Here is a 144,179-nt window from a genome sequence, read left to right as displayed (position 1 = left end):
GGATTTACTATGTACATCATTATTTCTTTCGACATTCTAACACACACCAGAGAGGTAAGGGCATATGTGGCCATCTTCTTGGCATTTTCTTGAAATCTCACCAGTTCCTCACAAACCTTGCTGTAGAAGAAAGAGGTGATGTTTTCTGGAGGTAGAGTACCAGGTTATGTTCTGAGAGCTGAGTTCTGTTGCTAATGAAGCCAACAAATATTCTGAGCAGCTTTTTGACAATTGTTTCAATGTCTCTTGTCTTAGTTTCTGCTGGAACCATAAGCAGTTAATGGTTTCTCTGTAAAGATCTAGAGCTTTTGGATGAAATGTTCTGTTTGAAAGTGAGACAAGGCACAAACATTTTACAAATGTATTGTTAAGAACCCAGTTATAGGGCAGTGAGTGCAGTTGTGCTCTGCCTAAGCTGGTACTTGAATTGTTGAATTTGCCATGCAGCAACAAAGTTCATCAGTGAACAGCAGAATATTTTCCCAGGAAAAAAAAAAAATCGTGACAAACTAAGCAAAGCTGCAGACTGAAAAGCTAAAATCTTAATCTGTAGCTGGTAAGACTTCACTGACAATGTGACTTGTTTGCATTCTCCCTTTTGCCAGTTTAGCTATTCACTCTATAGAGTAGAATTAAACGGTGTTTCTGATATCATTATGCTGTCTTTCAGAAAGCAGCTAACTTTGTGTAACCAGGATGTCCCTCAAACAAATAATTGCCTCCTGAATGGAAATTAGAAACTCTTTGCTTACTGTAAACCATAGTGTACAAACTGCAGCTTATGAACCTGCTGGAGTTTTGTTTTGTTTTTTTTTTTGAGAAGCAGATAAACTGTCTTTATCCCAGACCCTACTCCTGAAGATTATCACCTGTAATCCTTCCTTATATTTAGAGGAGAATGAAGTGGTGGCAGTGGGGCAAATGCCACACCATGTCCTCAAGGCATTCTAGTCATTACAACATTAGATCAGGATGTATGGGAGCTCAGTTCAGTTCTTTTCTCTGCTGTGGGCAAATCTGCATCAATCAATGGTTCTATAATGGGGCTCTTACAATCCCCTTGTTGAAACAGTGTCACTGTACATATAATAAATCAAGACTTGCAGGGCAGAAGGAGAAAGTATAAAAGTGAAACTGATTCTGCAGGTAACTATTTATGTGGGTACTCACCTTGAGAGGAGACCAATCTTTTCTTGCCTGATCCCAGGATGGTTTCTGTAATTTAGACAGGGACTGTATAATGTGCTTAATTATGAAAAAGACAGGCCATTGAAGAAGACTGATGTCAGAAAACTTTGATTTACTTAGCCTTAACTTCCATTCTTTGTGGATTGGATAATACCTGGTGTAAGTACGTCATTTTCATGGCAAATTTGGTATCACATTGCATATAATGAGATAACCCACGGCATTAACTTTCTGACATTGAATCAGTTTTCAACCAACATGTAGCTTTTTTTTTTTTTTTTTTCTGAATAGTTACATCTACGGTAGTTTTCATTGTTATTACGTTAGTATTCACAACAAAGTTTTCTGACAAGATCAAAGAAATGTTACAATTAATACACTGCCATTCACTCCTCTCAGCTCTTTCTTTAGACTCACATTCTTTTTCATCCTACCCAGTCCAAATTTGTTTACTAACACAGACAATTAGGAAAGCGACATTACTGGAAATAATTTTCTTACAAAAATAATTTTCAGCTGTCCAAAACTTGTTTGCCTTCTCCCCTACACCTTCATTTTTTATCCTTCCAAATCTGCAGGTTTCAGAATGAGAAGTCAGATACTTCTTTACCGCATTGGGGATTATTACAGTACAAATTAAACAGTATTGTGCAATATTTATGCGTAGCACTTCTGCATATAAACTGTACTGGCATATAAACTACATTTGCTCTTTACACAGCACCCATAGCTAGTGCTGGAGCCTCTGTGGGGAGAGGAGACATGGACATGCTGTGCTCTGCCACACATCTGTGGCCGTGCACTACTGGTGGCAGCCCTAATGGGAACACCCCACCTCTGCCTCACCTTGGGGAGGTCCTGGGTTTTCAGAGCAGGACTTGCTGAGGATGGGGGAATGGAGGCTTGGCATGGCAGCAGAAAGGGTGACAGAGTCAGCTGCCTGTAGATCCTGTGGATGCTGCGGTGGCAGCTGGATGGATGGATGGATGGATGGATGGATGGATGGATGGATGGAGGAAGCTGCAGAAGACTTTTTTGCAGATCTTGCCCAGAGGGATTGTGGAGTTCTCCATCTGTAGAGATACTTGAAACTCAATTGGACATGGTCCTGGGCAACCTGCTGTAGCTCACCCTGCTTGAGCAGAGGGCTTGGACAATATACTCTTGAGAGATCCCTTGCAGCCTAAACCTGTGATTCTGTGAATAAACAGCATTACCTCTTTTTGTTACAGAAATGTATGTTGTAACATATTGAAACCTGTTGAATATACAACAGTAAAAGTAGGAAGACAGAATGACTCAACTGTGCATGTTATCATAGACACATTTGGTTCACAAGGCTTTAATATATGATAATCCCCCAAGTGTCCAGCTCATTATAACTGGTTCATCAGTACCCTAGAAAGGCTTCTATGTCTGGGGCAGCGTGATTCTGTCTCTTGTTGGGCACACTAACAAAAGGCTGGGAATACTGATTTTGTGGGTCTCTGAGAAATTGTTTTGTTGCTCCCCTAAGGAGCTTCATTGCCTCCATCATGCCAATATCCTTCAATGTGGTCTCAGTTGAAAAGGGGTGCTTTGTGTTTGGAACAGAGTGAGACACACAGCCTGTTAAACCAATTTTAGGTACCGGACTGAAAAAATGGAATGCAGAATTTTAAAAATAATTGCACCGATCTTGTCCTAAAATATGGAAACAATATATACTTGTTTACAAGAACACTAATGAATATTTTAATTCCTTTTATTCTTGTACTGAGGTTATCATGACAATAAAATGGAACCTAAACACATTTCTGTGTCATCATGAATTAAGGCAATCAGTAGAATTCCTTGACAAGTTGCCAGCCCTCATCATTAGGGGTTTCTCTGATGTTTATTCCACAATGGATTTTTAAATCTCATCAACTGTGTAAGCCATCTTTGGCAGGCAGGAAGGACCTTAATAGTGTCTTAATTTATTATCTGGATATCACATGAAACTAATGTGATGCTTCAAGTCTGTTGTGAATATCTGTATGTCCATAGACTCTCTTTCAAATGTGCTTAGTGTTGGTATCTGGTATGACACAAATTTTCATTTATCTGTGTTATGTAAAACTGTACAGAATAGTTCCCCTGTGCTCCCCACCAAACAAACCTGCTGTAACCAGAATACCTTCTCACACACCAAAATCTTTGTGCTTTATACCAGATCTACACAACATTTTAAGCAAGTCATAAGAAAGATTTGCCCTGACAACAAATTGAGTAAAATCTTACATATTTTAAAATTCTGTTCTGGGAGGTTTTGAAGTATGAGAACTGTAAAGGTTTTGACTGATCTGGATGTTCTTCAAACTTCAGAAGTAATAAAAACTGGAGATAATGGATTTTTTTTTTTTTTTTTTTTTGACAGGACATTTCAATGATGTCTTCATAGGTGATTTCTCCTCCCTTATGATTAACTGTGGTGCTGGATGAGGCTTTTCTACATAGTACTCTTTCCTTTCTGTCTTGTCAGTTTGAGTTCCAATGTAATTTTAAGAGATAGCATTTGAATCATTAGACTTTCCACCTAATTGCAAAGCCATTACTGGCTTAATATGGCAAGAGCTGAGCCTGTCAGTGCATACATTTCTTCTAGTTTAATTGCAATCCATCCACCTTAGCTTCTTTCCAAGCTACTTTTAAACTTAGATAACATTATTTATGAGATTTCCCATAAACTAAAATGTCATTCTCGGAAACTATGATACTTTCCCAATGTTGCAGAATCATGCACATTTTTCTAAGATGTTTCTGATGCCAAATGGGAAGCAAAAGAGTAGGTATCTTTTAAATACTGTCATAATGAGTTGTCATCTTGTCTCTTTCAGGAAGACCTGGTGAGAATAATTTTGACAAAACATTTTTCATCAGAAAATGTCGACTCGGTGAAACCAAAATTTTTCACAGAAATGTATATCTTTTCAATAAAACTTTCATAGTGAAGAGTTTTTTTTCCCAGGTTCAGGATAGAATTTCTAAACAAATCCTGACAAATCAAGATACACCTGTGTTCAGGGCAAGTTAGGAGACCTAGGTTTAACTCTCTTACTTTGAGCTGCAGCAGGTAGCTGAGTCTGGACCTAGTCACTTTTAAAGTGCCTGTCCTCAGTGCTTGAATGCTGATTTGAGGTGTAAGTCTCTCTTATTCTCCCTTAATTTCTCTTGAGAACTTTCTAAATATCTTAGTTTTTCCCCTACATGGAGGTAAACCAAATATAAAAAAACCACAATTACTATTTTTTTTTTCCCAGATCAACCTACTTGTCAGAGTGCAGAAGAATGTCCTGTTTAGATGTATTTTGGTAGAAAGCCAACAAATTTTCTGAGCAGCTTTTTGACAATTGTAGGTAGGAAGACTCATATCATATCTCAGAAGTTCTATTTATTGCTTCAGGTCACAGCTCTGTGTTGATTTGTAACACATAATTCTCCCTGATTTACGTGAAATTATCTCTACAGGTACAGGTAGAAAGCTTGAATACTTCTGTTCAAAAGCCTTCACAAGGAAAAAAGCCTTTAGTCTTAATACTAAAAAAAACAATTTACACATGTTATTTAAGTATTTTTTATGCACATTTTACATAGCAATACAAAGTCTCTGCTTACAGTACTATGCTATTTCCTTCTTGTGTAGATTTTTATTTCTAACATTCCATATCACAATAATATAAAATAATTTAGATCAGTCAAGGAGTTAACCACATAGTTGAAGAATTAAAGTCATTAAGTAAGTTCTAAATAATGAAGAGTGTTAACATTGCTCATAGGTTCTGTTACAGCAGCGGACTAAAAACACAAGCTACACAATATCATTTCTTCTAAGTTAATCTGAGGCATTCAAAATTGAGTGAGATGACTAGAGCTGTCAAGTAGGTAATTGTACGTATAAAAATATCGCAAGATACATGACTTGAACATAACACTTGTGAAATACCATGGCTTTTGGGAATGATTTACTGAAAATTGTCTGTTTAGAATGAAATTAACTTTAAGAACATACTGTATGAAAGCCCAATTATTTGTACTTTTTACAATTAAAATCAGCTATGATATGATAATAATAGATAGTGCTACTGAACATACTTCCTTTGGTATATTTAAATAAATGGAGCATTTATTTAGGAAAAAAAAAAAAAAAAGCATGAGTGAGTTACCTTTAAACTGGACTAGGCATTATGTAGACTATGAGCCCAATGCTGTTTACTTTTTCATTTACCAAAACAAGTGGAGCTTCTTGACATGTAACTTTTATGGACAATGGGTCAATGGGAATTGACTAGCAGTAACTGATATCTGTACATTCTGTAGCCTGGGTTACTGAAATAAGGAATAGGGTGATTAAGTGCAAAAGACTGACCTTATTAATTATTTCTTAGCAGCCATCCATCCCAGGATCACTGAAATGCAGTAGGCAAATCCTTGTTTATTCTGCTCCCAGATTTCACCAAGACTTTAGAGTTCTGCATCTGCACATGATCAGAATTGCCTTACTTGGGACAAGCACTTATCTTCTGCCCGTGCCCTGCTGGAACCCACAATCTGACACAGTCACGTCAGGGTTCAGATCTCTAAGTATTCTTGCAATGCATCAAATACACATTATCAAAAGAGGTATTACAAAGTGCAATCATGTCCACGTTATTCCTAAAACCTGTTATCATGATGTGGAAGCATAAGTTGCTAGTTCTCAGCTTTGATAATAAACAAAGGATTATGGCCATTCATTCATGAAGCCTGAGGTAACATATTCTAAACCTCTCTCCAGAAGAGTATCTTCAAATTCACCTTTCTTACTTCATTAGAAAGTGAGTTTTTCTGCACAGAAAACGTCTTAAACTGAACAGTAACTGTGACTAAACAAAGAGTAGGTTTAGGTCACTTCCCTTCACTCTTAGGGATTTTTGGTTGGTTGATTGTGGGGTTGTTTTGGTTGTTTTTTTGTTTTGTGTTTTTTTCCTTTTCTTTTTCATTAATTATTGTTTAGGGAATTTTTATATGCAGCCCAATATGCAAGTACTGTGAAACTGTAATTCCTTTAGTGACTCCGTCTCTTAATTTCTCAATTATCAAATGGCTAAAATAATTACACTCCTACCCAAACACTTGAAAAATTGCTGATGAAAGACACAGTTTAAAATGCATACATCAAAAGTGCAAGCACCACAGTACTTGATGGCATTTCATTCCAGAATTAATTGATTATGAACATTTTTGTAGCAGTGTTTAGCATATTGCCACACAGGCACTTAATTTTCTCACTTTTCTCCAACAGGCAGGCAAAAGGTGACACACTGATTGCTTGATTCTTGCTGGACATAATGTTTTTGCTGGGATAGAGTCAGTTTCTTCATAGTAGCTTGTATGTGGCTACGTTTTGGGTTTGTGCTGAAGATAGTGTTGATAACACACGTTTTAGTTTTTGCTGAGCAGTGCTTACACGGTGACAAGAACCTTTCTGCTCCTCAGGCTGCCTTGCCAGCAAGTGGGCTGTGGGTGCACAAAGAAGCTGGGAGGGGATGCAGCCGAGACCACTGACCCCAACTGACCAAAGGGATATTCCACACAACATGAGGTCATGCTCAGCAATAAAACTGGTGGGGTGGAGGTGGGCAGGGGCTACTGTTTTTCTAGAACTGACTGAGCCTTGGTCATTGAGTGGTGGATAATTTTTTTGTTGTTGTTGTTTTGTTTCTGTTTCGTGGTTTTGTTGTTGGTTGGTTGGTTTGTTTGTTTTGTTTTTGTTTTCATAAAATGATTATCAACTGTCTTTATCGCAAGCCATGAATGTTCTCACTTTTATCCTTCCAGTTCTCCCCCATCCCTCTACGGAGGAGTGAACTAGTGGCTGTGTGGCTCTTAGTTGCCAGCCAGGGTTAAATGATGACACTGGGCTAGATGCTGCCCGTCAGTCTACTCACTTCATTCATGACTGCATGAGAAGCAGAGAGGCAAGAAGAAAGGAGAAAAAGAGGAAAGAAGAATGAACCAAGTGAAAAACATTTTCTTCTAAGACTCTGGCAGCAGTGCATTAGATTCTGGCGAGACTTTAAGGTGAAATCATATGAAGTTGTGAATTCAACTTTATTTTTTTGAACACATAGTAATATTACAACTCTCACTATGGATTGCAGCATCTATTTGAATGTAAGAGTTAAATGGCCCTTGACCATGTTGGTTGTGCCTGTGCTTCTGTCAAAGAACAGAATGCCATGGTGACCATATTGAATTTCTTTCTTGCCTCCCACCTGTTTAAATGGCAGCAGGTAAGTTTGCTCATAAAATCGACTAGTTGGTGACTGAAAAATTAGCTTATTTCAGCTTGGTGTTAACTAGGTTTGTGCACAGTTGGGCACAGGAAAATCTGCATGTTTTAGAGATGCACTTATGATTTTGCTTTTGTGTTCACAGTTCACATTTTAGGTAGGCCAGGTCTTAAAGATGGACTTTGGATACCCATGCCTACTCTGCCTGAGAAACTACAACAGTTGTCAGTACTGAACAAATATTCAATGTATTTTCTAGTCAGCCATTTATTGACTTTGAATGTTTCCCTGTAGAAACTGTTGAATCCTCTCCATTTCTTGTATCATGTGATGAAAAAAAAAGTCTAGAAGGGATGTTTCCCTAAGGAAAGTAGAACATTCTTCTAGAAACAGGTTAGTCAGACCAAATTCAGAGGCATTGCCTGGCCTAAAGACCAAGACTCACATGCTGAGAGTAGACTAGGATTTTTTCATTTAGGATTCCTTTAGTTTATTTTCTAAGTTGCTTGTAATGCATAAATGTGAAGAGGTCATTGATAAGAAAAATTATTGGTAAACTTGTAACTGAGGAGCTAGAGCTTCCTGTAGCCCAATGTTGTACGGTGGACAGAAACTAAGGACATATCTAAGGAACTGGGAAATACTTGTATGAGTGGGCAGCATCTGGGTGTTATTAGGCCAGAAACAAAGTCCACAAACCTGTGACCATTTAATAGGCTCAGAATTTAGAATGTTGGGAAGTTATTATTCAGATCAAGAGGGCATAAAAACAAGAGGAAATACATGGCTGGCTTAAGTCAAAGTAGGTGTTTATTCAGTAAGTGGAACACCTTCTGAAATAAAGTGAGGTTTGCTTCCAAAAAGTTTGCTTTGATTTTATGTGGAGTCACATAAATCCATCTCTGCAGGGATTTCACTTTTCAGTAGATTTTGCTGTTCCAATATGATGCTCACTTCACACTTCCGACTCAAATGTTAGAAAGTGAGTGTTTGACTTTGACTTTTTCTATGATACCAAGGGTGGTAGAAAATGGCCCACTGCTATTATACAATCAATTGAATGGGTAGCTGCAGGGTGTTGGCATACCACAGCTTGTGGTAGTGCCGACAAAGAAACAACACACACATTGGCTGTCTTGAAAAATGAGAAAGAAAGAAATGACCCAGAAGGCCATTTAACATTTAATTTGTAAATAGGATCTCACAGTACAGGCTGTTTTGTAAGACACTTGTTTTCTTGTACAACATAGTCTGAAGCACCATGAAAACCCGCCCTAGTATTCTTTCTCTCAACTGTTCCATTGTATAAGGCAATTCTTTTTAGGCCAAAAGTCCAAAAGGTATGTTCTGCATGTTATTCACATGTATCTGCACTTGCTAATGAACATGCAGGCATAACAACTAGTTGGCTTTCTGCCAAAGCCCAGGCAAAGAATATCTAATGCACTAGCTATCAAACAGCACAACATGGGGGACATGCAAAGTGATGATCTGTCACTGGCTACTGGCTCCTCCCTTGTTATGCGAAACACCTTTTACAGGGGTCCAGACTCTTCCTTGCACAATGCAAGCCTGGATGACCATAAGTGCTGGCACATAAAAGAGACATGAAACAGCAACCACCTATGGCACAGTTTCACATATAACTTCTTTGATTACATTTTGTTTGCTGAAAGACAGTACTGTAGTTGCTATGAAATGCTCAAGAAACTTCATCTTCTGGGTAACAGTCATATTACAAGGTAATAGTCAAGAAAGAAGGAAAATGAAAAGAAAAATATCACATAATTGAATTGACTGGGTTAACATGGGAAGGTTGAAAGATATGATAAAGGAAGAAATGGAATGCAAGAATATAGCTCTTAGGATAATGAATATAATTTGTTTAAGCTCCATTATGTTTTGTTTCCTTGAAAGGGGAACCCTGTGTGAAATGTCGCTTCCATCAAGAGCAAGAACTCTTTGAGAAAAAAGATCAGATTACAGTTTAAATCCTATTAACAAAACATATCTATATTGTCACTTACACTAGTTGAGTAGTTGTAGCTCAAGAGCAAAGAAAATCATGAACATGTAGACTGAGCAGTTCAGTGGAAGGCAGTATGATTTATTTGTTTTTATTTACTGAATATTGGTTTATATTCTCAGACCTAAGTATAAGTAACTTATTGAGAATGAAACTAACCAATCAAGAGAGGTAAATGAGAACACGTTTGTTTGCCACCTTCTCCAAAATGGTCTCCTGAAGAACATAATGCACTCTATGGATTCTGAAGCAAAGGTAAAGTTAGTCTTGTAAGAACCTCTCTAACAGAAGGCAATTTCCTTTCTTGACAATCTGAAGTCTGCTATTCCATTGAGAATGTTGTGAAAGAAACTATCATATTGTTACTATTTTTTTTTTTTCTGGTCACTGGGTGCCTACTTCAGCTATTTTGACACAAATCAGAGTAGTTACATTAGGAGAAGAAGTTCATTACACAGTCAACAGAGAGCACTAGACACTGGTCAGGGCCAGTTCAGAATGCTTAAAATTAATTGAATTGGTATTCAACTAGTCACTGTGATCAATGGAGACCAGTGCACAGGTTTTATCATGCCTTCCTTAACACTGGTGGGTTGAACTGGGAGCTAAATATTCTTTCTATTGATTACAAAGGTAGCCCACCTGTGACAAGATCAGACACTACAGACATTTAAAGTTAGATGAGATGGACTTCTAAACATGTTTCCTCAGCTCAGACAGCCATAGTCAATAGATTAGCTCCTGAATTTTCGGTCAGGGGAGCCCACATTAGTATACCCAAGGCTGACTACATGGATCAGTGTAGGTGACAGCTTTGATCTGGCTGCAGCTGTTCACCTGTTAAAGAGTTTTAGTTTGTCCTTTAGCAAAGGCTTTGATTACTGTTAGGTCCCTCAACACATATCACTTTTAGTAGTAATTTAGTATAGAACCACAGTGAGAGTTAGAAAAAACATGTCCAGGAAGAGCAGAAATAATAATTGTATTGAGGAATTGGTCTTTGTGGGGACACAATAACCCCGTTCTGCAGATTTGTTTGAGAATTTCAGTCTGTCTCATCTCTAAATTCTCAGAGACTTGTTTTTTCCCTGGTGCCGTTTGTAGAATTCATGTTTGGTCCATACCAACAGCTGAACAACCACTTGGACTTTGGACTTAATTCAAACATTTAATGAATTTAAATGCTTTCTTGGGAGAGAATATTGGAGATAATATTCATGGATCAGTAGAATTTCTAAGAAATTATTGCCTTTGAAACCTTAGTTTATCTGTTGTCTCTTCTGGGGGCGTCATATAAACTCCAAAACCCACATGTAGCTCCTACTGAAGTACCAGCATTAGCTGCTGGTCCTACTTGGAACTACGAGCCATGGAAAGAAAATTAAAAAGCTTCTATTGCATTCTGTTTTCCTGAGGTGATTTAAAAAATAGTTCCATGAACACTTTGACCACATTGTTCCCATTGGAAAATTGTTCCAGAATCCAATCTGAACTGAATTTGTAATCTCAATATATTACTGACAAGTCTATATTTAACTGCTTATAATTAAGCAGTTTAAAAGAGGTTGTCCACCTCGACGTTATATTTACAGAGGGTAAGACTATCTCATCTCAGCCTTAAATAAGACCTGTTTATGCATAATGCCATTTTAACTGTCTCTCCAATTAGGAGGATTTGCCAATTGGTGTGAAATATTGTAAATGTGCTACTTTTGTTAACGGTAATCCTATTTATGGGCTTGTGGTATGTTCAGAGCATGATGATAGGGCACATGAATAATTTACCAATGAAAAGCCACTGTTGACTGTACTGTACTTTAAATCCTGAACTTCATTATTAGCGGGAGGTAAAAATGTTGGAAATGAAGCTCAGAACTGAGGTACATCCGTTTAAAATGATATAAAAGAAATTATCTAATTGAGAAAGGCACATATGAACTAGAATAAATTTTAAAAAATAATAACTCTGACTTGCTAGAAGTCAAGTCATTACCTGCATCTTCCTGTTCTAGTGTGAGTTTCAAAAGGCTATTAGCCCGTTTCTCTACAAAGTAAGTCAATGTTGATTTAAGTACCATATAAGAAGGTTTACCTTTTTACACACACACTTATCATGTTTCTGCCTACTCTGCTGATACACACAAGAGTCTGACAGGATGTGTCATGGCGGAGTAATTTAGGGTTCTGGAGGGGGCAGCGAATGCATCTGCCACACGTTGTAACATACAGGCCAACAAGACATGAGATTTAAGTACAGTGGAGCCTAGAGAGCACAACCACACTTCAGTTTGTGAAAAATGGGATGTTGGATCTGACCTGCCTTGTAAAGCACCTTGGAGTTATTTCTTGTGTGCTGCTCAGATTTCTGGAAGTTCAGACAAAAACATAGTTTTATTGGGGTCTGTTGTGAGGTGGCAAATCAATATACACAGCTCCTCCTCCTTCACTGATTTTGTTCTGTTATTGCATGAAATGAGAATAGTTTGGGTTGAGAACACTGTTATAGGTGAGTTGTTTGAAATCTTTGCTTTGAGAACCTTGCCTCTGTACAGAAAGGAGGGACACAAACCCTTATGAGATTGATGACTGCACATGTGCGTTATGTCAGGGTGCCATGAGGACTGGCAGATGCCTGGAGCCGAGTGCCAGGAAGCACAGGACATCCCCATGGGCCTCACCAGCCCAGGTCCATTCCATAGACCCCCACCAGGGAGCAGGAAAGGCCAGCAGGGCAGCTGAGGGCAACCTCAGACACCATCAGGCACCTCTGTGGGGATAGGGAAGTCAGCCTTCGGGCTCGGCCCGGATCAGCAGGGCCAGGACGTGGCTGTGGTGGAACTGGACAGTGATATTCCGACAGCATCACTGGGACAGGGACTGGCAGCTCTGGGCTGAGCTGAAATAGGGTTCTGGGCCATGGAGCAGGGTCAGAGGGAAGCCCCAGGGGAGGTTGGATAGTGCCATTGAGGGCCATTATTGCCCTCAGTGCCCTGACATTTAATGACCTGTATGTAAAGCATAAAAGGTCAGTTTGAATTTTCAGAAAGAATGGTTACATGCTTCTTGATCTCCTAGGCTGATGACCTTTATTTTCACATTGTTTCCACAAAGATAAAAGAAACTGGAGAGGAAAAATAAAGAAACATTAATCTGAGGAGCCATTTTTTGATGTTTCCTACCTACACTAGGGGAAAAAAAAATAAAAAGGCAACACAGTCTGTGATCAGTTTTTAAAAATAAACAGGTTAATTTCAAAATAAAGCACTATAGATTCTGGTAACTTCCAAAGTCAGAATATTGCACTTCTTACCTCTCGGTGTTCAGGAATCAAATAAACCTCCTGTTTTATTTACCATGGCGATCTGTTGCTCATGGATTGTACTGCAGATGGCTTAAAACGATTACGTATGTTGTTACTTTTCTTTCAGAAGTTCACTGCTATACAAAACCACTTTTTTCTCATCAGTAATACTCTATCAAAGTGTCAAGGGTGATCTATGTATACTTGGCATGACCATTACTAAAGCATGTCTTTAAAATCTCAGTAATAAAACCATCTCTTATTAATGGCATTAGATGTTCACAAATATTATAAATCAGTATTTTTATTAACTTATCTACAAGGCTTTTTCATTTATGATTTAATTTCACAGCTACATAAACATAACATCAAAAATCAACACATTTAAAACATACAGGTAAAATAACGGACAACTTACTACCACAAAATAGCAAAGCATATGAGAACAGGTGAATTTGAATTGTGAACTGAGCAGTAAAAGGATCTCTCTTAATAAGGAATTGCATATCTTTGGAGTTTAATTACAATAGGGCCTGTCACTATAAGATTAATGATGAGCAGTTTTTCACTTCAAATGGCTGCAATTGAATTAAGATAGTATCATTATTCTTAGAGATATAAGGTCAAAAAAATGAGGGAAAAGTCAGGAAAAAATGGAAAACCAAACTATTGAAATGAGAGAACATTCGATAATAAGTCAGGACATTAAAATGCATTACAAGGCCTATATTTACAATTTTATAACATGCTATGTAAAATAGTGAAGATGATAAAATGCTAAGAATTTTTATATGCTTTTTTGTAAACCGTGCAACACTGTGGGATGTATTACCATTTTCAGAATTACGAATTAGAAATACTTTGTACATTTGCATCTCTCCCTCCTATCTAGAAATGGGAAAAACTTTTCTAGAACATGAATATTACATACGTATATTACATAGGTATCATATATCAGCACTCACTGTATGATAGGGATAAACTGAATTGTTGACTGTGTAGTTATTTTCTAATGCACAGGATAGCACGGCCTTGGGAGTCACTGTAGTTTGTTCTTACATCTTGCTATACAAAGGCAGTAACACTTTCCCTGAGGAGACATTTAAAGAAAGAAAATCTCAAAGGGTTGTTGTTAAGTCTCTTCTTATCTCAGAACCTGAGAAGAGGAAGTAGGACCTTCAGTCTTCATTTGCAACCTCTTTTCTGGAGTCTTGGCATTTCAGCAAGCAGATTCTCAAAACTTCTATAATCTTTATTTGAATCAGGAATTATAGTTTTCACATGCTGTACTATAAACTCTTGGCCATAAAAGTAAACCATCTGAGGACACGTATAGAGGAAGTACAAGTGAAATGCTCTGTACAGTACCCCCAGTAGTGGAAAACTTTCCATTAGCTGTAGACTGGTCTACTTTAGATTTGTTTCAAATTCTTTATTACGTGTTAAAATACAGTTTAACAAGGCCCTAATAAAAGGGCTTAAGGGGCCATGATTTATAATCACATTTCTTTTCAATATATTTCAGTTTTCTGTGTTTGATATCATCAGAGTTCATCCTCTTCTACTCTTCCTACTGATCCTGGTCTTTGCATTTTTTTCTTAGTATTAAAATATCTTTAAAAATCCCTATTTCTATTTGCTTTGTGTGAACTTTGTCAACTTTTGGTCATTATTCCCCTGACCTCTTCTGATAACCTTTGAAGGTCTCTGTTATCTTTATTACTGTAATATATATTCAAAACTTTGTAAAATATGTGGTGAAATATGCCACAATTCTTTTAGAAATCACATCAAAGGTCAGATATTTTGAGAGGGAATCAGGCTCTTCAGCTCATGAGGATAACTCAAAGAATTAATAAAGATTGTGATAAATATGTAGAAATATATTTTCTGTATTCGTATCTCTAAGATAAAATCTCTAGGGAGACAGAAGAATCTGTCTTAAACTTGGCTCTAGCTGTAATGAGAATCAAGCATAGCTAATGTATTAGCAATTTACCTTGTTACCTCTCTTAATTCAGCACATAATCTCACATTGCTTTCAGCCTATGAACTGAAGTAGCTACTCAATCTTCCTGATTGCTGACAGAATAAATTAATTAATAAACATGATTTTAGGTTTTAATTAAATTAATATAATTTGGTGTCATCTGCAAGAGAACAATAGGGCTAGTTTTTCAGCCTACTTTGTTAATAAATTAGTTTGTGTAAGAGCTGGTGCTCACTCAGCTCTTCTGAATGTGAATCACTTATACAGACATTTAAAACAGAATAATCTTTCAAATTCTCATTACTTGGGAATAGTTGCTTTACACTCTTGTTGAAAACAATGCATAACACCGTTTTACATACACACACAACTGCATATCAGGAAAACACAAACAAACCCTTCTTGCTTGTTAATGTAATCTCCAAGAATGAATTGTATTTCTCAATAAGCTTTATGTGAAATATGTTTTCTTTTACACAAGAAAAAGAAAGAACACCATAACCCTGAGTGATAATGAGCCAAACATTAAATCCCAGAGGATACCTAGATCTGAAGGCATTATGGACTCAATGAACAGTGACAGGAGAGCACAGAAAACATAGTTCAACGATCCATCTAGTAGACTAATAATTATATTAAAAATCAATGCTTATTTATATATCCGTAAGCATTTCCACCAGGATCCAGAATGTAAGAATGCAAATAGGAATTTTGTAATATAAATTGGTGCAGAGTTAAATTTGTGATTGTTGGTTTTCAAACCAGTCCATTATGTGGCAATGTAAATGGGATTTCTCTATAAATTGCTGTAGTTTGGGTTTCCTGAAAATATATGCAATTTATATACTCTCTTGTGATTGTGGTGGGGGTACAATAGGTTCTAAAAGGCAATTTAAACCCCCTTCTTATTAACAATTATAATAAGTATTAAACAATAGTTACTATTACTAACAAAAATATCAGTAATAGTAATCTGACAGTGTCAAATATAATGTCAAGTACATCAAAGCTTCTCTGGAAAACTGGTGAAGTGACAAGAACTGTAATGTTCTCATCATACACATGCAGTTACTATATTGTGTGCTATATGATGCAACATTGCAAATCCCTCTACAGTTTAAGAGTTTAAATTAAACTGAGAAAATGAACTTGGAAGAGATGTACAAGAAGATCTGTTAGACTTTGGTTAGCTCAGGATATCTTAAATAAGGAAAATACTTTCCACAGGACACTGTCCAAAGTGATGTGGTCCCCTTGTGGGGAGAGAGAGAGAGAACTTGGGTTGCTAGCTATAAAGCAGTTTTAAATGTAGACATAACAGAAGCTTAGGAAAGAGGTTCTTAATTAAAATCTTTCCAATCAAATACATTTATTCACAGAAAGAATGTGTACAGGACCTAAGGAACCCTGGGGTAAATAACAGAAAGGCACAGATGTGGCAGCAGTTTCTGTGTTTCTTGTTTATGAGGATGTGCACTTTGTTTGTTTTCTTTATTGATACCTTTTCTTATCAACCCTCCAGACATTTGTTCAGGTTTTTTTTCAATCAATTGGCCAACTTTTCCTCACCCCTCTGACTGTTTGCTTTAGACATTAATCTGTGATGTGGAACATTGTCAGGTGTTTCCAAAAATCTAATTTGTACCCTCTGCTCTTCTGAGGGCTGATCTTCTCCCTTACCATTTTTTTACCTGCATAGACATACTTTCAGTAATAGTGCAATGTCCTATCTTTTTATTCTTTTTATCTTTTTTTTTTTTTTTATTTATTTCCCCCCAAATACACATGAAAAATCTTTCATTAACATTTAGATATATTTATATTTAATTTATTTGGTGTCTGGATTAGATTTAGCTTTGGTCATGTGAAGTTTACATAAATTATTCTGTAGAATGCCTTGTATTTCTTACGTTTCTTTTATACGTGCTGGATCTCCACACATGCAGTTTTCAAACATTGCTAGAATTCTTATATAACATCAGTTCAAACATTTTTCCAGGGAATGGCTAAGATTTACATTGCTGATAGCTACAATTTTTTACTAGCAATGTCACAATATGGCATATTTATTTTCTGGGGTAAGATAGGCCATAATTTTTTTCTTAATAAACTATGTAAGAATATGTGTACATTTTAATTTTAATGATGCCACATCCTTTTGTTTCTGTAATATGCTGAACTGAATTGCTCACTCAGGCCTTCCTGCTGTGTTAGGTAGGGAATCTGCAGTGGCTGAAGACAGCAGTTATGTCATAATCAGATTCTCAGCTTTTTATTTGCTTTAGGGTTTTGTCAGCATTACATCACCCATAGCAAATAATTGAATTAGAGGATTGATAATTAAAACTAAGAGTGACTTTAGGATGGCCCTGTATGTTCTTGCAGATGATGAGGTGCACATGGATTGCTCCCATCATGCCTACAGAGCTGAAGAGACCAGCATCACCATGGGGCTGTGTACTGTCTACCACACTGGTACATGAAGGTCAGATAAACAGCATCAGTAGCAAAGAGGGTGGTGAAACCACCTACTTCCAGTGCATACGAGCAGATAAAGCAACTCAAAGAGCCAGAAGACACTCTTGATACAGAGCTAGCACAAATTAAATCCACTAAAGGAAAATGTGACCCAGTTACTCTGATTTTCTCTCCCAGACCATAGCTTCTAGTCAACTCTTGTAGTATATACCTAATTCAGTGCAAATGTATTATTTTAGTATTATATTTTCAAATATGCAGCCTTCTCTGCCTTTCGCATATTATATTGAAAATAAATCTTTTCTACTGTGAAATGAACAGTCAATAATAAAGTAGTTAAAGGTCATGTGAATAACTTATATCCTCATGGATACCACTTGAAACACATAAACCTCCAAATCCTGTGCAGGAACAGTGTCTGAGGAGAGAATTGGCCTGTAAGTAAATGGGCAAATTATAGTGTTCATAACTAAATAGACCACTGTCTATACATTTTCTTTAAAAATATATAATCGTATTTTGTGAGTAATATTCAATCTAAAATGTTATTTATCAGCAAATGACAAAATCTCTGGACATAGTACAGAATCAGTAAATTTGGATTCTCATCCCAATGTGTCAGCTTTGTACCCTGCAAGACAAATAGTTGTCAGTTCAAAAGCCTAGCAGAGATCCTTGGCACAAGACACCCTCCAACTCTTTTTGGCTAATGAAGCTCCATTATATGTTTATGTGGATGAAGACAAAGATAGGTTTTAGTAAAGGAGAATAATGGCTTCTGAGACAGCTAGCAAGGCCAAGTGTGTACATAACTATGCACAGTGTAGATGTAATTGGTGTGCATCAAAGAGCACTGAGGCCAACAGAGAGGAATCAGCTAGTCTGTGAACTTGATTTCAAAGTCTGGACAGCACCTAGACACTGCTACTGAGGACACCGCAGTTGTAACCTGCATGGCCACAGATCATGTGTGTAAAAACAGTGATATTCCTATGAGATCTGATACAGCTCTGTCTTCTTTGATGAGGCTGCAGTATGTTTATGTTTAAATAACATTCGGAACAGTTATTTTTTTTGTGTATATTCCTGCCTTTCTAGAAATGGCTTCACACTCTCATTTTACTTACGTCATCTTGAGGGTGAAAAAACCCTATGACAAAAACCCAATATCCCTATCCTTTACATACAATTAGCAATAACAACTGATACCAGTGCATGGTAGGTGACCAATATCTGTTATGAAGATAGTATTAATCACAGTGCCTTGAAAGAAAATTAGAAAAAAAGAAGTGCAACAGCATATTGTCTATAAATCAGAAAGCTTCGTTTACTAATTTATACTGAAATATTTTTACATACATTTCATTGCTTATGCACAGAAACCATATATTTTCTTTGCCTGGAGTGGTGTAAAGCTCTGATGACGATGAATCTGGATATATAGGTAGTACTATTCTCTGTAGCCCATAAATTTAGTAAACAGCAGAGTTTCCAAAAATATATATCGCAGATATAGAACTCCCTCTAGACAGAAAAGCAATATAGCAAAAATGAAGTTTTCCTTTTGCACAGTCCTTTTATGAGAAGGTATATAGCTCCTCTCATTCAATATATTCAAAACTGTGTCTTTCACTGTAAATCATCTGACATGGTATGACCAATATTAGTGATATTATTTTGAGATTATAGTAAATGAAATGCAAACCATAAGATAATCATTACTTTAATATCGCCTAGGTTTTGAGGGTCAAGTAAAAACAACTCAGAAATTGAATGCTTAGTTCAAGCATCTATATTGCACAAACTGTAATTTGTAAGTTTATAAAAAGTCAAGTAAAAATTACAGATTTAAACAAGGCTGCTTTAAAACACCCTGAAAGAAGAATATACCCCATATATAGAAAATTTGCAGTATTTCTTTACCTTCCATGGGATATAACTGATGGAAAATATCCTCTGAATTCAAGCTGCTCAAACACCATGGTTTTCCCTGTCTTGTCCCAAGTCAAAACCATTAAACAATCCAAAGACAAAATATGGAGAAGAATTTTGATGAATTCCATTTTTTGCTCTGTAAGTAAGATCTATAAGATCTATGTTAGACTGTACCTTCTTTTTTTTTTTTTTTTTTTTTTTTTTTTCTTCAATGAACTCCTCCTTTTTCCTTTTTCTTTTATGGAAATACACTGGGAAGTAGGCTAATAATATGCCAAACAGTCTTTCACAGTAGTGTACATACAGCTCATTACAATTCATTAAAACTCATCTTGGAGATCAGCATATGGTCTGGCTTTCACATCTGTCATGCTTCTGTGCCTGCAGGCAGTGGAACAGGTTGCCCAGAGAGACTGTGCAGTCTCTCTTCATGCTGGAGGTTTTCAAGACCTAACTGGGTAAAGCCATGAGCAACCTGACCCTACTTTGAGCAGGAGGTTGAACTACAAACCTCTGGAGGTCCCTTCTAGCCTGAATTATCCCATGTTACTATTATTGAGTGAAGTTTGGAAGTTCTCCTGGGTCAAATCCACATAAACATAGTGTACCATGCAGGAACACTAGAGAGGTATAGCTTCAGAGCACTGTATTGTGCCAAGTATGCACACCATAATGTGCCGCTTCTGAGAATATTTGAGCTGCTATTTTTTAAGCCAATAAGAAATGACTTCATAACTACTATGATTTTAGCTGCTTTCTCAGAGAGACTTGTGACTCTTGACACTTGACCTTGCTCATGAAAATTACTTTTATTTAATCTGTAACAGTAACCATTGCTATGGCTGAAGGAGCTGCTCTAGACTCCTGAGGTGAAGCCTGGGCGAGGGGGGTGAAATGAAATTTTATTTAAAGATTCCAGTGTTTCACTTTTTACTTACAGCTTTGGTTTAGATTACTTTAGTACTCTATTACTTGAGTTGCAATGTAAGTAATTTTGGATTTCATGGAAGTCTTCGTTAAATAAATAACAATTTACTTTTACTCCTACTTTGATGTCTGTGGATTACAAGCTACTATATCTGTTAATGGCATTTTCCCATTTCACCATTTTCCAGCTTCTCGTCCTTCTCCCTTCCATGTCCACTGAAGCAGTGCCTTTAACCACATTCCATCTTCACACTTCATGCATAACTAAAGAAGCTTTCTCATTACTGTTATGAATAATCTCTTCTGTTCCATTGTTTTAATTTAGCACCTGACTATATTATTAAAAAAATGCAATAAATTCCTTTGTTGTCTAATTAAAAAATATAATCTGCATTTATTTTAGTCTATAGATGCAATCCAACAGTACTGAAAAGGCCTTAAGTAACCTCCTTTTGTTGCTGTTACTGTTGTTGTCAAAATAATCTTCTGAACTACCAAACAGTATTCATGGAAGTTTTCGTTGACCAAAGCAAGGTGAAAAATCTGTTATCACTTGATATCTAAGGATGGACAAACATCTGTTTCAAGAGCCTTGCCTCTAAATGCTGACTGTTTTTTTACTGAAAGTTGTGCCAGTCTGGACTGCAGTAATAGCAATAAAATCTATATTTGCATACTGTTTAGAGTCTGCTCATGCTAAAAAGGAAAATGTATTTTTGCTAACTTCTTTTGTCTCATCTGGATATTTGTTCTTGCCAGAATTTGCAGGTGAATTGGGATTAAATACAGTAGTCTTTCCATGAAAACCTGGGGTGCTGTACTCTATGGCGCTGGTATTTCCAGGAATGCCACTTCTGCTTTCAACTCGTTACTGAAGCAGTGCAGCAATGTGGTAATAAACTACTTTTGGTAGTGGAGTGCTTTTCTTACAGAAAAGGGATAAAGCTAGGCTTCTGATTAGCCAAGAGCACTAAGAGATACTTTAAAAAATATAGCCTCCATGAACCAAATGTTTTATCTGAAAGGAAATTTTGTAAAGTTTAGTGTAAGCAATTGTACACAATACTAAAATTTATACTGACAACATTCATTTAAATATGTAAATTTAGAGTTGATATAGGCTATATTTCAGATGTACTATGGCAGAAAAGCATTAATTTCCATAGAAACCAGACTATGGATATAGAAAATCACCAAAGCCTTCAAGGAGCTGCCTGATTCTAGAGCAAGCTTCCCAAGCCAGCGGAAATAACTGCTACTGTGGAGCTCTTGTTGACTTTATTGCTTTTGTGTCCCAGTAAAGAGCTGATTGCTTTAATATAATTCAAATTAGCCAAAGGCAGTGTGTAATATATTAAAAAGACACCCTGTATTTAACCAACTGGCATTAGTCTAAATAAACACAAGCCTTATCTCTCATTACGTGATGCTATCCATTTTATTTCTAATCAAAAAGTATTGGCTTTCTTACTTTACTTTCCCCATAGCACTGTGATTTCTAAACAGAAACCAACTGTAGTACTTCAGGGTTTTTTTCCCCTCTCTCTTGTCTTTTAAATGCATGATATGAGCATAATTTCAGTTGAATATTTGACACTGCTTGCAAAATGAGCTTGCACATGATATTGTCAACCTAGATGTCCTGCCATCGCATTTGTAAATACACTTTTTCTGTGTTACAGGTTTAGCTAATCTTAATTACATTAACTCCAGATTTCAAAGAAGACACTCCCTGAAACCTGACACAAAGAAAAGGATGAGGAGCAGTTTTTATCTCGATCTCAGTGAGTAGGATCAATCTGTACTGACAATTCAACAACGATCCACTGTTGTCCTAGCAAGAATTGTCCAGTACTAATTTGTTACCATGAATTCTGCTGTGATCATGTGTAAACATCAGGCTTCAAGCTCACTCCAGACTCTTTGAAAAGCTTGATTGATTATCTTTCTTTTGGTTTTCTTTTTTTTTTTTTTTTTTAATTTCCTTTTAGTTTTTTATTATTTTATTATTTACTTTTTATCACTGAAAGCTTTGTGTCCTTGTTATGAGTTTCTTTGAAAACGGTTATTCTTATAAACTCTTTCCTGACAATTTCTGACTCATAATTCTATGGAAGCTTAGGAATAAGATCTCAAAGTCCCTAGAAGAACTAAATGGACAAGAAATATATTTTACCTACTTCAACAGAATTCAAAAACTGAAAGATGGATATCCAGGGATGGCACCTGGCCCTATGAGCACAGAATTCCTTCTCTTATTGGGTATTTAACTAAGACGTGCTAAAGCCACGGATGCTAAGGGAAATTTTGTGTGTTGTCAATTCCCTCTTTATAACCAGACATACCTTCTAAATTATAAACACACAGATCTTGAAGTATATTTCAACACTAATCCTTAAATCATCATGAGCTTAAACCCTTGAGGGAAGGGACAGGTAGACTGAAGACTAGATTAGGTAAAAAACCTCTCCTCATTCAATTTCCAAAACTGATTCTGGAAGAATAAACAAGAATAAAGTGATTAGGAAAAAGTTTTGTTTGGTTGTTGTTGGTTTTTTTGTTGTTGTTTGTTTGTTTTGTAATTACTGATGAAGAATATGGGTAATAGAATTGCCTGTATGTTGGTTTAAAAGTACTTAATATCCTGACAATATCACCTAATAGCAGAAGGACAATAAAGGAAGCAGGTCTCTGAAATAGCATGAAGCCCATTCTCACAGTATCTCAAGAGCTAGAGTCCACACTACAGCCATAGATGCTACATAAAGTCCTTGGGGACATCAATGGAGGACATTTTATCTTCTGGCTTCCAATCAGTCTTAAGTTCAAGCTACACTATGCTGTCAAGACGTTGACAGTTATATTTTTATTGATTTTTGAGTGACTGTTTTTTGGGTATTTTTTTACCAAGGTCTACCCCTCCCATCAATATAAATCCTTCATTTCTTCAGTCACAACCAGATATTCTGTAAGAATTGTCGCTCGGGTTTCCTGACTTCAGACAGTATGGCAATTAGCAAAATGGAGTAAAATTGCATATTACCAGCCAAACTGCAGCCAAGAGCTGTAATAACTGTCCAACTTCTGAAATCTGGATTTGACTAACTTCCTTCTTATATAATTACATTGTTACACATTGCTCAATTTCCTAATTGACTACATAATTTGTCTGACATACATATACACATTAATCAGTAGTCTTGCTATACTTTTTCATGGGCATATCTGCAATGTTTGGTGACATCCTGATTTGAAAGAATATTTTGAACTGCAGTTGTGTATATGCATTTATGTATGTATGTATATATGACTCTCATCAAGTACAGGTAATTCTTCTGAACTGCAGGCCTTTTGTTTTCACAAACCTGTTAGTGTCAGCATGACCCAACATTACTCAGGATGCCTCAACACAGAAAATTTCCCAGGAACTTTCCTGCTTGTTGCCATATATCACTTTTATGATCAGCTGGGCCCACCTCCACAACACAAGACATGACCCAGAAAAATAGGGAAGTAAATAGTAAAGTTCCTTTGCATTTGAGCTTTCTCCAGATGCAGACTTCAGCTTTCAAAATTTGAGTCAGTCACCAAAATGCCATCTAAAACCCACTTTTTGCATATACTTCCTTTAATATTGGCTCAAGTCCATAGTAAATTTGTCCTGAGATTTGGTCATCAAATTAGAATTTTAATAAACAGTCCTTAAAGAATTGTTGAGGGCAAGAATGGAAGCAGAGAAGGAAACGGCAGAAGACAGAAGATATGGTTAAACTGAGGAATTTTGGGAAGCTAAGATTACGTGACAAATAGTCCATAGGGAATGGGTGAGCATGGAGACAAAGAGTAAAGGGAGGCACAACCAGAAAGGAGACACAAAACAGAGGAGAAGAGCGGCAACAGGAGAGGTGAGACTGTGGCCTATACAGAGTCATGCTTCATTTATTCCAGAAGCAGAAATACATGAAGGCTGATGTTACATTTACAGGAGCTGAATGTTTGTTTGGAAACTAGATTCTGTCTATGCCTCTGTCACTGAGTTTCACTGTATTTGATAAATCAACTACACTTTCTAAAGGTCCATGTTCATAATAGTCTGAATATGTTGCACCTCAGTTACAGCAATATTGACTGTTCACAGATGTAATTAAGGTTGATTTGCTGTGCTATGAATATATGAAGATCCATTAATGCTAGTACTATGAAAAATGAGGTCATAGGTATTCCAACCAGAGATTTTTTAATCTCAGTTCCTTGGTGTCTCAGTTCTCTCTCTCTAAAATGACGACAGTACCTGTATGTGAAATTGAATTTATTAATGTTTATGAAGCAGTAACACACTCTAGTGATAGGTGTTGTAGAAATGCTTATGAGGAAATTAAGAATTCCTTCTCCAGACCAGAGTTTCAAGAGAAAGTAATGGAGAGGGCCAGGGGAGAATGCAACGTATTTAACAGATGTATGAAATACACAGTGATCTTGTGGAAACAGGGATCCTAAGGAGAATAGAGGAAATTAGATAATACATCACAAGGCATACCTACAATAGGACTGAATTAAAGTTACAGTGGCTACCTTGATTCTAGTAAAACATTTTTCAGTGCTTGATTTCTCAATTTAATAGAATAGAATAGAATAGAATAGAATAGAATAGAATAGAATAGAATAGAATAGAATAGAATAGAATAGAATAGAATAGAATAGAATAGAAATTTCAGTTGAAAAGGACCTACAATGGACATCTAGTCCAACTGCCTGACCAATTCAGGGCTGACCAAAAATGAAAGCATTGTCTAAATAGCTCCTAAACACTGACAGGCTTGAGGCATTGACCACCTCTCTAGGAAGCCTGTTCTGATATTTGATCACCCTCTCAGTAAAGAAATGCTTCCTAAATGTCCAGTCTAAACCTCCCATGGAGCAACTTGGAACCATTACCATGTATTCTATCACTGGATACTAGGGAGAGGAGCTCAGCACCTCCCTCCCCACTTTCCTTACTCAGGATGCTGTAGAGAGCAATGGGGTCACCCCTCGGCCTCCTCTTCTCCAAACTAGGCAAGTTTGAAGTCCTTTGCCACTCCTCATAGGACATTTCTTTCAGCCCTTTCACCAGATTTGTTGCTTTCCTCTGGATACCTTCAGGGACCTTCACATCCTCCTTAAATTGTGGGAGGGCAACACTGCACACAGTGTTCAAGGTGAGGCTGCACCAATGCCAAATGCAGTGGGAAGAACACCTCTTTTGAGCAGCTGGTTGTGTTGTGTTTGATGCACGTCAGGGTGCAGCTTGCCCTCTTGGCTGCCAGAGCACACACCGCTGACTCCTACTGAGCTGCGGCCAACCAGCAGTCCCAGATCCCTATGTGCAGGGCTGCTCTCCAGCCACTCCTCTCCCAAATTATACTTCTGTCCAATTTTGCTCCACCCCAGTTGCAGAATCTGGCATTTGTTCTTGTTAAATTTCGTGCGATTGACAATTGCTCAATGCTCTAATCTATCTAGATCTCTCTGCAAGGCCTCTTGTCCCTCAAAACAGTCAATGGCACCTCCCAGTTTCATATTACCAAACTTGCTAATGGTTCATTCAACTCCTGCATTCACACCCTTGATAAAAGTATTGAATAGAACTAGCCCTAGAATTGAGCCCTGAGGAACACTGACAAACATGGATCACCAGCCAGCTGTAGCCCCATTCACCATGACCCTTTGAGCCCTCCTGTTCAGCCAATTTTTCACCCAGCACTTTTTTTTTTTTTTTTTTTTTAATTTTTTTTTACCAGGCACTGGGATGAGACTGCGAGGCCTGTGACTACCAGGGTCTTCCTTCTCACCCTTCTTGAAAATTGAGACAACATTTGCCAACTTCCAGTCAACTAGAACTTCTCCGGACTCCCAAGACAGATGAAAATTAATGGAGAGAGGTCCCACGAAGAAATTGTCCAGTTTTTTCAGTACCCTGGGGTGAATGTCATAGGGCCTCATAAATTTATGTACATCCGGCTGGAGCAGCAAGTCTCAAACAAGTGCAGGGTCAGCTATGAGTTTATCTTCATGCAAGTCACAGTCTTCCAACACAGGGCTCAGAGGGACCAAGAGCTCATCATCAGTGTTGACTACAGAGGCAAAGAAAGCACTAAAGGTCTCCACTTTGTCCGTATTTGTGAGGTGACTGACCTTGTCAAGCAACGGACCAATGTTATCTCTTACTCTCCTTTTGTTGTTAACATATTTTAAAATGGCCTTTTTGTTGTCCTTCACAATGCTGGCCAGCTTGAGCTCTAATCAAGTTTTGACAGTAAAATTTTCTCCCTATGGTGGCAGACAGCATCTTCGTCATCCTCCCATGTTGCCTGTCCTTGCTTCCAATGTCTGTACACTTTCCTTTTCTGCCTAAATTCTAGAAGATCCCTGCTCAGCCAAGCTGGCCTTCTATCACTCTTGCTTGACTTCCAACACTTTGGAATTGCCTGCTTCTGTACTCTTAAGTCGTGGTCTTCCAAATCAGAGGACTGGACTGCTTAAGGTCTATAATTAATATTAAAGACTGAGACAAAAAAGTGCATTAAATGCCTACATCTTTTCTTCATCCTGATTTGTCAGGTGACCATCTTCATCAAGTATCAGTCCATTGTTTTCCTTAGACCTCCTCTTGCTATTAACATATCTTGGAAAACCTCTTGTGGACTGACATTATACTGACCAGTTTCAACTCTACTTGAGCTTTTTCAATGTTACTGATTTAGCAAAAATCTCAGTTGAAAAAAAATCATTTTTCTTCACCCTCCTATGTAGCCTATTTTCCAACATATGTGGGGAGTTGGGGACACATGGACTTTATATTTATTGATATAATTATATCTGAAACCAGTGATTAAGTTTATGAACTGATAAATTGTAACATAATAGATTTATATTCTGTTACGACTTCTGTTATCAGGTAACTGATGTTTAGCATATAACTACTGATCTTTTTATCTCAATTGTTCTGATAGCTAAAAATTTTGACTTTCGTTGTAAAATGCCATGAGAAAAAATATGCAATAGTAGACTGTTAACTAATATAATACTAAATGTATTTTGTTTCCTAAATTCCTACTGAAACTAAATGTTCAATCATTTATATTTTTATTTATTGTAACACTGGAAAGCATTAAGTGCCTCATCTTCTATTCTGAGCTTCCTTTGTTTTTGCCACAGGTTACACTCAGTCCTACTCAGTTCCTTTGGGGAGGTGAAGAGTGGCACAGAAAGTTTGAATCCATCTCTGTCTGCTCCTGGCTTCTTGTTTTCCACTGTTTCAGCACGCATTGCCCATGGCTGCAGACCCTCAGGCCTGTTGCTGCCCTGGAGTGGACGACCCACAACCACAGTCCCTCAGGGGTATATTCACCCCAGGGTTGGTAATCCATGAGTCATGGTCCCTTATGGTTTTCCGGTGGCATGAAGTGCCTCTTTCCATGAGTGTATCCCTATCTGTGTCCTCAGAGATGTCGCTGCCATGTCTCTTTGATGTCTCCTCTGTTTTGTTTATCATCACAGCAGCTTCCACACAAATATGTTTGAGCAGCAGTGCTAGGTTCCCTTCAGATTGGCAGCAGATTCAGAAGACTATGGGTTGTTCAGGTCCATTTCAGGAGCAGCTCCTGGATCCTTCCACATAGTTCGCTCTCAGGTACCCTGCCACCAAGACCCTGCCGGGTATGACCATAAGACAGAAACTCATATAAATGTGTTATTTTTGAACAATGCATCTACAGAACTTAAAGCTAAAGGGGATTATGAGAATAGTTCTCCTCACCTCTCTGGGCCATTTTGTGATGTCTTTTCTGAGGAACTGGATTATTTCCATTTGACCGCAGACTGACAGGTGGGACAGCTTGTCCACACTTTCATAAGGCATGGTTATTAAATGTCTGCATGAATTGCCTCCTTATGGCGGGTTTCATCTCACTTCTTGCTAACATTGCTGTGTTTTTCTCACTTATGGTTATAGGAAATGAAATTGAAAATACAAGGTTAAAAAGGTAAACAGTAAATTGCACATACAATAAAAATCAGGGAAGTGAACAGAGGCAATAAATTAAATACAAACAGATGATACAAGTGATTTGATCAATTAATATGTATAACTGTGCTTCTGTAAAGATGTCCAATATATTCCAGAATGGAAAATCAATAATCCACAAAAATAATACAGTATAAAATTTCCACAATTGTGGTGAAGGTACTAGACTTTTTTTTTTTTTTTTTTTTTAATTGATGCAAAATAAAAAAAGAAATATCCCTTTTACAAATCCCAGATGGGTATGTATTATTGGACCAGGAAATTGAAAACAAATTGTTAGGGAATAAGAAGGACCCACTGTATTCACAATCAAAAGCAATTCCTTGTCCCCACAAATTGAGCCACTTTGTTCATGGCTGCAAAATACTTGGTTAATTAATTTCACAAGACAAACCATGAAGCACTTCCCCAATGTGCCCCAAGAACTACCTTGTTAGGACTTTGTAGAAGTGTTTTGGTCTTCTATTACCAAATGTGTACTCCATAGAAATCTTTACCAAAGTTTCAGCCCACAGTGTACTGGAGTTTTCAGATGGTCTTGCAGTGTTCTGCTACATCCAGGACTCCAACCTGACTACTACTATCACAAAGACTGGTCTCTGTGCCTCACTTACATCAATATCGTCTGATTTAACCCCTATGACCAAACCACTCTCTGAAGATGCTATTCAAATGTTAAAGAAAAGCAATTGTAACTCTTATGTTGCAGCCCGAGGTAAGTACCTAAAATTTATAAAGAATTCATTCAGGCCTTTCCCTCCTTTGTAGTCATGTGAAGTCCTGCTAACCAGACTCTTTGAGGGTATATTGGCATAGCAGGCTGAAACCATTCTAACACAGTGTTTTTTCAGCTCTGAATAAATTCCAGAAAATTTCTTTTTATAGAAAAATCTTCTTACTTGTATTATTATTTTCTAGTTAGTAGAATTTCAAGCTGATATATACAAGCTATTGTCTTATGTATTCAGAAGTTAACAATTCCATATTAAAATCCATAATCTGTTGATTTCATCACACTAACAATTTTTTTAACAAAATGTCAGTGCTCCAAAAGACAATGTCAAACTAAAATGTATATGAGATCATTAGTGGAAGAATCAGTTTGAGTGGTGAATTATGGATTTGAATATGTAATTGAGAAACAAATTAAGTTCTTTAATATAATTTTTTTTTCTAAGGCTTCCATATTCAGAAGGAAAATATGTAATGTAAATTATCAGGTTTTTATGCCTTAAATATCCTTACACACACAGTTTGCCTATATATCAGCATTCTATATTTTCTGAAATATCTGGGTAACTTGGCTATTGTTCAGATAACTAAGAATTTTTACAAATCAAATAAAAAGCTACAAAAATATTTGTAAGAAGACATAAGTGATAAAAATATGATGTATTTTCTGTGCTATTGTGGTTTAAAATGGATAAAACTAGATACAGGTGCAAAAACATGATGAAGAAAATACATGTATTCAAATGTAAATTTAAAAAATCATATAGTAGTATAATTAATATTAATTGAGAGAAAATAGAAGATTGTTAGCCAGGTTCTTCTATTTGTCTTAGTCTGAGCGTTCAAACATTGTCACAGCAAATCTGTCTATTTTCAGTGTAAAAACATAATTTTTTCAGAAATTTTGTAACTGGTGATTAATCTTGATGTATTTAATAAATCTTAAATTATTCATAAATAATAAGTAAATTAGGTCAAGCTCTCCCTCATACAGTTCCTTAATTCCCTCATTTTACTGACATTGCGATCACGTAACAACCGAGTATCTTGAGGAATTTCTAACTATGATTGTCATTGTTTCTGCAAAGGCTAACTGTCTCACTCATGTCTGTGCTATATGCTGTGACATCTGAAGGTGCAAAATAGGATAAAGTTAACCATCTCAATTGTCTGTTTCAATGTTTTAAGTCATCAAACTCACCTGTGTGTTCAGCATGAGAAGAAAAAGTTTTTCTGCCAAGAGAGTTGAAATAACAGCTGTGTTCAGATAAACTGACACTACATGAAGAAAAGAGTAATAACAAGAAGAAACTAAAAGCACATGTCACAAAAGTACTTCAACATTATTGGATTTTTTTTTTTAAAGAACAGCAAGCACTGGGAGCAGACATCAGAGTCCATGTCTCTCCTTTCCACAGCAAGGGCTATAACTAGTGGGCTATAGAGTAAAACTCTTTTGTTCAAGTCCAATAAATCTTAAATTGTTTTCTACAAAGAAACTGCCTTCAGCGGACTAGCTTGATAATACCACAATAAGAGAGCAACTCAAGATAACATTTTTTAGAAGTTGGGAGATGTGAATGTTGATCCCTTAAAAGAAGAAAACGATACCTTGGAATTGGTAGGACTAGACTAGTATATTACCAGGGAATGATTCTGCTTCTCCAGTATGGTTTCTCCTTGTCTTTTAAATATTTATGCTGTTGTTACTGCTCCTAAAGGTCAAAATATCTCATTTATGGAAATGTCTGATTTCCTGGCAACTTGGTATTCTGTCTTATAGGTACAGTCATATCAGTTCATGGCTTCAGTTCATATTCTGTGGAGGCATATGATGCACTGGCTGAAGTGTATAATGTTATGGAATGCAAATATATAGAATCAACAGAACTGATAATTCCTTGTGTGGAGACATTTGGGTAAATGCATATAGAGGAAAAATTAATATGTCTTGCATAAAATATTTATAATTCCATACAGAATGAGGTTTTAAAAATATTACATGTGAATATTCTGCCCTTCAATATCGAACTCAAAGGTATCAGCTTAAACTGAGTATCTACATTTTTTTCCACTGCAATCACTAGAATGAAGATGTAAATGCATCTGAGTAAGAAATGTGAAAGTGGCAAGCAATTAAGAAATTGACAAATGAACAAATTACGAAACAAATCATGACAAATAAACCAATTGGTATGCTGGAAAACTGACAAATTGGCAAATAGCTTGGTAAGAAGGAAGACATGCTTTAAGTTTATTAGAAAGGGCAGCTTAGCTACTCTAGGTTGCAGAAATTGATTCAAGGTCCTTTCAAGCACTGGGTACTAGTCTTTCACTGAGATGTGAATGAGAAAAGGAGTAATATCTAAGACTAGGAATAGAGGCCTGGACATTCTATAATCAAGTCACGTGAGAAATATTAGCCACAAACTTGGTAGTCTTTGAGCAAAAAGCTACTACTTTATTTTTACTGCACCTAGTATTTAGATAAAGACAAATAACTCTCCCACACTTCAATATGTGATAGCTAGATGGTAGACTGGATATCATAAGTAGCTACTTCATGGAGTATGCAATGATGGTTAGTAAAAGACTGCTTTACAGAAAAAGCTTGCCCTCTGCCAGCAACCCTTGGGCATCATCCTGAGCCCACACAGTAGAATTTGGAGAGAATGTGATCAATATCACCTTTTATTCTGCATTGCAAGTTTTATCATAAATTGTTTGATTGTTTGCCCATGTGGTTGGTTGAACTTGGCTGACTCCCAGATACCACCAAGCTGCCGTCTCACTCCTCGTCTTCAGCAGGACAGGGAGAGAAGATAAGGTGGACAAGCTAATGGATTGACATAAGGACAGGGAGATCACTCATCAGTTACAGGCACTGGAGAAACAGACTCGACTTGGGGAAAATTAATTTAATTTGTTAAAAAAATAGAGTAAGATGGTGAGAAATAAAGGTAAAACTAAAAACATCTTGCCCCCACCCATCCTTTTGCCCAGGTTCAGCTTCATTCCTTAATTCCTGACTCCTCTACCCCTCCCCTCCCTGCCCCAAGTAATGCAGGGGGGATGGGGAATGAGGGCTGCAATCAAGCGACAGTAGTTCCTCTCTGATGCTCCTTCCTCCTTGTATATTTTCTCTGTTCCAGGATGGGTTCCTTCCCATGGGATACAGTCCTTCTGAAACTTCGCCAAAATGGACCCTTCTCATGGGTTGCTGTCCTTCAAGAACTGGTCCAGTGTGGGTCCTTTCCATATGGTACAGTCCTTCAGGAACACACCATTTCAGTGTGGGTCCCACACAGACCACAGCTCCTGCCAGGAATCTGCTCCTGTGCAGACACTTGATGGGCTGCAGCTTCCTTCAGGCCACGTCTATCTGCTGTGGCATGGTATCCTTCAAAAACTCCAGTGTGACTTAATCTGCTCCAGTGTAGTCCTCCATGAGCTGCAAGGGGCTCACCTGTGTCACCATGGTCTTCTCTAAAGGCTACGGGGGAATCTCTACTCTGGTGCATGAAGCATTTTCTTCCTCTCCTTCTTTGCTGACCTTGTTACCTGCAGGGTTGTTTCTCTTACATTCTTCTTGCTCCCTTCTCAACAGCTGCTGTGCATTGTTTTTGTCCGTTCTTAAACATGCTGTCACAGAGACACCACCAACAGCCCCCGGCCTCGTCAGACAGAAGCCACCCCCCCAGCTACCCCACTACCAAAACTTTCCCATGTAAACCAAATACAGCCTAAAGTCACTCAGCAATCCCACCATAGCTGGGAAAATACTGCATGACTCTCAAGGGAGATGTTTGCTCCAGGTACTATATCCCACCAAGGTGTCTGGGCTTTAACAGCATTTATTAGCCTGTCTCAATTCAAAAACTGCATATCACCATAAACAAATTGAAAGGTGTGTCTTGAAAAAGAAATACACCACCCAAGGGAGAGATACAATTTGCAGTGAACGCAGATGAGAGGGTTCAGTTTAGTAAGAGAGAGATACTGTTTAAATATTGGAATGGACATCATCTAAAAAAGACCAAAACTAAGTGCAGCCATCATATTTTTTTTTTTCCTTTTTCCTTTTAAAAATTTATTTCAATTATGCCTTGTCAGAAAAAAAAATCATCAGGTTTAAAAAGGAAGATGAAAGTGTAAAATGTGTAGAGAAAAAAATGGCACAAGAAGGTATATCATAAAAAAGAGGAATGACAGATATTCAGAGGATGAAAATACATCTAAAACTCATCTTTTCTCTGCTGCAACCTTCTTAGAAGAGTATACTAGAAAGAAAAAAAAAAACCAACACATCAGGAGGATATACCTCTTATTTCTCTGGAAAGAAAAATTTTAATTAGTTCATGAAATAAGTCAAGAGACTCTTGTTATCACCTCCCACTAGTGGCACAGTTGCACAAAAGCAAGCAAAAGTAAGAACTGTGTAATTCAATGTGTTAGATGACCTCCAGGGCAGTACTGGGAGATACAGCAGATCTGCTCTCACACTTAGTACTCTCTGATCTATGTTTGGGTGACTGCAGCAGTTTCTGAGAAGAACATAAATATTCAATAAAAAATATCATGTTGCAAAACCTGGATATTCTAAAGTAGTAAATGCACTCCAAGTAAAATTTGAAATGGATTTTAGAAAAACTAAAACTAGTCTGAAAACAGTACTCCATAAGGGTCTTTCCAGTTTCATGGCTTTTTCATGCCTTGGTGATAATTACCTCAACTAGACAGAAATGGATGGAGATACCTACAGTCAGGTGATGCAATGTATTACTACAGTATCTTACTTTTAAGGCCTAGTCTCCTGCTCTCTACCCCTCCCGTTGAAACCATTGGGAAAGTAAGAGAATTCCAAATGCAGAAACAAAAATGCTGAATGGGGAGCTGTTTTAGCTTGCCAGTAAGAAAAGCAGAACACAAAGAATAAACCCAGCAAGGCAAGCTCTGTGAATGCTCTTCCTTCATCTTCTCTGCAAAGCAACTTGTACCAAAGTCCTGAGGGCACTAATGGGCTTTAGTGGTCCTGAGAAGCCTCACCTTAGGACGCTCACATGCACATCCGTGGATCTGTGAGCCCCATTTCATCTCAGCCTAGGTCCATCGGTCTTGGAGACACGCTGTAGGTTTACCAGCCTTGAGCTCCAGCTGCGTTGCAGCCACACCTGGGTCTGGCTTGACCTTGGGCACTGCCAAATCTGACCCCATGAGCAGACATCTGAACCCGGCCATCCAGGGGCTATGTCTGACACTGGGTATCCTCACCAGGCCTGATCTGACTCCTACCCATGGGTTAATATCCCAGCTTGGCCCATGCTATGCCCTGATGGTATGACACCCTCAGTTTCTAAGTCCTCAAAAGCATACATATTTGAAATAGATTTAGGCTAGAGTAGAATACACTGAGTTCATGTCAAGCACTTTATCTCCAAATAAGAAAATAACCTAATCATGAAGTCTAAATGTTCAGCTACTAAAAAATGGGACAGTTGAGATGGAGGGAAACAATATGATTATTGTTTCATTAATGCACAATAGAGTGATGAAAGCTGGGATTTGGTCTCTGTATGGGTGCCTGACTGTAATACCTAAATATTTAAGAATCATACTGGTTGGCAACTTATCATCCTAAATAAAGGTCTGTCCCAGGAGTCAGAACCTTATTTCAAGGGGTCCAGCAGGTATTTGGATTAATTATATTAACTCAATGAAAGCATTTTAATTATTGCTTGTCTAATTGAAGTAACAATCTTCCCTTAGAAACAAGACATAAATATAAAGAAAATCTATTAAATCTATTACATAAACAAGACCAATTTCTTCAAGGGTTTCAGCCTACAGTTGCTCTTCTGTGATACTTTCTACTCTCATATGAGCCTCAAGAATAAAAAAAAACAACATTGTAATAATTCTAGAGAAAAAGCTTGTAGCTTATGTGAATAAATGTTTATCATATCATTGTCATAGTATTAACCACAGGTATGAACTCTTCTCAGTTTGAGGAGTAGAAAAAGCACAACCATACTGAAATATTAGTGACCAGCTTATACATGTCTCCAAATAGAGATATCCTCCTTTCCTTTCCCCCAAATTGTATCGCTCAGTGGGGAAAAAGCCATCAAATTCAGTGAGCTAACAAAAGTGCAAACAAGAGCGTGTTACCAGAATAGTAACCTTCATTTTGTCTTGGTACAGTTTTCATACTTGTTCTCTAAAAAAAATTTAATGCAAATTATATAAACTATTATAATAAAAATCCTGTAATCTAACATTTTCAGTTGCACAATAACCATTCTGAGTTTCAGCAACTCATTATCTTTGTTGAACTGTGACAGAGCAGCAACAAAACCACTCTTTCTGCGTATTTTGAGGTGAGTACCGTTCACCTCTCTGAAACAAGAGTTTCCTTGCATTTATACTGAAAAAAAAGTGTCAAAGGGACAGAGATGCATGACTCTACAGCCCTGTTGGATAATAAACAACCCTAAGAAAAGGATGGCACTTCAGAAACACTCTGACCATGTGTTCTACTGGTAAGTGGTTAAAAATACACTGGCATTAACTGCATTAATTGTTGATACTATGTGTTTCAGACCCCATTTCACATCATTTCTCAAGTGTAGCACAGGTGCCTAACACAGCACTCTGGATTCTTTTCCAGGGTCCTGTTGTCTGAAAGTTTCGGCATCTAACTTTTAAATGAACAAGTGCCTTCTGGGATCTGACTCTTTAAGACAGAAGAATCTGTATTTAAAACAAAAAGGCCTACCCTATTTTTCATACTTACTTCGATCTTCATCAACTTTATCAATATCTCTGCAACAACTGAAATCATTACAAGGTTTGCCTTCAGCTTCAGTGGGACAAGAAGGCTGGTTTTGTTTGCAGTGATATCCAGAATTAAGGAGACACTTTGCCTTTCAGTCAAATTGTTTTCTTTTTTTTTCTGGGAGATGTCCCAGTTAAGCAAATACTCTGATGAAGTGTGTCCCATTTAAATGGAGATGGCAGTATTTCAACCTTCATACCCGGTAAGAGTAACAAATGCAATACAGAAATAATGTCCAAGAAACTGTTTAGTCTTCTAGATGAACACAACAGTTTTATTCTCTTATTCAGCTATCTTTTATTAGGTTAACTGGTTCAGAACTGAATATACACTCCTGACAGAAGCTTGTATATTTTCCAATGTTTCCTTGACTGTAAGACCATGTTAGTTGCCCTCCCCGATAACTCTTTTGTGTTAACTGCCAAGCAGTTATTGATGACATTTTTGAAACTGCCATTGCAAGAACTGTAATGAATTGCTCTTTTGCAAGGTCGTAGATCAACTCAAAGATCTCCGTTTATAAAGACTGTTTAAATCTATCATTAACATACTAGGTTGCCTAAGAATCATGCCCTCTATGCATTCTTACCCTCTGTCCTTTAACTTATGAGCTTTCATTATTGTCAGAAAACATAGGAAAACGCATTTTGAAAAATCAGCCTTGATAACACCCGGTGATAAAAAAAGACAAACAGGTCACAGAAGAAATCTGTGTGCAAACCTCAATTTGCATTATCGACTGCCACTGTCTCAGAAGACCCACTTTAAAGTGACCGACATCTTTTTTCCTGGTAGCAGTATGTAAATGAGCAGAGTATTGGGGTTATGTACTAGTTTCACCTCACACAAAGTCAAATGTCATTGTACTGGATGTCAGGAGGAACAGATAGGTACAAGTTGTCCTTTTCACCTATATACAGTCCTCAAGGACTTATAATTGAAGTGACTTTAGAGCTTGTCAATGGCTGCAAGTGTATATACAAGATATTCCTTGTAACAGGCTTCAAAAAGAATGTGCTAGATTTGATGATTTCTTTCTTCTAGGGTTTCTCTGATTTATTAAATAAACAAAACCAAACAAAAAAGAGCTTCCAAAACTTTACCTATCAGAAAATGCAAATGAAAGCACTTTGAGGAATCCACGATATTCTTGCTTCAGCAGTGACTCAAGGAACAAACTGTATAATCATCATGGTAGTATAAAGCCTTTCTGTTTTTCCACATTACTGTTGACTACTCTAGAAGAAAAAAGGGATGTCAAGATGAAAGAGGCTGTGGTAGGGAAGCAAACAGAATAAGCAGAATCTTTTTAAGGATGAGGGGAAGGAAGACTGGACTGTTAGATTTCTCTTTTGAAAGAGCAGCAAACTGCCAGAACTTGGTTATTATAATGCTGAGCCCATCCCTGGTGGCCTATGTACAGTAGCTTCTCCTTTGTTACTAAAATATTTTGCTCTCCTTCTACCCTTTTAAGAGAACATGATTCACATGTCTATGAATGATGGATGAAAGAAGAGGTGAGAATGCTGGGAGTGTAACAGGAGAAATGGTGTTTCGAATTGCTGCAAATATCTTGGCTCTTGAGAATCACATAGAATCACACAGAATCACAGAATGTTTGGGTTTGGAAGGGACATCTGGAGATCATCTAGTCCAACCCACACTATAGGACCAGATGCTTTAACTGGACACACTGTCTAGCCACAGGCACACTATTACAAAATACCATTTCCATATATTAGGAGTCAAAATCATGCATGTTTCTGACCCTCATAATTCATCCTGTACATTCAGACCTGACCTCAATCCTGAGTTGACAGAACCTATTTTAGAAGCCAAACTCTTCATGCTAGCCCCATGTCCTCGAAGAACATTTGTCTTCAAAGACTTATCAACAGATTAAGAACATTCAGCCACTGGTTTACACTGTAACTGTACTACGTTAAGCTGAGTAGCTCTTATGGTTTACTTCCTCCCTACACTGGACTTCGGCTAACAAGTATATGCTCAGTTGATGCTCCAGGGCAGCAGGTGACTTTTCACTTCTGATCATAGTATACACACGTTTGTAGGCTAGCTTATAGAATCATAGAATAATTTGGGTTGGAAGTGACCTTCAAAGGTCATCTAGTCCAACGCCCCTGCATTGAGTAGGCACATCTTCAGCTAGATCAGGTAACTTAGAGCTCCGTCCAGCCTGGCCTTGTGCGCTAACTAGTTTGTGGGTTAACTTCTTTTATTCCTGTGCTCAAAGTGACTGCATTTGCAGAGGAGCAACTTTAGAAAGGCCATCATTCTTCGTCAACATAATCTCTCAGACTGGAGTGGAAAGATCTGCCCAGGAGAACAACAGAGTGATCCAATAGCATTCTACAATGGCTTGAAGGTCAGTTACATGGGTTGTTCACCCAAGCCCTTTTCAAAAGAAGCAGGCAATATACTAAGGACCCATGGCCAGAAGTTGCAGCTTCAACTCATTTTGATCACTCATTTTGGACACTGTGGAAAACTTTTTTCATTAGGAGGTAAGTGTAATGTAAAAACAGGTGTGCACAGAGGTTTCGTAATCTCTACTCTTGAAGAGTTTCAAGGACACTGCTAGACAAATGTGTGGATGACCTGACACAGTGTCTGTGGCAGTTCTGATTCTAGCAAGTGGCTGGACTAGATGTCTTCCAGAAGTCCTTTCCAATGAATACTTTTATGATTTTGCAAGTGTTGACGCATAGGTCAGAAAAAAACTCACATCAGGAAATATTCTTAATTGACAATTTACTCATAGCCACTCTACGTTTGGTGGCCTATTTTGTTTGTATTTTCTTGTCACTTATGAGTTGGGTTTTTTGAGACGAAGAGGTGATTCTGAGAGAGGTACAACAAATGCTGTTATAACAAACGTTTTTGTGAATATGCACCACATGGATCTGTGGTCCTCTGGAGATGTCCTAGAACCTTCAATGTACAGGCAAATGAGCATTCAAGCCAAAGGCAGCCTTCAGGTGCCCTACAATAAAGCATGTTTAGTGTAAATGATAAGATCAAGTTCTCTTCTAATGCAGTATCTTAACAGTGAATAAACAAAATATAATTCCATGTCCAATAAATGTCAAAAACAGATATGCATTTTAGATCTTTAAGTAGCTAAAATAAAATAACAAGGTTCTCCTTATGTAAATGATATTTCTTAATTGTGATTTATTCTACATACTTTTTATAAATGGAAAGTAAATAGTAAGTTAAAATGTAATTATAAATGTAGTCTCTTGAAATCTCATAAAGAGCTAAACAAGCATGGGCTAATTTTAATATGTATGTAGAAAACCTTCAGAAAATTTATAGGTGTCACTGGAAATCAAGTTGGCCCTTTAGTGTCATTTCTCTTCAGTTCAGTCTCTCCAGTGGGCTGGGTGGCACTAAGAAATATACTATTTTTTCTGATATAAAAAAATCTTGTTTAAACCCTTTCAAATTACTAAAACTGCCAAGAATTATTTCATAAAACTATTAACTTACACACATTGGCTAAAATCCAATATATGTGACTATAGCTTTCTTATATAAATTATTCCCATAATATCACTGGATAAGGTATACCTAATTACCTGCTCTAGAATTCCAGACAACGTTGACATGCCTTGTTTTAGAATTCTTATAAGAATATGTTGATTTTCTAAAGAAAGTAAGTAAACCATTCTGACAACAATTTTGTGAAAAACAATGGATTAGCTGACATGGAATTATTTTCATTGAGAACTAAGTAAATGTATTTTGTCAACAATGTTTTTTGAAAAAGTAGATTTTGTCTTATTAAGCTGAAGAGATCACAAAATTTGTTGAAGTATTATGATGGTCATAGCTAAACATTTGTCACTAGCTAACATACCCTCAGTGAAGATGAGTTCAGTAAAAACATTTAATACCTAAATTTTAGCATCAATTTCATTCACTTCTAACGGTTAATTTATAGTTGAAGATGTCCCTGCTCACTGCAGGAGGGTTGGATGAGATGATCTTTAAAGGTCCCTTCCAACCCAAACCATTCTATGATTCTGAGTAACCCATGAGGACCCTTATGAAGATCTAAAGGAACTGGATACCTTCAGACGAGATCCTCGGCATGCAGGGCAGAAGGCAAATATACATTTAGCAAATAGGAAGTAAGGAATATTGGGATATACATACGATATCTGACTCTGCTTGAAGCAGAATTATTTAACTCAGATTTTAAATTATAGATGTGTCTGTTCATGGAGGATCAACAACACATATTATTTCCTTATGGCTGGTCAGAGATAACTACACTGTCAAGTAGAAAGTTTCTTCTTTTCTTTTTTTTTTTTTTTCAGATTTGGATAATGGTAGTGATGGCACCCATATAACGAAAACAGGATTTTCTTCTGTTTCACAATTGCATGTTATAACCACTAAATATGGAACCAGAGTTACTACTCTTTGTTTTACTTGTGAACTTATGAACCTGAATACTTAATTAGCAACAAGGATTTGATTCACACATCCAGAGGTCTGACTTTGAGGTGTAAAGATGCTGAGCAACTATAACACTTTTTCAACAGTCCATGGAGAATTCAAACTTTAAAGATTATCAGCTTGTTTGAGTATAATACATATGTGGAACACAGTTTTTGGTAGCAGAGTGCTCTTCAAGGTACTAGACTAAAAGTTATCCAAAGTTTAGCATTAGGAAGTGTATTTAGATGAGTATTAAGATACTATCTTGAATAGTGACATTTAACTGGTAGAATAACATATGAAGAGTTGTCTCTCTTGATGGCAAATTTTAAATAAAAAATGGATGTTTCTCAGTCATGATAAAATTTCAATATATTTTATTCAAACAGGGAACAACTGATAAAACCTGTTATACATGGGAGAAGACTGGATATCTGTTAGGGTTACCTGAGGATTTATAGCCTGCAAAATCCTCAGAACACTTAATTAAGCACTATTAGGTTTTCCGTCTAGTGAGGGAAAAAAAGAGAGGCCATTTTATGTCACTTGGAGTTCTGAAACAGTGTAACACTGAAAGTAATTTGAAATTTTGTAATATAGCCAATTAAATGAACGATGGTACCTTTTCTATTATTAAAGAAGGACAAATAACTTTTGCCTGAAATTTGTCATACAGGATTTAAGATAAGGAAGGATAATAACAAAAACAAAGGCTGATTTCAAAAGTATTTGAGTAAGAAAAAAATAGTGATAATAAAAATGAATACTTTCCTATAGTAATTTAAAATTCAAAGAGAATTAATGATACAAATAAGAATACTAAGATCTCCATCACTACAGGACTTGCATTTTCTTGTTCCTTACTGTTCAGGAGATCTTGAATGCATTAGGTATCTCAAAGCTTATGTTTACAAAGTGACAGAGAATCACAGTCAGGGTTTCACCTATTCTGTCAGACTGTGGGATATGAACCATCTCCAGCTCTGAATCTTTATGGCTGTGTTAACATACCACTTATCGCACTTGATGGACAGGACAAGCTGTTGCTCTTAGTAAGTGCTGTAAGGTTACATTTACATTAAAAATAGTACAGAACTGTAAAATCATTTTTTCAGAGTAAAACAGTACTGTGGACCTGATGTCCATTCTATCTGCCTTTAGATGAGTTTTACTACAGCTCTAATCCTATCTTATGCATTTAGTGTCCATAGGAGTTGGAGTGCACTAATTGCTCTCCAGTAGGTCATCTTCTAAGGCTGTTTGTTTAGAAAGAAACCCTGCTTGTTTTTTTGTTTGTTTGTTTGCTTTGTTAGTTTGGTGGTTTTTTTTTGTTTAGTTTTGTTTTGTTTTTGTTTTGGTTTGGTTTTTTTTTTTGCAAACCAGCTAAATGAGGATGATTGAGAAGTTCACTTCAGAAATGCATCTAAAACACTAAATGCTAACAAATTAAACATTAATGAATGAAAACAGAGGTTATGGTTAGTATTCTAAGTTATACAGCTGTAAGACAAGTACTTGACAGACTAGAAAAGTGAACAGCTGAAGAACTGTCTGCATCTCATCATGTAGGTCTGCAGAGAGTAGGGGTAGGATTTATTCTGAGCCACCTATACTAAAAATACATTCTGTTTGGGCATTTGAATCCTGCTTGAACTACATTTCTCTCCTCCACTGCATAACATTTAGCAAGAGAACTGTATTTATGCTTAACAGTTGATACAGACAGATCCTCAATTGCAAAGTGATGTGACACAAATACTGCTTCCTGAGACACACAAATAGGTGCCTGATTGTAAACGTCTCATGTTAACCTGCAACAACACTTCATTTAAATTCATGTTGGTTTTTGTTTTTTTTTTTTTTTTTTTTCCTGAACAGATCCTGTGTCTTATTCTCCCCCAGGTAACCTGTGTTATCACACATAGCACCAGCTAAATTGACAGAAGTCTATTCCAGTACAGGGTTAACTTTTTATTACAAAATCCTACTTACTCTTACCTCAAGGAAAAATGAAGCCCTACAGTTCATCTTTACTTGTACAGTGACTTAACTAGCTTTGAGTGGAATTGCTCATTTCTGTCGCACTAAGTCTAGCTCCCCAATGGGCACTTGGTTTTCCAAGGGCAAATCCTCTCTTCCTCTTTGTTTAAGATAACCTCATAGCATCTCTTACTTACCTGCTTTTATTTTAAACCAAATTAATTCAGTTGAAATATAAAAGATAGGACATTTTTTTTCTCCCAGAAGGCTTCTTTGACACATGATCTAATTAAATATGTATTTAGCTTAGTACATTCTTCAAAGCCTAAATGGCCATATTTCCATTCACATTTTGAAGAGTGTCACAGCATTTTATAAATTGTTTATCACAGAGAAAGTATTTATTGTGCATACATCTGATAAAGCTAACAGCCTGTGGTGTGACATGATGTATTTGGCAGAAGGACAGTCTTTCTGACGACACCTTTCTTCACTACTGCCCTTATCAGTTCATTACTTTTTCTATCGTGTTTTCTTTAGAGTGAAATGAAAACAAAGCAAAACAAAACAACAAACCACGCAATCCGCCCCATATCAAACTATAAAAAAGTGATTTTTCTGCTCATCTAATTTTTCCATAGACTGCTATGTCTACCCCTTTTCTAAACAACATTTTTAAAAAGTTTTCATGCATTTTTCCTGTTCCTTCTCTGAATCAAGAGAGTTAGCAGCTCTCCTGTGATTTGTGCACTGTGATATAGCTCTGCAAAAAACCAAACTCTATAATAAAAGCAAATTTAAAAACATTATCAGTATGAAGTATATTGAGTAAAAATGGAATTTTTTAATTAATCAGTAAAAAAGAAGATAAATTATGTAGAAACTGAGTGTCAAAATAGAATGGTCAGGTCCCATGTATAGGGTCCATAAAGTCTCATTAATTTAAAAATAATATATAAGCGATAACTGGTGTATTCTATCACTGTGTTAAAATCTGGTGATGTACTTAAATGAAAACAGATTCTATAGTTATAAATATATGAATAACTATATAATTTTTTTCTCTTTCCAAAGCACTCCTACTTGTATTAAGCAGAGTAGAAAAAACTGCTGAATGCACTAGATGTAGCAAGTTCTCCAATTGTTAAACTTTTAATGAAACCAAACCATGATCATTCCTTAAGATTTCTTGTACTCACTTATCTTTTGTGTGAATAAAGTGCTATTAATTGCATTTATGTGCTTTAAATGAAGTACATCTGATGCTTTTTACTGATGGTTTGCCAGCCAATTTGCATTATAATGAATAAAATCCCAAGAATCTTACATATGGTGGAGACTTAATGTGGTCAAAATGCAAATATACATATGAAGTTCTTACATTTGAGATATTGCATAATTACACTTTAAAATGAAGAGAACTGTAAAGGTTAATTAAAATTAGCATTTTATTAACCTGCATTCTAGTAAATCCAATGTCAATCCATGTATTCTACACAACAGAAGATTTACTTTTATTTGGCATTATTCGACCATTGAAATTGGAGGTTCACCACATGACCAAGTTGCAAATCACTTTGAAAAGTAGGCACACATTTTCAGACAGCTGCATTTTCCCATAGCATAACTTGTTCTTTGTTATACAACTTTGTTTTGTAACTTGTAACACAGGGTTTTTTAAATAAATTTAACATCTAAGTCAACCGTTCAAATGCATATCTATAGTACCCAAAATGGTGCAGCATCAAGGCTGTTCTGTAAGTGTTGCTACAATTAAAATGGATGGTATTGTAAGCTCTTGCATGTCTTAGATAATATTTGCTATGTAAAGGAAAATACTGTTTAAACACCACTTTCTTGTGAAGAAAAGCAATGCTGTGTTGCAAAATGTCTGATTTCCATACTTGGTATGAACAGATGTTAACAGGAACAGTCATTATATTAAGCTGCTTTAATTAAATATTGACAGAACAACCTTAGTAGATGAATTTATTAAAACTGCATGGGGTCTGATTAGCAATTAGTAGATTGATATATTCATGATTATTTGTGTGTGACAGCAAACAATCAGACTGTAGAGAGAATATTTCTCACATTATAATTCATGTTATCCTTTACTACCATTTGAACCCAGGAAATTTCCCACTGGATTAGCAAACTGAGTTAATGACTCCATTAAATTGTTCAAAAATTTGTGTTAGTTCTTAGAACATTCTGTTACCACTGATTCTTTTAAGAACTTCCCTGGCAAACAAAAAATTTCCACTTGTGACAGAGTTAGACGTAACAGCCCCAGAACAATATGTTGGGAAGAACTGATAACAACATTTATGAGAGTACTTTTCCCTCAACAAAGCAGGTAGATAAGTTACTCAAAGCAAAAAGCAAAATAAGATTCCTTTATTACAGCAAGACATTGTTCTCTAAGTCTAAGAAAATTAGCACATCCATGCCATTCTCTTTAATAACTTTAACCTTTCACAAGGAGGTTGAGAGGTTTCTGAATGGTACTAGCTGTGCTTCTAATCAAAATAATTGCATGCTAGCTGTTTCATTGATTTAAAGAAGGTAGGTAGTATTGTTTCCTTGAAATAAACTTTTTATTTAATTTAGAATGTCTCTGGAAGGTGAATAATTACCTACTGTTAATTTAAACTTATTTACATGACTTCTAAATGTAATAGATTTAATTATTACAATTAGGTCATAGAAAAGTACAGTATAAGCCTGCGATTATATTGTTAAGCCAAACTTTTATAATATTTTCTTTATTGCTGTGTTCATGCATAAGCACAGTCATGCTCACATCTTTGTTATCTTCCACAAGTGCACAATGGAGGTAAAAGCAATCATTAATATGTGCCCAGATGTTTACTTCAGGCTGCTGCTTGGCACCTCCATCTAGTTGGCATCTACAATCTAAACAGCCTTTCAAGGACTGGAGAAGAATTCAAGATTTTCTAATAAAATAAAGAAAAAGAAGGCGGCTTTCTGCTTGTATAATAATGTTTTTGCATACACACATTCAGACAGAAGCTGTTTTATTTCAGACTCTTCTCTGCTGAAGTAAATGCACATCCACTTCTCAAACCACAGCAGTGCCTGCCTGCCTGGTCAGTGGTCTGCTCTCCACTTCTCTGTTCCATGCCCATGCCCAAACACATTCAAGACATAATGCTTGTGAAAGCAATCTCAAGGCTGAGCATGCCTCTGTCACCAGGAAGCCCACCTGCTTGCTTTGAGAAGACAGAGACCTGGCATCTGTGCTCCAGTGTCTTAACATGAATCAGTCATTGGGAGGGGACTTGATTACATCTAAATTGTACTGCAATCACAAATAGATACACTTTAGAACATCAACAGTACATTTTGCTTAGCTCTTTCAGCAGCAGAACTATACTGAGACTTGGCTAAAGCTGAACCTTAATATGCCATTTTCTTTTTCTGCAAGTCTTTGTGGTGGAGTTTTTAGTCTGTTGTCTCAGAGCTCAACATCTCATTTATATCTCTGTCTGAAATGATCTTCTGAAAGTTTTTACTTGATTTGTTAAATTATATTAGTACCTTTAGCTGATCACAAAAGATCTATAAAGGCCACAGACATATTAACAAGTCAGCAAAATTTCAGTGGGTGGAAGTCTTGGTCTTAATAATTAAAGGCTGCTGTGTCTTTATTCCTGTACAATTCTGAAGTTCATTAGACTAATATTAAATGAAAAAAATGGAATTTTGCTTTTAGTATGGTTTTGCTTTTCAATAATTGTGTGAAAGCTGAAATACTTCAAGTCGCTGTGTGATTGTCTGAAGCAGTGAGAGAAACTAAGTTTGGAACTCAGCACCAGTAAACGTAGATGTATAGTTGTAGTAGTTTTGAGTAATACTGCAAACAATTTACTCAGGATTAATCTTTGTACTCTAGAGGAAACATTCTCTTACAGGTGTATTCCAAGGAAACAGATAAGAAATGTCATGGTTTAATTTTAAATTATAATTTTTGAAAAGCATAAAATACATAGGCTTTGTGTTAGGAAAGAGTCTATAACCAGGGACTGGTGCAAGAAGTAAATAAATGCAATTAAGTGGTTCGCTGAATATTGCTGTAGTTCCCAGAAAATAATGTAAATTGATTAGGTAAGTTTTCAGTGATGACAGTTGTGTTTATTTAAAACAAAAACATGCGAACTTATGAATTTAAATGGAACATTAATATAGTTCTTCTCTTAGATACAAAAGAGAAAAGTATGTAGTTCCTAGCTATGCATATGATCCAATTGCCAGTGAAATTCAGCTTCACTTTGACTTTATTGTCTACTTTTCTGGATGTATGTTAACTGTGATCCTACTTATACTGTTTTTACTTAAGCAAATCTCTGACTCAATTAAGTAAGACTTTTGCTAAAGTAAAGAACTCAGGATTTTCCCTTAAATCTAGTAATTGATAGACAGATGTAAGCAAGAACTGCATTTTTTTTTTTGAGTGATATTATTTGCCTGTTTTTTTTTCGAGTGATTTTATTTGCCTGTTTTTTTTTCTTTTTGCAACTCAGTAGTATATTAATAGCATGTTTTTAAGTAATTTCTCCATCCAGAAAATCAGTGCATCAATTATACCAAGGTATTCATGTTCACAGAATCGGCTTGAACTGACACTACACACCACTCATCAGTGTCAAATTCTATATATGTAGAAATCATGCAATCATCTTTTGGAAATGACACAATCTATTTTTACTCACAGGTGTCATTAAAGGCAAAGTTCTGCAGAAATTATACTAAAAATCTGCCAAAGGTTAGAATCAAATTATTTTTTCCTGTTAAACTATCCCTCACAACTTAACTAAGGATTAGTGGGGAAAACAATGGAAGAAAATGACTATGAACTTCTATTGCATCCTGCAAATGATCTCTGTGAGGTAAAAATATCACCCATCCCATAAAGTCAGTTTTCAGAAGCACATACTATAACCCAACATGAAGAAGCATGAATAAGCATTGCTGAAGTTGTTTAATGTGCACTTACTTGTAACAGAATGAAGGCTCATTATGGCATTCCAAAACAGGAATGCAAACTATGAGAATGTAATAAGGTTTGGGTTTTTTAAAAAGTTTTTTTTTTACCATTTTAATAGAAAATGGCTACATACTAAATGCATTTTTTGAATGTTACTGGAGCAGTTATGGGTCTACAACTTACAGGAGCAGTTTAGACAAAGCATACCTAAGAAGAGAAAGAGCGTTCTAGCAAATCTGTTTGCTAAAGGTGAAAGTGCCAATATTACATGTTTTTGTAAGTTACTTAGAAAGACTGTACCAGATGCGGTCTGCTATATTGCATACTGAAGTTATTTGCTTTAACTGGCAAGCTACTTATAATTTTCACAGACAGATAAAGCCATATCTTAAGTATAGTTAGGGATTTTTTTTGTCTCTTAATACTCCATTTGGTGAACTATTCCAAAATTCATATTGTGTTAGAAATCTGTTTCTACTTCCTGTCCTAGCTTAATTAACAGACCATTTATATCCATTTTTTTCTAGTGATGATATGATTCTTTGGTGTGATCAGTTTTTCCTCTCTGTTTACCACCTGCTATATTTACAGGCTAAAATTAGGGGTGAAGATGAAAGCTGCCTCTGGCTTTAGTGAGCTAACCTGAGTAATTTGAGCTCTCAAATTTCTTCTTATATCATTGTTCATGGTTTCAGTCATTCTAGTAGTTTGACTCTGTTCCAGTTTGAATTCAGTTTCATTGAAGAACAGTGGCCAGAATTGTCCAGACGAGGTTCCAAGTGACTTGTACAATGCCACTAACACAGTTCCACTGGACTTGATGTGGCTTAAGCTGTTGTTTAAAAACAAACAAACAAACAAACAAACAAACAAAAAACAATAGAAAAATCAACATGACACACTTTAACCGGAATAATAAATGGCAAAATGACTGGAGTCTAAATACAACCCTTAAAGAAATCCTTGCCAGGCAAATATATTGTCAATATTGATCCCAAGAGGTCAATAACTAACTATATACTATTTACTATGCATGAATGACATGCACAATTTTTAGATAAGACAAAGTAGAAATAGCCATACTAATGAAAAGAGCAGGTAAAATATCCAAAATGATATGATTTATTTACTGATAAGAGTCCAAGAAAAACAAAATGTTTAAAAATGGTCAAGTAAAACTGGATATCCAGGACCAAACAGGAACCTGTTATGTATGCCATACATACAGAATGGCAATGTTAGTTTAGGAAAGAATGAATCTTGCATGTGCAATCAGTGTGCATTAGCTCAAATGACCATCCAGTGAGATGCAGAGGTTCAAAGGGTTGATATAATCTGCAAATGCAGATTTACTGAACTGCATACAAGCATAACAGTGTTTTTCATATAATCAAACACAGAGTTAACAAAACCCAAGACATGAAAGTTTGACAAACCCAGATTAGAAACAGTATTATTTTAACTATGAAGATAAGAACTTCTGGAATAATTTCTTGACAATCATGATTAATACAACATTAATGTCAAACAGACCTATTCAGAAAAAGATATTAAGTAATACTTTTCTATTGTCAGACATGCTTTCCTCCATTATACACATCCATTTTGGGTACAAAACAATGTAACTATGAACAGCCTGAGACAAACCTCTGCTGCAGGTGCATAAGCCATCTGTGATGCACTCCTCTCATTCAGGAATGATGGCTATTAACAAGTTTCACAGGCTATGAAATGTGTAATATTAAAGGGCCACTACTGCTGAGGTAGCTTCTAAGAATTTAGCAACTAATATATTAAATATTCTAGTGGAATTATTTAAAAGCACTTCAGTAAAACTGTAGAAAACAAAAAATCCAAGATTAAAAAAAGTAGAAAACTGATGTTGATATAGTAATATCTAGCTAGAAGTGATTTTCAGCAGGTAAAAATAGCTACTGGTGCTTACCAGGGATATCACTACACTTGCACAGCTGTGCATTGCAGTCTGGCATTATGTGAAAGAAGATGTCTATTGCTATAATAATTAATTGCAGTGATGTGGTAATTCTCACATTGCAAGTGTCTTCAACGTAATGAATTCACATATGAATTTTGTGTTTTTATTATTTCTACAATTAAAATACTGGCCACCCAAAATTAGAATACAAATTAGCAGTAGGGCATCTTGAACATAAGAAATGAACATCTGTTTTTGTAAATTAAATGTAGCAGAGTCCTAAACATGATAGGCACTGTGTCAAAATCTGCAAAATCTGATGTTGCACAATTGTTGTTTGTAATTATCTTAGTGCTCCACCTTTTCTTTAAACCATTGTTCCCAGTGCAGCAATCATGACTCAGCTAATGACTGATTTCAGGTGTACTGAAGTACAAACTAAAGGATTTAAGCAAAACATGTGGAGACTACTGAGTATATATATATAATTTTTTTTTAATATACAGATTTTTCACTTCATAAAGTGAAGATAAATGAGGTGTTTCAAACTCAGTGTCTCTTTTACTTACTAGTGAAACCTATACAGCATTATCTGAAGTTCTTTATAAGTTTGAAAATTCAGCATTGATTGTCCAGACATCAGCTATTTTAAAAGTCTTATAACTAAGTTATATAGATTTGTTGATTAAAATATATCCAGCTCCAATAATTGCTGTTCAATGTGTTCTTAATTACTGCCCTAATGCAAACAAATCCAGAGTCCTTGTAATATATATACACATAAATATATATGTAATATATGTCTTCCTCAGCTACAGAACAAAAATATTTATTGAATGTTAGTATTATAATTTGTCTTACTTCTAACTGGTAATTAGCCATTGTTAATGATGTATTAAAAATTGTAACTATTCTCTCTAGCTCTGCTGGCCATACATTTGTCTATGTTTTTCTTTATGAGCTTTCTGCAATTTCTAGCTTATAGTTTATGCTAAATATTATCAGTTTTTTCTTTATTGAATTTTTTACTGTTGCTTTCTCTTTGCCTTTTGGGCAAAGCTGTTTTTTAACAAAAATCAAGACTTTCAGGGAATCTAGTAAAATCTTTTTAAGCAGCTGCCAAGTATTGATTGTATTGTGGTGTTTATGTTCTGTCTCAGTGCAACTGACTTATAATTGTTTTCCACTTTGTGAAATTGGCACCTCTAGAGTATAAAACAGCCATCTCTTACCAGCTGTGATTTCAGTCTTTTTGCAAAAGTAGACAAGTTACAACCACTAAGAACTAATCAACAACTAACTTTCAGTTCTGTGATCTGTCCACCGCTATTTCTTGCAATGAAGTCTGAGGTAAAAATTCAAGTCACAGATTATGCAGATTCTCAATTCTCCTTAACACTACCAATTGCTTGATCCAAGTGCTTACAAATTCCAAAAAACAGTTTTATACCAGTAACCCCAGGCTTTTAGCACAAGCTGCAGTTCCTCTGTCTTTTTTTTTCTCAGTATGTTATTGAGAGTGCTTAATGAGCACATCTCTTTCCTAATGGGATGTTTTGGTCTTTAGCACACACCTTCTTTAGTACAGTTTGAATTTTATTCATTATGATACCAATCTGTAAGTATTCAAGAACATTTGGAACTGAGTTTTCAAAGAGCTGGAGGTAAGACCTTCCATTTCTTTTGTTTCTCATTTTGCCTACATAAGCTTTCCTAAGCAGGTTGTAATTTGTGATTTTGACATTCTAATAATGTTATTCTACCTCCTAGCTTTCAGTGATACCAACAAGATTGAATTTATGCTCATAAATGAGCAGTTTATGAATTCAAATTTTCCCTGTTTAAAAGCCAGTCTCTTGGCAGGCATATATAGGAAATTAAGTATGGTGTTCTTTTAATGAATAATAGCAATTTAGTGAATTTCCTTCTTGATATTTTGATTCAGTGCTACAGGAGTGATTATTTTTTCTTTCTCCTTTTGTTGCTAGTTCAATGCCACATTGACTCAATCAACCAGGTGGTCAGCTAGAGGATTTTTTCACCCTTTCACTGCAATAAAGCCTATTCAAAATTATGTCACTCTCTTAAAATAAAACATGGACCATTTACCAAAGCTATCTTATTCTATTCACTGATGGATGTTTGCTATGAAAATCTTCCCTTGCATGATTGAAGATTCCAGAAAAGTGTGTTTCCAAATGAAGAGAAAAGCTCATTCATTTCAAATAATTCCTGATTTCTTACATCTGTTGGATGGTATTAAGGTTCAAGGCAAGGCAGCAATAAACCGTGGCAGATGCTCCCTGTTACCCTCTTACCTCCCACCACGCCTTTCTTTAGATCAGAAAGACGATGGGAAAGATAAGAGGGAAGGAAAAGAGACTTAGACTTCAAGTTGGAAGGTTTTAAAGGGTTTTACTAATGCTACTAATAAATAGAGAACATATATATATATATATGTACATATATATGTATGTTATATATGTACAAAACCAATCTTGAGTCCTCGATGTGGAGCTGGCATCACTCCAGCAGTGGTGGAGCTGGGTGTGCGGAGCTGGCGGCTCCAGCAGCTGCAGCTCAGGGCCCCAGAACTCATGGGTGGGACTTCGCAGCAAACCAGAAACTGTTTGCAAGGATGTGGGCCTGAGGCCTCTAGATCACAGGCAGGGTCCTCTCCAGATGCTGGCCACAGTCAAAGAGCAGACAGACTCTTGTGATCACCCTCTTATATAGGGGGTATGATGATTATGGGATGGAATACTCAACTGGTCAATTTCAGTCATCTGTTCTATCCACCCCTCCTTGAGCACGCCCCTTTCACAGCAGAAGGTGGGAAAACTTGAAGAGAGCTGGTCTTATTTTTAACAGAACCAGGACAGATGGGAAGTCCTTACTGCATCCTTGCATGTTCCTTTATGATATTATAAAGAGCTAAAAACAGGAGGTAGCTTGTTTACAGCAAAAGCAGAACATTTTGAAGGTTTCCATGATGGGCCACAGATTTTAAATAAAAGAAATATAAGATGAATTTATCCTCTGCTCTCTTGTTCACAATTTCAGTTTAGAGCAGAGTTGCGAGCAAAGATGAAGATATTTATTATCTATTCTGCGATCATTTAAATTGTGCAGAAGCAATTTCAGTGATATTCATTACTTAGTCTGTAACTATCATGGACTTTGTTGTTTACATGTATGGGTTGGACGTGAATCAATATAATCACCCTAGTTATTACTGAAATCCAGGGTACATCTTCTCAAGCCATTACTTTTTACCTTTGGATCAATATCAAGTTCTGTAGGACTAAGTCTAAGAAGCTGCATGACCCACCACACTAATCTGTGGGAGCGTGGCTATGAGACTGACAGGACAGACATTTACAGACCTTTCTGAGTGATATGCAGTGTTGAACAATTACGATGCTTCAGTGAAATGCTTCCACTTAAGAAAAAGAGGTCAGTTGTGACTTCCTGTTCTGTTTATGCTGTATTTATTTCTAATATCTCAAAACTGAGTGAAGCAGAGATTTGGTAGATTTGGTGTTGTAGCTGTATGGGCTTTTTTTTTTCCTTAAGTTTTTTTTGTTGTTGTTGTTTTGTTTGGTTTTTTTTTGTTTTTTTTTTTTGTTTTTTTTTCCCCCTGGGCTTTACTCCCATATCTGCTGAGAAGTTAGATATCTGAAACAGCAGTTCAAGCTCTCCTTGTGGGTAAAGCTCCTTGATTTACTTCAATATTGAATGATAAAATATTAGGTCCAACCCATAAATGAACTCAAGTATGTTATTTCAAACCACTGTCTGAGAACCACATTCCAGACTCTAAGACAGAATGTGACTAAAATTTTGTAGGCATTCCTAATTTTTTACTTTATGTTTCTGTAAGCATACAGAGTCACAACTTTACCATGTCCAGAACTAACTTAATCTTGAATATCCTGAGAAGCCATACACTCAGTTCATGCCCAAGAAACACTAAATTATTCCTCAGTCACCAAAAGGGCTTGTTACACATAGAATAGTGCTCAAACACCTCAAACACCTGCACAGGTTTGTAGTAAACTCCAAATGCATTGGGAGAACCTCTATCTAAAACCATAAATATAGGAATTGTTTTATTATACTTGACACCTCCTCTTATGAAAATATCTGTTTGTTAGAGCATCCATGGGTGTGAGGCCCAGAGTCAGTTGCTTCCTTTCCCTGAAGGAGACTTATTTCCCACTAAGCAGGAAGGAGCTCTTTCCAGAAAAAAACTGCAGGCTTTTTGTGGGAAGGCAGATATTGTCCATTCTGTCAAGCCTCTACCATTAAACAGGAGAAAAAATAAGTATTGACAAAAACAGCAAGTCAAGAAGTGCTTTAGGGTGCTATGATAGTCAGGTGGCTGAAGAACTGATCCACTCTGGAGAACAAATTTAAGAATTTCTATTCCTAATTACCTCTATTTAGTTAACTTTATTTAGCAGCATCTTGAATGTGCTGATTTCAGATGTCACTCAGCTTAGGCTGTTGATAGGTTGGGATACCATTCTAATTTAACTGGGATACCATTCGAATTTAACTTTCCTTGCAAACTGTGGGGAATCTAAGGAAATAACATAATGTTTGGGATCTCAGGAAGGTGTTACATTGCCTACATCTTAAATCCAACATTTAGAAGTCAGCATGGCTATTAATTGTGTTTTGAAGGCCTCTCAGACTAAACATATGCTAAGTTGAAAGAGAACATCTTAGGTTTGAAGAAAACTCAAACAAAAATACAATTACATTGTTCTGAAAGAGCTAGGTTTGAGTTGCATTATTTTCTCTACTTGATTTCTATCACACCATTTAAGCTGTTTTAGCAAACACATTACTTTATTTACAATGCATCACTACAATATTTATCGTTCTAATCAAATCTGCAGCTGGTTTCCTTAACTGAAAATTCAGTACTAGCTTGTTCATAAACAGCAGTGAATCTTCTTAAATTTAAATATAGTGCTTAAGACAATATGCTCATCAAAAAAAACCCCACAAAAAACAACCCCATTCTGTTTCCATTTTAGGAGATGTGCTTGCTGCATGCTAATGTTGAGTTCTATAATGTTTTCCCTTGAAACATCATATAGACTGTATTTTGCTAGAAAATATGTCATAATGTTTTCTGATATTTTTAGATGAGCTAAAATGTATATCTGTTCTTAATCTATTCCCTTTGCTGAGGCAATATACATCCTCAGCAGCATATTTAACCAAATGGATTTTTTTCCTTAGCAGATCAGACTGAGTTCTGCTGCAGGCATAGAACTTCCTATTTAAATGACAAATGTCTCTGCTTGCAGATTTCAAAACACACTTATTGACTGTTTCATCTTGTGTAAACAAATAATTGGCCCATCACCACTATGGTAGGGAAAGTGGAAGAATAAAAGGGAAAAGGAATTTTTGGGACAACTGCCAAATATTGCATTACTTTGAATGAAAAACAACTTGTTTGCTGTTAATGTTGACATTATACACAGATAGTAGACAGCAATGTTGAGAAAGAACAAAGGAAAATCTACAAAGACTCTGTAATACCAGATATTTCTTCCCACTTAGAAGGCAGTGAGATTTTCTTTATTTTCTCAGATGACAACAGGGAAGTCCTGTTCTTTAACAAGATATTTTAAGCTGCTTTCACAATTAAATTCTGACAGCCATTTATTTGAGAATTTTTCAGTTTGGTCTTCAAGTGTACCAAGAATTTAAATATAGTATCATTTATGTACCCTCTGAAAAGTCTAAAGCTAACCTGTTTCAAATGATATATGTTTTATGTAAAGCCTGTATATATATATATATAGATAGATAGATATATAAAGGTAATGAGTCTGAGATATCCCTTATGTTTCATTGTTTCAGTTGTTTTGTTTGCCTTCACAGTGACTTGGTATGAGTAAAATGAAAAATCAATGTGTTCTAAAGAAAGTGATGCCTGAGTGGTCTTTTTTCATGTAACAGTGCTTTGAAATGAGTTATAAATGAACAACCTTTACAGGGTAAATAAAATAACATGCTAATCAGTATATGTAAAAGTAATCTTGGTGTGAGGTAGGTCCATCAGGAAGAAAAGTTATGCTGCAGGTTTTAGGTCTAATCTGCGGCTGCTGTAGTTACAAAAATCAACTGTCTATACTGAAGAAAACACATTTCTATGTTAGATCCACAGAATTGCTTTGGTAAATGTTGGTTTGGGATCTGGACAAGTAGGATGCTCCTTCTCAAAGTAGGGTTTGTTCTTGTTTTACAAATGTTTTATGATTCCACTAATTTTAAAAAGACACTTTGTGAAAGCAGATGGAAGTTACATGTTACACTGAAGTCTCTGAGACCCAGTTTCAGTGAAATTGCTGTGTTCTAAATTCAGCTATTTCAGCTGTAATCAGAGTTGCTCGAAACAGTAGAGACGCACAAATTTGCAGTTACAGATTAACTTTGCTCCCATCCAAGAATAAATTCTGCATTCTTTAGAATTAAAGTTTACATTTGAAAATGTGAAATCTTTCAAACTAAGTCTTCTTTCTTAACTAGGCTGTATTGCAATGGAGAGATGTAAGATAATAGGTGTTTGCCATAAAATACCTAAATTTTGGGGAAAATAAGTCATTGCCATGAAATAATATATTTTCAATGCACAGGAAGAAATTAATATCTTTGCTCTTATTCTTATAGTAAATAATATGTTTGCAAGCTAGAAGGTGGCAGCTGGTTAATCTTGAATGCTATTGGTCTATCTGTATTTGAGAGGAATTTTTAATTTCCTATGTGTGAATCACTTAGACTAAGTCACCTCCATTTTTAAACATTAAGGAAACCCTGGAACTCATACTGGATGAAAATTATATAAAACACATTGTTAGTTCACACTGCAAAAACTTCACAGCAACATGAAAAATGAACATTTCTGAATTCATGTGGAGGATGAAAATGTATGTCCGTACAAGATGTGCAAGCACGTATCAACAGAGTAGCTAAACGAGTGCTGTCAGAATACTCTGTGTTAATCTCATTGAATTTCTTCATTTAGATGTAGTTTATGAGTTTGACTTCATCACTAGATAGGTATACTAATTATAGTAAGTGTTGGAATAATCTTAAACAGATGTTTGTGACAGGGATATTTTACTCCTAGGTGAAAAAAAAAAGCTTCACCTATTCACCCCAATAGCCTTTCTGTTCTTTAAAGAAATCTCTTAAATCCTTAACATTAATTATCTATCTTTTGTACTTCATTTCCTAAGTCTAATAGTGATTTTGCTGCCTATTTACAAATCTAGTAGTAATTCCTACTGGAATTTTGTGTGAACTGATGCGGAGACTAAGTTAGGATAAGAAAAATAGGGAGAAGTTATTTACTTGTTGTAATTAAAAAGAAGTATAACTTCATAACAAATGAAATTCAATGAATAAAGACATACTGTGTCTTTAAAATGTCTCATGATATTGTATTTGCTTCTTCAGAATCAACAGGGATTTTTTCCCTCTTTCAGTGAGAGAGGAATAAGTTAATTGAAAAGTAAATTTAAAAAAAAAAAAAAAGTAATGATAAAAAATAACCCAGGGAAAAATTTTTCTGTCAGATGTACTAATATAAATTTGATGTTATCTCATCAGCTTCTTTCTTAGCACTGTATTTATCTTGTAGTAATTACAGTTATATTTAGCTCATAAGACCTGTAACAGCAATATCGCTCAATTGATTGAAATGGGAATGATCGATCATGTAAGCATGTTAGATCTGGAATAGAGTCTTTGTTTTCAGTCTTCTGTAGATATGTCTTACAAGGCTAAAGACTCTAGAAAGGAAGTTATTTCAGTGTGTTTTGAAGGTCTCTGCCACAGTTAAACTAACCTAAAGAGTTTTACCCACACAGTCACTGACAGTCATTGTTTCCATACTAGGGTCACGAGGCACCACCTCAGTTTAAAAATCTGTCCTTATTTTTAAAACTTTTAGCTTGCTTTCTTGTGTTTGCTGAGTGAAGAAGCTAATCAAAATCTCACAGCTTTTGCTATCACTCAAGGACTCCTGGATAGAAAGTAATCTTTATTTCGGGAATGCTGGAATCTAAAAATTGGACACTTTATGATTGACAACTCAGGTGTCTTATTTCTCTAAGGCTGGAAGCTATCTCCCTCTGCTATCACTGAATCATATGGTAGAATATGTATCAGGGGCCAAATCTTCAGTTTATTTAGGCAACCAGCCCACTAATCTGGAAGTTGAAATAAGTAAAAATGCAGCTAAATTCAGCAACCATTTTGCTTCAAGAAGACCTTCAGCATCATGGGCCTCTAATGGCTATGAGTACATTTCTATCAGGAAAGCTCTCTCAATAAATCTCAGTGAGATGACTTGTATGATTGAGGACTACTCATGCGAGTATCTACAAGGTTCCAAAGCATGGGGTGGAATTTGAAGTGCAAAATAAATAAATGCATCTTCCTGACTAACTGTCCGGTACTATTTTTCTAACATTTTGTGCTCGATCTTGCTTTTAAATAAATACAATTAAAACTTGGAGAAGGAATTTTAATGTTAAAGCCTGGACTAGTATGTCCGTCAGTCACTAGGTACAATTTGCATATTATATGCCTGCTTGAATAAACTGTGTATTAGTCATGCTAATTTTCCATGGGCATTTTGGTCATCAGAAAGAATGGCAAGCTGCAGTGAAAACAGAAAGGAAAAGACAGCTGGAAGTGAAGGGCTTTGTTTACTATCTCCTTCAGAGCATAACCTAAAGTGTTATGTATGAATAATAAATACCCAATATATTAAAACTCTGAAAGTCTGTGGTGCTGTATAGTTATCCGTGGAATAGAATGGAATTTTTGTGTGAGATTTTAAAAAGCATTAAAGTTTAAATGCATCCCAAAATGACTGAAATTCAGGAAGAATTATGTGTCCAACTACCCTACACTATGCAAATAATTTGCCTTTAGGTAGATAGTTGCTTGAAATCATATTGAGGATTTAAGTTACAGCTTCCTCAGCCTCAGTCTGCAATGAAATATGTAGACTGAGATGGCTGCAAAAGATATATATGGATCAAAATGTAACTGAGAATGCTACTTTGAGAATGCTATTTTTTTTTTTTTTTTTTGAGGAAATAGAGTGTGCTATCAGCAAGTTTGCTGATGACACCAAGCTGGGAGGATTGGCTGACACGCCAGAAGGCTGTGCTGCCATCCAGTGAGACTTGGACAGGCTGGAGAGTTGCGTGGGGAAAAATTAATGGAATGTAAAAAGGGAAAGTGCAGAGTATTACATCTGGGTAGGTTATATTGTAAGTTGGAGAATGACCTATTAGAGAGCAGTGTAGGGGAAAGGGACCTGGGGGTCCTGGTGGACAGCAGGATGACCATGAGCCAGCACTGGGCCCTTGTGGCCAGGAAGGCCAATGGCATCCTGGGGTGTATTAGAAGGGGGGTGGTTAGTAGGTCAAGAGAAGTTCTCCTTCCCCTCTACTCTGCCCTTGTGAGACCACACCTGGAATATTGTGTCCAGTTCTGGGCCCCTCAGTTCAGGAAGGACAAGGAACTGCTGGAGAGAGTCCAGCGCAGAGCAACAAAGATGATTAAGGGAGTGGAGCATCTCCCTTATGAGGAGAGGCTGAGGGAGCTGGGTCTCTTTAGCCTGGAGAAGAGGAGACTGAGGGGTGACCTCATTAATGTTTATAAATATATAAAGGGTGAGTGTCATGAGGATGGAGCCAGGCTCTTCTCAGTGACAACCAATGGTAGGACAAGGATTATGGGTTCAAACTGGAACATGAGAGGTTCCACTTAAATTTGAGAAGAAACTTCTTCTCAGTGAGGGTAACAGAGCACTGGAACAGGCTGCCCAGGGAGGTTGTGGAGTCTCCTACTCTGGAGACATTCAAAACCCGCCTGGACGCCTTCCTGTGTAACCTCATCTAAGTGTTCCAGCTCCGGCAGGAGGATTGGAATAGATGATCTTTTGAGGTCCCTTCCAATCCCTAACATTCTGTCATTCTGTGATTCTGTGATTTTTAACAAGAGTTCAGAAAAATTACTTCATATCATGGTGTTGAATGGGGTTTTTTGGGCACTATTTATTATTCCAACATGCTGGCAGTAGTATTAAGATTACTATAATATTGGTATAACTCCTCTTAATATATCTTGTGTCTTAGTAAGCTTGATATGTGTAGGTATATAATAAATCTAAAATGTAGAAGTTAAACAATTCATGCAGTGTGCGGGGATCACAGAATGTTATGGAGGCTATTGTTTCACTTTGGTGATAGAAAGGAAATAATGGAAAAATCTCTGAATGGCAGATAAGTGGTCATAATACATAACGGAATATTAAATGGAAATTCAAACCAAAACAGGATGGCTGCCCCATGTTAATGACCCAATCCCAAAGAGACAAGGAAAGAACAACTAGTCTATCTATCCACAAATACTACCAAGACAGAACCTTCATGAAAATCTTCCCTCTAAGAAAGCCAAAGATCTGTAAGCAGAAGAGTCACCTTTTGGTAGATACTTCTGAATACCAGAAACATTAAACTTGTTGCTAACAGTTCCAGCAATGAGTTCATCTATAATCAAAAAAGAGATCACTGTCGTCTTTTCCTTTCATAGATCTTTTGGTATTATTTACTAGTCTCTGTTTTAACTGAAATGCTTAGTGCTCATTTATTTGCTTATTTGTATGTTTATTAAAATCCTTGAGTGTCTTTTCCCTCAGAAAAAATACGTTTAATGGCATGCTTTTTGAATTCAGAATTGTGTATGTCACAAAAAACCTGGAAGCTGAGTCTGATAATTTCCAAAGGAAGCCTTTAAGCATGTAATTACCATGCATTGCTGTGAGCTCACCAGGCACACTTACCTTTTTTTTTTTTCTTTAAATGGTAAGTGAGGCACTGACGCTTCTTTTGTTAGCCGAGTATTTGTTTTCCTACTGTCAGTTCTATCAATGTTCAAGTCATGTTAGTATGACGAGCAGCATTACAGTTAGAGTTGTCTCTTCAGTGCCAATATTGTGCTTTCTGAGTCATAATGTCTTCCTCACAGACACCTGTTACCTGTGTTAGCTGGTGTCCCATTCTTTCCCTTTTCTTTCCTTTCTGCCTCTTTGTGTTTGCAGTTGTTTCCTATGTGTCACCACGATGTCCACGACCTTTACTGACATTAATGATTTTTTGTTTACTGTAAGACTTTCCTGAGCATAGTGAGCCACATAATGTCATGCTGACAGTGACATAAGGGAGGGAAGGAGGAAGACATTATGTATATCCTGAAGATGCCCCACTGAAGCAGTGACAGATTGGAATTCCAGTGTGATGAATGTTCCTTGTGTTTCTATATGCTTGGAGTTCAAGTCTGTATGTTCAACAGCTGAGGCTTTCATAAAACCTCAACCTGTTTTGGTATTGTTTATTTGCTTTCTAGGAGATTATTACAGTTTCCCTTTTTTATTAACCAGAAATACCCTAACTAATCATTTTGCAATAGAGACATTCTGCTGTGTTGGGTAGCGGTTCTCACAGTTCTGTATAAGACTTGCGAGATTCAGAACAGCTGTTTTCTTTACATACCTTTCATTTCTGATTATTTTTCCACAAACATATGAATTACTTCTAAAATAAGACTCTCACATTTTATTTTCTGGCTGAAAAATCAAAATCAAGCTTTAAAGACATGCCCTGAAAGCAAAGTTATAGAATTGTTTTGAATGTTAGACTTACAGTCTGCATATAGGAAATTTTATGTTGTTTTGATTTTCTGTGCTTTTAAGTCTCAGATGGGAGTAAAATGACCCAAATCTTCTGGAGGAGGATTGAAAGCAACATACAGAGAAAAAGTACAGATCATACTGCAGTGTTATTGTTTCCTACCCTTGTGTGATTACTTTAAGCAAGCTAGAGGCTTGAATTCTAAAATCTTAGGTAAATCTCATATTACGTTCTCAGCATATTAGCTCTCCTGTCAGTTACTGACATTCACCCAGAAGGGGTTAGCAATGCATGTAGGTTGTGAGAACAGATTAGGAGTAATGAGAGTTACTATTATTCGTCAGCCAATGAAATGTAATGGTTCTGTATGCATTTTATGAATCTTCTTTGTGTTTAATTTTTTTAATACAATAATGTTCTTAAATTTTAGGACATTGCCACTTGTGGTAATAGACTTGACCAAAAAAACTTGAATAACAGAGAATGACATCCTTTAGGATACCCTGACACATTAGAATAGTTTTCCTTCTTGTAAAATGGTATGTTCTGATGTCCAGAAGCTGCTAACTTTCTTCAGAGTATCACGTTTTGTTGAGTGAGTTAATTATTGCCATTTATTTACATAATGGTGAATTAATTTTAGGGAGTAAATGTTGCATAACAGGGAATTAAATAGCACATATCTTGAAATACAAAAAAGTAATTATCCAAATTCAATTTTGAGAAAAAAATTAAATGTCTGAGTCATAAGTGATGCATTTTTAGAGATATGGGAGATACGGTCAAGCTACCAGTAGATTTCACATGTTATTAGGAGACATGATCAGATACTTCTTCTGTAATTCTAATTTTTGTTGGTTTTGGAAGCAAACATTCTTTCCTTTACCTGTCAGATGCAACTGACCCTCACTTTGACTAACATAGCCCTCTCACCTTTCTGTTTTTAACTCATATGGAAACACTGTGAAGCAATATCTGTCCTAAGAGCAGAAATAATGATTAGTGATGAAAAGGAAGTGTTTTGTTGTATGCACTTTCCAGGATTGAGAGTGTTCAAAATCACAAGTATAGGTACAATCCCTGCCCATCTGATATTTAATGGGATACTGGATTCACAGGAAATTCAGGAGGAAAGGGGAAAAGAGGGACAATAAATAAGTTTAACAAAATCCTCACTAATGGATGTTGCTTGGGAGCATTTTTTTGTACTTTCTGTGAGTCATGTTGTCCAGATTGATGCAAAATTGTCTGCATGATGATCCGTCATAGGAAATTGCTGTTCCAAGGCTCACAGAAATGAGTAAACACAGGCAAGAAAGTTACAATGTCCTTGACCAAGTAAGGGCAATTTTTCTGTTTTCCAATAAGCAACAAGTACATATTCTTCTCCTGTTAGTGTTATTTTGACAATGAATAACCCATATTGTTCTTATTTTGTATGATATCGTTCTCTTAAACATCCACTGCATTATGTTGCCCCTTCATGTCACTGTAAAAACAGGGCAAAGATTTTAGCAATGTTTATGAAGTTCAGGTAGAATCTAGCCTCATTCTTCCTAGAGTAAGTTTCTCCAGATTTGCCTTAAACACAGACATCAAGATAGCTCTGTTCATTGGGTGAGCACAGTGAAGAACACCGTTTTGGCCAGAAGCATTTGCACCATACCAAAAAGAGACAACAAGCAGCCAGCTTAGTTCAGGCTTAAGGACTTGTTCATCCAGCAAGAATCATGCAATGGCTTGGCTTTAACTCAGGACTAAGGTCAGCAACCACTGAAGTGGAACAGAGTGTAGAACATCTCTAATCAGCAAGAAAGTGTTCAGAATTAAGACCTTGAAGTTCAATGTGTTATAAAATTACTAAGTGAGAGTTCCATTGACTTTTCTTCAGTATTGTGTTTCAATGATGATAGGTACATTTTTCAAAATTTGTATAATAGACTTCTTTGTTAGCTTCTAAGCTTTGAATATCCTTTCATCATTATTGGTAGCATTATAGAAAAAGCTCTTAAATGAGTATGGCACTGTATTTATAAAAATATGCAAAGTCATGTGTTTAGGCTTGTTCAAATATACATTTGAAAGATTTCTTTCATACAACAATAACAACTTTGCTGCAACATTGATGTGCTCTGCATTTTAAATGCTGTGATTCTAGTTTCAGAGATACTGCATATCTTTAAAAAAACAAACAAACAAAAATCCACAAATTTTTGAGGTGCCTGTCAAAAATAGATGCAGTAACAGAAAAGGAGAAAACTTTCCAGCTGACTTCTCCAGAAATTCCTTTTATGCTTGATTGATTTGATTTCTGAAGGAATAGAGGGATGAGAAAGATCCACACTAGTTGTTGGGATAACTTAGAGTTGCTGTTTGAGCAATATCTTACTCCCTCTTAGAATGTGATGATATGGATAATGCTCAATATTTTCGCTCTTAAATTGCTAATGTGGCACCAACAGCAAAGTCCTTTTTCCTATCCTCTAAGTAACCGAAATCTCATAGTTTTTGAAATACGTAGAATTTTAAGTAGAACAACTTACAGACCACTGAATAAAAATGTTACACTACATGGAACAGTAAACTGAATAATACTTCAATATTCAGTCATGGTAAGGAAATGGAAAAGTGTGTTATCACTTTTCACATTTGTGATAAATGATCTACTGCTAAGCCATAGGTTAGCTCAGAAAGATCTATTAGTCATTAGCAAAAATCAACTATTTAAACAGACTTTTTTTTTTTTTCTCTGAGAACTAACTTTTCATTAATTATGTTATCCTTTTTAAAAAAGATAAATCTTTGGTATTTTAATAGATTCTACTAATGAATTCTGTGAGTACTCACATGTCTAAATTATTTTTTAGAAAACTGTTTTCTGATAAGTGTATTATAAATTTATTTGATAAGTGTTGAATTTTTTTAGAAAACTACAAGTATCTAGTTCTTTAGGACATGAAATTAAAATAAGCTACTTTAAGATAGGCCTATACTAAGCTTTTCAATGGAGAAAAACATATGCACAGATGAAAACTCTCAAGAAACCAGCTCAAAGTTTTCTGTGATGAAGAGTATGATTTAAAAGTCACTGTTTCTAAGACAATTTGTCCAGTTCCTTCTTCAAATCAGATGTAAATAAACTAAAACAAAAAGTAGAATGCAACTGCACAGTTGCATGTGAAAACAGAAAATAAATTTTTTATTATTTTGTGAGCAGACTGTCTACAGTAATTTATGAACATTGTAGTTTGTAACTGCTTCCTAATCCCCCTCACTCTGATATTGAAAGGTGGGAATAAAATTCTCCTTAAAAGTCTTATTTATTTAACTGAACCTTACCTATGTAAATGTTAATATACGACTTACAGCTCAAGACTGAGAAATTCTAGAGTTGATATGAATGCACAGATACACTGCTTACATTCCTTTTGTATATACAGACCTTTCTACCTATTCAAAAAAAAAAAAATAGCTGCAACATTATTTCATACAAAGGAAATGAATAATTTCAGCTCAAGATGAGAGACATGCAGAACCTGAGAGTTTATGTTCACCGGCGCTTCACGTGACTTTTATTACTCTTATCCGCATGGTCTCCATTTGTACCTCTTTCCTCATATTTCAGATATAAATATAAAACATACATATAAATATTTCATATTTAGGACATAATAATAATATTTCATATTTAGGACATAAAGAAAAATATAGTAGAATCCACAGAGGTGGATTCTCTACCCTTATGAGTTGAATTTATGCTTGTGCAATTTTATGGACTTCGTTATGACAGCACAGGGAGTCAGGTTCACAGAGTTCTGTTTGGTTTCCATTAGAAACCATAGTTTTTCAACAGCACTACAAAGTCTGCCCAGGTATCTCCACATTCAGTTCCAATTCTCTATCACATTTGTAAGTCAGAAAAGTTTGCCAAAATGAATGATGAACGAATCATTTTCTGTCAATCACACGATATGCTAAGTGTGAAAACCTGTTATGTATGTATTTATATCTTAGACCTTCACAGCTAACTTCCATAAAATGTAAGAGAAATAAAGAACTCACAGACTATTGATAATATGACAACCAAAGGAATGAAAATATTGTAAAATGTTTTTATGTAAAAGAATCAAGCTTGTTAAGAGGATAATCATAGTCCTAACTTCAATACTGCTGAAGCCTTTCATGATAGAGCCCCAGTGATCTCACAGCAGTGTGGGGACAGATGTGGGAATGAAGCACTGTTCCTGGCTGTAACCTTCATCTCATGAGTTCAACTGTCTGTGCTCCAAAACTCATTTTGTTAAAGCATGGTCATATGTCATTGGTTCAATTTTATTGGAAAAAAATGTTTATTGGGAAAAAGATATGAGAGTACATGAGCTAAGCCATGGAATGTAAGAAAAGCAAAACCACAGAAGTGCAGTTGCTGAGTCAGAAATTGTTAGCAGGTGAAGGATTCACAAGGAAGATACTAACATAAAAAGATGCAAATCCCAAAGAAAAAAAGAGCAAGTCAGTAACATGCAGGATCAACCCACTCCACGGAGCAATGGAAATCAACCCTGCCTGGCCAGCTCAGTCTCATCACCTGTCTCACTGCATTAGTTGAGCTTATTAATGCCCCACCTACTGGCATGCTTAAATCCCAGCTAGCTACTGCGTTAAACAACAAACAACTGCTACACAGTCTCGAGTTGTTTAGAACCTGCTTGCAGAGTCTCTTTGTGACTGGCAGAACATCCATAACTAAGCTGACCTGTGAGGCTGGGCCACAAGGGGCTAAGAATTCCCCTGAGTACGTGTTCCCTAGGAAAAGAGTGAGTAAGGGAGAAGAATGTGGGCAAATTCATTATCTGCTTTGAAGCCTGGCCTGGGGACCTGATATAAATAAGTCCCTAGAAGCTGACTGCAAAATGTCCTCCTGCTGCAAATTTCGGGTCTTCCTGCAGCTTCCCCTTCTATATCGACCGGATGACAGAAGAAGAATACTTTGCTTTAAATATCTCTTGCTATCTTTTGGTACCCCATTGGTTCAATTTTTTATCTAAGTCTTTTTGTTGATCTTTTCTTCCAGGCATTTTTCATTTTCGTGCCTTTGTTCACAAATAGCCTTTTACTTTCTCTGAACATGGTAAGTATTCGACCCTTGCTGGATCCTTTACAGCTATTCAGCAACTACATGTTTCATAGGTTTACCATGAAAGCTGGAAAAACATTCTCTCCAGCTTCCCTTCTCACTCCCCTCCCTTCTGTCATGTAATCAAACATTCTTTGTATGGCTTTGTTCATGGCAGGGTTTCACAGAATGATTCAAAATGGATGATCATTTTTAGGATGCTTGAATACACTCTACATTTAGTTTCCTTTGTCTGTATGACGCTTTGCCCAAGTATTATCACTTCCTTTTATAACTTCATCAGAAATATACTCAGTATAATATAAAATATTCTCCATTAAGAATAATGCATATTTTTTTTCTGCTTTATTTCAGTCTTGGAGATTATAATTTATATCATCCAGATTCTTTTTGTTTGAACATTTCAAGTATTTCCTTTTTAATTTGTATCCATTTTTTTTTCAAACAAAAATATTAGTTTCCTTAGATTTCTTGATTTACTGTACAGTTAAGACTAGCATTACAATCACCTTTTTAAGTTCAGTAGCTGTCATGCAGTAAGAATCAGAACGCCGTATGCTTTTAAAATGTCACTGTTTACAAAAAACAATAGGCATACCCAGTGAGTCACATCCAGCAGTAGTTATTTTTTTTTCTAATCCCTGATCAGATGAATCTGCAGCCCACTGCTTCTAGAGTTTTGGGTATTTTTTTCTTTCTGTACATGTTTAAAAACTAGTAATTATTGTGTATTTCTGTCAAATTGCTTTTATAATCTATTCTCTCAGATTTTATCACCTCAGATATCTTATACCTTATAGTTTTGTTCTCTTACGTAAGAGAGTTAATATCTATAAACATGGATTTCATAACCTGTTTTGAAACTTCCATAGGAAATTCAAACTGAAATTCTTAACATCAGCCATATTCAATTAGCTTCTATCTACCTTAGATTTTACATCATTCAAATAGCATAAGAAAAATTTACAGGAAATTTTATTCATAACCCTGATGGCTTTCATTTGACAAAATTCAGATCTTACGAAGTGGGGCTCCAGATTAAATATGCTTTAATAGCAAAAATCAAGGCTAAGTTTTAAGTGCATGCATTTCCTTTGTACATTTTATGTGTCATGAGTCATGCACCATTAAGAGCATGCTCAGTCCAGATAACTGGAAAGAACTTTAATACCTTTTGCATAGCAGGAGGGATTTTTAATGTTAAAAAAATAATCTATAAAAACAAAGCCCATGATTTACCTACATCACAAATTTCTCATGTGTTTCTAATCTTCCCAACAACCCATTTTTTATGGTATGAGAAATAAATTTTATTTTATTTTATTTTTTTTTTTTTTTTTTTTTGTGGCGTCGTTCACAGATTATTGCATGGATGTGCTTGGAGAGTGCAATGGGAAAACTGCATATTGGGGGCTACAGCCCAGCGGAGGTGGAGCCCAAAATCTGCTGGAGTGGGAGGCTCCTTTTTAAAGAGCTTTGCTTTCCCTGTATTGAGGTGTTCATGCTGCAGCTTCAGAGATTGGAAGTGCTTTGGCAACTTTTATTTAGTACGTCCACTTTAAGGAGATGATAGGACGGTTGCCCTTTCAAAGCTATGACCTGTTTTCCATACATTCCCTAAACACAAATGAGACGAGTATTTCATATAGCTATGCTTCTTTCAGTAAATTTTATTTTAATTGCTCATGTCTGTATATCCATTATTAGATAAAAGTATTGTTGAGTGCTTTATTTGGCTTTTTTTTTTTTTCTTTCTTAATCAGAATGCTTTTATAACTAGGTTGTGAAATTACAGATAAATGCTGCTTCAGCTTGAAATCTATTACCCAAAAAGCTGGAATTTGGACATGTGGGAATTTTAGAAAATGTAAGAGCTTTTTTATAGCTTAAGTGTGCACAGAAATCAAACAGAGAAGAGCCCAACCATGGATGAAAGGAACTTGTTAAAAGCAAACATATTACTTTCATTGGGCAACTATTCTAAAAGTTCACAAGAACAAAATGAACAATTTACCTAAACTCTTGTTATTTTAGGTGAAGAGTAGTGAAAGCAGCTATACTCAGAAATAACAGGATGGAAAAAAGTATAACTCCAGCCACAGCTATTTTCAGATTAAAAATAATTTAACAAATAACATATAGAAAACTGTAGCTAGTCAAACCCAAAAATGATGTTGTCAATTATCCTCATGAGGGATAGCTACATTGTTTTTCTATTTTGAAGCATGATCTTACTTTCCATATGTATGTTGATACATATATACATATCCACAGTTTGCTTTGCTTTACTTTGTAGAACAAATTCAAAGGGTGCAAACTTGGTTCAGTCTGAATCGAACTAAATGGAAAGATATGTTCCACTAGTGTACCGTAAGGGAAATGATCTGAATAGCTGAAATAAACCCAATTATCACTAATACATTTCAGAACACAGTAATAAAGCCTGTGCTTGCTTGTCTTTTAGCTTTCTCTTCTCATTCCCCTGTCGGGAAGTACCACTAGCAGGAAAAATGAAGGGTGCTTTGAAACTTGTCATCATCACTCTGCATTTTGAATAAATTTGTTGAGGGAAATATTGTAGCCCTCCCAAAGATATTATTTAGCCAGATGATAAAAGTATCAGTTTCTACTTTCCCTATGGCTGCCTATCAGTACTTTTTGTTATCTTGACCAGAAATCAAGTAAAACTGAAAGCAATAATGGATGATTCATTTCTTCTCTTCAATTTTTAATTGTATTTTTTTCTAGTGAGAAAGAACATATGTCGAGGAGCTTAAAAATCTTGCTCTACAGCTATTTGAAATGGCATCTGCTATTAAAAAAATATCGCCAAACCAAAACAAACAAAAAAACCTCTAATGTTCTTACTGATCTTAAGGTTCAGTGTCAGACTTTTCAGTGTTCACAGGTAATAGGAAAAATTCTTCCTGTTGAATAATACCGACTTAACGAATTAGGCACTTAAGCAAAGGTTAACTTGCAAAGTAAATTGAAGCCTGAAGAGTGTACAAATGAGTAAATGATGACCTGTCAAGGTGCTTAGGAACTGCCTTTGCCCAGACCATATTCCTCCAGCCAGCCTGTTTCTGCTGTATGATTTAATTGATCCTACCTACAAACCCTTTTGCAGCCCCATAAATATAGTGGGTTTTTTTAAAGTAGTGAGTAATTCACAGATAGGGCTCGACAGCAACATGTCTGTTGGATGCAAATGATTTGGTCTTATCTAGAATCTTAAGGAAAACTAGTGTGTATTGATTAGAAGCAGTAAAACCTCATTGCTCAGTTATGACAATATGAGTCCCTCAAAAATCCAATAAACAAGCAGCAAAATAAAATAAGTAAACAAGAAACAAAACAACAACAACAAAAAGGCTTATTAACCAAATTACTCCTTTTAGGAAATGATGGGGAAGTGCTGAGTTATACACCAGACTGTAATTACTAAGTGTATGTATATTTTACTCATACAACACTTCTGTGACTTTCCAAGACATAATTTAATCACTCCTCACTGATAAAGTAGATGATTGAGCTTTTTAATACAGAAGTGTTCCATATTTTATTAAGCAGAAACAAAGACAGCATTATACAAAACTTATAAAAAGTTTGGCTTTTTCTCTAATATATTAAACTAGACTCAAAGCCATAATTTTATGCTTCAAAGGAGGATGCATCCATGTTAGAAATTAGTAGATTTGAAATTAATAGATTTTATTGGTGTGATGAGCAGTACAAATGTTGTCAATGTGTAAAAAGAGGCAGGTCTCTCAGGTATCTGGAAGAAGTTGGTACAATCCAAGTAGAGCAGGACATGGTATTTGCATGTACTGACATTGTCTTGTTTCAGTGTGATAGCCAAGTCATTCATGGCCCCTTTTATGATGTATTTTGGCTGCAGGTTATAAAACACACACAAATGCAGCCATGTGCAGTATAGGAAAAAAATGTGTTCCCATCCTATGTGACTTACCAAAATTCAGACATTTTCCTGTTGCATAGAGGAACAAAGTTAAAGATTTTGAAAGGGTTTTGCTTGTTTTGGGTTTTTTTTCCCTTTTAAAATTATTTTTAATTTGATTTTGTGAAAACAATAAATACAAGATAGAGAGGACACACCACTTCACAACTGCTAGCTGACAAATAACTCTCCTATTCTATTAAAATATAAGAGTGTAGTAGAAAATAAATATCATAAATGTGTTGGTGCAAGCCTTGAATATCTGGCAAAATTGTGGGTAACAGATGGGGACACCAAAAGCTGAGTGAACCTCATTAGTTATTTTTATATTTTCTGTGGTTTCTATGAAAATACACAAATATATTTATATGGAACTTTCATTATATAAAACTATCAAAATTTCAAATGTAAGGTATGAGAAGACTCACAGTCTTTTTTATTAGAGACAGCCCTTTTATTAGAGACAAATATATTGAGGAATGACCCAAAGAAATAATATTTTCCAGAAGTTCATGTTTGATGTGAGAACTATTTTGAAAGAGTTCACCCAGCATATATTGATCAGGTGTTTTTTGGGATTTTTTTTTTTTTTTCATCTTACAAAAATCCAGATCGATTCCAAATTACATTTTTTTTTTTTCCCTAAATTTCCAAGTAAAATAAAGTGGTAGTCTCACACACTTTGAAGATTTACTTGCACACAAGGCATGCAAGCAAATGGGTGACAAGCCACTTCCTCAGAAAAGACATTATTAACCTGTATAGGAACAGGGTTGAAACAGAGTTGCCAAGCCTGTCACAGAAACAAACAGTTGAACAGTCTTAGAGGCAGGAACAGAATCTTCAGTGGGATTTTGAATACCCAGATCCTGAGCAGATTTTTTAAGTATTTCAGCTAAGAACTGTCTCATCAAAAAGCTAAATCACATTTTGGGAGATTATTTTAATGTATATCTTATAGGTATATTTGAAGTTCTTATAACCTTGTTACTTTTTTTCCTTTTAACTCTTTTCAGTTTTCTAAGAACGAATAATATTTTTTTTTTGGCACAACAATAATAAGAAATTATTTTTCTAGAGTTCCTAGAAACCATAGTTAGTTTGAGCTTTTAGAGATACAGAACACTCAGATAAGATGGAAGTTAAGAGAAAGTCATTTGGTTTCTCAAAGAGTTGTCTCGGAAAAGTCAGTGTGCAGACCCAGCTAAATTACAAGGGTGAGTTTGGGGGCTGGTACCATCAAATACCACATAATAGTTGTCCTGGGATGACATCATTCATTGCTTGAAACGGATCATCAGCAAAAAAACAGCTCTGAATGACTGGAAAAGTTGCTACTATCCTAAAAAATTATTTCTGCCGGTGCCTGTTGACTTCGCTCAACTACACATTTTCCTTTCCGTCTTGTTGGTGGAAGCTATCATTATTTAGATCTGTTATTACGGCTTGACTGTGGTGTTTTTTGCATACTTGCGTAGAACTGAAAATCTGTCATGACCCCAAGCAATCTGTAGGAAGCTTGGACAAGTAGTTTTAGAAGATCTCAATTTCAGTATTTACAGAGGATAACAGACATCAGTTTCCCACCAAAGGGGAAAATATCCCATCAAGAATCTCTGCAGTATTTGTTTGCTGTGGGCAGTTGTCTTATTGCAAAAGTCATTTCCATGGGTTTTGCAGAGAATAAGATGAGATAAAAATATACATTTTTGAAAACATTGTGAAAGTCCGTATTTATGAAACATAGCTGAAGAAGTTCCTAAAAGCTAGAGGAGACATAGCAAGAGAAGACATACACTTCTACTTTGTTTCTTTTCTATTTCTATTTTCTATTTCTTTAAGAATGTAGATCAGATGGACGGTCTTTTGTTTTCTTTACCTCAACTATTTTCACAACCTTAAATAAAGCAGAATTTTCTGCTGTTGCAGTTGAGTTACAATGACTCAGTCCTCCTCTGTTTAGAATGCAGGCTCTGGGATCAAATTGATCTTTATTAAAAAAAAAACAACTTAGAAAAAAATAATAATTTAAAAAATATGTCATACCCCTACAAGGAAGTTCATTTTCTGAAACACATAGAAGTCAGATTTAGCAATGACTTTCTAAGGAGTTAATGACTATAAGGTCCAAGGACTTGAATGGTACCACCAAGATAAGAAACACCTTCTAATGGAATACACATATTATAATACATATTATTTTTTTAATAAGATTTCTTCATAGAATTTGTAGATGGCTAATGTCTCCAAGTAAATAAGGAATTAAATGAAAATAGATGGCATATATATTTCTATATACAGATGTATATACAAATGTGTAAATATAAACACTTAAATCTGAAAATTGTTGAAGAAAGATTAACAACCTTATACTATATTAGAATATATTACCTACCATAATAACAGTATATTCCCAGATGCCTTAAATGTCAAACTGAATTTCTAGGAATACATAATTCACATTGCATTAACACCTCAACAGAAATACTTTGACAATCCACCTTTAACAGGCCCACTCTTAAAGAAATATTCCTTATTCCTTTAGATTGTGTGTATCTACATGAGAAGATATTAGCCGAGAATAGCTATAAACATAGTTCAGCAGCCAGTAGTGGCAGTCCCATAGCAACATCGATATAGTGGGTAAATGGGTGTTAACCAATGGATCACTACTTGGTGATATTTTAAACAAATTCTGTACAAAATACTGGAAACATACATACATGTGTGAAAACATAGAATATGTGATCCTGGAATCTCTCTTTTCAAGCATTGGTATGATATGATCATATGCACTCCTCTAACTCTCCTCCATTCATTACATGGAGTAGCATTTAGGAAAATATGGGTCTCTTTGTATAAATAAATGTGGTAACGCTCAGTGTGATAAGCTAATGAAATTTACTTTTCAACAGATGAAAAGCAAGGAGGATCAGATTGCTTTTAATATTTAGAGAACATGATGATGATGGATTCTTACATCAGGACAAACAATATTTAAGAGTTAATTAGACAGAAATGGAACACATCTCTAACTCAGGCTGTTTGTTGCCAACAATCTTGGCACAAACTTCTAAGAAATTCAGAGAAAAATAATTATTCTCAAACAGCAAGCGTGTTGGGTTCCCCATTCAGGCACTATTTTAAGATGCATCTGTTCTCCTTTAGTAAGATCCCTTGAGACAAGAACATTTTCTTACTCAAAGTCCTGTCAAGTTTTTATGAGAGATTGTAGAATGACTAGTCTTTTAAAAACAGAGACCTAGTAAAATGTAACAAAAAGAGAAAAGGGCTTGTAAACACATTTTTATTTCCTTATCCCTTATATCAAACTTAGCTGTAGTCAAATAATTTCTCACAGAATTTGACACAATTTCATCCACCAGCAAGAAAAATTCTTTATTTACATGTCTTGTCAGTGTTTTGTTTTGTTTTGTTTTGTTTTGTTTTGTTTTGTTTTTTTTGTTCTTGCTCTTTTCAGTACTTCCCTGAAAATCTCCCTCTTGTATTCTCAGCTTCACCCTCCTGACACATCATCTAAAAGTCTCTCCCCACCACACATGTAGGTTCAGCTGCTGCCCTGGGATTACCATTCTCCCCAACAGGTCTCCAGCTCACTACCACACCACTTGGGGGAGAATGCAACATGCAGACTAAGGACAGCCGAATTCAGACATGTAAAGGTGACTTTAGGGAAACCAAGGCTCCCTGGGAGATGCCAGTCACCTTGGATTTCAAGGGCAAAAACAGGATCTTCTGTTGCTACATGAGTAGTAAAAGGCTGCACAAGGGAATGGGGTGGGGGACTTTGTGATAGCAGATACAGATAGTCCTGAGGTATTCATTGCATTGTTTGCCTCAGTCTCCTTCATCAATGTTTCCCAGGCCACTGTCCATAGAGAAGAGGTTAAAGGAGGATGAGAATTACCAGCAGCAAATGAGGGTTGAGTCTGGGATTATCTGAGTGAAGTCAAGCTGTATGTGCCCATGAGACCCAACAGTCTGCCTACAAGGGTGCTGAGAAAACCAATGATGTCCTTGATAAAGAAGGAAGGTAAAGATCATAAGCCTGTTAAGAGACTTTAATCTATGTAAATGCAAAGATCCTCTCCTCTCCTCTCCTCTCCTCTCCTCTCCTCTCCTCTCCTCTCCTCTCCTCTCCTCTCCTCTCCTCTCCTCTCCTCTCCTCTCCTCTCCTCTCCTCTCCTCTCCTCTCCTCTCCTCTCCTCTCCTCTCCTCTCCTCTCCTCTCCTCTCCTCTCCTCTCCTCTCCTCTCCTCTCCTCTCCTCTCCTCTCCTCTCCTCTCCCCTCCTCTCCCCTCCTCTCCCCTCCTCTCCCCTCCTCTCCCCTCCTCTCCCCTCCTCTCCCCTCCTCTCCCCTCCTCTCCCCTCCTCTCCCCTCCTCTCCTCCTCTCCCCTCCTCTCCCCTCCTCTCCCCTCCTCTCCCCTCCTCTCCCCTCCTCTCCCCTCCTCTCCCCTCCTCTCCCCTCCTCTCCTCTCCTCTCCTCTCCTCTCCTCCTCCTCTCCTCTCCTCTCCTCTCCTCTCCTCTCCTCTCCTCTCCTCTCCTCTCCTCTCCTCTCCTCTCCTCTCCTCTCCTCTCCTCTCCTCTCCTCTCCTCTCCTCTCCTCTCCTCTCCTCTCCTCTCCTCTCCTCTCCTCTCCTCTCCTCTCCTCTCCTCTCCTCTCCTCTCCTCTCCTCTCCTCTCCTCTCCTCTCCTCTCCTCTCCTCTCCTCTCCTCTCCTCTCCTCTCCTCTCCTCTCCTCTCCTCTCCTCTCCTCTCCCTCTCCTCTCCTCTCCTCTCCCCTCCTCTCCTCTCCTCTCCCCTCCTCTCCCCTCCTCTCCCCTCCTCTCCCCTCCTCTCCCCTCCTCTCCCCTCCTCTCCCCTCCTCTCCCCTCCTCTCCCCTCCTCTCCCCTCCTCTCCCCTCCTCTCCCCTCCTCTCCTCTCCTCTCCTCTCCTCTCCTCTCCTCTCCTCTCCTCTCCTCTCCTCTCCTCTCCTCTCCTCTCCTCTCCTCTCCTCTCCTCTCCTCTCCTCTCCTCTCCTCTCCTCTCCTCTCCTCTCCTCTCCTCTCCTCTCCTCTCCTCTCCTCTCCTCTCCTCTCCTCTCCTCTCCTCTCCTCTCCTCTCCCTTTTCTTTGTTCCTCTTCCCCTTTCTCCTTCTCTTTTGGCTGGAAGCGTACTGCAGATTCTGTATTCTTAGTGGATTGCAGAAGAAACCTTCATACTGAGACTCAGAACCCCATTAAAGATGAAAGTGATGTCAAAATATTGGCAATTTTCAGCAATTGTACCTGTTTCCATGGAGAGCAAAACGAGATAGAGTTATTGTTCATTGTTATTATCTTCTGTTTACCTTAGGTATGCCTACTAGTAAAGGAAATGACAAAGATAGACAAAGCTACTGCTGGTCTCCAAAGATGAAGTGTGGATACAGTGTAATACAACATGAAGTGAACTAATTCAGTACTTCGAGAAACCTCAGAAACTGTGAACCCATGGAAAACAACATTCTAGCACAGCTCTTCTCCCTTTATTGCTGAGGACTGCCACCCAGAACTAGCTCAGGTATCCCCTTGCAGAGCACACAGAAATAAACTCTGCTACTTCATTGCACATCATTAACCCTGCATTTTTAATTCATTTAGTTAATAAACATCTAAGCTCCCATACACTGACACAGTAAATACAAATATAAAATAATTTACAAATATTTTAGTAATATGTTGACATTTACATGTTTAATTCTCTACACTTATTAGTTATAACTAATTTTATTGGTTCCATCAGTACATGTCATGAGAAAACTGGAATCTGTTATTGATGAACGTGACAGTTATTGAAAATGTCAAATGTGTTGTTCATTGCAGTAGGATAAACTTACTACCAATAGAGGTCCACAAGGGAGCAGACACACAGAAAAAAATGCATAGCCTGCAAAAAAAAAAAAAAAAAAAAAAACCAAACAACTTAGCACATATTTTGCAGCCTGAATGGAGACCATTTACTGCTAATAAAATCAAACCTCTTTTTGAAGAAATCAGGATGTCATAGGAGTCTAAGTAGTTGTAGGGAAAAAAAAAAAAATCTTTAGCAAATGAAATTCAATTGAATCACAGAGTCATAATGTATATTCAGTAAGCATTCCAAAATTAAACTGATAAATGTAACTTTTACTCAATCTTATATTCTGTAAATTTAATTAAAAGTTAAATGTGAACTTTACAGTATGAGTGAGTGAAAGAACTATGAAAATTGACTTTGAGAATATGATAAATGTGTGCTGTACAGCTACCTGTTAGTCCTGTAAATCTAATTATGACAGAAGAGAAGGTAATCTGAATTCTATGAGAACACATCTCCACTTGATAGAGTGGCACTCTCTCTCTCTCCTTCCTCTGCTTGCTTTCTTCTCTGTCAGATAGTGGGGAAATAATTTCAAAACTGAAAAATTTACAGCACAGAACAATATTCATAGAACACAACATTGCTGTATGAATGTGTGGTTAGCCTGGGATATGTAGTCATAAAACAGGAAGCTGATATTATAGAGGATTAAATTTGGGGATGATTAAACTCAATGGCAAACATTCTATTGGTCTGAAGAATCAGGTTTCTGACTGTGCATTCTATTTGGCATTTAAAGACCAAGATACAGATTTATAATTTCAGAAACCTTGGCTCTTTCCTGGCATAAATCCAAAATGCTGGGTGTGTAAGGCATAATCGAGTCCATTTGCAAGTCCTTTGATATAAAATCATTTCAGACTCAAAAGGTCATTGCAGCTTGAAAATGACAGCACTGAACTATATATACTGAACATCTTTTTCAGTTAAAAATTCACTAAAGGTAAAATTACAATCCATCCTAAACATAGTGTGGCATATGCCAACAAGCCAAGGCCAACTGTAAATTTTAGCCTCTGATAAGCAATGGTAAGATGTAATTTACTTTAGTAATAAGTCACTAGTATGGCAGAAAGACTGTTTAAACTTGGATTTTGAATCTTCTTGTAATATCAAAGGACTATTTTAAAAGCTATTCCACAATTCTATTCTAGCCAGTGTAGCCCCATATGTCCTCTTAGGTCTTCAGTCTTCCACTAGTAACACCAGCACGATGTGCTAGCAGCAAATATGATATTTATTTGAGGTTTCAGAGGAGGAAGATGCAGAAGTTTGCTAATGACTATCTTCTTTCCCTCACCAACTGCACCACACTTTTGGAAGGGATGCAGGAGAACAACTTTCCTGCTCTGAATTCTGTCTAACAGCTGATGTTCTTTCTGATTTCAAACTTTATATTCTCATTTGTTTGTCAGGACTTATAAAAGCTTCAAAATGTTGTGGTTTTGGAATGCAGTTGGAAAGGAGTTACGGTACATTTCTAAGGAAGAAATTTGGGATCAGCGATCTCAACCTTGTTGTCACCTGAAAATGATTGATTGAAACCAGACACGACTGCAGTCAAGAGCACTTTGCATATGATTAATGTGTTTTAGTTTTGGTGGCATGTGTGGTTTTAATGCTTGGGTAGACAGAGAGAGACCCAATGAAAGATGGTTTCCGTAAGTCAGGAACACCAAATGGCCACCAAAGAAAGGGAAGAGCTTAATGTTTCATTGAAATAAACAGCCATTTATTAGCAACTGCAGTGTAGTTGTTGACTTCTGGTAGAACAGATTCATCTGTGGAAAAGTAAAGCCTCAGTTGTACCCAAAAGGATCGTGAAACGAGCCTTTAAGATTATCTGTGAAAATCTCATTTTGGGTGAAATCAGTCTTCCTCTACACAGATACTTTAGAAATAATTAGAATACTAGTGTATTCAAATTTTATCCAACTTCTCAGGTGAGGTTTGAATCAGTGCTGTATTACTTTGGCTGCTCTGTGCCTAGTACTTGAGTTATTTTGAAGCTGGTTACATATCTACAGGGACTTCTGGCATGAAAGAACTGCAGTGTTGCCACATCAAAGAACAAATGCAACAAATATGGATATTTTGAAATTTCCAATTTGGAAATAAAAAAGGTACTGGGAGAAAATAAAAAAGGTACTGAGAGGGACTGTTTACTTTGTCATGCTTTGTGAAAACTAAAACACAAGGGAGGATTTAGGGGAGAAGAAGAAGAGTGGGGCCTTGTTTCAAACCCTGCCTCATCCACAAATTCTCTTGTTGGTTCTCTTCCTTCACCCTGTGGTGGTTCAACTGCTATCTTCAAAATTAAGATGGTATTTCTCACCCTCATAGTTTTGCTGCGAGCTTAAAATCCATGTTGAAGTGGTGAAGGCAGTAGTGGAAAGAGGAAAATGTCAGTTGAAAAGTACAGTTGAACAGTGTGATATGTTTATGACAATAAAATAAGGTTGATCATTAATGTTGGCCATGCCTAAAGCAAATTCTATTAAAATGAGTTGATTATTTATGAAAATATTTTTATTTTTTATGCCAAACTCCAATATTGAGAACGTCATTAAGACGAAGATATAAATTTGAAGGAAAATGCCAGACTCGTTGGATAAAATCCACTTTTGGTAAATCACTATATCTTTCAATAGCTGTAGTCAAATAGGTTATTTCCTTCATGCTTCCTTCCAAATTCTTACATTTTATCAAACCTAATGTGTTTATTGTTACCTTCTTACATTTTATCTGTCTCCTAACTGCAGCTATTAATTTTACTGTTCTTTACTCATTAAGTATGAAACCTGTTGATACATTTAATAAGAATTGGTGCTACTGAACTCAGTTTTCATCTGTCAATTATTCAGTATCTCTGATAAAGATTACCCAGTCTTCCTGACTCCAACACAGCCAACTGAGTTTCATTTCACCTTAGCTATTGTAATTTGCATTTTTATATAGTCATTCCCATTAGCCATCCTGCCTTTGTCCCTGTGTTATAGAGTCCTCTTTATTGAAAACTGAGATGAAGTATTCATCTAATTTTTGAGCCAGACCCATATTATCTTCCAGACAATACCCACTTTTAACACATTGCAACTCCACTTTTTTTCCTATTTTATAGAGAACCTTTTTCACTTGTAATTTCCTTTGCAAGGTCTGTCTCTGCTTGACTTTCAACAACTCTGAATTTATGAATAAGAATTAAGTGAGGTCCACCCTGTGAATGGTCCTATCCACTCACTGAGATATAGTCCTGCCATTTATTTATCAACAGTACCTTTTCTGTCACAAATCTAGTTGACAATGACTTTTTACTCAGTAACCTTAATCTTCCATTGCCTCTTGTTTATTATCCTCTCAATGCCACATGCTCTCCATTACATCTCAAACAGCAGGAACTTACAAATCATATTTAGCAGAGGCCAACTGAATATAGCGTGGGAGTCACTTGGGCCTAGCTGTTTTGAATTGTGAACATCTTTGGAGAATCAGTACCATTTACCACACAGACACGTTTTGTTGCAGACCTTTTCCACTACCTGATTTTAACTTCAGCTTAGATGTGCACATTCAGTACTTATTTTTCTTTAGCCAAAGAAGACTTAAAAAAACATTTAGACAGCACTGTCCTTGAAACAACTTATGTAGGATTTCTGAAATTAATGTGTCAAACAAGAAATGGGCAAGATGTACCGCTTGCTGCTGGATACCAGTGGCTACAGAAAACAGTAGTCACTGGAGTTATACCTAGCACAGATATAGAAAAAGAAGGCAGGCAGACCAAGATGGTCCTGATTCTCTGCAGTAGCTTGGGCCTGTGAGGGACAGGGACAACCTATCATCTCTGTACTTTTATCACCTGGTTGTGAAAGATCAGAACAAGAGCAGCAAACAGTGATTGAGGTTTAAAAGGATCTCTTATCCTGCTGTACAACAGGAGTAATTTCAGTACAATCATATCAGACAGAGAAGCACAAAGATTTTGCAGTAGCTCCCAGCTGGCTAAAATCAAGGATGCAACAGTGAGTGGCAGAAACATGGTGTGGCCTCCTTGGAGGGAAGCTCCAAGCTGAAAGTGAAAGCAGGAGACCAGAGCGCTCTGAAGTGTGGTTCTTCCCTTAGACTGCTCACTTGAGTATGATGAAACTCTACGGTGCGCCCCAAGACTGGGCATACTCAATACATAAAAACTCCTTCCTAATTGTAGCCAAAGGCTAGAATGTGCTCTTACACAGGGGCATGCTCCTATTTTCTTTACAAAAGCATAAAAATGCACATCTCAATGCTGTTAATATTCTTTTCATCTGTATAAATGGTATGTTCTTTAAAGTTATCTTAAGTATATTACATGTAGTCTCTGTACTCACATCCTATACATTGAAGAAAAGGTATAAAGTCTTTGATGTTTTGCTACTCAAAGGGACAAAAGCATCTCAATATAACTGCCATTTCCCTAGTGAAAATGTCAGACAAATCCCCCTCTGTTTCTTTTTCTCCTTCACTTTCTAATAATACACTGAAAAACTTTTTAAAAGGGCTGCATATTCATCATCACAAATGAAACTTCACATTTTTCTGGCTGTGGAGGCTGTAATTATAGGTTTGCACATCTAATTGAAGCATTGATGAACATGTCCCACACTGCAGCAAATATAAAATAATTGTTAGGCAGACTATGTGGTGTTCTGGGGGAAAAATATAAAAAACTCAAAAACTTAAAAGAAATTGAAAGCAGCAGCATGAATCCTGATAATGATTACCCCAATAGCTTATTTCCTATTATCATTTACTGCCAGGAGAAATTAAACCAGTGGGGGCAGGATATTTTTGCAGAAAATGACAAGCTTCTGGTTCTTCCTTAAATAACAATGCACCTGATGACCAAAGGCCAATTTCAGCTATCCTGTTTGTAGGACAGTACGACCATTCCTAAAGGTAAATCAAAGGGGGCAGAAGCAAATTTTTTTCATATTTGGCCAAAGCATCCCCAAAGAACCAACAACCAATGAAAAAACAAAAACAAAAACAGGAAACACAAACAGAAAAAATAATAATTTCCTGCATTTCTTAGAAGGACAAATCCAAATTTGCCACTTATAGCACAGAATGGAAAAAAAAGCTATGGCTTATAGTTGATTGCCCTTTTCCTCCCCTCCTTGTTCACTAATATCTAGTTGCTTTTTATTCATGTCTCAGTCTGAGGCATTTGTTAGCAGCACACTTGAAGCTGACAACAACAGAGAGATGGCAAAACAAAGCTACTCTCCTGTAGTTATCTCAAGAGCAGCACTAGATCCACCAGTCATCTCAACCAAACAACTGCTTTGCACGTTTGAATAGGGACAATGGAGTCCATCAGTCTCTGAAGTTACTAATATTGAGTGTCTGTCCACCCATATAACTTAATGAGATCATTTATAGCTGATGCAAAACTATGGCAATTTACATCAGTGGAAATAAAAACTCTAGGTCTGGGTTTTTTCTGTTAAAAAGAAAATGCTAGAAAGTTAGGAACAGTATATAGCTTGTTAAACTTTTCTTTTGCATTTCATCCAAGTTGTTTGGATTGTGGATTGCCATCTGTGTTGTCACAATGACATTTCAACCAGTCAAAAATTTATTTAATTCGGGACAGGAATAAGAAAATAAATTATCTCTATAGTTCTGACTGTTGCTCAGTTTCACTCTTTCTTGAAAGCAAATGTAAAACTGGAAGATCAACAGCCAGAGGGAGTTCTGTTGTAAGCTAGTAAGAGTCAGATCAGAGACAGTTGTTATTTCAGATATTCAGCTCATGATAATTGGTAGAGAAAATAAACAAACAAAAACCAATTACAGAAAAAAAAACAAACAAAACTTTTCCTGGCAATACTAACTAAAAGTATTTGGAATTACAAGGGGGAAAGGTGGGTACTATTTTCTTAATTTTCCCAGTGTTAAAAAGGAGAAGTTTATATTTTAATACTCTTCCTATAAAATTTCATTTTAAAAAGTGCGTGGTTCTTAAATACCATGAATCTGACAACCGGTTAAATAAAAACGAAACAAACCAACCCAAACAATAATGCAACAAGAAATCCTCTCATTGTGAAGAGTAGGGACTGAGAGACATACTTAACATTAAACATGCTTTAGAGTGTTCCCATTAAAGGCTCCTGTCTTACTGAAGCAACGACATCATAAACCTCCAGACAGCACTTTAAACCACTTAGACTGAACCTCCTGTGCTCAGCTGCTTGGCATTTCTGAACTAGCTAATTAATGCCAATATTTAGCAGAGGAACAGGTGGGAAAACTAATGACTAATTTCTTCTCTCTTCCAACTCAACAACCACCACTGTCTTTTAAAAATATAATTCTTCCCACTGCCTGCTGATTCAATTTCTTGACGGCCTCATTGCTTTGACCCAGGGCTGCAATAAACTACAGCTGGATGCAGCACTCTACTGCAAGTGGCACAGCTTCATTTCTGCAACAAGCACCTTGTCTTAATGTGCTCATGTCACCTGTCTTGGATGGGTCAAAAAATGTGACCTTCCAATTCTAATAGGATGACCAATAGCATGTGTGCTGAAAGTGACATTAGTTATGTTTGACTGCTAAACTAAGTAAGGTCCATTAGAAGAGGAAGATAAAAAGCAAGTACTTTTTTTTTTTTTTTTTAATTATATTTCTCAGGCATATGTGATAAAAGTAAAGGAAGACAGGACAGATCATAAAATTTAGACTTTTTATTCCACAACTCATGGGAATGTTGGTGAGTGCATGCAAATTGTCCTGAATAGGCTGAATGAGGAGTTGGTTTAAACACACATGAGTTAAAAGCACAACCTTTTCAATTTTCTCACTCCAGCTTCTTCAATTTGTCTTTATTAAGTATATTTGTAGTATTTAGCAACAGTGTAATTTCCTTTTTCTGGTTGAATGGTCTTGTCAGTGATCACAGAAGTTTTGATGAGGCAGACCTAGGCCTTTAGCAGCTTCTTCATCTTTAGTTCTGACATGCTCCAAGGTTTATGTAAACATTATCTGAGCAAAAAAAAAAATTATTAACACTCTTAGAAGAAACATAGGATCCTAAACCTTCCTCCAGTGACACACATAAGAAATGCTGATCCCTACTAACAGAGGACGTAAGTGAATCACCACAGTTTAGGGGTGTGCAATTCATGCTAGGTAACTGTGTAGGGGCATTAACTCTGCTTTGGCCTTGGACTTATCAAGGACTATGAATTCTTGTTGGGCATTCTTTGCTCTTAAGAGTAAAATGTCAATATATTTTTGAATTATTTTTTGTTAGACTTAAAGGAAGCCATTCAAAAGTTTGTTGTTCGGTGACAACCAATGGTAGGACAAGGGGTAATGGGTTCAAACTGGAACACAAGAGGTTCCACTTAAATTTGAGAAGAAACTTCTTCTCGGTAAGGGTAACAGAACACTGTAACAGGCTGCCCAGGGAGGTTGTGGAGTCTCCTTCTCTGGAGACATTCAAACCCACCTGGACGCCTTCCTGTGTAACCTCATCTGGGTGTTCCTGCTCCGGCAGGGGGATTGGACTAGATGATCTTCCAAGGTCCCTTCCAATCCCTGGCATTCTGTGATTCTGTGATATATCAGTAAAAAAATGAGTAAGAATGAAAACTTTGAGCCCATTAAGGGCAAGTATGCTGGACTTTTCCATTGTCTGTCAGAATAGTATCAGTCTTCCTCTGACTGTGAAGCTGTCTCTTTAGTGATAGATAGCTCAGTCCACTGCATTATAATTTAGTGTCTAGTCATAATAATTCAGTACTAAAATCTGAAATGTGGCACTGAAAATGCATAATTAACGACAATTTTTGAGGCTAGTTTTATAGCCCAATCCTTCAGTCAACATTCAGCCCCACTCAGAGTCCACCAAGTATTTTATTATGATTGGCTTTGTCCCTGAATCAGTTTTTTCATCTTTAATTCCCAAGGCCTAGTTTCCTGAATCTTGTTCATTATCTCCTCTTATACAACATGCCAATTATATACAGTCACAGTGCTATACCTCTCTCATATATGAGCATTAATTCTTTAGCTACTGGACTTTGGAACTGCAAGTCACACAAAAGCCAACTAATTCATCTGAAACTGTAGGCATATACTGAAAGATGTTGTGATATGAAGTCCTTTCCAGAATTTCGGTGGTATTATTTTTCTATAGTATCTCTTCTATGTGTTGCTCTGTTTTGCTCCAATGATACAACTGAAGCATTTAAAGATGAATGATAACTTTTTAGCAGAAAAGTTACTAAATATTACAAAAAAAAGTATGAACATAAATTTATGGTGATATCCAATGCTTAGGTCTGGGTAGGATTGTTAAGCATGCAGCCAAAAATAACTTCATTCCAGAACAGGTTGTTTTTTGGTTTTTTTCCTCATTTGCAGGTAGCTCAAGTTTGTCACCTAAGAGAAGTTAAAGCAATTTAAGAAGAACAGTGACTAACTGCTTCAGAAATGTAACAGTAGTGCAAATTATGATACTTCTACAGTGATTTTAGTAACTGTCCAATGAGTGGACATATTAATTGATTAGAAGGAAGGATACAAATATTTTCTTCCTCCTTTTTTCTTAGCTACACTGGCAGTAATCCACAATGAAGGTCAGTCTAATATGGGAAAGCTTTTTATTATGAGGTTGGGTGCCAGCATATTTGGTCTCTGTGTGACATACACAAGCAAGACAGAAGTACTTACGATGGGGAAGAACTTCAGGTAGAGTCTTTACATTAGATTTCATCAGAACCTAAATCAATACATTTAACTTTGTAAAATAACAAGAAATCCAGAGAGATCAAATAGAAATAAATCAGGTTTGTAAATGAACACGCCTTTATCTCCCATATATCCTTACAAAACTATTTTCTCCAGGGTTGCACTCAGGCGACAAAAAGCTCTACAGTCCCCTCTGGGACTTCCAGGAGTGTGTTTCTTTCCATCACTTTTGAAGTGTGACTATTTGTTCCTTGAAGGGGTCCCTCCCACCCCAAGAATTTCCTGTCCTACCTTTCCAGAAGGTGCACCCTCTGTGCAAAGGTCTACTTACCAATAAAATATTCAGGGTGGATTTACCCTGAACATTAATCCTATTTATCTTATTTATCTATTTCTTTATTCTGTAACCAGTTTTCATATATATATATATATATATATATATATATAAAATACATATTTATCCTATTTGTATATTATATCCTATTTACCTTATTTATAAGATCCAATTATGAGATTAAAAACAAGAAGTTACATACCACAGTTGAATGGATTAGAACTATAATAAGTTTTCAACCTGACTAGGCCTCCTCAGATTCAATTGAATCAAGTTAGAACCTGTAATATGTTTCCACATGTCATGGTATCTATCAATCAGAGTAATAAAGGATGTTGTGAAATACAGAATTAAACTGTGTTTATATATGCTTAGCTGGAAAATATAAAACTTATATTGTAGTTAAATAGCATTGTCCATAATGGGCATATGTACAGTTTTGTATTATGGATATAACCTGGTTTGTAAATCCTGAACTGTCAGTTCTCAAGTGACTGGTGTATGGTTAAGGGTTGAAATTTGTATGGCTTATTATGGGGAGAATCAGCCTGGAAAAGTCTGCAGACAAAGATGATGGTTCATAGCAATTCTGCAATTATTATCTGCCAAACCATCCATTCTCTGCAAATGATGTTAACAGAGCATGCTAGATCAGAGCTTTGCAGAAGCTGCCAGCTCTATTTTGTAGCAACATTTGAGACTTTGACATTTGTTTAATTACAGACTGGAATAAAAACAAGATTTTAAAAGTATTTAAATGAGAATTAAATCTCAACTTACAGGTTTCACTGTGAGATTTTCCACTCAGTAAGAGCGTATCTATATATACACATATATATCCTTATGGTTAGAGCTTGAGACATACTCATAGTCATGACATTTGGGTGCTGATTCAGAAACTGTTTTCCATGTCAATTTACGCTGACAAGAGTGGCAATGTAAGTCAAGGTCTCCCATGTTGTACACCACAACCTTTTCCATGAAGTTGCAGAGCACTTAAGCATCTTGTGTTGTTTCAGCAAAGTTGGACTCCCAGCAAAAGTGGAAAATTACTGAAGCCAGAATCCTTCGACACTGATCCTCACTGCAAATTTAAATGACATCTTAACCAGAAAGGTCTATCATTTATCTCGTCCTAAATTCATCTGCATGGAGATATACTACTTATTCACTCGAAAATTAGATCAAACCTGTGCAATTTCACAAAAACTTTATAAAGAATGCAATTTTTTTCTGTTCTTCCTATTCACCCAGTTTTATTGCCTTTAGAACAGGAACAACAACAACACAGCACTTCAGTTGATGACTCCTGATATGTAGACCATTTCTTGAGAGTAACAGGCATCAATTAGAGCACCATTCCAGTTGATTCAACTTGCAGTAGAAATTTGAGATGCCACAGATCAGCACCACAATTCATCGAGCAACGTTGCTATTAATGTCTTGCAGAGTGGGAGTAAAAGTAAATGAGTCAAAAGCATTGTGAATGCAGACAACTGCATACTGAGCTGTAAACATAGCTTAGATTTACCTTTATCAGTCATTTTTCATCATTTTCCTTTCTTAGGCTTGATGAAGCCAAAGATCAGAGGTTATGAAACAATACATTCTTTCATAAAACTTCCTTTAACTGACAGTTTCTTTCACAATAGATGCTTAAATCAAGATGCTCAAGTCAGATGCTTAGGACAAGCCCTGAATGGAGCACAAGGAACTGATGTTAAGATCACAGAAGAGTTTGGATTGTGTAGGACTCTGCTGTCAATGGGGAAACAGACAACTTAATTAGTTGTTAGTGATGTAAAGGAAAAAATTATGCTAAACAAATCACATAAATAAAGAAAACAAAAGGAGAAGCCTTCACTGACTATTAAGAAAAGACAAAACATGTTGCAGCTGAGCACTCAGCCACAGAGCAGAGAGAACAACTTTGGTTATGATAAAAATAGAAGCGAATTCATGAGCAAGTCCTATCAATGTAGCAAATAAAAGCTACTGTACACTTGGCCAAATTAAAAGGAAGTACAATATATTTTTGTGAATATCCCATTGCAATTAATTATTTTTAAATTCCTGAATATGCTGTGTCTCATTTTACAAGGCATAAATGAATCACAGATTTATGAAGTTAGCACGAAAGTTTTCTTCTTGTTAGGTTATTTCAGACCTAAATATTATGGGGTCCCTTGGAGTTTCTTTTATTGTATTTAAAACAGTCACTGACAAACAAATTGACTATACAATTACATCATATAACAATTATGATATTGCTATTAATAGGTTTTTCTTAGAAGCTGAATTGTGTGAAAGAAGTGGAGGATTTGCCATCTCTGATTAGAGGGCAGTACTGTCAGCAGTTATCATGCTTCTCAAGTTACATGATTTAATAAGCTTTACAGGAAAAGCCCCCATAACATTCACAGAGTGAGTTATGTACTAATATTTATGTTAGTAGGTGAAGAAGTTCTGACCCATGCCATAATCAGATGACAATTTAGAGTGAAGATAATTCTGTCATTGCAAGTCTTGCTATTGATCAAAAGATCATCTATTCTAAAAAATACAAGAAAGAGACAAGCCATTGTAAATATACATTAGCGTGAATCTTGTTTTAAGTACAGTAGGTCTTACAGATGTTTAAAGTTGTTTATTCATTTGCTAAGCATTCTTCATCATTTACAACATGCTGTTAGACTTAACGCACAGTTTACTAACTTAAATGATCTTTAAATACAAGAAAATAATGTTTCTGAGACTACGTATGTTTAAAGGTTTTGCAGTGCTGAGCCAGACTGAAATCAGCAGGACCACTGTTTCTAACTGCCTCACTACTTACAGTTAAGTAGAATACAGGTTGACTGTTGTCTTGGAGCATTAGATAGCTGGCGTGTGTCAGTAGGACAGTGTGAATTATAATAAGGAAAAAGACACAAAAAGGCACTAATATTTACTTCAAATAAGATTTTCCTTTAGTCTTAGGCTCCTTCTGCTATCATGGTGACAGTCTGAAATACGTTTGACAAATTCTGAGTTCCAGGAATTTCTCAGCATATATTATATATAGATATTGAAATTTATTAACATTTAGTCAGATAAGGCCTTCAAGGATCCTTTTTGTCTTTAAGTCCCTATCACAATAAGGTAGTAAGGATTTCCTTACTGGCTACATTTCTCATGAACCAAATATTACAACTGATGTTACTGTTGCTACCAGAAAACTGCTTTACTGCTGTGCACAGTCTGCTACTCCCAAATAAGAGTTAGAGAAAAGGGAGTGTGACTGTGCTACAGGCAGGTGAGGACTAAAACGAATGCAGACTTCCACCCTGTGTGCTGTAACCAAGTATTGTAAAGTAACTGTGTGGAACTTTTGCATCCTGTACAGTTTTGAAAAGCATAGGAGAGACTCATTTTACATCTCAATGACCTAGTTTTTCAGGAGGGAGGACCTCACATCATTATGCATAACTCAGCAGTTTTGACACGAGCTGTAGAAGAGAAACCTAGGATAACAGGGGGAGGAAAGAATGCAGGAATTCAAGAGTTAGTACACCTGTGAAAATACAACTAAATATGCTTGCAGGCAGCAGAAACTCTTAATGCTTTTGTGGGAGTGAATTACACCTCAGAGGCAAAGGATATAAAGTTCTGGCAGGGGCTAACCCCACTATTCCCAAGTAATTTCTCCTCCTGCCTGCAATGCATGAGGAGCCAGAAAGAGATGGCAGAAGCATTGTGAAAAATAAATGTTCATAAAAAATAAAGGTCCCTTCCGATCCCTAACAGTCTCTGATTCTGTGATCCTTTAGCTAAATTTTCAAAGCAGCAGGAATAGAGCAAGGTAACTAAACAGCAGTGCCAAGACAAAGAGCCAAGCCTCAGATTCAGAGGTCAAAAAGTACTCCAGCTCCCCTTCAAATGCATACAGGTATCTCCCTTTGAAAAAGCAAACTATAATAGTGTCCCAGCTGTTTAGAAGGAAATTCCATTTACTATCTCCTTGTAGTTAGAAGATGTAAGTCCTTTCCCTGACTTGTTTGCTTTCTGCTATCTCACTTTGATCCTCGCATACAGCTGAGATAGGATTATTTGTGTGACTGGGTAATACAAAGCAGTCTTCCTTGGTACAAATTTATTTCTGTTATTTTTCAAAAACTGCTGAGTCACCAGAGAAAAGACCAGCGCCAAACTATGTCTTTAAACTTGAGTCATGTTAATGACTGCTAGAAAAAGCTTTAGGCAAACCAGAGCTTTCTGTAATTTAGTAATTTATTATATTATTTTGAATCCAAACCCATGTTTTGAAGCAATCCGCTTAGTGCATTAAGAGAAAAAAGGGAGTAGAAATGCAGACTCAGTGTGAATCCAGTGAGTGTCCCTAATATAACCAAGAATTGTATTGTTTGGAAGAAATTTGGTTAATATACTGTTCCATATTTCTGTTCCAGAAAAGATGTTTTCATTCGCAATCTTGCCTTAGCTCTTAGTTCCAAACAGGCACCTCACTCCAGAGGAGAAGCTGATATATTCTTCCCAATGGCTGCACCCAAATGAACTCTACTCCTGTCTTTTTAACTCCCCATTTTATGGCTAACACTGTTAGCAGGTCAGAGAGATAAAGGCTAAATGCAGCAGTTGTAGGTCATGCCTTCCTAATAGCTGCAGGGCTTGTATTCTTATCCAGGATAAATATTAAATTATTTTTGTGTTAACTGAATTCTGGGGACTTTCAGTGTCAAAATTATTTAATGGCTTTGGATTAGCCACATCCTTTCTTGTCTGAGCCTTCCTCCTTATCTTTAATGTCAAGGAGTACAAGTGGGAACTGTATTTATATGAGAGTCACAGTAGTAAACCTCTTTTGCCTATAACAAATATTGGTTTTTCAGCCTTTTTATGTTAGCAGTAGTTTGAATTGGAATGCTAGTACTGAGACAAGAACCAGCCCTTAAATATTTAATAAATCTTATTCAGATGCCTTAAACACTTTCTGTATATTTTATTTAAATATATTATAGCACTGTAAGCTCTCTCTGCAGCCTTAGCATTTCAATTTTTCACACATTTTCTTACTCATTTTGATTCAATACCTAGTGAAGCCTCACCTTCTTGGTAGATTGCCAGAGGTTGCCAGGTTTGTATATAACATCTCAGACTACTCCAGAGGAATAAACACTGGTGGGGCTAGGGAAAGGCTTTTTCTCTATTTTTCCAATATAAAAGTACATTCTGTTGGTCACACGCTGTAGGCACTTTAGAGTCAAGCAATGGGTTCAGCAAAAAAACAGACAGAAAGGCAAGAGATCAAGAGAAGCTCAATTAAAAAATTAATAATACCTGTTCTTCTGTTAAGATCGCTGTCACTGATATGACAATCAGAAAATACCAACACATTGTGAGCGGCAGATAAGAGCTGGAAAAAAACTCATTCAATCTGTTACTCATGGCACAATGTCCACTTTTACTCCCACTTCATCATTTCCATTAAAGAAGTTACCAGAAGACCCAGACTCTAGATGTAAAGAGTTTTTTGAGGCCTTAAAAGTAGGAGATTTTTTGAGACTTGCAAATACAGTCTGATGTCCTAAAATTCAAGAAACTCTAGAATCAGTTCCAGGGGCATCTATGGTCATGGTTGTACTGCACTGAATATTTGATGCTCAGATGTATGGACCATGCACTTGGTATTATGTCATCTTCTGTGACAAGCATCAGCTGTCTCAGTGAGAGGCATTAGAAGAGAGGTGCCAAATGAACCCTCTAATTGCAGGGGGAGGGCAAAGGGGACGAAGGAGAGATTGCCATTCTGTGTTTGTCATGCTACCAACACAGCTCAAAGGAAGTGCTCAGGGCCAGGTGAGCCAAATGTCCATATCACTTATCTGCAGGTATGCCTTCATGGCTAGGTTTAACTGCTAACAGCTCCTGTTCCCAAGAAGTCTTTAATGAACCTTTGACATCAGTCTGGATTTAATAAAACAACCCCTAATTCCTTTTTGAAGATGCCTTGATGACTTCCCCGCAATGGCTTTGTTGTAGCCTGCCACAGGATGTCACAGAAACACCTTAAAAATCAATTTAAGCAGGTGATAAGCTCCAAATAGACTTTAGTCTAGCCAGAACTGTTTAGCAGAGAACCAACTAGAAATAGGGTTTATCCAAAATCGTTCAGCACTCCAACATTATAAAACGGATTTTGAGAGCAGTTAGGAGTTCAAAATTCACACAGTTAATTCAGACTCAAGGGACCCCAAAACTTTAGAATGATGATACAAAATACACATCTACCCATTCACAAAAAGTAAGAACTCTCAAGATATAATAGAATAATATATATAATATAATGGATGATATAATAAGGCAAGGTGTCTCAGTCCTTGAGGATGTTTTCTTGGCAGATCTAAAGAAGAGGGTCTTCACCTGCATATCCCCTGCTCTGAGAAAGACTCAGTCAAAAGGGAGGGGTTGAGGTGGGGGAGATGTGTCTGCCACAGGAGGTGAGATGGGAAGGAAAGGAAAGGAAGACTCAGATGAAGACTGAATTTACTGTGTAGAGTGCAGATATGGGTGTCACATGCTGGGCCATACACTGTAGGCAGCTTGGGCTATAGCAGAGCCCCAAAGCAGCCAAGCAAAGCAAAACCACCTGTCTAGACACTTCAATAGATCAATAGAGATTATATTTTTGACATTTTTCCTTTACGTCAGATTACACAATGCCAGTCTAAGAAAACCAATGGTAATGATAAACTATTTTGCATTTAAAAAGGACAAGTTTGAAATTTTCTGTATAGATAATATTAGTGATTTTCAGTAAATTTTCAGGTTGTTGCTCCATCAATCTACATCAAAAGTTGCTGTGATTCATGATCAGGAAGAACATCAAAGAGCAGGGTTTGGCAAAAGTCACTTAAACAAGTTCAGGCTTTGAAAAATGAGGTTTTGTAAATCTTAAATGTTTTCATTTTATTTTGTGTGAAATCAACAGAAATACCTTATTTTTAATAATAAAACATATACAATAGTTTTCACAATTTATATTTTATGAAAACAGCCATGCTTGAAAAGTGTAGTCAGTCATAATAGAAATAAGACTCTAAAAAGCTCTTTCAATGCACATCCTATTTTTTACTTTTCAAAAATACTTATTTATTATCAGTTTTACCAAGCCAGAAATAGAAAGAACAAGATATTATGACTGCATTTGGACAGAAAGTCTCATTATGCTGCTTACTAAAATGCTGGACTTTGATTCTACATCCAGTTTTCTACATATGCTAAAAAATAAAATTAAAAGGGAGTGGTGTTTTTTTCTCCTTTTCCATCTCCCTCCAAGTTTAAGGTATTTTAGCTTAAAAGTGACTCAGAACTTAAATGCATTACAGCAATAACAATACAAAATAATCATTTTTATAGCTATGGAAAAAATTAGAGGGGAAATACTTTACATGTCTCTGTTCAAAGTGAGACTAGCAAGTACAAATCAAGTGAATGCTTTTAAGAGCCCTAGAAAAAAAGTGAGCCACCACCAGAGAAGAAAATCATAAATAAGGAGGGGGATGATTTTGAAATAAAGAATAATCTGAAAATCTGTTTCTTGAGCAGTGGAAAGTAAAACACAAACCCAAACACTAAAAACCTCCAGTGTCTGTAGGAACTGAAAGGAAAAAAAAATTCATAAAGCTGAAGTGCTTCAGTGCCATCTAAGAAGGAGGTGTAATATAAAATAGCCTGAGATAAGCTCCTTGGAAAGGGAATGAAACATTCTTTAAACAAGGAAGTAGCATATTAGTCTGAGTATATACAAATATGAAAAACTGACTTCTTACAAGTAATAATACTTCACAAATTACAGAGGGAAGTTGGCCTGACAATGTCTCAGGTTGTTTTTAAAGGGTGATATTTAAAAGATAAACACATCAAACCCTAGAAGTCCATTTCTTACCACAGACAAAGTTACAAGCATATGTGTGGTTTTAGCAGAAATATCTGGTTGGCATGGCTAACAAAGAGGTATTCTTACAGCTGTCTGACACTACTGTGAGGTCAAAAGGGCTAAAGGTCTCAGGTCATTACTAATACTATCAAGGAATTTGATTGCATAGGGCGAGCTCCTGAGTCTTGATACCAAAGGTTATGAAGTCCCAACAAACCAGAACAAGTTTCTGGCAAATGATGGGCTAGTGGCTGTGGAGGGAAGCCCTGCAGAGGTGTTGGGAACACTCCTGGGAGGAGTCAGTAACATGCAATAAATGTGTTTATAAAATGTGCCTCCCACAGATTTGTTTACCTTGCTCTGCATTTATCGTTTATTTCACCTGTTGTGAAAGAGAAGCTATATGAAATTAGAGAAATATATAGATGAAGAGATGCTGAGTAGTTTTTGCATTTCTCTATTTCTCGCAAGAAAGGGAACTTTGGAAAATCCTTTCAGAAACATCAAGGGAAACATGAATATGTTGAAACCATGCTACATGTCCAAGTGGAAACAGAAACATCAGTTCTGTTTTAGACTGAAGATCATCAAGGAGAACTTAGAACAGAGTCACCTTGTGATTTCGCAGGTCGGACACTTTTTCTTCCCATATCTAGAAGTTTGATAAGAAATGCCTGGGGCAATTTTTCCTAAAGATATTTTACTTTTCAAAGAAGTTGAGACAGGTGTGATCATTTGCGTTAATCAGAAATATCTCATCATTTTTCATAAATGCAAGAATTCAACTTTCTTGTAACACAGTTGAATCCTGTAAAGTTTCCTATACTTCCCATTGGATAGGGTATTCTTCTTAATGTCAAATGTTATTAAGAATGTGTTATTCCTCTTTAACCTTTCCCTGCTTTCAAATGGTGTCTACACTCATTTGATTAAATATTTTGTATCCAATGTGTGTACACCACTTTGGCATACTCACTGAGAAAAGGTGCTATGTTAATGTGATATTTAAGATAGTTCTAAGTAATAGAAATAGGCTCCAGGAAACAAATAAACAAACAAACACCAAACTTTCATTTAAATAATGATTGATGGCAGCACATGATGATAGAACAATTAATGTCCTGACTGGTAAAAACTAATTAATGTATAATTTTAGATATTATTCTTCAAGAGCAGGAGATATTTAAGGCTTGGTATTAGTTATGTACTACAAACAAGAATCCTACTGACTTTACATACAGTTTCTGTGAAAGGATCACAGGACTGGCCTTAACTAGAAAGAAGGTACTGAAGAATGTGCCCACTCTCCAGTACTCAGTAACTACTTATATCTGAATAATTGATACATTTTCTGTAAATGACAAATAAATATGCTTGATTCAAGGACTTCTGTGAACTTTTGTGACATTTAAGAAAACACTGAAGCTTTCGTTGTTTAGAGACTAACCAGTCACTACAAGAGCCTCACCTGTCCCGGAGTGCATCTGCCCATTTGTAGAGGCAGGATAAATGTGTTTTTCCTCTTCTAGTACTAATTCTTCCTACTTCTGAGGGTACATATTTAAATACCTCCTCAAATACCTAGGAAATTGCCCCATTGCACAGACTGATTTTACCTCCTCAGTCACATAATTAATTTGTGGGGCAAGAGGCTGGGTGGTACAATTTACTTGGATCATTGAGGGTAAGGCTGGGATTAGAAATTACTCCAGGTTTGTGGCCTTACCACTTCCCAAAGTATCTCAGCCTTGCCTAGAAGACCAGTCTGGAAATGCAAATTTGTTGTTGCCCTTTTTTGTGTATGTGGGATTTTTTTTTTGAGGGTAATTAATAACTTGCCTCAAAGAAGCAAACACAAACACTTGATTCCAGGCTCTGAGAGTCTGAGAGAATTAAACCTATTTTATTTCTCTTCCAGACTAAGTTACTAGTAAGTAAATCATTCTTTCAGCTGAGAGGGTGGAATTTGGCCTCACTTTCCCTCAGTAGTTTTTCTTTGCTGTAGAGCTCTGTGTATCTCAGCTCTGGTAAAGTGAATCATAAAACCAGCCCCTTAATTAGCTGTAGGATAAAACTCCAAGGGAACTCTAGGATCAGTTACTAGAAAAATCTCTGAGCACAGAACCTGGATTAACTGAAGTTAGAACTACAATCTGTTGCTTAAAAACTAATACAAAATGACTGACTGATTAACTGGCAAAGCAGATGTCTCAGGTGAGTAATGGAATAAACCATTTACCAGGTGACAAAAAAAGATGACTGTGCTTTGTGGATAAATTGACACATACATAGGGTGTAACTCCAAATGTAAATAGTGCACAGTTAAATCTAATCTGAGATACCAGCACTCAGGAAGCCAGTGCTTCAGCTCCTCTAAAAGTTTGTGCCAGGCAGAATACAACTCCTACAGTGAATGTGCAGATTAGGGAAGGCTTGAAATGCAATCAGCTCACTGGTGATAACAATTTAAAAATCATCACCCTTACTGACTTTCTGCATAGGTTGCCACTGGGAAACAGAAGGGAGAGATGTGGCCAAGAGTAACAAGGAACAAGATCCTTAACTAGACTGCAACAGAGTACTGTTTCCATAGCTTAGTATTCACCTGCATAATGCAGTCCTACTTATTCTACTTCAAAATAAATGTTTTATAGCTATATGACAGGTCATTACCAGTAACAATTGGAAATTGCATATACAACTTCAGAATAGCATCTCTGTTTCAATGGCAAGTCATTCTTTCCATTCAGTTATTAATGTGTGGCTGTTTGTCATTACATACACAGGTGGAGTTGATGAATATGCATTGAGAGAGACTGAAGCTGCCCATTTCTCCTCAATATGGCCTCCTGCTGCCCCGTCCATCTGCTTTGAGTTTACTTCCAGAATGCAGCATTTTTCACTATTTGCTCAAGTGCTTTCTGAAGGGAGACTCCATCCTGACCGCAACTTGTTTTACAGAGAATACAGAATATGGATCCTCAAGCACACTATGCCATTCTGTATTACTATAATTATTATTAATATTAAGTATTCCCTAACTTCACAGGGTAACATAAAAGTTGAACCCACTAATACCATCTGTTAAAGTGCCACAAAAAGAATGTATTTTTTCAATATAGAAAAATCTTAACTGAAACAGCTTGCCTAAGGACTAGAGTGTGTCAAATTTTTGCTGTCAAATTCTTTACTATTTGAGTAGGTCCTTTCAAATCAAGGAAGCTTCATGGAGAAGTGGGACTATGCCTCTGAATTAATGCTGAATCAACCTGAATGAAGGTTTTACAATGTAGCCCAAAAACAGCATAACAGAAAATAAGTTAAAATAGATAGAAGCATAATGCACAGCTAAAATGACCCAATTTAAATTTCTATCATCAGACCAAGTAGTATTCGGATTTCCACAGTTCCTGATTTCTTAAATTAGAACTTGCAGTTTTGCAAACCATTATGATTTGGCATGGCAAATGCTCCATGGCAGCTGGGATGGAATTACATACGTGTATGTTTCAAAGCAGGTTATTGTTACCTGTCATGGAGCTACAGTACCTGTTCTACAGTTCAGTCTAACATAAAGTCCAGCATGCCAGAAGATTTTGAATTTATAGAATCATACATTAATTTATGTTTAAGTGGACCTTCAGAGGTCATCTTGTGTAACCCACTGCACAAACCAGGTCTACACAGATTAGGCTGTTCAAAGAAATCTCTTGTTGGGCCTAGAACACCTCCAGTGCAGGCATTCTGGAATATTCCCAAGGACAGAAGTTATAAAAAAGCACCAACATTTTAATAAAAATCTAGAGTAAGAAGACTGGGTTAGATTGAAGAAGCAGAAATCAATATAGGAGGAATAGAAAGAGATCAAATAAAAGATTTCTGCATGACATAGTATCTCACTGTGTTGCTTTGTTTTAGTATCACATTTTGACTTCCCACCTGGAATCTGTCCATAGCCTCATTCTTCGTCTGTGTATCAGTTCTCACACCACTGTCAACTGTTGATATTACTAGTGACTTCATCCCAACAGACATGAAAACTCTTAGAGGACATCTGAACACATCAACACCACCTCCCAACGAATGCAGATATGTCCATGTTATCACTATGTCTGTAAGTAGTTTCCAGAAGTCTATGACAAGCTTGAGGGATACGGACCAGATAAAGAGTAGAGTCAGGATGCTGAATTTTAAAAGAACAAACTTGCAGTCGTTGATGTGATTAGTGGATGGGATCTCCTGGAAAACTGCCCTCAGGGACAAAATTGCTGAAAAGTGCTAGGAGCTCTTTAGGTATATTCTTCTTAGAGTGCATGAGCTATTAATTCTCATGTATAAGAAATCAGGTAAGGACGGGAAGGAGACCAGCACGGCTTAGTAAGCACCTCGTGGTCAAACTGAAGTGTCAGAGGGAAGTGCACAAGCAGTGGAACCAGTGACATGTACCCTGTGAAGAATGTAGGGACACTGCCTGGATGTGTACGGCTCAGTAAAGCTCGGACACAATTGTAGCTGAATTTGGTAAGAGATGCAAAGCATAGTAAGAAGGGTATGTTGGCCAGAAAAGGAAGATTAGAGAAAATGTATGGCTCCTGATAAATGAGACAAGAACCAGAGACAATCAACACAGAGAAGGCTGAGATACTCAACAATTCTTTTGCCTTAGTTACCACTGGCAATCACTCTTCCCACACCTCTCAAGCACCTGCACCCTCAAGACAATAATGAAGTCCTTCCCATAGTAGAAGAAGGTGGTTTGAGACCACCTGGGGCACATGAACATACAAGTTCAACAAGGCCAAGTGCAAGTTTCTGCACCTAGGTTGGGGCAATCCCCAATATCAATACGGGCTGGGGAATGAAGGGATTGAGAACAGCCCTGTGGAGAAGGATTTGGGGATACTGGTGGATAAAAAAAGGGACGTGAGCCAGCAACGTATGCCCACAGCCCAGAAAGCCAAGCGTATCCTGTGCTGTATCACAAGAAGTGTGGCCAGAAGATTGAGGTGGGTGGTTCTGCCCCTCTGCTCTGGTGAGACCCCCCCACCTGGATTACTGTATCCAGTTCTGGGGTCCCCAGTATAAGACATGGACCTGTTAGAGTGGGTCCAGAGGAGAGTCATGAAAATGATCAGAGGGATGGAACACGTCCTATGAAGAAAGGTTGAGAGAGTTGGGGTTTTTCAGCTTGGAGAAGAGAAGGCTGCAGGGAAATGTTATTGCAGCCTTTCAGTACATAAAGGTTTATAAGAAAGATGGGGACAGACATTTTAGTAAGCCCTATAGTGACAGGACAAGGAGAAATGGTGTTAAACCAAGAGGGAATAGGTTTAGATTAGATATAAGGAAGAAATTTTTTACAATGAGGGTGCTGAGGCACTGGAACAAGCAGCCCAGAGAAGTTGGGGATGCCCCATACCTGGGAGAATTCAAGATCAGGTTGGACAGGGCTTTGTGCAACCTGATATAGTGGAAGATGTTCCTGCTCATGACAGGGATGTTGGTCTAGATGAACTTTAAAGGCTCCTTCCAACCTAAACCGTTCTATGATTCCATGATTCTATGACCAACAGCGAAGAATTCTGAGGATATTTCAGTCTTTAATCTATAATAGTACTCCATAAATGATGCTTACTTCAGCTGACGTTATATTATCATTGTAATGCATGATTGCAATAATATCAGTTGATTATGGGGTGTTTTCTACACACTGCAGAAGGATAGAAATACTGCATTTATACAAGTAATATGCTGTGAAAAAAATTAGAATTTCTAAAGCTGCTCAGGTTTGTGTTGTTGGAAGTTGTTCCTCAGTGTGTAAACATACTTTATATTGGATTAAAATGACGCAAATTTTAGGAACAAGACCTAGGACCATGAAGATCCCAAATTAAATGCTGTAACATTTAGATAACAGCCACACTTTTCTTACCTGTTCCTATCATGATGGTTTTTGTATTCCTGGCTGCTCAGTATCCTAGCTTTAACAGCAGAAATGGACTATATTTTTAGCTAAAGAATTAATCTATGTGATGGTTAGGGAATTCTCATTATGAGTACTGACTCCAAAAGGTTATGAGTGATTTAGAACCAATTTCCTACTTACAGTTCTGAATAAAGCTTGGGATGCTAGCCAGTACTTGCTGAAATCAGTGCTTCAGTAGTTACTAGATAAACATATTTTGAAGATTTCTTTTTTGTTTTGTAGATTGAGGTTTAGTTCCTGATAAGAGCAAGAAATAAAAGAAAATTCTGGGGGAAAACATGCACTTTTGCAAAATGTGGACAAGAATTCAAATCTGAGGATCAATAGTCTACAAATACAACTTTAATTTTTTTGTTCCTAAAATGTTATCACACTGATGTCCTGCACATTTAGGTCAGAAATTTTCCTTGTTTAAGTGTTTGAATTTGGTGCACAATGAGATACCTGCCTTTGTTGGAGAGGAGGACAGGAAGGTCAGGACTGACAGTGATGTATGGAAATGAGAACTAGAGGGAAAGAGGAGGCTACTAAGAAGTCTCCCATAGTGTGGTGTCATCCTCATTTAAATAATTATTGTCAACCACAGAAAACAAGGTTTAAACCACTCTATGAGATAATTTTTGAGACTCCTGGGAGGATGCAGAACTAAACCAAACCTTTAATGGTGTTATGAGTTAATTCAAGAAATATAAGTGAAATATTTCAAAGTTTATTAATTTTCTTGAGTACTCAATTCTCTTAGAGGAGTTATCTTGATTATCTGTCTCAATTTGGGGTGAAAATTAGTTTGAAAAAATGTACAATATTTTCCACAGGTTCTGTAACTTTAAATCCAGATCTTTAGTTGTGTTCCTCATTATAGACATAAAAAGAGTAGGAAGGCTGATGCTGAGCAACAGAGGCTAATTTCTAAAGGATGGATGGTTCACCTTTGGTGAACATGTACTGTTAAAGAAAAGGTAGCAGGTTACTTTGAATTCACAACTCATTCACAGAATCACAGAATCGACTGGGTTGGAAAAGACCTCAGAGATCATCGAGTCCAACCCTTGGTCCAAGTCTAGTCCGTTTATTAGATCATGGCACTAAGTGCCATGTCCAATCTCAGTTTAAAAACCTCCAGGGACGGCGAGTCCACCACCTCCCTGGGCAGCCATTCCAATGCCTGACCACTCTCTCTGTAAAGAATTTCTTTCTAATATCCAGCCTAAATTTCCCCTGGCAGAGTTTAAGCCCATGCCCCCTTGTCCTATTGCTAACTGCCTGGGAGAAGAGACCAATCCCCACCTGGCTATAACTTCCCTTCAGGTAGTTATAGAGAGTGATGAGGTCACCTCTAAGCCTCCTCTTCTCTAGACTAAACAACCCCAGCTCCCTCAGCCTCTCCCCATAGGTCTTATGCTCAAGTCCCTTCACCAGTCTTGTTGCTCTTCTCTGGATTCAGCAACATGGAAACAAACCTTATTGTGCTAATGGCAAATAGTCATGAAAGGCAGCTGGCTCTATGTCTAGGGACTGGATGAGGAATTTCATATATGCACAAGTGGTGGGAATGTTTAGATTTGTACTCAAACTTTGCCACTGCTACCAGTCTCTATTTAGAGCTGTATGTAGTTCTGCCACCTGCAGTTGTGACATTCTAACTTGCGTTGTAATCTTCAGAGCTAAAACTACACAAGGGAGAAAAAAGTAGCAGATGGAGTCATGTCATTTACACTGAATACTGCAGGAAAGGCAGCCAGATCACAGCAGATCAGGGGGAAAAATCCATTTTTGTCACTAAGCAGCAGAAGAAAAAATAAATCACAGATAGAAAGGGATTAATTTCTAAGGGACCAGCTACTAAATGTAGCATGGAAATTGAACTCTATCAGAAGTTTGTGGAATTTAACTTGACAAACTATATGCAACAGTGAATTATTACTTTAAACTCATAACCCAAGGCTGCAATGCAGGGATAGAGAAGGTAGAAATTAATTAATCAGCAATCTAAGCTGAGAGCAATATTCACTTTTAGATGCCTGGTGAACTGAAGTAAGGACACCAAAAGGACTTACATAAATTATAGGTCACTGGAGATAACAGCACTCAAGTCTGTGAAGGTCTCAATGTTAAATGCTGAAGTGGTGTAACAAGATAAATAACAAGTGTTTAATGATAGCAGAAAAACAATAATAACCTACAATCAGATGGATAATAAATTATGGACAGATGGTAGTTGGAATCTGCAAATATTTCACTGTCCCATCTGCCTTCATCCATTGGTATCATTTTAAAATGGATTCCAAAAAAGATACTTTTATTCCTCCCCTCCCTTCCTTTTTTTTTTTTTTTTTTTCCAAAATTCATTATTAGCATCATGTTGCGTGAATCTGTTTCATAGTTTGTTATGATACATCACCAACAGACCTGCATATTGTAAATTAGCAGCACTGGAAAAAGGCTAGGGTAATTTTGGATTTGTACATTTTTGTCTTAAAAATTTTTGTGAAATGAAACTTCCTATGTAAAGAGCATTTTTATTGGAAGAGCATATTTATATTGGAAGTTTCACCTCAGTCAAGCAAAGGTATGACTTTGAAAGTAAACTAGATTTTCCTGTCCATATAAATATGTTGTACAAACATTCTAGGTACCTTGACAAACAAATAGCATTCAAGGACAAAGTGTATATTCACATTCATTTAGTGATGATTACCAATAGATATTTAACTTCATGGGCCGTGAATGGAGAACAGGAATTTTTCTGACTTGTGATTAAAGCACAATTACTCTCTGAAAAGACCAACATGAAACTCAGGTTTTTTTTAACATCCTTTTTTTTTGTTTTGTTTTCATATACATTGTTGTTCTCCACTTGAGGATGTTGAAAAATCTCTCTTAGCCTGAATCTTATTTAAAAATAAAATTAAAAATAACCCCTTCTTTCTAAGAGTTTGTACAAGGGGATAAAACAGTAGGAGAGGGCACTTTCTTTGTAATACAACTCTGCCTAGCAGGCAGGAGAGCAAGGAAAGAGAGTGAGAACTTCAACTCCTTTGAAGCAGGCTGTCCATCAAAGACACCTGCAGTTCTTCAGACACAACCATTCATCACCACCATACTACTAGAGGAGAAAAGGGGTTTTATAAGAAACTTAATGAGCTTAATTCCCAAATCTGACAGAGCTTAGCCCCAGGAAGGTGAGCTCTGAAATGGCCATCTTAAATTTAACAGCTCTATGAAATTCTATCTTTATGTAAAATGTGGGTGGGGTTTGTGAAAGGAAACTGCGAGGGCATCTGTAGTTCCTGTAGTATTCAAGGATAGCAGACAAAGTCAAGGGTCAGTTTTATTTGATTTATACACTCAGGCCAAACTAATATGCTAATATCTTATTTAAATCAAGGCATATGCATTTGCATACTGTAGCGTTCTATATCCCGTTGAGATCTTCCCTGCCTCAGTGTTCTGTGTTCTCCTTGTGCTTCAGTTTCAAGGGCTTTTTAACCTCTGGAAGAATTTATTATGTGCCTTCCAGATGGAAAGTAAAAAAAAAAAGCCAATTTATTATAACATATCTAAAAGAATTATTAACCTTTCACATGTGAGAAACAAGACAAAATTTAAGGTATTCATATGCCAAAGAAATGTGGGTAGATGAACTAAATTTTTGAATCAACCAATTTAACTATACATTAATGAATTTATAATAAATTTGCACAAAGGCATTAAATAATACAAAATAATCAAGAAGCAGGCAAACATCTGTGGGGTTTTTTTCTCCACTGATTTGCCTTCTTTTAGAGAAAATAATGTGTTTCACACTTTAAATAATTAATGGTAGGTTTGAATAAATGGTAGTAAACCATATTCTGAAGCGGTTCTATTTGGAAGTTTTTTGCAGAAGCATGTCTATTTGCTGAAAGTAGCTGTCCTAGTTTTGTTAAAAACAAGACCAGTTTCTCTTTTAGTGAATTTTCCTTTCAGCTAAGTTCTTCTAAGTAACTGCACTTTTCTGAAGTTGGATACATGTTTGGCAGACATAGCAATGGTATGCAAGGTCGCTGATCAGAATGCACATCCCATAAGCAAGGAGGAGTGAACTGAACAGGTGACTAAAACTGACCAAGTATTCCATCCCATCCACATGGTACTCCATATAAAAGTGGGAGATCGCAAGTGTCTTGTTTCTCTTCGACTATGGCCGGCATCTGGGGAGGATCCTGTGGGTCATCCCTACAATCTGAGGCCTAGTGACAGATCCTGCATCCTTGAATCCAGTTCCAGTTTGCTGTAGAGTCCAACCCAGGACTTGTGGGTGCCTGCCATGCAGCTGCTGGAGCAGTACTGAGCTACCGGGACAATTCAAGATTGGTTTTGTATATTTTGTATTATTTTCTCTATTTTATTAGTAGCATTAGTAAAACATTTTTAACTTTTTTTTTTTTTTTTTTCCAACTTGCAAGTCTGTTTCTCTTTTCCTCCTATTGCATGTCCTTAGTGGGAAGCAGGTGGCTGAGGGGAGAGACAGGGTTAACAAAGCATCTGCCACGGTTTATTGTCACCCTGCAATCAAATGGTGACAGTAGCATTCTACCTGTGTCCCAGAGTAGACACTTACTGCATGTCAAGTCTGAGGAGCTCCATGGAATAAGGAAACAGTAATTAAGGAAAGTCACTGAGAAAGTCTAAAAAAAAAACCCAAACAAACAAAACCCCCATGTATTCAGGTAGTTTGAAAGAAATCCAGTTATCTTTCCATATATTTCTATCCATGATTCACAAGAGAAAATGCTAGAAAATGAAACCATCAGGAAAAAGTAGCCTAGTTGCAAAGAAAGAATTGTCAGAAACATAAAAGGAACCAGATCCCAGAAAGCAAGAAAACTTGGGAAGAATTATAAACCATTGAAAACCCAAACAGAGAGCTAAGGATATTGAAATTGTGATAAATTGAAAAGACTTATGAAATCCAGCAGATAGATGGCAGGGGGACTTGTTTTCTAGGGCTTTTAATTAACCTGATAATGAAAGAGGGGAGTTAATTTTCAAGGCAATAGTTGAAGTCTTATGTTCTGTTCTGAATAATGAAAGATAGAAAGTTAATTTGTTGTTGGTCCAGACATGGTTTGGCAACACCATTAGAATAAGTTTGATAGAAGGTGGAGAATCAGTATCTTTCCTGATGATGTGTTGTATGATCTTCTGCAGCTCCCAAGTTTCAAAATCTGTTTAGCTGAATTGTGTAAGCTTGTTGAGTATTTAGTTATTTGGGGCTTATTTTTAAAATGTAAATATAAATATGTAGAGACTAATTTTTCAGAGGTTCCACATACTGGTGGCTTCCTCTGAGAATATAATACATGCCTCTCCCTTTTCAAAGTATGCATACAAGAGAATAATTTGTAAATACCTCAGCTAACTTTTTGTATTACTTATATATAATTAGATATAAAAGTGAGTAGAGGTGGGAAATGTCCGCTGTAGTTCCTATTCTGTCCTCCTGCCAGTGCTTTATTCTATCAAAACTACAGTACTTTTCTAAGATCCAGCCTATATTTTGTTAGAGTATCTCCCATCCTCCGAGGAACAAATATCATCATGTCCTGAAGCCATAATAGTGAAACAGACCTTCGTGCTTTTCCAGATTTTTGACAGATGCTACAGAACCTCTCTGATAAGATTGTGCAGCTTGAGTTACTTTCAATTTTGCATGTTTCAAAGGTAAGTGCTGACTTAAGGTTCTGGATGTTTTGATTCACCTCTCTGCACTTTAATTTCATTTACCTATCTATTTCCTTCCCACAGAAGGCACCTGACTTGTGTGCACACTAGTTCATTATATTCACTTAATAACACTAATTTGGTTTATTTCACCATAAGCTATGCTATTTTGGTACAGTGCTCCATTTCACACCCTTCTTTCACTGTGATACAGTCTGCTTTCTGTCTCATTGTCTTTCAGTATCTGAAAGATTAACAAGGATTTAGCAAAAATGTCATCCTTTCTCCGTACAACCTTGTTTAATGTCCAGCTATTAAATCTTAATAATGCTGATCTTACTTATATAAAGAACATTTCCTTGAAACATTTTCCCATTTTTACCACAGTTCTAATTTTTTGATCATGACAAACCTCCATTCACTACTTCATTAATGACAGTTCCCTCTTGTCACTGGGTCTCCTGCCATGGAAATACCTACAATCATTCTTTTCAACTGAGAGAAATGTTTTAAATTATATTTTGAAATATGTTTTTCTGGTTTAAGTTGTAAGCTAGACTCCTTCTGCATATACATGAGCTTCACATAATCTTGTTTAAAGTTCATATTTTATGTCAAGAGCACAAAATAAAACCTTCTTTGATGTGCATTTCTTTAAAATATTAAAACAAACAAACAACAAAAAATCCAAGCTTAGCAAATAGCAGAGTTTGCTTTATTTTTTTTTTGAGGTATAGATTTTTTAAAATATATTTACCCTCAATCATTTAGATGCACTTTTATTCTTTTGATTTAAGGCTGCCAGACAGTAATACTGATTGCACACCAGATATTCTGATATTTTTGTAGTTCTACTTTTCAGATAAACTGGTGAATGAGTTGGTTGATTTCTGTGGAATAATATGTTGTAAATACAATAGTTCATCTTTTCTCATTTCACCTGCTGCAACATGGCAACAAGATTTGTTTGCTTTTGAGATTGTGGGAACAGGCAGAAAGAATGGCATTTTAGTAGAATTTATACACATTCCACTCCCAACATGTATGAGAAAAAATCAGTTCATTGACTAATACCCTGTATTTATATTTTTAGTCTGTTTTATGTTTTGAAAAAGAGTCTGATACATAATACTTTTGTTCCAGTTTTTCAAATGAATTTTTTTTTTTTTTCATATTAGTGTTCTGGGCTTTAATTTATGTTCAAAATAGTAATCAATCCTTATTCTTTATATAAAGACATACATTAATTTTCCTCTTTCAACACATAAAACATTGTTAAATGATTTCCTACTGATATTTTAAAGAGTAGTTTCCTCATACTTAACAGACTTCAGAGGATAATGAGGGCCCTAGTGTTTTCAGAGTCAAATGTGGGCTGCAGTGCTTTGCTCCATGTGTGATACTTCCAAACTATACCATGGCATCTCTTTCTTGTTTCTGAAAAAAACTTTTCAAATGCAATCAAAATATGAATAGATGTAAAGATTTCAATAAAATGTGGTCCTCACCGAGTGAAAATCAAATTTCCCTTCTAATTTATGAAAGAATAAGTAGTCAAGATAATCAAATTGTGCAAGTCAAGATAATTTTTGTACAATGCAGAGCTAAGCTTCCAGATTTCTGGCCACAGAATATGATGGACAGCAAATCCATTATCAGGTTTACTGAGAGCTGAAATGCAGATATAATATTCAGGTGGGGTTATAAATAGAAGGGAGTGCCTACTGGAGGGAAGAGCACTCTCTGTTGTCCTGTTCGCAAACTTTTCTCTATTTGGTGTCAGTGGTCACTGTCAGATGGGAGACTGGGCTAAATGCATACCTGGGCAGACATGGAGGGCCGTTGTGTCTCTTAATTTTTACCTCGGCAATACAGCCAAGGTAAAAGCCAAAGCAGAGAGTGGCTATTTATGCCATGAGACTGGGCACTGACTGAATGGGCACTGCCATGGTGGCAGCTGGACTCTTGGCTGTCTCTCAGGGTGTTCCCTTGGTGATCAGGGAAAGCCCTCACCCTACTCCCAACCCCATTCTCTGGATAGCAGGAACGGGTTTGACTCATGTTATAATGGTGATAACAACCGGTCTGGTTCACTGTCTTGCTCTAGTTGTGATGATCAAGCACAGGGCATCTGCTCCACAGATGCCCCAGGACAGCATCAGTCACATGGTTACATGCTCTGTTGTCCTTTTTTTTTTCCCATCTCTTGTCCCCCTTTTTCACCGTTGTTTTACCTCCCTCTATCCTTGTCTCTTCCCAAAAAAACATCCAATTATTACTTTTTCCTTACTTGTTCCAGCTGTGCTACAGCAGTACCCAAATTCAGTATTTCTGACACCATTACCTAGGCAATCTCATCCTTAAGTGGTATTGCTGGTACGGTTACCTAGCCACAGTTGGTCTTACAACACTGTGTTCTACAAAAGGTCCCCAATCCTTCCCTCCAAGTACCTGTGCAGTTTGACTGTCTCTTCCTTTGATGTGTGAAATACAGCCAACCCTCGTGACCCTGTTAGTTGTTTCATCATGTCACTGGGTTATTTATTACTTCCAGCAGTTTCACATACAGTAGTTCTCCATGCCCAAGCCAATTAGCTCAGCCTCAGGCCAGGGACAAGAGTGTACTCTGGTCTTTTACCTGCAATCCTAACAGACCCCATTGTCACTTTTTCCCTAAATCAGTTTATCAAAATGCTGCTTAAGAGATTAAGTAAATGATATTACTCTATATATAATTGTTAATTTAATGGATCCCACCACCTTTCCAATTTAATTATAATTATTAAAGTGATAAGAACAGCATTTTATTCTGTGAATGATATTTTAGTGAAGACCAGATTGAAAATTTGTCTTTCGTCCTGGAAGGGCCATTTTAAATTCTAGTCAATGGAATTATATGGTCGCCAGTGGAAGCAGCTGAGGATTGGGCATCCATGCACATCTGCTTTCTGCATTAGTTTATTGACATTGACTTATTGGATGTTAGTGGAGAAAGAGTTAATGGGAAACAAATGTGAAAATCACTGAAATTTACATTAATGTAAATTTCCTATCTATTTATCTATCTGAATATTAATTCTGTGACCATTTCCCCTTAGTTTCTCCCTTCATATTGAGGAAGAAGAGCTGATACATGAAACCAGAATAGGAGATAAGTGATGAAAATATTCTACTACATGCTCCATTCTAGCTCTTTATCAGAAGAGCTTAAACATGCTAAAAGTTTACATAGGTTCACAGGGAAGCAGTAAAAGAAGGTGGTTACTGATTATCTGGAAAAATCTACTGGCTCATGAGCAGCAAGGGGCTGAACACTAGAAGAGCAACCAGGGGGAGAATAGAAGTACTACATAGGCCTGCCCTGTAGTTAGAAACTGGGTACTGGCCCAGGCTGATCTTTGGTCTAAGACAATGTACTACTGATAATACTCTCATTGTTTAGAAGCAGTCTTCCTCCCTGAATATAGGCTTATTTTTGTTGCTGTTTAAACAGACTGAAATTCCCATTTAGGAAAGTGTCTAGAGAAGGCATGTTCAGCCAGATAAACTGTCAGGTGATTGTGGTTTGGCTTTTTTATTATTTTGGTTTTGGTTTTGGTGTTTTTTGTTTGTTTGTTTGTTTGTGTGCTTGTTTGCTTGCTTTTTTTTTTCTGCTCTACCTTATTAATTGTGATCATTCAAATACAGGACAGGAAATGCAGCGTGCAACTAACCTGGGCAATCAGCACAAACAAGAGAGCTTGATTTCTGGAAAAGTTACATTCCGTGCAAAAAAAACCTAAGATTTTTGAAGACACTGAGAATGAATTTGAAAAACAAACAAGCAGAGAAAATTGTGATCTGATTTTTGGTTGAAGAAAAAAAAAAAAAGGAAATATGATCAGATAGCTTGTTTGGAAAATACTCACTCATCAATCGAGATTCAAAACTAAATGCCACAGACAAAATGAAAGATGCAACAATCTGAACTCTATTGTTGAAAGACTTACAATACCTTTCAGCCCTCTAAATATCTGTAAAGTTCTTATTCATCAGTGTAACTTTCTCATGTTTCTACTGATTTTTACTCATACTATATTTGAAAACCAAACCCAACTGCAGCTTACCTTAATTCTCATGAATAGTATAATTTATACCACAGTATAATTCTACCATATTACTATTTCCTTTCAAAATAATCTTATTAACACTCTCAATATGCTTTTGTTCACAAGTTATACTCTTATTTTGCGCAGTCCATCTGCCAATGCAATTCAAAGGGTCAACTTCAGAAGAACATTGGCATCAAAATAAGCAAGCTGAGATCTGTCCATGTTTGTACCTATGCAGATGGCATCTGCAAGATAAGGTTTTTTTTGTGAGCAAATGGATAGTAAGCCCTGTTTAAACCATAGTCTCATGGCAGTGTTTCAAGAGTAGCAAATTTGGCCATGCTCCTCAGAGAACAAGATACCAAGTGAGAGCCCAGTTCCATGAAGAAAGTCTTCTGAATAAGCCTGTCATTGCCTCTTCAAGAAACATCCAGCACTTGAAATCTCTTATCTGCATTGGATGTTTTTAGAAAATTGCGGGTCAGACATTGATACTATATAGTGTAGATCTGTCTTATATTCTGCAGTGGTTCAGATAAGATGCTTTTAATAATCTCTGAATGTCTTTAAACCTTGTGTAGGTCTTTCATCCTTGTTAACACTTCACATCCTGTTTAGTACATACAACAAACCAAGACAGAATAATTAAACCTTGAAGAAGTAACAATTAGCACTTCCTCTGACAGCGACCAATAATGAATGTCTAGCAAGACATAGATCTATTAGAGCGGGTCCAGAGGAGGGACCCAGAACTGATTAGAGGGATGGAGCACCTCTCTTATGAGGACAGGCTGAGAGAGCTGAGGTTGTTCTGCCTGGAGAACAGAAGACTCCAGAGAGGCCTTATTGTGGCCTTTCAGTACTTAAAAGGGACCTATAAGAAAGATGGGGACAGACTTTTTACCAGGGCTTGTTGTGATAGGACAATGGGTAATGGTTTTAAACTGAAGAGGGTAGATCCAGACTAAGTACAAGAAAAAAAATTATGATTAGGGTGTTGAAACACTGGAACAGGTTGCCCTCAGAGTTTGTAGGAGTCCCATCCCTGGAAACGTTCAAGGCCAGGCCAGACAGGGCTCTGAGTAACCTATCTAGTTGAGGATGTCCCTGCTCATTGCAGGGGGATTAGACTAGAAGACCTTTAGAGGCCTCTTCCAACCCAAACCATTCCATGATTCTATGAATACAGGGATATAAATATTTATGGATATTTTCTCAAGCTGCAATATTTTGTGGTTCAAATTTACACATACTGAAAATTATGTCTTTGAGTTTAATAATCCTGATTTATCTTTCTTTTAACCATTTGTCTAATTCCTTTCTGAAGCCATGTAATCTTTTGGTAATGAACCACCATGTGGAAAAAATTCCCTTACTTCATCATAATCATGTGAAGTGGTGTATCTTCTTGCTTATTTTGAAACTGCCACTTAGTCTAATTTGTTCACCTTCACAAGTAGAAACTTTGTACTCTGTTCACCTATTAAGTGCCATTCAGGATTGTGTAGACTCTTTTCACACCTGTTTTTCAAGCTAAAGAGTCCTAGTCTATCTAAGTTTTCCTTCAGTGGAGTCTATCACTGGAATTAATCTTACTAGATCAGTGGAAAGTTAATATCCAGATGGCAGCTTCTGGAAGTGTAAATTTCAGGGACTTCTAGTTCTTATTCTTGTGAATCATGTTCTTTCTTCCCTTTACCTATGCAATCGCATCTCTGTGTTCTTGCCCTGGCTTACTGCTTCTGCCCCGTATGCAGCCTCTCACACTCTAAAATTCTGATTTTTGAGGACTATGTAAGCTGATTTATTCTGTCTAACAGCATACCATCAACAGGGTTATATAGATTATCACTCCCAGTGGCAGTCTCAGGACTAATAGAAGTCTCACATTTGTGTGTCAAACATAGGTTTGAAGGGTCCTTAAACAGTCTGATCTTTTGCTCCTGTTTAAATAAAGTAGTTATTGGATGGAGCAAGGCCAAAGGAACAATGGGGTGCTTGGAGTACACAATTTTGCATCCTTTCAGACATTTTTCACTTTGCAGAAACGAAACCAGTCTCTTCCATTATTTTTTTTTTAACACAGGTCACTTAAAAAAAAAAAAAATAAACCTCCCATTGATTAATCTGTCATGGCTTGATTTATAAAGTTGCCTCTGTACTGGCTTGCCTGGAAACTGCCCCTCTGTTTCATCCTGAAAGAATACTCACCTCTCACTGCCTGAGACTTTCTAAAACTGTGTGGGTCTGTCAAACACGAGGGAAAAAAGAAGACTAAGTCCCTGCTGGGGAGTCCATCTGTCAGGTGGTGATGCTAAATTAACTTTCTGTATAAAAGTAGAGCTTTTCTTCCCTGGTAAAGAGCAGTTGCTGTGAATTTTCAGACATAATATCAAATTTATTTTCCTTTCTATGTAATGTTGGGACTAGTAGCTTTATGATAGTGTTATATTTTGTTTTGTTTTAGATTTTCTTTTTATTATTTTTAAGGCGCCTGTGTGGCTTTCAAAACCTGTGAGCAGACATGCGATGCTTCAGAAGTCAGGCACCCAGTTCTAGAAGAGCAATTTGTAGCATGCTAAACTAGGCATCAATGCTCTAGATGCATCATATGCGGGACAATAAAGCTCTGACATGCAGCTTGTCTGAATTGGCAAAGAGCATCTGAGACTCTCTTTCCAGCAGAGCTTAGGTATCTACCTAGGGCAGAGGTTACATTCCTCTAGGACCAAGATTCAGTCTGTCAGAGTCCTGCCACCACTTCAAGCCCTGAAGCACCCAGCACCTTCCTAGGAATGGATTTCTGGGAGTTCTTACCCTTGCTCTCATAGTTATTTGGTCTCTAATTCAGTAAGGTTTGCAATTTAAAATAGATGAAAGGCCCTGGGATTTGATATTGATAAATAACTGTCTCAAGTATTAAGCATTTCAAGATCTTAAGCATGTGAGGCTTTTTTTCCCGAATTTGTTTCCTGAACTTAGATTTCTAATTTTCACTTGCAGTACCACTAGTTGCCCAAGGTTTTGCTGCATACCTGCTCAGCTGTTCTGGGAAATGTACATGAAGAGTAAGCAATCTTTACCTGTGACTTTAGACATCCAAATAACTAAAAAATTACTTTTAGTGTTTCACTTGTGTATAACATCAGTATCTATCCTCTCCCTACTTTTATGACAGTTGGTCTTTTTATTATCTGAATTGTTATGCTATAGAGGTATTCATCTTTTTTATTACATCTGAAGAAAAACAGAAAAATTACATCTGAGTTGTATTTATTCCCATCAACATAGCTGCTTTCTTTTTCTAGAGGGAAAAATTGAACTTCCAGAGTTCTTGCTAGCCATAAAACTGCTGAAGCAAGGTCAGGCATTTCAATATGGAGATAAAATGTTAATAAATGGGGGCCATTGTCCCACAGTCGAAAATTTATGTACTACATCAATATGGAATTTTTCTACCTTCTTGGTTAAATTCATCTAGTAATTTCTGACTATATTCACTGCCTAAGGATATATTTCTTTACAGCTAAGTATCACTAGCTGTGCATTTTGATAGAAGAAATGCAGACTATAATTTATAACCTACACAATTATAAGTGAATAGAAAGTTGCCCCCTGATAGAAATGTTACAGAGTATATAAAAATACAATAGTCTGTTTCAAGTACTTATGCTGAATAGTACTGGAAAAAACACCAATTGGAATTCTAATGCCATTTCTGAGCTTCTTCATTCTTGCTGCTTTAAGAACATAAAACCAGTGATGTATTGACAATGAAGGCAATGCAAGATAAGTACAGTTCTGCAAAAATCTTGAGTTGATCAAAGTAAATTTTGAGACCACACTCTTCTCTATATTTTGTAGCTCTAGATATACTGTTGTAATAAATATATTTCCTGTGGCACCGGTAATTACAGCAACACATATGTGAAATGACTATTGCCCTCCAAATTTTACTATTTACACAAAAATCTCTCCAAGGCCATTGGAGCTTTGAATCTCCAACAACACTGCCTCCAAGAGCTCTACGTAGTAAAAGAATGAAAGACAGAAATAAATTATTTTCTCGCAAATGTTTATGTAAAAATTGTATTTCTAGAAAATAAAGATTCATAAAAATAGAATTAAAATATGTTTTGATGGATGTTGTGATTTGTACAAGAAGAAAAATAACTCTGGAATGTTTAGGATAAAAAATAAATCATACAGCCAGAACCGATTTGAAGAGGCTGTAGTGGGCAAGCAATTAAGCAATAATTCATAAACACATGCTCAGAAAGGACTACAAATAGCAAAAAAGAGCTATAATGATCCTTGACTGCATGTAGACAAAGCAGCAACAAAGAAGATGTTTTCACCTCTTCCTAGAAACAGATCTGTAGGGGAATACTATATGAATACTAGAGTACTATAGTTCTAATACCATAGTAATGTTCTATATTAATTAGTTCTAATACCATATATAAGGAAAAGTTTGAAAATTGTAGAATGTCAGAGACTTTCAGAGACACAAAAAATAGTGTTGAGAGCCTTTAAAATATCAATGTCTTTATCTCAACAAAAAGACGACTGAGAGGTTATTTGATCATAGTTTCTAACTACCTTCACAAAGAGGAAGTACAGGATATTAAAGAACCTTTTAATCTAGCAACAAACAACACTACGGGAAAAACATGTAAGAATTCAGGCAGGCAAAATGAAATTACTTATTAGACACTTTTATTTTTTTCATACAGGGTGAATATCCACTAAAGCCAAGTATGAAGGTAAGGATTGAATCCTCATATCTCATTGTCAACAAAGCCACAATGAATGGTTCTGTGCAAAATCCAAGGCAGTGGGTCAAAGTTGTGGCCTTGAAATGACCTAGTCATCTGTGTCCTTAAAAACAATCCTTGTGTCATCTGCATTTCTGCCTTGCCTTATATAATGCTATTTTCTTCCTTTACTTTTCGTTTGCATCTTTCAAATACTGCTTCTATTCAAGCCACTCTATGTACAGTGACTGATGCACAAACAAGGGTGGAAAATACTTTAATACACATCCTTTAATTTGGGTAAGTAGATATATGGATAAATGCATGTACTTAAAAGCTGAAACAGTCAAAGGAACTTTAACAAAAACATGTGAGGACATAGATAGCAGACTCTGGTAGATTACATAGAATAATAGAAATTAACACTGAAAAAACAGTCCCTCTGATCATTTGGTCCCATTACTTTCTGTAGATGATACTCAACTCCAGGGAACAGTATCTTGCAGCTGTTGCAGTTGACCTTCTACCATGTCAATACATATTTGTAACTTCATGCGTTTGCGTGAAGGGACGGGTGTTTCATTGCCCCAGTCTCAGTACACTCAAAAAATATAAAAACATAAACTTGAATGCAATGTCAACACAGATTCCTCCCAAAAATATACCATCACCCTTTCTTTTCTTGGGAAGAGTTCTCAGGTTCATAGGCAAGGAGATATTTGTAGAACTTTCCAGATGATGTTCCCTGACAGGTGACAAGGGGACCAGAAATATGTGGTGCACTTTAAGGAGTGTTTACCTCTGCCTATAGAAAGAGCCATTATTGGTCCTTTATCCTGCTATATTTCACTATTGGATGGGAAATGTTTGTTTTAAAACACACTGTGAAAACCTGAATTTTAGTTGTAATCTATAGTTGCTAGGGAGGCTATCACTACCAGGGTAGCATGGCTGAGTGGTCTAAAGTGCTGGATTAAGGCTCCAGTGTCTTTGGGCATATGGGTTCAAATCCCACGACTGCCAGGAAGGTTTTCTAGGATGGAGTAATGCCCTGCACCAGTTTAGATTGGCAGAGGAGTGGTTGGAGAGCAGCCCTGTAGGAAGCCATCTGGGGGTGCTTGTTGGCAGCACGCTCCATGTTGAGTCAGCAGTGGGTGTCCTGGCAACCAAGAGGGCAAACCACATCCTGGGGTGTATCAAGCACAGTGTAACCAACTGGTCAGCAGCTGGAGAAAAGGAGGCTGAGAGGTGACCTCACCACTTTCCATAGCTTCCCGAGGAAGAGAAGGGGAGTGGGAGGTGCTGAGCTCTTATTCCTGGTATCCAGTGGTAGAACCCATGGGAAGGGTTCAAAGCTGCAGCAGTTTAGACTGAACATTAGGAAGCATTTATTTACTGAGAAGTTTGCCAAACACTGGAACAGGCTTCCTAGAGAGATGGTCAATTCCCTCACTGTTTAAGAGGCATTTGGACAATGCCCTTAATAACATGCTTTAGCTTGGTCAGCTCTGAGTTGGTCAGGCAGTTGAACTAGATGTTTATTGCAGAACCAACCCTTTCAAATGAAATATTGTATTCTGTTCTGTTCTCCAGGATCAGCTCCCTGAGGCAATCTGCCTTCCTAACAGGGACAGACATGAAAAACCTCATGAAACACTGCAGACCAAGCTGATTTCCCACAACTTGGTCTCAAAGGACAACCCGGATAACTAGCTTCCCTAGTCTGTGTGCTAGTTCTGCATTCACATAATATATGAATTTTGAAGCAAACCCATCATCACAGCATTAGTGCCAGCTTCCAAACCCAGTAATCTGTATGACAAGACAATCAGTCTAAGAAATCAGACCTTGCAGAACCACTCCATATCTCAAACACTGAACTTTTTGTCTTAGAAGGAATAGTTTGAATTCTTCCTGTGAATGTGAAATAATATCCTCACATAGGCCTAAATAATTACTTTTATAGGAACTTAATCTCAAAATCTGGCTGGCACAGAGCACTTACTGCTTAAAATGGCAGAAACCTTGTGCTAGCCTTCCAGTGCTCATAATATTAAAAGGTATATCCATCCTAAGCAATTCTCTTCATCCTTAATTTTTCCCCACTGTATTCCTCAGCATCTCCTTACTTGACTGTCTACAGAGGCCCTATTTTAAAATTCAAATAATTGTGTCACTGGAGACACTTTTACTTCTCTGACACCTCTAAATATTTTTCTTTACTGTTTGCCACAGATCCTGGAGCACCATCCCATTCCTGCCCTCCTTCTCCTCCTCTCCCCCTCTCACTAGCCTTTTTTTTTTTTTTTTTTTTTTAATGTTATCTTTTATCCTCTTGTCTTTCCCCACCTCCACAGATGACATCTGCAATACACTTGCTTGGCTGTGGAAAGTTTGTATTTCCAGTTGCTTACAAAGTATTTGAAAATATGTTTGTGTTTTCATTAATTAAAGGCCATAAAATACCCCAAATTATGCCGTAGAGAATATGGTAGCATTATTGAAAGTACTGTGCTGTTGTCACTGATGGAAAGCCATTCTTTTAGCCCAAGTGGAAGTGGCATAGTACAGGCATCTGGAATCACAGCTCTCTGTTTTGTCAATTAGATGGTACTAGTACTATTAAATAAGCTAATAAAGTCCTTCAGGAAGAAATGAAGGCATGTTTTTTTTGTAACTATGGTATCTGCACATTGTGGTATCTCCCTATGGCAGCAGTTTCCAGACTTGCCAGCAGTTACACAGAAGAAGAAAGAGAAACTGTCTGCTTCTAAATGTCATACCTTCACTGTGTGAGCAACTCATAATGACACCAAGGCTATTTAAGTTTAGACCAGAGCTCCCTATTAGATGGCAGACAGTAATAGCTTTTAACAGTACTGCAATGCGGAAGACTCAGTCAGCACCTAAATCATGTGAGACATTTCTCCCAACAGTAGTATTCTGGTGATTACACATAGCTATTTTTAAAGAAAATGTAGGACAATGTGCTGGATTTCCTTTCTCTGTTCCTAAATACCCTTCTGTTAAAAGCTTCTCTGTATCTTCACCTGAGACATGAGGAGATTTTTATATTAATTAAGACAACATTATGATTACTAGCTCTCAAAAGGAAATAACAGAGACAAACAATTCCAGATGTCCAGCAATTCTTCATATTAGGCTGGCAAACTCATGTAATTATTGATTTTCCCCAAATGCTGTTAATGTTCCGTTGTGATACTCAACTGATCATCTCACTCCTCAGACACAAGCACTTGTCGTGTATTTCTTACTGTCCTAATTTGTCCTAGACTCATCTGCCAGTTTGTAGATATGTACCTTTCACCTCTCAGCTGTGACCTTCAGAACCATCAGTTATGTATATTGTTTCCATACGTATTTAATCTGTAGGATGAAAGGGACCATGGCTTTGCTGTCTGGTCACATTGTCACTGTGGTCTTTACTGTAAGTACTTTAACCCATCATGAGCTTTTTGGACTCAGTGGGTCAAAGGCTTAACAGGAGAAAAGCATTGTTCATCTCCTATCAACCAGTGACTGCAGGACAGTGTTTCCTACCTGTCCTATTAAATTTGCCAGCTTTAAAAGAACCAGAACAATTCTGCTGTCTGCTGCAGCCATATTGCAAATCATAGGTTGTACCATCTGAACAGTCTTTCAGTTATTTCATTAGGATGAGAGTATCCATGATGGATTTTCTTGTTCTGAAATAATTCAAAGACAAGCATTTCTCTGCTTGCAGAAGGAGAACACTCAATACCTATTTTGGGATGCCATGTGTTGAAGACAGAACACTCTGTTTGGCAATGGCAGAATGGACTGACATGTCAGGGAGAGATTAAAGTTTTGGAAAATGGAAATAAAATATCCTTAAATGGATGTTTATGTTCCAAAGTAAAACAACAGCAACAACAACAACAAGAACAAACAAAAAAAAACCCAACAAACAAACAAAAAACCTCAATGAAACAGACCAAAAAACCCCTCCAGCTATCTTGTGTAATAGGACAGAAAAGAACCTTTTGAGACCATTAATATCTCATGCAGAAATTTTTTGGTACGCTGAGTCACACTAGACCAGCACACACATCCATCTCAAGACTTGTTTTTCTGTTATTTTAATGTGATTTCTGTAAAAAAAAAAATTATTGCCAGCAACTAATGTTCAGACTTCAATTAATTTTATTACAAATTCATAGTCGGTTTCATAGTCAAATACAATTGACGTCAGGGTTTCTCAACATGGTCATCTTGCACCTTTATTTGTAGAACAGATCTGAAATAAGTACAGGAATTGACTCAATGGCATAGATTACTTTTTTTTCTGAAGGAATTTTATTATCTGATTCCTGGATTACTCTGGATTATTGTATTTGCAATTAAAGTTTCTGGATTACGTGAGATTTCAAATCTATTACTGCAAATGACATATCTGAAATAGCAGTTAAATGTTCTTTCAAAATATTTTAAGATTATAATCTATCTATCACTGTGTGTGATTTAACACATATGCAAATTTATGAAATATCATTGTGGCAAACACAAATGATAGTGTACTCCTCTCAATTTGTGCATCAATTTCTTTTCTCTCTGTCATAGTACAAAAGATGTATGAATCAAAGCTTCCACTTAGAGACAGGTTCCTAAATCTTATTTGAGCTTGTTTGCTTGAGTGGTGACTGGCTTAGTAGGAACATTAAATGTGAGTACTGGGACATTTCAAAGTGTTATCTTTATTTTCTGCAATACTTTGTTGTTTCTTACATGAGTGCTGCAAAGCTGTGGTCTCACAAAACAATTATTTTATAGGAGGAGTTAGAGCTGTTTTACCAGTTCAAGTTCTGAAGGATCCTCTACACATTTCTGGAATTGTTTTCCTGTCAGATACAGTTTCCATATGTTCTTAAATGACTTGATGAATATATGTATCCCATGTATTTGAATGCTTTTATCATTATCATGTCATCAAGTGGCTGTACAAAATATCTGCAAGTATTTCTTTGCTCTTTTATTAAAACATTCCCTGTTTATTGCAAAATGTAAATGGGTAATCTTGTAGCTACTGTATAGTGTTTGAAATTGCTCAGCTCAGCTGATTATGTAATCTGGCTTGCCAGGACCTGTCCTTGTTCTCAGTTAAAATGTTTGCATCAGCTTGTTGGTGGCATATATCAACTAGTGTGCAGACAGGATGATGCTATCTCAAGATAAACCTGATATTCTGTTGTGAGTGCTTGTTAATGCAAAATTTCTAATCTGCCATTTCTCTGCCTAATTTTGATGAAACTGTTAACCCGTGTGTTTGACTCAGTGATGTTTTAGTAACACCTTTTTTTTTTTCAAATTCAATTGGAGTTCCTTCACTATTTTCTTCTTAGGTTGTTTTCAGCAGGAACACTAAACATGAGCATGCCATTCTTAGTATTTCCAAACTTGGCACTTTTTTTCCCCATCCACTTTGTTATATGTTTTATATGCTCTTCTCCTAAAAGTAGATGAGAAAAGGACCTGATTTTGATCAAACACAATACTTTTCTTGGATTACAGTATTTGCTAAGTATTAGGATTTCATCTAACTGGAATATTTTCAGTTAGTTTCTAATACGATGGGTTATCACTTCAAGGACTTTCTTGCCCACTGCGTGCAATGACAGTGATACTTGCAGGTCCTCCTTTCTGTTGTCTTCCCCCAAGCCATTCATGTGGATGTGGAAACCTTGTTTCTATTATTTTGAATCCTCAGCAAGGTCACTGAGATAAAGATAAGAATGTTTTCTAGGTACTTTTCATTTTTCTTTTGACTTTCACATACTGACAGGATTTCCTTGCTTTGGGTGGGCTATAGTCACTTCTGACAACTTGTGCTGTCCTTTTTATATATGAGGATGCTAGATTGTGATCAGGGATATAAAATTTAAAGTAGATCTCCCTGTATTAGACACAAAGCACACACCTACTTTGAGATCCCTCTGTAATTAGATATAATTACATCCAAAACAGAATTGGAAGAGGTGTAACTTCTGTAATTCTGAGTTGTCCCTTAAATTCAAGCCTAGGAGGTCTATGTCTGAAGTTGCCCTTTGTGATTATGAAGCTTGTGACCTTTTATATAGAATATAATTAGAATACTCTTGTTCACAATCAGGATAATATTCTAAAGATCTCTGTGTGTATCTTTAGTGATAAACCCTACAGTACATGAAGCTTTGTGACTTTGATACGTACAACTTGTTGTTGAAGATCATATTTTGCCAGTGGGAAGCTATTCTACAAAAATCTACCAGCTTATTAGATAGTTTTAGTTATTTTTGCTCATATTTATAGAGGTTTAATTCCTATAAGAGGAAAACTGACAGGCAAGTGAAAGACAAGAAACCATCTCTAAAATCTGGAAAATCAAACAGCCTGTGAATCTGCTTTTAAGTTTGATATTTAAGATAAAATTATTTCACTCTTCACCAGTCACCAAAAAAAAAAAAAAAAGAAAAAAAAAAGAGCAACATCAAGAGAAAAACCTCATAACCTCACACAATTTAAGGTACAAAGTACCAAATTATTTAACAAGAGCAATACCTCTATAGCTGCTTTGATACTAATCTGTGTCTCCATCTTCTGACATTTCTTTCTCAGGTCTCCGATGCATTTTAGACTATAAAATGCTGACTACACATTTTGCTATGCATTTCAGAGAACAGTACTAGCTACTTTAACCTTTTCTGTGTCTTCTGCACAATAGCCTCTCTGAGGACAATCTGTTTATTTCCAGTAAATTAATGTTCTTGTTGATGTGATGTCATTTTTACTGGAAGAGTTGATTTTTATTTTTTTTTGAGATTCCTTTAAGACACAATTTCTTTAAAGATGATCCATGATTATTTAAATCAAAGAATCATTAACTCAAGACTTTTTTGGCCTGCCACAATCTCTGCTGAGCATGCTTTTATTTCTTATTTGAGTCTTGAGTTAGGGGCATATTAAAGAAAACAGGTCTTGTCCTCTACCACTATGAACCTTTTTAAAAAGTCCCATCCTTCCCTTAAGCTCTTACATCTGCTGTTACATGTTTCCTAAATAAAATCTAATGTTTCAGGGATTTTCAAAATTATTTCTTTTGCATGTTGCAACCTGTAACAGAAGCAGGTCTTCCGAGCACAGGGAGTTACTAGTAGAGAAAACATGTGAGATGTTGCTTTCCTAAATGTGCTACATAGAGTACCACATGGTTTTATTGCACAGTATTGCAGGTTGCTGGGGTTTATAATAACCCCAGTTTTGCTTCTGAGTGCTATTGGTCAGCTGAAAGCTTCTCGTTTTGTATGTGAATCTAGGATTGCCTTTCCCTGTGTATCAATTTACACCTATGTGCATGAATTTAATCTGCCATTTGTATATCCAGTTACCAGATTTGTAACATCCTTCATATTCTGCCATCATCCTTAGTATCTTGAATTACTTTGCATCATCAGAAGCGCAATCACTACTTCAATGTCCTTACCAGGCTAGTTTTGAAGATGTTTAATTGCACAGAACTCCATTACTGATCTCCCTGCACTGCAGGAATTAACATTTCACTCCTGCATTCCATTTGTAATATTTAAATGATTTATTCATTACATTTGTCCATGTAAGGATCCCCGGCACTAATTTGATGACTGTTTGTTTTCCTCAAGAGTCTGCAGTGAAAAGCCTTTTGGAAATCCAGACAGGTTATACTGACTTAATCACTGCTATCACTGTGATTGTTGACTTTGTCAAAGAGTCTCAGTATATTTCTGGGTCAGAATTTCTTTTCATGGAAGTTTCTGGATTTAATTTTCACAAACATATTTGCAGAGATATTCAGTAATTTATGTTTCCTTATACTCTTTACTGATTGGCTTGGTATGGAAGGCATTTTGAGGTTTAGTTTTGTTTGTTTGCTTGTTTTTTTTTCCTGTTTGTTTGTTTGTTTTGTGTTTTTGTTTTTTAAGATCAGTATAATGACTGCTATACCTTAGCCTTCAGGTATTGAGCTTTAAGTGAAAGGTTACATGCTGCATTTAGCAATTTCCCTGTTTTATCATAGAGTTCATCTGAACTCTTAGGTGAATACCACCTAGTTCTGGTGAGCTGCTGACACTAATTTTGCCTCTTTGTGTATAACCATGTTTCAGAATAACCACTTAATATACTTCAGGTATAGCCTCTCCTGGTTCCCTCCATCCCCAAGCCTGTCAAGGGATTCTAGGTGGGAACCATCTCTGTTCCATTTATGGTGAACATTAGTTAATATATTCAACTTCTGAAAAATTATTTTATCTTGAGTTCTCCTTTATATCTCAATGTGTTATGTATGTCAGTACAGAATCCCTATTTCAACCTTTGTTCCCAAAGGATTGCAAGAAGGATATGAAAGGCAATTGATTTGTTTTGCTAGCTGAGTTCAGAATTGTTTTTTTTGGTCTACTTTACTATTACAATAATTATAAGAGTTCATCATCTGTAAGCTCTTAATGTGTATTTGGTTGATTTATTTTTTGTCTTGGCTTTTCTTCATAATCATATAACTTCTACTTATTTTTAGCAAATGGTGAGGTTCCAAGAGATCACATGATTCCAGGAGATTATAAATATAGCAAATATTATGAAATTTGAATAAACAGAAAGTATGAAGAGTTTTTTGCATACACTTATGTTGTTTTATATTTCAATGTACCTCAAAATATTTTTAATGTCTGTTATTTAGGTTATATTATCTTGTTTTCAGATTAATGAACTTGAAGTATTCCAACCTAACTTAAGAAACTACTAATAATTTCTGAGAAACGTAACTGATATAACATTCTTTATTTATCTTGATCCTCAAATGCACATAGGACATTTTTTTTTTCTGTAAAGATTTATAAGTATATCCACTTTGCAAACCATTATGCTGAGTCTCCCACCTTTTATCTGTTTCTCCTTAGCTACTTGCCATCATCTTTCTGCTGAACATGACTGCCCACAGCCGGGTTTACAAAAGATATGTGTGTATCCCTCGTTAGCTTTAGTGTAAAATCTGCCACATTAGTTGACTTTTGTATGTTTGTGATCCTCTTCCTACTTATCAATTCAGATGCAATAAGTTTATGAACTGTCTCTCATCGTCGCAGAGAAATCAACCTACTTAAATAGCCCATTTTGTATTAGTGATTTCTTGCCTTTGATTTTATACACAGTACTAAGGTAATCATACTCAACAGCATAATGCGAACTTCCTTCCTGAGTATATGTTAATAACAGAACATTTTATATTTCAAGAAAATTAGTTTTTCTAAATATCTGCAATGATATCTAAGTGTTCATAGCTATAAAGAAAGGGGAAGTCTAGCTTCTCCTCCAAATCTTATTCATAAAATGGCCTATGTAAATGGAAGGTTCAAGGTCAACTGGTAATCATTGCTGATCAAACAAACTTTGAAAGGAATTCACTTATATTTCTAGACCATATCCCTTTCAGAGCTTGAAAGGACGGAGCCTGCTCTTGGCTAACTGACAGGGCAGAGCCCATTATTCTGATTTTGGCCATTTGTCACTGGCTTGCAGCTTCTAATAGGAGTGCCGTGGCTACATTTAAAATTTCCACTCATTCCAGGCTGTCTAATGTATCATTTTCATTCCACTGATGGGTGGCATTTTATTCTCTGTCTTAAGTTTTTTTTGTGTGTGTGACAGCTGCAGTGGGCACTATTCTAAGTGCAAAGCAGAGTTTTGTTTTGGTTTTTTTTTTTCCCTCACATTACTTGTGTCCTCTCCATTGTATCACCATCACATGTTCATGTCTAATATTTGTTTCTCTCTGACTGAATTCTGATTCTATTCCTGGCTTTCACTTTGTGACTGGGTAACTGGCATTCAAGTTGTTGAAAGGGGCAATCATGGGTTCATCTGGCATTGCTCCATGTCAGCCTTGATCCTCCTTCTCAAGTCAGCAATATAATTTTATCACAGTAGTGATTTCTGAATATCTAAGCTAATATAACTTCTCTAAAAGTAAACTATGTGTTTTCTAAAACGTGATTCAGAGTGCAGTTTTAACTGGTTGTTTTCCAATCATTGTTAAGGAATAAGGCAAACAAAAAGGTGGGTTTAAAATAAAGTAAATAGAAATTATATAGTCAGTTCCTATATTCACACTTAAATAGCATCAAGCATACCCTTGGATGGTGCATGAGGGTATAGTTGTATAGAAGGCAGTGAAGCTTTATACATAGCCCCTGCTTAAGATCTCAATACTGTGTTTTACTTCCTAAAACTTTCAAAGAACAATAGGGAGGAAATACAGAACAAATATTTACAGAATAGTTGTACCCAAAGTAGAAAAAGATCTCATAGATTTCTTCCTGAATTTCTACCACATTGTTTCATGTTACTGTATCAGGGTACAATACAGACATTATTCTTAGTGGGAGCAACTCATCAGTTTTCTATGAAAGCTGTATATAGTAAAAATCCAAGAAGATGGTTATTTTGAGCTTTTTTTTTTTTTTTTTTTTTTTTGTAATCAAGCCATGGTTCACCAATATAATCTCAGATCTGTCCAAGACCCTAGCTCTTATCATTTCTTCATGTTTACTTGAGTGGTACATGAATAAAAAGTCCATCTTTTGAAATGATTCAGATATTATCAGAGACTTTTGCTTTCTACCTGTTAGGGTGTAGGTAGAATTATCTTCAGACTGAAGCATTCCAGTTGCCTAAATACAATTTGTGCACATGCATACATTAGAGAAAATTAAATACCATATGGTACTGAGCCAGTCACAATTTGTACTGCTTGAAAATAGCACCCTTTTGAAGCCTGATGACAAATTTTATGGGTTTTCTCTCTCACTAATTTGTGGAAAAATAGCTCTTAACCATTTATCCACAGAAGCATTGCCTAAGCTGTGGCTGTAAAAATTCACTGTAAGAGCTATTTATAGGTAAATGATTGTATATAAAACACAGAAGACCTATGAAAAAAGAGAATCCACTTAAAATGCCTACAACATACTTTTCATTTCCTGGACTCTCTGGGTGATACTGTGTTTTTACTGCTTACAAACATCCCAAGTAATGGAGGTAAACAGACTTGTTCCTGCCACCCCTCAGACATACCAATGTTACTATGCATCAGCAGGATTCACAGTGAAGTGAGTAGCTCATTTCCAGGCAAAACTCCAGGATGGTGTTTGTGCCTTGTACTGACACAGCTGGGTGGTGTTAGCCAGAGGTTTTGTTTTAAGTGATGGTAAAATATCAGGCAATAGTGAAGCAGAGTTTTTATGAATGAGTGGGTTAAAAAAAAAAAAAAAATCAGCCCTGGCCATTTGTATAAAATTTTAGAATAAACTTTATTGCTTAACATTTTTGTTGTGTGTGAAAGCTGCAAACTACTGAAGCAGTAAATAGAGCATTTAATCTTTGTGTTTTTGTAGCATATCCATGCCTCTTCTGAGACTGGAGGCTCCTTGTATGATATACTGTGATAAGAAAATCTGGAGAGACATACTGTATCTCCTGAGACAAGCACAAGGCTCTTACAGCTTGCTGGCATTTCTTCCTGATCTGAGCCAACCATTCTAGGTCCTCGTGTAGATAAGGGAGGCAGAAAGCAAATGTTACTATCCTTAATCAATACACAGGCAAAGTAGTGCACTGATTGAACCATTACCTTATATATGAGCACACAGGAGACTTCTGAAGGCTGGTAAGAGAATCTCAGGTTTCCTGAGCCACAGCTTGTTATCAGCAGGGCCATCCACTTCACAATGGAAATAGGCCGAAGATTTAGCAATTGCTGATCTGGGGCTGGAACACCTCTCCTGTGAGGAAAGGCTGAGAGAGAGCTGGGGTTGTTCAACCTGGAGAAGGCTCCAGAGAGGCCTTATTGCAGCCTTTCAGAAAGATGGGAACAGACTTTTTAGGAGGGTCTTTTTGCGTTAGAACAAGGTGTAGTGGTTTTAAACTGAAGGAGGAGAGATTCAGCCTAGGTATAAGGAAGACATTTTTTACAATGAGGGTGGTGAAACACTGGCACAGGTTGCCCAAATAGGTGGTAGATGCCCCATTCCTGGAGACATCCAACGCCAGGCTTGGTGAAGCTCTGAGCAACCTGATGTAGCTCATTGCAGGGGCTTTGGACCAGATGACCTTTAAAGGTCCTTTCCAAACCCAACTATTCTATGATCTTGCTGCTTTTTAGGTCTAAGAAATGTTACCTCATTACCTGTTATAATGGTCAGATTGAGGCTCTACTTTTCCGTACAGGTCTTTTCTGGATTCTCTTGAATCTCTTTGATGCATACAGTCCCTTAGGGTGCTTGTATGACAATGGCACTTTGAAAATGGGATGTTCTGGGGTTCTCATTGCAACGCTGCCAGGGCCACATTTGACTGAGAGCCTTGGGACCTCTCAGGACACCTGGATGATGTAAAATATATATGAAAAAGTTCTTAGTTTTGTAAAACAACACTGACCAAGGGTCAGGTCATCTGAAAACACTTTTTTTTTTTCCATTGGGATGTGAACCAAGAGCTGGAATCACTGAAGAATAAACTGCCTGCCTGTGTCAGCATAAGTCTGTACTTGTCTGTGAGTTTCTTGTAGCTCTCAGCTGCAGTGGAGTCTAAATTCTCCAGGCTGCTCACTTTCCACTATTACAGATTCCTATGTATGTAAAGGCGTGCATCTATACATGCTTAGGATATTCTACAGCTTAACAAAGATGTTCAGTTTAATATTTAGCTCACAAGTGAATTTCATCAGCCTTGCTGGTCAGGGCCAAGACTTTTTTCTACTTAATTCATCTGAGGAGTTGGATACAAAGCCTGAGCTTATGCTCTTTCTCCCCTGACTTTCATAAAGTGTAAATAAACGAAAGAGAGAATAAGGATTCATGAACTGTATACTGGGTATAAATTGCAGGAAGACTGGGGACCAGGTCTTCCTTATTTTCCTGTTTGCTGGTGAATTTCATAGTGAATTAGTCATCAGTCGATTCTCATAGACTTAATTTCTTTATTGTTTCAGTTTCTAAAGGATGGGCTGGGAGTTGTATCTGGTAGAAAATGTATCCTTCCTTGTTGGACATTGCCCCAAGAGGTGGGAGATAAGGAATGGCAAACAAGGTATTCAGCCTTCCATAGATTTCTGAGATTGCTACTCTGTGAGCTACTACAAAAATTAACTGTACTGTTAATGGAAATCTGAGTTGGGTGTTCAAGTGCATCATGTTAAATCTAAAAGAACCAGAATCCAGTGAGTCAGTCTTAGTTGTGCCTCTGACTGCTATTGCCCTCTCATATAGTATGGAACTGGGCAGAGCAATCCAGATAGTTCTCCCTAGAGACTCTTCAAAGGCACATTTCCTGTATCTTTTTTCCTACCCGAAACCAGCAACATTAACAATCAACAAATGGTACTAACATAAGTGCAAGATGTGCAATTATTTATGTTTGTCTATTAAGTAAACAAAAACAACAAACCATTGTGTGTTTGACCTGAAGCAGTAAATCCGCTGGTCTCAGATCATATTTCTGTCATCTGGATGACATCTACAAACTCTTATCTCTGGATTTTGTTCCGCTACACTTGTGTTACACATGTATGCCATTATATGATGTACCATAGTCACCGTATCTCATGCTTTTATTTAATCTTCCAGCCATTATTTTGCCAAGCAGTGGCAGTCTTTTCCAGCAGTGGCAACAAATACTGTGTGGATATTTTTCTGAAAATGCTATCTATCTATCTATCTATCTATCTATCTATCTATCTATCTATCTATCTATCTATTTTTTTTTTTTTAAATCTAGGCCTAGAACTTTATTCTCTGTTTGAAGTATATACTAATATATTAATACTTACATCTTGTTAGTTCCAGTTATATGCAAACCACTCTTTTTGAGTTTTGAACAGACTGCTGTTATAACAGCAATTATAACACTTCACAATTTTTCTGAGTCTTAAATACTATGCTATCTGATATACAAAATGTCATCTATGCACCATAAAAACTATTTGATATTGATTGTTTCTCCAAAAATTTCTTTCACTGTTGTAGTGGAAAACTATTTCTTCTTATACATGCATATACATTTTTTTCAGTCAATTGATAAGTGAAGATATCCATGTGTTTTTTCCCTGACAGTGACCAACAAGAGTACACAGCGTTATTTCTTTTACTTATCCTATTACTTCCTACTAACAATGAGCTTATCCTGCTTCTATTTCATCTTAGAGTAAGAAAAACTTACTAATAAATGTGAATTTCAAAGCAGTTGGTCTCTTTCATCTCTATTCTGTGCACTCTTGTTACACTCCAAGTCCTGGTACTGGGCAAGGAAGAATTCACTGTGTCTATGGAGCTAAGGATTTACTGTTAATTCAATTAATGTTTTAACGGTCTAATAGTCCAAATTCTCTAACACAGAGAAGACTTACCAGTTTATATATCAAAAAATCCCCAAACTAATCCCCAAAACTTTCCTAGTATCTACTTTTTTTTTTTCCCCTGGTACTGTGAATGCCCTTTCAGTGTCCTTTTAGGTTTTAAGGTTAAGACTTCCAGCTTTTCTCAAGAAGAATTGCAGGTGCTGGTGAGTTTTTAATGAGGTGTCAGTGTGTTAAGGTCTTTGCTAAAAGAAGGGCGACATTAATGGTGGAGGTGTCTTACTTTTAGTCCTGGGACGTGTGTGTCCTTGCTCCACACTGCTGCTTTCTGACTGCTCCCAGCTGAGTGTGAATGTGGTCCCACAGTCTCACCAACCTCAGACCCACAGGGGCTCTTGTTTGTTGGACAGCAATTTACTGGGTTTGCCAGACCCTTCCCACTGAGGAACCAGCAGAGCTCAGGCTCAGGCAGGGGAGACAAAAGGCACTTGGCCTGAGGCGGGTCCTAAAACCAGCTCAGCCCAACTCTGGTCCAGGTAATCCCAGGCCAGGCCTGAGATCTGAGCTCTCAGCTCAGGGCAGAGCCTGTGACACTTTATTAGGAATGACAAAAATCTTATTCATCCAGAAACATTGTGAACTTCAACCCCAGGAAATAGTTTTAGTTTTTTCCTCTGTTGAGTTTCTTTTCTGCTGTTCCATGTCTTCATTCCCTTGAAGTGACCAAGAGCTCAACAAAAATGGATAATATAGTGTGTAACAGGATGAGGAAATATTTTATTTAATTTTAATTTATACGTCTTGTATGCTGTATAGTCAGCAACTTCCTGAATGCTAACAGAAATGTTTTAAGAAGTTCTGGCTGGATTCTGTTTCAAATCAGTTGATGTCCTAAATATTTTTCTGTTGGCATTTCATTCAGTTCTCTTGCAATACTCTGCTCTGATCCTGTAAAGAATTGCTCTAACAGTGCCTGTGGACCCAATTTACCTCTTCTCTGCTCCCTACCAACTCCGACAGAGCCTTGTAAGGTGATGTGGCCCACTCTGTTTTTTATATTTTCTACCAAGTTGTTTTAGCCTCTCTATTTTACCACAATGCCTTCAGCACATATCCAAATCTGCAAGACTAGCTCTTTAGCATCTTTTTAGTCATAGGTTTGATTTTTGTTTGTTTGTTTGTTTGTTTTGTTTTTTTGGATTTTATGTTTGTTTTGGTTTTTTGGATTTTATGTTTGTTTTGGTTTTTTGGATTTTATGTTTGTTTTGTTTTTTGTCGTTTTAACTATTCTGTACATTCTGGTTAAAACAAACAAAGAAAGAAACAATCTCAGAATGTTTTACCTAGCCTTGTTTATATGATTGCATCTCCACATGTTTAGTCATGGACAAACAGCTGTAATTACTATTGTCCACTCTCCTTTGGCTTGTGTGTTTAATATCATTATGAGAGTTGGAAGGACACCAATGTCCTTTGCCTTGAGACCCCGTGTCCATCTGGAAGGATTGGTGAGATGGTAACTTAAAGATGCTACCTGAATGGTAGTCTTACTCCTGGGAGCAAAAGGCAGACACATGGTTCTTCAGTCTCAGTGGTTTTATACTGGTGTAACTGCATTTGCCACAGGCAGCTATAGTTGCAGCAGTGGGCTGGAGAGCTCTGCATAGTACACTGGAGAAATATCATGCTGTCAGGAGGGGGAATGGAAGATGCCAAGCAGCTTAGGGAAAGAAGCTACAGACAAGTTGGATCATGGTATCCTTTTAAAATATAAAACTGTTACCAAAATTCCAGTGAATAATGTGACACAATTATCAAAAGAGTTAACAATCAACCATACATTCAGCATATGTCTTGGTAGCTGTGTGCATTTTTGATGGCATATATTGACAGGGGAAGTCAAAGCTTTCCACTGAAGTGAGGAGACAGAGAAAGCAAAGTGATTTCTAATCCCCATATAACTTTTATGATTTGGATTAACTTGACTTTTTTCTCCTCCACTAAGCTTTTATTTTCTGAATAAAAATGTGAGGTTGCTTACTCAACCTTCTGTTCAAAGAGTCTGGTGCATGGGTCTCTCGAGGCGCATTGTCATAGAGGTATATTTGCAGCAGATTAAGCCACATAGATCTGAATTTCATGATCTCTTACTGTCTGTCATGTCCAACATTCTTCATTCAGAAACTAAAATATTTGTCATGCATTCATCCCCTGGTCTAAACATTGTCCCCTTGTTAATCTATATAGCACTTATGCAAGCAGTAGACTGAGTTGTCAGCAGAGTCTGTATCTCCCCTAAGAAATGCAGTTCTCTATTGCTGCTCAAGGTCAGCATAGTCCTTCTGAAAGATTTTACAGAGGGAACAAGTGTCAGCTGACAAAGAAAAGGAAGGCAGGTCTTTTGCTGGAGTACACATTTTTAGAAGCTTGGGTATGAAAGTCTTAACCTCATTCCATAAATTACAATGCAGAATGCCCTCTGTGTTCTAAAATTACACCTTTTATGTGAGGTCAATGTTTCTACAAGGTTTTATAGTGAAACGAGTCTTTGAAGCACAAATTTATTTTCTGTTTTTTTTTTTTTTTATTAATAAATATAAAGGAATTCAGTAGTTAGTCTGATATGGGTAAATACTTAAGGACTGCAGGTTGAGGCAGTAGTTATAGCAGACATTTTAAAATACTTATAAAGTACTAGTTTGCACTGCACTTGGAGCTATAATAATCCCAACAACTAGTGATTATAATAATGCCAATGGAAAGGCAATCTTTTCAGCCTTAAACAAAAAGGAATCACTTCGCTGTCATTATGAAGCTACTCACTGAAGTCATAGAGACTAAGGCTTTACAAAAATGAATTATAAAAATTGTGTTTGCATAATAGTAGTCATAGTATAGTCATGTCTGAAATCAGTTCTGAAAGAGAAAGTTAAGAAATGATGAAAGAGTAGATTTATTTTAAAAATAATAATTTATTGTAGCTTCTCTACCTAGTGGCAAAGAATAAATTTTGTTCTTATGAAGATGGAAGTTGTAGGTATTCTTACAGTCAGACAATATAATTTTAGAGATCTGCCATTTTTTGTATTTTTCAGACTTCATTGCTTTTTTATATATTATCTTGTGAACAGGGCAAACAGTTTCAAATAGCTCTTGCAGTTCTTAATGGGTTTGAGTATGAAAGCTTAAAGATGCTGGTTTTGGGACAAACTAATACCAAATATTGTAAGATAACATTTAGCAAAATATCTTAGGGAACTGCAAAAGGCACAGAATGGGGTACTTCCTTAGGACAAACTCTTCCAACCTATTGTGACACTCTTTTCAGTCTTGTCATGAACAGTCTAAAAAGAGAAGAGACTGATTTTGCTTCTTTGCCTACAACACTAGTCTGAAACCACAACCACTGGCTGCTATAGCAGAAACTCTTAAAAAATTAATCAAGCTCAGTGATAAATTAACAAAGGCATATACCACCTAACCTGTAGGCACACAAAACTCAGGACAAACAGCTGTTTTGACATTTCTAGCTGGGAATCCTGCCCCACACAAACATATGTGATGCTCAGACATGGTCTCTTGGCTGCTTGCAGTCATCCCCATCTGTCAGGATGGCACTGTGCCCACGCGCAAGGTGGTATGTCAGCTTTGCTAGGGCATAGGTGCCAAGTAAATTCTGCTGTTTGCAGAGCTTTGCATGTGCTGGTTCTTCAGTAGGAAGCCTCTGCTCTGTCACAGCAAGGGTCTCTCTCAACATGACTCCCTACACTTGATTACACCTGTTGACACTTTAGCATCTAAGGAAGAATGCTTAAATCTTACAAGTAAGAAACACTGGTGTGCAGGAATTGATTGAGGAATCTGTATTGCACATGCACTGAAAATCCATTGCTACTTCTTTTTTTTTTTTTTTTCCTTTTTTCTATTCCTGCTAGAAAAGCCTACTTTTCAATGAGAGGCAAAAATAATTAGGTTTTTGGAGACAGATCACCTCCTGGCTCATATTCCCAGACTGGAGAGAGGTATATTGGAATAATTTATGTCATCGTTATTAACACCTTCATTTCATTCTCGTTATTCTTCCCCTGCCCTTCACCCCAAAGAGAAAGAATGCTAGTTATCAGCATGAACTCAGCCTAAAAGGAAAATAAAACACAGTGGAAAATGGTTGCTGAAGCAAGGACAGAGAAGACTAACTCTTCTGTCATATTGATTTTGCAGTGGTGAAACTGTATTTACAGCAGTGGAATAATCCTTTCTCTATCCCAGTGCATGAACTATGAGGACAGGGAAAAGCCAGGCACTTAAATTGAGAGTATTGTGCTTGGGCAACATTCTGAGCATTGAGAAAGCATAGGGATAGTTTCCTTAGCAATAAAGGACATAATCACCTAAAAGAAGAGAAAATTGTGGGGCTGCAGAGACATTACTGTACCTTCTTCTCCTAACAGTCCACATAGCTGGTCTGGGTAAGAAGGATGCACTGCATGGGGGAATTTGAGTTGTTCTGGGCTCTATTTATTATTGAAATTATTTTCTTTGATGGAAAGCTGAATGAACTGAACTGTCCTTTCAAAGGAGAGTTCTGTCTTTCAAAAACACTTCCTCTCATTTGCACATAACTGGTTATTCACAGTGGTCAGAAACAGAAGTCTTCATTGTTCCTTTTATATATTGTAGATTTTAAATTTCACAGGGATGTTTCCTATAACAATAATGAGACTTTCAGCAACCTTACCAGCTGTTCAGTATTCCTACTTACCTTTCCTTTTAATCCCTTGTTGCTATATAACTACTCTGTTTTACGTGTGATTCATCCCTCCATGTCCCAATCTTTTCAATTTCTGCATGTTGCATTGAAAAACTGTTATAACCCTTGTTTTTAGCTGTATTTACTCTTCTTTTTCTAATAAAAAATCTAATATCCAAATACTTATTATGTTTCAAAAACCTCTATTGTCCTGATCAGTCACAGATATCTTTAAAGAGGTCTTTTAAAAGCTAGCAATAATGACAAAATCTTGGAAACCTTCCAGAAATGCACCTTTCTGGTTTTATCTATTTTGATTTTGTCTACCCACTGGCTGTACTGAGACAGGTACATTGAGTAACTCAGAAAGATTTAATCCAGCAGAAATATACATAAAATAACTTTTTATTGTGTTTATTTACTCCCTTGTCATGAAGAGTAACTCTTTCTCACATGCATCTTTTTGACTGGTGTATCTTATTTTTCCCCTTATATTTCCATAATTTCCATTATATTTGTTCTTAGGCTTTATTTGTACTGTAGCAGAAGTGTTCCAAGCACTCATGTTTTCCTAAATATTTCTCAGTCCTCTAGTTCACAGTAGTGTTTGCCCACTTTTTTTTTTGTCCTACTAAGTTATTCTCCAGCCCTCCAGCTCTATATCATATTATTGTAACTACATAGTGTATCATTCTATCTCACTTGCCCTACCACTCTATCTCTTATCATCTTTGACAAATTATCACCATTATTTGCCTTCTGTTCTTGTGCTGTTCATCACCCATGACATTAAATAACTGCTATTCTATCAAAATAATATACCTACATCATCTAGCCAAGTGAATATGTGAATATTCAACCATTTTCTATTAGAGAAAGCCTGAGACTGACATATCTGTCTCACCTGGCTTTTCACAGATAAATGGATGAACTGAGCTGTTAACCAGAAAAAAAAAAAAAAAAAAAAAAAAAAAAAAGGTAGGATGAGGTTTGGGTTTCCAGTTAAAACCATCCCTAAAATGGTTAAATGGTTTAATTTTCCTGTGAATGAAAATCCATAGGTGCTTTAAAAAAGAGAAAACTTCATCACGGAAAAAGTTGTCAGTGATATAAACTATTAAGAGCATTTTAATTCAACACTTTTCCATGTGAAAGAATTAACTTTTGTTTTGTTTTGTTTTGTTTTGTTTGTTTTGTTTTGTTTTGTTTTGGTGTGTGTATATATAGTATATGTATATTTCAGTAGTTTGATCTTAAAGGTGTTTGACCTATTGTGAGTACACCAGTTTACAAACTTGATCCATGTCCTTTAAGGCATATCCATTCCTTGTATCTAAAAGAGAACTAGCTGAAATGGAGTATTTCCTTACCCCTCATGCTAATAGTTCATATCACATTTTTAAAATAATTGGAAAAAAATGCTCCAAGTTACCCTAAGCTAGAAACATTGACAGAAGCCATGTAGACCTTTTGAGATGTGAAAATGATTAAGTTTTATGCTTTTTGTTGTTTTATTATTTAAACGTTTGTTATTGTGTTCTGCAAACATAATATATATATGTCACATTTCATTCATTAAAGAAACAAGTTAATGCAATCTGAAATGATAATTTTGTAAATCAAAATATCTGGTAATTGCATTGAAATGATAGAATCATACAATTACTTTAGTTGGAAGAGGCCCTCAAGATCATCGTACCCAATCATTAATCTAACACCGGCACTAAACCACGTCCCTAAGAACTTCATCTAATAACATTAGACATTTAGAACTTTGAATAAGAGAATAAGTTGGGCCTGTGAGTACTCAAAAAAGTATTTTAGGCTAACATTTAAAAAAAAATATACTGTACCAACTGTAGAGAGCAGGTGACACTCAGCACTGAGGGTCCTGCAAATTATGTTCCCTGTTACTGACATAGTGTTCAACAGGCTTGGACAAAGGAGGGGGGTGATGGTGGGACAACCAACCGCAAACCTCACTTGTCCCAGATTAACAGACCTGACCCTTAGCCATCAGTATAAGCCAATGGATCTTGACTTCTGTTGGCTCAGGAGCACAGCTTCTAGAGAAATTTCCCTTCTCGACACTAATGTACAGTGACAGGATTTGGACATTCAACTCCTTTCAGGCTGAGCTGAGTGTACCTTTTCTACCTTTATTAAATGACACAAAAGCTTGCTCAGTTCATGAGAGAAAACTACCTATGGAAGAAAATTTCAGATGTGGAACACAAATTCATATATCCTGTCTGCAGCCCTGGTTGTGGGCTTATGCCACGAGCATGGTGGTTTTATGGGTTTGTCAAGGAATAATTGTCTACCCCAAATCATTTAAGGCAGAAAATTATTTATATTGATTACATTATACTTACCATACTTAGGCTTTTCATTCTGGTGCAGAATGTCATAGAGATGGGTTATTGTAACATTGACTTTATGGTAGATGAAGTTGTCTACTGACTATAACTCTAATTTCTCACCTTTCTGAAATTAATATCTAACCTGCACTGAGGCTTAATGACCATTGCCAAGAATCGTGAGAATACCTTTCATTTTCTCTGTCCTGATTTTAGTCTGTCCATTTTTTTTTCAATTTTACTGCACCTTAATGAAATTCAAGCAGTCGAAATGCAATCTTTAAACACTCCTTCTATGTGTTATTATCCATGTGCCCTCTTGTAAACATTCATTCATTATTAATTAGTTAATTCACCTGAATTAATAAAAACCAAATCTCTCTTCTATTATTCTATTCACAATTTTAAAAGAATACATTTCACCACATTTTGTTTTGTTTTGTTTTGTTTTGGTTTGGTTTTGTTTTTGTGATAAGACAAAGGTCCTCTTGAAAAGAAAATCTGAACAATTACTGATTTTTTTTTTTCCTGATACTCATTACTATTGAAGGCAATCATGATAGCACACTAGGTTTTCATGTTCCTCCAAACAGTCTTGCATCTGTTGACATGGAAATGTGCAGCTGTTATCAATGCCTGTGTCCTTTCCTTGGCCGCTGTTAATAGGGACTTGCCAATTTCTGGAAGCAGTCTGGGTTATCTATGATTACAGTCATTTTTCTCCTAACATGTAAATGAATGACGTTACTCTAAAAAAATAGAGCTGATTGCCTCTTGCGGTTCACCATGATTGATCTCTAGAAGCAAAAGACTACTTTTCTTTCCTGTCTTTATATGTGTGAAAGGAGATTCCAACTAGCGGTGCATCACTGCGTGCACAGTGAAGAAGCTCTCTGTCCAGATGCACATGTATTGTGTGTGAGACAGCGGTGAAAGGCAAAGGAATACTCTCAGGCCATAGAAGGTCTGCAACTAACTCTAAGTGTCATCTGGCAGGAGAGAACCTGCAGCCCCTTCTTTTTCTTGACATCCAGGTGGACCACACCAACCTAGATAGAAACCCTAGATGGGCAATCAATCAGCTCACATGTCCCTACCTAACAAACTAACTGTGCTACAGATAAGAGTACAGCTAATTCAGCTACAAAGGAGTAACGTGTGTGCCCCTTCCCTGTGGTGCTTGACCTTCCATCACCTCTCTTCTCTGCTACCAGGTATGTCAGAGCTATTCCCTTTCCTTCCTTCCTTCCTTCCTTCCTTCTTTCCTTCCTTGCTTCCTTCCTTCCAAAATAAAAGGAATAGATTTACCCTAATATTGAAAGGATTCTGAAAGATACTTCAAGTTATTAGGCCCTGCATTGTGAGGGGAGATGGTTTACAGTCACATAATCTATGGGTCTTTTTTTTTTTTTTTTTTTTTTTTTTTAATTTTAATTCTGTGTTGTGTGTGCCTCAACTAAGAAACTATATTTGGGAAAAAAATAAAAATAAAATAATAAAACCCCAAAACAACCACGCAACCAAAAACCAAGAAAAAACAATTCATGCTTTCCTCATGCTTTTCCTTTTCCAACACAAGAAAACCACTCTTTTCAAAGCATCTGGCACATCTACATAGACAGATGCAGACAAACTTAAATTCATTCTGCCCACCCTACAAGCTGTCTGGCCTTACTCCAGCTCCCATCCAAAAGCCATGTGGCTGTGATGGAGCATCACTGAGCCTGGACTAATAAACCCAGCCTCTCAGGAGCTAAACACAACACTGTGCAGCTAATGCAGCTCTGCAGCTGCTGGCCAGGATAGCGCTGGCTGTTGGCTTGCTCAGAGCATGAACGGAATGGATTCAGGTCTGTCTGTACTTGTGCTTTGAGATTTCCTTCATGGTTCTCTTTTAGGTTCCTTTTTTGTCCAAATAAAAAAATTTTGCTCTTTAACCCCCTTATTCACATCACCTGGTGAATGTTTGTACCCATACACTGTTGTTTGCAGTCCTAGCAAGAAAACATACGATGCTGATTCTTATTTCAATTACATCTTCAAATTATTATTGCACAAATAACAACTGATGGCAAATTTGTCTAACTGTACAAATAAAACAGCATAAAATGTTGGAATAAGGAAGGAGAAAATAAGTTATTTTGGTATTTAGCTTTAATCTTGATAAGCATTTGGTTTTTGGATCCCAATCTGGTAGCCTCACACATCTTCCCAAAGATCTCCCATGCTCCTGATTTCCACTCTGTGGAGCTACAAAAACAGCAGAATCCTGGAGGAGGCAAGGAATTGGAGGAGATTTTAGTGACTGACACATATTCTCTGTAGATCACTAATTCTGAAAGCCCATAGTAGGGGCACGGCATGAGAAGTTCTTAGAGTTGTTATTCTGCTTTTGTTTTGGACAGGTGAGCTTTCAGAGATGCTACCACTCATGGTAAACATGTATTGAGGCTCTCAAAATAGATATGGGTTCATTTCTAGACAGAATCTTTTAGAGTTCTATTCCCCATATATTTTAATGTCTTCACCAATCTAGGGAATCACATCAGTAATGTCAGTAAATTTTGCCATTTACTTCAAGCATGATGAACTGTTCTAATGGATTTAAGAGCTCTCTGTGATCTTAAGATGCAGCCCTTGTCTGATGACATGCCTTCCAAAATAATTCTTTCTAATGTGAACAGTGTTTAAAATGATGTCTTAAGTCAGAATGTAAACTTAGCCAAAGTTTATTTCCAAAGTATTTCAGGGTTTATTTTGTCTTTCATCTACTACCTACTTCTGGAATTATATGGAAAAAAATAAACAAACAACAAACAAGCACAAAAAAACCCACCCAAAACTAAAACAAAAACAAAAAACCCCTTAGATTTTGCTTGTTAATTTTGTTCCTAAACAGAATAAAAATAAAGACTTAATGACAGATAAGAAAAACAAGAGAAAAGGGGATTGAGACATGTATTTGGAGGTAGGAATATTTGCATATGTAGTAAGTAACCAAGCATGGTGTGGTTTGCTGTTTTGTGTAGCGTGTGTAACTGTGAGTAGTAAGGTTAAATATGCCAAAAATGTAAAAGGCCTTTCACTAGTACTGAGGCCCTCCACCAAAACTTTTCAAACTGACAGAACAGAAAAAAAGGTTTCATGTAGTTCAGAAAAGTCATAGAATTAGAATGATTTTTTTCTGTCTTCCCAGTATGTCCTTTGCAAAGGTCAGTAGACTGTCTGGGTAGCAGGTCAGTGTTGGTATAATTCAGACAGACTGAAAGCTGCTCTAACTTCATCCTGCATGCTGGGACACGGTTGGACTGTGAAAGTGTGCTGGACTTTCTGTCCTTCCACTCTTCAGTTTTTTAAGAAGGTGAGCATGTTTTACAGCAGCCCATCTTCCTTAGGAGCTATTTGATTTTGGTCTCAAAAAGAATACATACAGCAAAACCAGAAAGCTTGAGTTTGATACAAAACTCTTTGTAAGCACTTCTCCAGGCCTCATAAACTACTTTATCTATTTTGTATAGGAAACAGAATTTTAGCTCTTGCATTTTTTTTTTACCCAGTGCTGTGGAAACCCAGTAACTTCTTAGCACTGACTCTTCACTTGCTTTGAGTTCCTAGCTTTTGCTCACAATTCCATATCTGTAACCAGAGCTGTTATGTTTTTCCAGACCTGAAAGGCACCTGTAGACAACACTGTCATTCTGTAAGACTTTTCTTATAGAGTTAGAGAAACAAGAAAACAAGAAATAAATCAAGCAAGAATCCCTGAAGGAGAGAGTGTATGTTTATTCACTTGTATACCACAGCAGACCTGACTGATAGAAATACAGTATGTGGAAAACAAATTAACTTATATTTACCTAAAGCTGTTTTCTTCACAGACATTTGAATTGTCTAAGTGATATATGAGACATTGAAAAATTGGCAGAACTTGTAATTTGCTTCAATTAATAGAACCACATGCATAGCAACAATGACAGAGAAACAGAAGGAAATCTTTGAACTCAGGTGTATCTTACTATATGGTTTTAAAAAGTAGTTCTACATATGAAGAAATTAAATGAACTCACCTTAGATTGTAACATACTATCATTCGGTTAGGTATGAATACCTTAATGAATATTTAGAAAGATAAACATGAAAGATACGTGTTTGATCTCTGATATATCGTCACTGCAAGTCCCAAAATGTTTACACAGGTCCATTACAGGGCTGAAGAAACACAGTGGAAACTGAAGACACTAATGAATTTGTGGGCTTACCTTAAGCAAAAAGATGGTTTAATTTTTTTTTTTTTTTTTTTTTTATGTTCTAATCTTTGTAAGTACGTAACATAGTCAGGCTTGCATGTTCAAATTTCTACAACCTCATTCATTAAACAAGTTCTTGAATGGTTAATGAAAGGTACATTTCAAACAACTACATTTTTTCAACATATGTTGACCTTCGGACATTGTGGTTTATAGACATACCTATTTGATATGTAGCAAGAAATTTCAATTTTAAAGTATGCAGCTAAATAAGATACGTAATATTTACCATGAAGAGGATGAAAAAAATACCAAAGTGCTAACCATGCATGCATGTGGAATAATTACCCAGGGGGTAATTTATTGAAACTAATTATCAAAGGTACACTTATTGAGAAAAAAGTTATATCCACATCCTTGGCACATAAGGCAGCTGCTTGGCATACAAGGAATCTGCTACATTCTTGAATGTTAGTATACAGGGGGAGCTCAGTGTGCTGGCACCAAGAAGTACGGATGGTGGAGCGGTGTGTAGATACCACGGCCAGGCTTTGTGTATGAGGCAGGTACAGGAACTAGATGGTACTGTGCACACAGCTGCTATCAACTAAGAGATAAATATTCCATTCCATCCAAAATGCTAGTTGCTGAGCTAGGAGATGTGTTGAAATTTGTCCTGTGGATGAATTTTGCTTATTATAATACCAAAGCACACCTTCATCCCAAAAGATACCCACCTCTGTCATGCCTCTATTCTCTGTGGAGCATGCTCCCTGGATTCTTTTAAGTCTATACCTTTAAAATCAAAGCAAGAGAATTTTACACCAATCAATAACAAAAGTATGTATGACTAGAGTAACTCAAGCTCCACTTAAGTGTAGAAAATAGCATAAAATACCCTAACAACAAGGGAAAGTTAGGGAAGATGCTATCACTGAGAAGTCAAGGAAACAGCATCACAGACTCCTGGGATCAGTCAAGGGGCTGAGCCTATTTTCTCCCCCAAAAATATGTTTTTGGGGAAGATTTGCAGACTTGGTTATACCAAGTGTTCCCCTAGGAAACTTAGACTTCAAGCTTGTATTTGTAATCACATTATTAGTGCTATATAGTTGTCTTAGAATATATCTATTTGGTACCAAAGTGTATTTTTGCAACTAAAGCGTATTTGTGCAGACAGTATATTTTATCAATGGCACTCTAAAAGAATTTGTGGATCTAGTTATAAGAATCTCTCATTGGATGTGATCAGACTTATAGTACATATCATACTATTTGTGAATCTGTGAAGTGCATAAATTCAATGACCATGAACTGACCCTGCACTATTAGTGAATCTGTAAACATGTGAATTCAACATTACAATGGACTGGCTGCTGAGCACAATTGGACTTATAGTGCCGACTTGAGATTATTTGGGTGTAATTGGGCGTCACTCAGAAGCTAAAGATCAGCCACCCCCAGCCTCCCAGTAATATACTGAGGACAAGCTGGAACACAAGGGAGTTTAGCTTCTGCCAAAATAACCATCTTAATGCAACAACACATATATTGGAATTGACAAAATGAAACTCTAAAAGCTTTCATTACTATCTTGAAAGCCTTTATAAACTGAAACATACAAAAACAGGGGAGTAAGACAAATGGATACCTTAGATAGAAAGCAATTTCAGTGACTTTCTAAGCATATTTCTCTTTTGTCAGCAGTAATACAGCGTTGGTGCTTAAACTCAAGAAAATTAAGAAAGAATAATAATTAAAAAAAACAGTTAAAAAAAGAAACTACTCAGAGAACAAGAATAAAACAAATATCTGAGCATTTTAATAAGTGTTCTCACAATTAGAAGTAATCCTTTCAATAACATAGGTGATTATAAAGCTTTATTGAATTTTCTCATAACCTAGACAGGGAGATCCAGACCCGACTGTTTAGAGCCCCTCAAGGTGAAGAAGAAAACTGTGATAAGATGCCAAGGATTCACTGAAGAAGAGCTTGAAGGAATGAACCCAAGTTTCACTTTCAGCTGTTGTAAAATTCATAAAGAATATTGGCTTTTTGGCATTGGAGGCAATCATGGAATTGGACAACAGATTAGTAGTGAGGACTCTTGAGGAAGAAAATCTATTGATTCCATGGGGAGATTAAAAAAATGTTCCCACAGACATAAACAATGTACTCTTTATGAAACACAGAAGTTATGTTGTGCCAGAAAGTTATTTCCGATGTTTGAAGTGGGATGTACTCAGCAAACTCTCCCTTAGAGACTGAACACTTGGTGTTGTATAGTGATGTAACCTGGACTGTAAAATACAAAGATAATAAAAGCCTTGGTAACACAAAAACTTATAGCTTGAAAAAGAGCAGAGACACGCTATGAGGAGGACCTGAATGAATACAGGCAGACTGCTAAGCTGCAGTCAAGAACAAGAGGTGCTCAAGGAATCCTGATTTGCAACAAGAAGGATTTGTGATGGAGAAGTAACCAGAAACCAAGCACACTGTCTTGGGGCAGCTAAAATAAATCTAGGCAGTCATACAAAGACATTTAAATTGCTGTTCCTTGGGTCTTACCTGAAAATCCCAGATAATATCTGAAGTCATTTACTATTTTAATTAAAATGTGAAACTCCAAATAAAATATTTTGGCAGATTCTGAGTAAAATTAAGAGATCTGAATAAATGTTAGGACATTTTTTAAGAAAATCTTCAGCCTGCTCACGTCAGAACATAGAAGTCAGCCCTATATTTCTTATGTCTGAGATCTATTATTACAGCTTTATATATCCATCCTTTACTCTCCATTATAATAATTATCAGTGTATTGAATTACATGGCATTATGTGAAGTTACATAAAAGAAAATTCTCAACAAAAGAGAGCCTTTTAAATGCTGGTACCACTACATGTGATTAAAGTGTGATTTCTTCCACCAGAACAGATGAAGAGCAGCAAATTGCCCAAAGTACTTGCAAATTGAACAGAAAAACCTGCTTATCGACCAGCTAAATTTTTTAGAACAGCTCGATACATCTCAGTTATTTATGTGAATAAATATCAAGAGAATAAGTCTCTCATTTACAAGAACTCCCAAGTGGTAACTACCTGGAACACAGAAAATAATCGCAATATCAGTTCTCTACACAACAGCACATAGATTAGATACAAGCATCTCTCTGGACAGCACAGACAATAACATGCAGCCTGTAAAACGTATTATAAAAGCAATTTCTAAGGTTAGAGTGAGACTCTTCCACAAGAGGGTGACTGAATATGAAAAACAAGCAACACTTTCAGGAGGCTTGTTAGGTAAAATTACGAATTTGTTTTTAAGAACTAAGGTAGTAACTTTCTGAAATCACAGGAAATAAACAGTAACGCTGGTGTTCTTCTAAAAGAAGAAAAAAATTAAGCTTGTCACATTTCTTATTAGCACATTGGACAACTAATCCTGCAAGTGTCATGACATAATGCTAGACATTCATAATATATAACAGAAGTCCTTTTACCATCTGCCACAAAGCTTATCAAGTTCAGAATGGTATTGCATTATTACCCAATCTGTTAAAGGAATCACCGTCATCCAGCAAAGAGAAAAATTATTAGTTTTAAAAGCTATTTTGTCATTTCAACCAGAGCAGCAGTTGGGTTTTGTCTGAACTTGCAACTGAGATGATGCTTGTCCTACTTAAAATACCTGCACAAGGTACATAAGCAATCATAGAATCATAGAATAGTTTGGGTTGGAAGGGACTGAGCATTTGGAATATATTCCAAACATTTTATTATTTTACTGATGCAAGATTTAGACTGATTTAGCCTCCAATATTTAAGTGTTCAACTAGTATGGAAATGGATAGGTGGATGAATGGATGGATGAAACCTTTAGCCCTTCTCCATCACCTGACTTCAGTCATTCCATTCATCTTGACATGACTGGGAATATCTGAAGGGCCATCCCATGATGCATGAGGAATTGTGGAAAACAGATAATGGCATGGCTGTTTTGCAAGCAGTCCTTTGCAAATGCCAGTGTAAGGGGTACCTTATGCATGGTACAGCTGCCTGAGGCCAGACAAAATTGTTGCTTGGTATAAGCTGCTACTATTTAGTGCTGGGCCAGCAATTAAACAGCAAAACAGCTGCTTTCTCTTGCTTTTCCTTTCCTGGGGGAAAGGAAGGGAAGCAGGAAAGACTCATGGGTTGAAATAAATTTAATAAGAGTCAATATCGTAAAATATACCAAGCTATACAGATGAACATAATAATACGTAGCTGCTGGAATGCACACTCCCAGCAATGAATGCCAGAAAGTGGACATTGTGAGCACAGTGGTTCTAGTAAAATGGAGATGGAGTTTTGTCCACAGCAGGAGCAGGGCAAGAAGTGGGAAAGGGAGCAGGAGCCCTCATGGCTGGCAGCCATTGAGGGAAGAGAGCAGTCCTCAGCAACTTCCTGCTTAGATGTGGAGCATGATGTTCATAGTATGGAGTACTCCTATTCACCAGCTTGAGTCAGCTGTCCTGGATCTGCTGCTCCCCAGTGGTATCTTGATCCTGCAGCTGGGAAGTTGGAAGGTCCTCTGTTCCCTTGGCAATGGCTAAGATATCAGTAAGTTCTTCCATTCTTTTTATATCAAATCCCAAACACTGGAAAGCTACTTGAAGAAAACATTAACTTTATTTCAGGATGCTTTCCTATTTTTCTTGAACTAAATCTAAAACAAAAGACTGTGTTAGCTACCAGGAAGAAGATTGACTAACTGCATGGAAAATTTCCTCAATTCATCCAAACCAGCACATGGCCCTGTAGCTTGGAGTGTTTTAAGGCAGGCTAATATTACCTCAAACAGTCCAATGAGGTTATCACGACCTATGAAGACCACCAGGACACTCTGAATTGTACCAAGATCACCTTTTAGCAGAAAAATTGCTTGGGCTCTAAAAGACACAACGATAACTTAAAGTTC

Source organism: Streptopelia decaocto (genome assembly GCF_964273445.1).
Source record: "Streptopelia decaocto genome assembly, chromosome: 1".
Lineage (NCBI taxonomy): Eukaryota > Metazoa > Chordata > Aves > Columbiformes > Columbidae > Streptopelia > Streptopelia decaocto.
Note: the sequence above shows the minus strand (reverse complement) of the source record.